General features: G+C 44.5%; 1 protein-coding gene across 1 annotated transcript; it reads right to left on the bottom strand.

Annotated features, from left to right (window-relative positions):
- Positions 1–69,802: 69,802 nt before the first annotated feature.
- On the bottom strand, positions 69,803–134,289 carry FGF9 (fibroblast growth factor 9). Its single transcript, XM_069759114.1, has 3 exons — positions 133,418–134,289; positions 84,438–84,541; positions 69,803–72,978 (listed from the first exon to the last, which is right to left on the bottom strand). The coding sequence occupies exons 1-3, from the start codon at positions 133,692–133,694 to the stop codon at positions 72,733–72,735; spliced, it is 627 nt and encodes a 208-aa protein (XP_069615215.1). The 5' UTR covers positions 133,695–134,289; the 3' UTR covers positions 69,803–72,732.
- Positions 134,290–144,179: the final 9,890 nt, after the last annotated feature.

Here is a 144,179-nt window from a genome sequence, read left to right as displayed (position 1 = left end):
CAGGTGTTGGCATTTTTGGCAGTGTGGACAGGTGCCAAGTCCTGCAGGAGAATGAAATTTCCATGTCCAAAAAACTTGTCGGCAGAGGGAAGCATGAAGTGTTCTAAAATTTCCTGGTAGATGGCTGTGCTGACTTTGGTCTTAATAAAACACAGTGGACCTACACCAGCAGATGACATGGCTCCCCAAACCATCACTGATTGTGGAAACTTCACACTAGACCTCAAGCAGCTTGAATTGTCTGTCTCTCCATTCAGCCTCTAGACTCTTGGACCTTGATTTCCAAGGTCTAGTGTGAAGTATCCACTATCAATGATGGTTTGGGGAGCCATGACATCTGCTGGTGTAGGTCCACTGTGTTTTATCAAGACCAAAGTCAGCGCAGCCATCTATCAGGACATTTTAGAGCACTTCATGCTTCCTTCTGATGACAAGCATTTTGGAGATGAGATTTCATTCTCCAACAGGACTTGGCATCTGTCCCACTGCCAAAAGTAATAATACCTGGTATAAAAACAACATTATCACTGTGCTTAATTAGTCAGAAAACTCACCTGACCTTAACCCCATAGAGTATCTATGGGGCATTGTCAAGAGGAAGATGAGAAACACCAGACCCAATAATGCAGACGAGCTGAAGACGGCTATCAAAGCAACCTGGGCTTCCATAACACCTCAGCAGTGCCACAGGCTGATCTCCTCCATGCCACGCCACATTGATGCAGTAATTGACGCAATAGAAGCCCTGACCAAGTATTGAGTGCATTTACTGAACATACAATTCAGTAGGACAACATTTCAGATTTTAAAATCATTTTTTCAAATTGGTGTTATAAAGTATTCTAATTTACTGACATAATGACTTTTGGGTTTTCATTGGCTGTAAGCCATAATCATCAACATTAACAGAAATAAACACGTGAAATAGATCACTCTCTACATAATATATGAGCTTCACTTTTTGTTTTGAAGAACTGATATAAATTAACTTTTTGATGATATTCTAATTTTGTGAGATTCACCTATAGATATATATATATATATATATATATATATATATATATATCCCTATACTATGTGTAGACATTTATTTTATCTATTCTATTCTAACCTGTCAGTGTGATTTTACTGTACGGTGCGTATTTCTCGCAATTTACACTAATGGTCCATGTGGTGTGCGAGTTTTTCTCGCACCCATAGACTTTCATTGGCGTATTTCGGGCATAATGCATTGACAATAGCAGCATGCTGCGATTTCTCTCGCACATATAATACAGCCGAGAAAACAAAGGATGATAGGAGCTGCCCCATAGATTAACATTCATCCGAGTGCTATGTAATTTTTTATCGCATAGCACTCGTCCGCATTACGGTCTAGTGTGACTCCAGCCTCAATCACAGCATGCTGCGATTTTTTTCCCGCAGTCCAATTAGAACTGAGAAAAAACTTGCTGATGAACACTGACATATTTACTAATACTGGTCAGAGGGCCACACGATGTTTTCTCGCTTTGCACTCATCCAATTTATAATTACACACAGCACTGCAGTGAGTTCAGGATGGTAAAGTGTGAGTTATTACATGTCTCACACTGGTAACTCTCCTGCCATTTACAATAAGCCCTGGAGGCAGATTCTCAGAGTGATCTGTGTTCAGCTCATAGAGGATCATTATCGCCTGTTTTGTATAACTGGTTATTCATACACCGGAGTACAATCCTACAAATTTCCTGACTCTCTGTACGTGTATCAAGAAGAATTGATGCTTTGACGCTGTTTAAAAGGGAAAGGGCAGTCACACCAAATATTGATTTGGTTTAGATTTCTCTTTTGCTCGTTCAATATGCATTTTGTTAATTAACAAAATATATTATTAACACATTTTTATTTCTTAAAACAATTCTTACTTTGCAGCATTTTTTTTAAACACCTGCCTAAAACATTTTCACAGTTCTGTACATTTACTGATTATGCCCTATTTAATGATCACTTTATGACAGAAAGATTTATGAGGCTCAAGGGTAAATGATAATTTTATTGCTTATTGTTAATCGTTTGCTGCATTAATTTTTGGCAGTTAACTTTATGAGTACTCAATAAATGCAAGTTATGACAATAATAATCGACTCATATAAATTGGCCTTGAAAAGGGTTCATTAACCCCTTCATGACGGAGGTATTTTCGTTTTTGCATTTTCATTTTTCGCTCCATAACTTTTTTATTTTTCGGTCAATATGGCCATGTGTGGGTTTGTTTTTTGCAGGACAAGTTGTACTGTTGAACGACACCATTAGTTTTAACATATCGGGTTCTGCAAAACGGGAAAAAAAATCGAAGAGAAGTGAAGTTGCAAAAAAAGTGCAATTCCACTATTGTTTTTTGTTTTGCTTTTAAACTATGTTCACTAAATGCTTAAACTGACCTGCCATTATGATTCTACAGGTCATTACAAGTTCATAGACACCAAACATGTCTAGGTTCTTTTTTATCTAAGTGGTGAAAAAAAATATATTGTGATATATGTATATGCTCTCCCAGGTCATATAGTGGACAAGTGACCTTCCCTTTGAGTACCGGTTTTTTTCCTCCTTTTCTTTTCTCATCTTAGTAAGCTATATGTAATTTTGGTATATGTTCAATAAAGATTGGATTTTTAATTAGCTACTGTGTGGGTGTCGTAGATACTCATTTTCTCTAGTTCAAAACATGTTCTTCTGAGTATTTCACCTGGCGATATGCCGATTGGATACATTGGGAGGGTTTTTATGATAGTATACCCTCGACCTTAATTATATGATGTGCTTGATGATTATTGTTTGTGCAAGGGATTCCCATGGTAGACAGATGCCTCGGCAATTTATCCCGACTGTGCATACTCTCGGGTGCACAACTTTGAAGCATATATGCCCAACATTGTGCACAGATATAGTGTGAACCGAGCCTAACTCTGACTGAAACAGCCTCTGGTTTAGCAAGATAAGTATGTCCTCTTGATATTAAGTAAAGGAAGTATGGCGCTCCATCAAGTTTTGGAGGTGCACAGATAGGGTCCCAATCCTTCAAAATATATATACAACAAGAGTCTGGCACTCAGCTAACATAGTTAATTCGATCAACGTACTGTGTGTAGACAAATTTGATGTTTCGGTCTCACCAACCTTCATCAAATGGACACATATAGCAGAGTAGAGTAAAGATCAGCATGTCTCCTGATGAGGAACGTTGCAACTGACGCGCCATTGCTGTATGCTATGCTGATCTCTGCTCTACTATGCTACAAGTGTCTAACTGATGAAGGTCAGTGAAACCGAAACGTCAAATTCATCTATACACAGTGCATTGATTGAATAAACTACATTAACTGAGAGCTGGATTTTTGTTTTATACATCCTTTTGATATTAACTTCAACCACTTGTGAGGTCTACATAGGGACTGATAGGTATATGTCTCTGGTGCTGGGTACCAAGGGGCACCAACAAGAAATGGTTCACTAGTCAGAATATTTCAATACAAGGTTAGGGTAATAAAGAGAATATTTGCCATCAGTTGCGAAAAGCCTAAGTATGATTCTGATGGCCCAATCGGGAAGGTGTCAGAAGTCATAATCTAGACAGTAATAGTTCCAGCCACATAGTAATGCCTATATAGTATTACTAGATCTAATAGTGCAGTTCTTTTACAGTACAGTGCCGTGTCTGACATCTTTTATTCACTTTTCACATGGTTCGTGTTCACCAAATATCAAGAATGCCAACTTGGGTTCCCACCAGTGCATTCTTGAGGCAACTTTTCCAACTAGTGCTCAAGTTGAGACATACTATGTACCAGACAGAGCTGAAACTGATATCTGAGTTACTTAATACACAAATTCCTCTTGCTTTCCTGAGCCACATCCATGTTCTAACACACAGGCAGCCAGCTAAGTACGCTCCTTGTTAAGGTTTTGCTGAATTAGCACTTTGTCAACAATGTACATGTGGAGCCACAGCGTCTATGACCCAATTTGACCATGTCCTATTTCTTTTGCGGGGAAGTCAGATGTGAGGAGAGTGGAGGGTGGATATTATTGTCCGATGTTCCGCTTCTTTGGTGGAATATTTTAATTTGTTTTTGCTGCTTGTGTCAGCAGGGGCAGTCATCATTAGCATAATACAGAGAGAAAGAGAGAGAATTTGTCCCTGACATTGATTGCGCTCCAAGATCACTCTGCTTATCAAGTGCGTACTTTGTATTCAGATACCGGTCACATGTAATAACATTCTTTATATAGGGTTCTGCATTCCATCGGATGACATATAACATGTACATGAGCAAATATATACTCAAAAATTACAAAATGGTCTAGTAGAGGGCAAAGTTTAAGGTAGGAAGCAATACAAGAATGCATTTAAAGAGAAGGAGAATATATTGTATTGAGACATAAATACTACAACAAATTGCAACTTGTTCAGGTCAAAGGTTTTGGAGGAAATAGTTGTATGTCCCAAGTTTACAGGGAAGGACAAAAAGGTAAAAAAAAAAAATAAATTTGCTATCAGATAAGTGATAAAAATAAATCTTTAGTAAAGAAATGAATCACTAAATTCTCTCCTCTCTTGCAGGTTCTTGCAGAGAAGATAATTAAATGGCAAAAGAGGTCATTAATTTTCCCCCTAAGTGTAGATCCCACAGAAACGAGGCCCACTAGAAAATTGTCTTCAAGGTGACTAGACATAAATAGTTGAGTAACTTATGTACAGTTTGATGCTATTATTTCGGTGCTGTATGGAAGGTTTATTTGTGAAATAAATGGCATTGTTGTTTGACTATTGCACAGTATAGCAGTGTTACATAGTTGTAACACAATGTAATCTTGGATCTGTGTATTAATTGAATTAATTGGCTTTACAGGAAGCACAGTGGTGGTTAAACAATTTTTCAGGGGGCACAGTGGTGGCTAAATATACTGTATATTCAGGGGGGGCACAGTGGTGGTTTTATATATATCCAATGATGATCAGTAGTGTACATAACTCCGAGTGTGTTTCAGGGTGCTCAGTAGGCTTCCAATCCGTATATAAGAGTAGATGAAAAACTCAGGACTTAATTAGATGAGCGTTAAAGGCACTTTAATTAAACAATCAAAAAAGTGAGGATTAATGATTGAGTCTTTCATATGGAACTTCATCAGAATAAGGCAGAACACAATGAAGAAAGAGACATACCAGAAAAGAGAGGTTGACAGTGTAAAGTGCAGCAGAGCAGTAGTTGCGACCCAGCTGCTGTCTGATTTCGCTCTGGCACTTTACAAACGGTGTCCCAGTCCCAGTGTGCCGTAGTGCGTTGGGTGCATGACACTCACTTGTAGGCTGCAGGCCTCCGCTGCCTCCAGGCTCCCGTCCTCAGACAGAGGCCTGCGGGGGTGAGCGGCAACAGAGAGGGAGAGACGAGAGCATGGTGAGTGACAAGCCAGGGGGTTGAGAACCAGCCGGGAGCGTAGTGATAGAAGGAGGAGACGGAAACCAAGTCATGAACAAGCAAAGGGGTCGTAAGCCAGAGAGGACAGAGCAATACCAAATCAGAGGACGGAGAGACAGGTCAAAAAACGAGCAGAGTCATACATGTGAGAGTCAAGCATACACAGAGAAGTAGGGCAGGGGCACAGGGACACTACACAGGAAGATTGGGAACAATGGAATCACACAGAGTAACCTAGGTCAGTTGCTCTAGCTAAGAGACCGGAACTATCACCAACACCGGACCTAGGCATTGACACCACTAAATAGCTACCCCTGAATCAAAGAGACGCTGATAAAATTAACCCTGACCTGACCAGGATGGGAATGAAGCAAACCCCATCTTTGATCATGACACACCCAGGACTGGCCACTTGCCACATTTAATTCTATGTCCACCATTCTCATGTTGTCAGAAGACCAGGTCCACTCCTTGGTGCTTGGCCCAAGCCCTATGCTCAAGCTCAAGATGTTACAGGAATGTCCATCAAGGAACTCCATATGGCCTCCCACTGCTTTGAACGATTGGCCTATGCTGCCCCTAGCAGCCAACTGCACCTGAACTTGACCTGAACACTGCACTTCTCTAACTCCTCCTAACTCTTGCGCTACCAGAACGTGCCCCCTTTTTATTAACACTAGTTCCAACCTACTGGGCTAGTTTTATCATTAACTACTTCCTATATTTCCTATTCTCTAGATTTAACCTATTATTCTTATCCTATCTATATATATAATTGTCTAAGGGTCACTTCCGTCTGTATGTCTGTCTGTCTTTCTGTCACGGATATTCATTGGTCGCGGCCTCTGTCTGTCATGGAAATCCAAGTCGCTGATTGGTCGTGGCAAAACGCCCACAACCATTGCCACGACCAATCAGCGACAAGCGCAGTACGGCGGCAACATGGCCGCTCCTTCCTCCCCGCAGTCAGTGCCCGCTCCATACTCCCCTCCAGTCAGCGCTCACACAGGGTTAATGGCAGCGCTAATGGACCGCGTTATGCCGCGGTGTAACGCACTCCATTAATGCTGCTATTAACCCTGTGTGACCAACTTTTTTACTATTGATGCTGCCTATGCAGCATCAATTGTAAAAAGATCTAATGTTAAAAATAATTAAAAAAAATAAAAAATCATCATATATTCACCTTCCGGCGCCTTTCCCGCTCCTCGCGACACTCCGGTGACTGGTCCATGCATTGCAATCTCGCGAGATGATGACGTAGTGGTCTCGCGAGACCGCAACGTCATCATCTCGCAAGACCTCAATGCACTCTTGAGACCGGAGCGCGTGATGAGCGTCAGCAAACGCTTCCTGGATCCAGGGGCCAACGGAAGGTGAGTATATAACTATTTTTTATTTTAATTCTTTTTTTTAACAGGGATATGATGCCCACATTGCTATATACTACGTGGGCTGTGCAATATACTATGCGGGCTGGGCAATGTACTACGCAAGCTGTGCAATATACTACGCGCGCTGGGCAATATACAACGCGGGCTGGGCAATATACTACGCGGGCTGGGCAATATACTATGCGCGCTGGGCAATATACTACGCGGGCTGTGCAATATACTATGTGAGCTGTGCAATATACTACGCGCGCTAGGCAATATACTACATGGGTTGTGCAATATACTACATGGGCTGTGCAATATACTACGCAGGCTGTGCAGTATACTACGCGGGCTGTGCAATACACTACGTGACTGGGCAATATACTACGTGACTGGGCAATATACTACATGGCTGGGCAATATACTATGTGGCTGAGCAATATAGTATGTGACTGGGCAATATAGTACGTGACTGGTCAATATACTATGTGGCTGGGCAATATACTATGTGGCTGGCCAATATACTATGTGGCTGGGCAATATAGTACGTGACTGGGCAATATACTACATGACTGGGCAATATACTATGTGGCTGGGCAATATACTACGTGACTGGTCAATATACTATGTGGCTGGGCAATATACTATGTGGCTGGCCAATATACTATGTGGCTGGGCAATATAGTACGTGACTGGGCAATATACTACATGACTGGGCAATATACTATGTGGCTGGGCAATATACTACGTGGCTGGGCAATATACTATGTGGCTGGGCAATATAGTACGTGACTGGGCATTATACTACATGACTGGGCAATATACTATGTGGCTGGACAATATAGTACGTGAATCGGCAATATACTACGTGACTGGGCAATATACTATGTGGCTGGGCAATATACTACGTGACTGGGCAATATAGTACGTGACTGGGCAATATACTACGTGGCTGGGCAATATACTACATGGGCTGTGCAATATACTACGTGGACATGCATATTCTAGAATACCCAATGCGTTAGAATCGGGCCACCATCTAGTGTCCTATACTGCTGCTAAACGACTTACTATGTAAACGATTTACAGTACTTATGCTATCCTAAGCTTATCTTGAACTATACGCTATTCACATAATGTATTAACACTTTACATGACTCATATGCTGTATAAGACGCATATCACTATTCTGTGTATAACTGCCGGACACTGCACACATGATGCGATGGTTGCATTTGTTAGAACACCATCAGCACCCCTCTTCCAGTTCCCTTCCTCCTCCCTGCAGGGACGCCGGAGCGTTCACTTACCTGTCAGTACACCCTCAGCATGTGCTTCCTCCCAGAACCTGCGCTCCCTGCCACTTAAAGGGCCAGCACGTGCTTCTGAAAATGTCCCCAGCTGGGAGATGTCTGATATTTAAGGCACCCAGCCCTATTGAGAGGTGCCTTGGCAACTTCAGTATTCAGGCTGATTTCTGCTTCGATGTTGTAAGGTCCATTTACCTGTACCTCGTCTGAACCTGACCGTTTGTCTTGTCTGCCCAGTCTGAACCTGATCCTGTCCATCCTGCCTGCACCCGATCCTGCCTGCCCTGTCTGATCTAGTTCTTGTTCACCCTCTGTTCCTGAGCCCGTCCTGCCTCTACCAAGTCCTGAGCTTTATCCATCTCTTCCTCACCTATACCACTATCTTCACCAGTCCAGTCTAAACCTGCACCTGTGATCCTGTACCCAAGTCCATCCTGTGTTCCTGAATTCATCCTATCCGTTCCTGATCCAGTTCCTGTTCTGTCTACCAGCCGCATATCCCCTTGTGATCCAGTTCCTGGCCGGTCCTGCTTACCTGCCCCTTTAGGGTCAGCTGCCGTGGCTATGCAGTCTGTTCTGGATAAACACCTGGTGTCTACCTCGCTCAAGTCTAACCACACCATCAGGGGCTCTAACGAAGAACCAGGTATTCGCTTTGTTACACCCCTCCAGGCTCTCCATGGAACGTGGCACAGCAGTTCCACAACCATGAACGTAGCAGTCTTCAGGGGCAGGAACAGGGTAAGACAGTCCAGATCCTTACAACAGCACAATGGTAAGAGCGGTATCCATTTATATTGGCAAAAGTAACAAGAAAAACAGCACTCACCCAATCCTTCTTTCAAGATGTGGTTTTAATCCATAAAATTAGTTACATTGATATTTGCGGCGGTGCAGGTGTCAGGGGAGTTTTTTCATGAATAGTGAGACCTGCCGACCTAAGGCCGTTTCACGCCTTGCTGGCGCTTCTACCTTCATGCATGCACCACCCAGAAGAGATCCAATGAGGCTATTTCTGAGGATTTGCATTGAAATAACACAGAAAAAAATGTGACCTGGTGCCTGGAATAGCCCTTCTTTTTTTGAAACATCCATTTATATATACAGTATATTCAAGGGTTGAAGTGGTGGTTTCATATATTAAGGGAGAACAGTGGTATCTAAACATTCATTCTCAAGCACTTCTGTCATGATATTGTATGAAATATCATATAAGTTTAGTTTCTCTTGTTAGCCCAGGCTGTGGGCTAAAACCCCCCTTCCCTTTCACTCAGGCAAGAGCTTGCCTTGTCAATGTATGTGGGGGAGTTTTATTGAAGAAAGGTATTTACGACTGGCATAGCTGCAGTGGAAAGTTGTGCTAGCCAAAACCGGTCTGATTCCCTTCTGTAAATGCAAGAAGTCCTTTGTTCCATTATTGTAAGATATTGGGCCAACGATGTAGGCTAGAAAGTAAATATGGTTAACATTCATCGGTGGTTCTGTCAGCCACTCTAAACATGAGCTTCTAACTCCATCAGGTAAAAAGTAGGGATTTCTCTGTAATTATGCATCACAAATAGGACATATTTGATCTCATTAGAATGCCAATGTTAGATGAATGCTGGGTTTGTTATGACTATGACATGTTCTGTAGCGGAGTTACAGGCATTAGACAAATTTAGGTGGAATTTAGTTAAACTGAGGAGATAGGAGGGTCTGGGAAAACCAGCCCTTTTTGTGATGTCATCGGGCTGAGCTATAAGTCTGCCAGGCACCCCAGCCTGTGGTCTGTCTGCTGGAGCCTATGTGAGTCTGACTTGAAGAGCTGTTCCTAACCAGAGTCCTGATGCATTGGGACATATGGAACTAGCCTGGTTGCCTGCAATGCTCTGAACACATGTAAGTGTTATTTCTCATTTAACCCCTGTTATTTTTATAATTACCTCTGTACATATTTGCAATTGTCTCTTTTTGTAACAACCATGTAATATTTTTCTATAAACACTGCCTAAACTTTAATGGGGTATAATATTTAATACTAGATTCGTTCTTCATGCTCTAAAACGTACCCTAAGTTTTCTGAAGGGAATTACGCTACTGTTTTGGGTTAGCTTCGGACCCGTTTAATCGAAGCTGGTGGCAGCATACCGTGTGCGGGACTTTGGGTGTCGTTGTAGCGACTGCGGCGTTGATAATTATTGTTCCTGCCTGAGTGGGAGTAGTTTATCGCATCGCTGCAGTGTGCCCAATAGCCAGTACATAGCAGGCAGCCTTTCTGGCGACTAATTACCCTAGTTGCAGTACCTAATCTGACCTGAAAGTAAGGGGGGCGCCAGAGAGCTGCAAGTTTCAAGGGGAACTGTAAGTGGGATATACCTAAATCCCTGCAGTTCGTGGTATATTGAAGAGCAGTGGAATACCTAAAATAAGCCCCTGCTGAAACTAAGAGGTCAATAGCCTTGTGTGTGTTTTTTCATCACATTGTGGAGTGCAGGGATAAGTAAGATAAGCCCCCCTGCACATGTGATAGCCGTCTGTTGGCCTAAAGTCACCCCGATCCGTGACGTGGGGGTGACGGTCATGGTGCGAATCGTGACAACTTCACTTTAGTAGCTTCATTTATGCTCAGTGGCACATTGGTGGATAAATGTTCATTCATAAAGCACAGTGACTAAATATATTTATTTAGGGGAGAAGTAAATTAAAGGGGTTTTACAATATAATGACAATGATTATCTATCCTTCAGGTAGGTCATTGATAATATATCAATGGAGGTCTGACATCCGACACCCTCACAATCATCTGTTACCAGGTCCAACAGTGATGGATGTAAACTATACAGAATGAAACATTATATCCCCTTCACACAGTTAGTGGCCGCTCCTGGGTACTGTAGATCAGTCTCTATTCATTTGAATTCATTGTCCTCCCTTATTAAATACAGCAACCGATGCCTATGTGTGGTTTGCATTTGGTTATGAAGTCTGTGATGTGCTATTCATTAATTGTGGGACACTGCACACTATGGCCGCAGGTTTTTTTTTCTCTCTTCTGAATTTTCCAAATGTCTCTCTTCAAAGTTGTGAAGTATATTTATTTGCCAGATCATCTTGAAAGAATACAGTACATGGTGGTTTTAACATCTATATTGCTTATATCACTTTTCTTAGCACGCCAATAGCCTGATATATTACATTGCGTTGCATTGTGTGCAGGGGAACGCAGAACATCGGGCAATGGTCGGAACTTTAGTGTCGTCAGTGGTGGCCATGTACGTAGGTAATAGTCATTTCAATTTTTGCTAGGGGTGACTTACTTTTGAGTACACCTCCAGCATCCACGGCTTTCTGTATATTTAAGTTGTGTACTCTAGGGGACCAGAGCATTCCTCCTTTCCCATTAGATTATCGGATGAGTCTGCTTTTGTCGGCTTTCTGGAACAGGGAGAGCCAGAGACATATAGAGGTGGGGAGGCAGGGCATCTGCCCTGGGCACAGCCAACAGGGGGTCATAATCCCTAATGCAGTGGTCTGAGGTGTCTTTCCTGGCGGCTGCATTTTGCTGCCCCTCGGACTGGGAGTCGGTCATTCTCTGAGCCAGCTTTGAAACTGACAGCTGGCTCAGAGAAGGTGCAGCACACCGGCTCCCAGTGAATAATTATACTCGCATCTTCTAGATGACCTCAGGGCGATGTCAACAGCTTGATCAGGTCATGTGATCCAGCTGCTGATGTCATTGGCCAGCACTGCCGACACGCAAATTGGTGGTAGGTGTTCCTGTGGAGCTAAAGGCACCAAAGATTTATTGTAACGGAGGGGATTTGGGGGGTTTTGAGAGGAGAATTTAGTGTGTGGTTGGGGTGAGATTTAGTGTAAGGAGAGAGGTGGGGGAAATTTAGTGTGGGGGAGTGGTGGGGGAGATTTAGTGTAGTAGAGGTTGGGAAGATTTGAGGACACAAGTTTGGCGATCAAGGAAGGGACAGGTGTAGACACAATATGGGAAGCAGGAGAAATTTCAAGGCACTGTATGAGGAGTAAGGGGTGAGATATAGGGGCATGTATGAGGAAACAGTATGGGGAATGGTGCACACACAGTATGATGAGTGGGGAGATGGGTTAAGACACAGTATGGTGAGTAGGGGGATAGGTGCAGACACAGTATGATGAGTGCGGGATGGGTGCAGACACAGTATGATGAGTGGAGAGTTGGTGTGGACACAGTATGATGAGTGGAGGGTGGGTGCGGACACAGTATGAGGAGCAAGGGGGAATGTATGAGGGGGAATGGGTGTAGACACAGTATGGTGAGTGGGGGATTGGTGCAGATACAGAATGGGGAGGATGAATGCATACCCAGTATGTGGAGCAAAGAAGGGGAATGTATGCAAACATAGTATGGGGAGTGAGTGCAGGCACAGTATGGTGATTGGGGGATGGGTGCGGACATACTATGAGTAGTGAGGGAAAAATGTATGGATACAGTATGGGGAGTGAGGGGAAGAATGTATGCGAACACAGTATGGGGAGCGAGGGTGTTGGGATGGGTGCGGACATAATATGGAGAATTGGGGGATGTGTGAGAAGGCAGTACGAAGAGCAAAGGGGTAAATATATGAAGAGACAGTATGGCTAGCTGAGGGAGATGTGAGACTAGATAGTATGTGGGGCAGAAAAGTGTGAGTGGGCACTGAATAGAGACTAGTAATGTGGAGGGTAGCATAGGGTGACAGTGTAAGGTCACAGCCAGGAGAGAACAGTAAGCCAAGGAGGGGGGAGTGTGATGAGGGAACACAGTCTAGAGACTTGGCCCTATAGGGTGGACGCCATATGAGAGGAGAGTGTGAAAAGGTGACCCAGTATGGAAAGGAGAGGACAGAGTGGATGGCGTGTACCATAAGAGGGACAATGTGGGGGTCATATTTTGTTCAGGGAATATAGCCAGAAGAATACAAATCACATACTTGTGCTGACATGACCATTTCCTCTTGCCACAAGCAAGGAAGAATCCTAAAGTGCGCTTTGCATGCGCTATGAGAATTTTGAAGCCTGCAGACTACAGACTTTCATCACAAACCTGGACAAGCCCTTTGATTATAAAATGAAGCCCTGTAGCATGCCCAATCCCAGCAGTGTGTAATATACTCACTGTTAGGATTCAGCTCTACTCTCTGGTTCCAGCCGTTCCACTCATATGCGAGTTTCATACTTATGGTCACATGACAATTAGCTTTTCTTCCTGCTTCTCTGTTTTTCACTGAACACTGAGAGAATTAGGAAGAGCAAGTCATTGTAACGTGACTAAGTATGCAAATCACATAAGTGCATTGAGGGGAGCGCCAACCTGAAACCTTCCCCAGGTGCCGGAAACCCTAGACACACCTCTGGGAAGAGCTAAATCTCCTACATGTTGCTGGTGGCTGCCCTTCTGCTACTCTCTGACTATTAACTCTGGTCACCATATTTTAGAAACTGAAACTCCACCTACATCAGTACTTCCTGCTAGCTGCAGGTGGGGTTCATCCTCTTAGGCTTCTTTCACATTTCAGTTGTTTGGCGTCAGTCTGCTCCGACATCGTAACGGATCGACGGATCAGTCAAAATTGTTAAGAAAACGGTTCTAACGGATCTGTTTTTTTTACATATCCGTTATACAGATGCGTAAAAAAACGGATCCGTTAGAACTGTTGTGATCGTTTTTACATCCGTTGGAACCGTTTTTTGACGGATTCGTTTTTTGGAAACCGAGGATCTTAATGTGATTGGCTAATGCAAAGTACAGGGAAATGTGACTGGCTACTGGAAACTACTGGGAAATTATATATACAGTGTATTTACACAACATCTTTGAAAGGTTGTAGAGAAAGATGGAAGGAGTACTGGCGAATATTGTGAAGATATGTGCGGATTTCACTTTTGAGGCTAATCGGTTGGCGGTCATCGTTCGGGACAAGGAGGAAGAAAGACTGCGCATCCTGCGGCAGCGGCTGAAGAGAAGGCTGTGGATCCATCCTATCACAGCCCAACGCATGACCCGTGGTGTTTATTCCACACTTTATATTGAATTGAGGGAAAATCCTGAAAACATTTTCAGCTATGTGCGCATGAAAGCGGAACATTTTGAAATTTTGTTGGGCCATGTTGGAGAATCAATACGGAGACTAAACACCCTGATGCGCTTCTCCATATCACCAGCAGAGCGTCTGATGGTGACTATTCAGTAAGTTATTCTTTTTTTTAATGATTCTCATTCATCAGACTTATAACTGTAATGTTGTTTTTTTAATTTTGTATTAATTATTGTCTTTTCCTCTTGTTAACATATTCCTTGCAACTGGAGAATCGTTTACATCCCTACATTTCCAGTTCAGGCTTGGGATATCCACAATCTCAGGGATCATCAGAGAGACCTGCCGGGCATTGTGGGATTGCTTACAGGCGGAATACATTCCAGAGCCATCACAGGAGAGGTGGCTGGAGATTGCCCACAATTTTGAAGAAATATGCCAGTTCCCAAATTGTGTTGGAGCAGTCGATGGCAAGCATATAAGGATTGTCAAACCTAATGGTTCTGGATCTGAATTTTACAATTACAAAAAGTACTTTTCAATTGTATTGATGGCCATAGCCGACGCACACTGCAAATTTTTTCGCTGTGGATATCGGTGCGTATGGACGCGCAAATGACTCCCAGATTTTTAAAACTTCACCAATGGGGCGTTGTTTGTATGGAGAGACATTTGACTTTCCGCCCCCTAGACCTCTCCCTGGAACCACCGGTCCACCATTACCATTTGTTTGCGTTGGAGATGACGCCTTCCAGCTTTCACCACACTTGATAAAACCCTATGGAAGTAGTGGACTGACCCAGAGGAAGAAAATTTTTAATTATCGGTTAACCAGAGCACAAAGAGTTGTTGAATGTGCCTTTGGCATATTAACTGCTAAATGGAGAGTCCTGCTAACTGCAATTAAACTGCAGACTGAGACAGTTGATGATGTGGTGAAGGCTTGTGTGGTACTTCACAATTTTGTATTATCCAAAGAACATGTTTCCCTGGAGGAAAATGTGTCAGAAACCACTTTGCGGGATTACCACAACATGTTTTTGCAGTCCAGTTGCAGTCTCCAGAATGCGGGACAATTTTGCAGACTACTTCATGTCTCCTCGAGGATCAGTTGACTGGCAGTACGAAATGGTGTAAAATGTTTTTTTGTCATACTTGTAAATATACCATGTTTTTGGTTTTGTAATAAAACCTTTGGACTTTAACCTCGCAGTATTGTATGTTTTGTACTGGTACCCCTTTACAGAGTTTTTACTGTTACTTTTACCATAAGCTTGGTGGTTTTTATACAGTTAAAAAAAAAGGAAAGACAATAAAATTGTTTTTAAACCAAAAAAAGTTTTATTTATTTACAAGTTGTTTACAGGCTCTCATAATTTTGGGTGGAGATAGTAGCGGAGGGGCTGACAGGGCGGACCACGTCGATAGTGGGGGACAGGACATCACAGGGAGGATCAGAAGTGGAATGGGTGGTGAAAACATGAGGTTGGGCAGGGAGATGAGGTACAGATGTGGACTGTGGGAGGTATGGTGAAGGTGTTGGTGGGATTGGGAATGGTGAAGTTAAAGGGGAAGACTGGAAAGGGGAAGGTAGGTACTGGGAAATACTAAGGGGGGAAGGAAGGAATGGCGAAGGAGTAGAAGGAGGATGGACGGGAGGAGGATGGACGGGAGGAGGATGGATGGGAGGAGGATGGATGGGAGGATAGACGGCAGCTTGAGGGGGAAAGGTGTTGAAACATGAAGGGTAGGTGGAGGGGTTTGGGACATCGCCTGCGCTAGAGCAGTGTGGCAGCCTTGCATCACATGCATCTGCAGGTCAGGAGTTAAATTTTCCATGTGCCTGAGGACCGACTGAAAAAAACAGTGCCTTGGTGACAGGTTTGCATCTGAATGCATCCTATCCAGATGACTGCTAAGTTCAAGTATGCTTTTGCTAACCATATTGTACCCAGCAGATGTTTGCTCACTCAAAAGCTTGATGGCATTCTGGAAGGCTGCATTCAGATGCAAAAACTCAGGTGCATAGCTCCTTTCCTGACCTCTCTGGTGCTGCCGTCCTGACCCCAAAGGTGGTCTAGATGTTGCGGCAGTGGCAGAGGGGTGGGGTAAAGGGAACTCTACATCACCTGCAGCTTCATGTGACCAAGTCCGCCCTGCTGCTCCATCGCTGGTGGATGGGGCCGAGGGATCACACAAAAGGGAAGGTACAGATACAGAGGGGTCGGGTCTTTCGACGTGGTCCCCGGTGGCGGACTCCTGTGAGATCGCTCCAGATGGGTGCAACTCTGATGCAGGCTCCCGAGTGCTATAGAAAGTGCTGTTAAAGAAGAAAAAAAAAATTTGTATCTTGATATTACAATTGCTCTTGCTGCCAAAAAAATTTGAAGGTTACACATTTTAACAGTTTGACTGAAAACATGTGGTGTTGAATATTTACCTTCTGCTCAGCAGCGTCGACCGGAGGAATGATAGGGCTCTGGCATATTTGTACCTGCTCCTGCGTCCTCTAGATCCACTCGGGGCCTGCATCTCCTTGTTAAACTCCCTCTTGAAGCGATCCCTGAGTGACCACCACCGCACGATAACCCTGTTATCTGGAAAGAGAAAGCAAAAATTGGTTACTATACAACACATTAAATCATGCTAACATACAGTTAGGTCCAGATATATTTGGACAGAGACAACATTTTTCTAATTTTGGTTATAGACATTACCACAATGAATTTTAAACAGTGCAGTGCTTGCATTTGGAAGGTTTTGCTGTGAAGTAAACATGCGGTCAAAGGAGCTCTCCATGCAGGTGAAACAAGCCATCCTTAAGCTGCGAAAACAGAAAAAAACCCATCCGAGAAATTGCTGCAATATTAGGAGTGGCAAAATCTACAGTTTGGTCCATCCTGAGAAAGAAAGAAAGCACTGGGGAACTCATCAATGCAAAAAGACCTGGGCGCCCACGGAAGACAACAGTGGTGGATGATCGCAGAATAATCTCCATGGTGAAGAGAAACCCCTTCACAACAGCCAACCAAGTGAACAACACTCTCCAGGAGGTCGGCGTATCAATATCCAAATCTACCATAAAGAGAAGACTGCATGAAAGTAACTACAGAGGGTTCACTGCAAGGTGCAAGCCACTCATAATCATCAAGAATAAGAAGGCTAGACTGGACTTTGCTAAAAAAACATCTAAAAAAGCCAGCACAGTTCTGGAAGAACATTCTTTGGACAGATGAAACCAACATCAACCTCTATCAGAATGATGGAAAGAGAAAAGTATGGCGAAGGTGTGGTACAGCTCATGATCCAAAGCATACCACATCATCTGTAAAACACGATGGAGGCAGTGTGATGGCTTGGGCATGCATGGCTGCCAGTGGCACTGGGTCACTAGTGTTTATTGATGATGTGACACAGGACAGAAGCAGCCGAATGAATTCTGAGGTATTCAGAGACATACTTTGTCTTCAGATCCAGCCAAATGCAGCAAAACTGATTGGTCGTCGTTTCATACTACAGATGGACAATGACCCAAAACATAAAGCCAAAGCAACCAGGAGTTTATTAAAGCAAAGAAGTGGAATATTCTTGAATGGCCAAGTTAGTCACCTGATCCCACCCTAATTGAGCACGCATTTCACTTGTTAAAGACTAAACTTCAGACAGAAAGGCCCACGAACAAACAGCAACTGAAAACCACCGCAGTGAAGGCCTGGCAGAGCATCAAAAAGGAGGAAACACAGCGTCTGGTGATGTCCATGAGTTCAACACTTCAGGCAGTCATTGCCAACAAAGGGTTTTCAACCCAAGTACTAAAAATGAACATTTAATTTAAAATTATTGAATCTGTCCAATTACTTTTGGTCCCTTTAAAAACAGGGTGGCACATGTTAAGCAGCTGAAACTCCTAAACCCTTCATCCAATTTTAATGTGGATACCCTCAAATGAAAGCTGAAAGTCTGAACTTCAACTGCATCTGAATTGTTTTGTTTAAAATTCATTGTGGTAATGTCTATAACCAAAATTAGAAAAATGTTGTCTTTGTCCAAATATATATGGACCTAACTGTAAGTTAATGAAGTGTGAATACTTACACGCTAGATCCTGGGCCCCAGCGTCGAGTTTCTCCCAGTTCTCCAGAACAGCACCGCACACTTCCTCCCATAGCCGTCGGGTTATGGACTGGTCAGCATGGCGGCAGTCCGCCATGTTCCACAGCGACTCCTGATTTTGGACCTCTTGGATGAGGGTGTCCACATCTATCCCCTCCTCTTCCTCAGCCTGTTTGGGAGCACGCTGTGAAGCCTTTAACAGACAAAAAAAATAAAAAAGGAAAGATTATACAACATGAATTTTAAAATGTACTAAACACCAAACCAAAAAGGAACTTACTAATAAAAAAATAAATAAATAAATAAATAAATAAATTATGTGCTTGGATGGAGGCATACGTATTGTGTGTGCTGTGCTGAATGTTTGTGTTGGGTGTAGTGTGTTGTATGTGAGGATCTGTCTCTGCAAAACTTAAACTCCCGCTCCTTGCATTTCTCCACCCTGCCCGTCTCCTTCTGGAAGCCCCTCTGCTTCAGCTTCCTGTGAAAACAGAATAAATACATATAGGGTTCAAAAACATATGTTACCATAGTTGTACCCAAAAAAATTTATGAAGAAAAAAAATAAACACCTCAGGTGGCTGACGATGTGATGGGGGGCTCCCAGAAGAAGACATTATGGTCCCTGTTTTAAACTTGGGGGGCCTGCCTGCGTCTGTCTTGGGTCCCTCTTGGTCCCTAGAATCTGCAAGTATAAAGAGAGTTCTAAGCTACTATACAAAAGGATAGAGGCAGCTTTCGGGACTGTATACTTACATCTGTTTTCCAAACTTGGGGGGCCTGCCTGCATCTGTCTTGGGTCCCTTGCTTGGTCCCTCTAAAATATTCCAATTTAAAGACAGTTTTAATTAGAATGATTATGTATTGGTATGCCAACTTACATTTTGATTCCCCCCCTACAAAAAATTATTACCACACCAAAAAAAAAAAAATGAGTGTTAGCCTTCAAACTTGATATGCTTGATGCGCAAGCTGCAAAACCCTCCACCTCCTGTTTCCGCCACACAAAAAACCCCAAAATTCCTTGAAAGCAACACCAAAACTACTTCAAACTTGATATGCGCCATGCGCATGCTGGTAAACCTACCCAGAAAAAGTATCAACCTTATAAAAAATCTCCCTCATTCAAAGTTAAAATACCAATACCCAAAAATGTCAATTATGATTACCCTACAGTTAGTATTTTCTAAAACCAGATAACATTTTCTATACCAAAGGTTTGCATTCCGCATTTTTATATAGAACCTTTATTGCATGTATACCCAATTTTAAATTTACCTTGAAATCAGACTACGGATAGTTTTGTGGAATTTTTATCGCTATATTTTTTTTTATTTATTTATTTTTTTGGGAAAGTAGGAGCTACACTGCTCTTTATTTTAAATACCATTACAGTATGAAAAATAACAAAAATGCAGGACACACACATCACACGGCATTTAAACACACACACCACACACGTCACAGCACAGCCGTTCAAAATACCAGCACAGTATGAAAAAAAAAAAATATGCAAGGCGGGCGGGCGGGCACACACACATCACAGGGCATTTATATACACACACACCACACACATGTCACAGCACAGCCATTCAAAATACCAGCACAGTATGAAAAAAAAATATGCAGGGCGGACACACACACACACACACACACACACACGCAGAACTCATGCTGGATGGCAGTACTCATATGGCTGTCTCAGGCAGGGTCTTGCTGGCTGCTGGCAGGGTCTGTCTTGCTGGCTGCTGGCAGAGTCTGTCTTGCTGGCAGGGTCTATCTTGCTGGCTGCTGGCAGGGTCTATCTTGCTGGCTGCTGGCAGAGTCTGTCTTGCTGGCAGGGTCTGTCTTGCTGGCTGCTGGCAGGGTCTGTCTTGCTGGCTGCTGGCAGGGTCTGTCTTGCTGGCAGGGTCTATCTTGCTGGCTGCTGGCAGGGTCTGTCTTGCTGGCTGCTGGCAGGGTCTGTCTTGCTGGCTGCTGGCAGGGTCTGTCTTGCTGGCTGCTGGCAGGGTCTGTCTTGCTGGCTGCTGGCAGGGTCTGTCTTGCTGGCTGCTGGCAGGGTCTGTCTTGCTGGCAGGGTCTATCTTGCTGGCTGCTGGCAGGGTCTGTCTTGCTGGCTGCTGGCAGTGTCTTGCTGGCTGCTGGCAGGGTCTGTCTTGCTGGCTGCTGGCAGGGTCTGTCTTGCTGGCAGGGTCTGTCTTGCTGGCTGCTGGCAGGGTCTGTCTTGCTGGCTGCTTGATGGCACATTGAGGAATGAAGCCCACCTGTCCTGTTTATATAGTTTTGGGGTTGTCTGGGCAAAGTATCTACTTTTTAGAGCATGCTCAATTGAAAAAGCGGATTGGGGCGACGGATCCGCCAAATAACGGATCACGACGGATCCGTCGCCCATAGGCGCCCATTCTAGGAAATGGTGGACGCGACGGATCCGCCGCGAACCGCCATTTCGGCGCCGACAAAAAGCATTACAATGTCCGTCAATGTCTAGACGAAGTCCACCAAACCTCATGGCGGATGGAACGGGCGACCATCCGCCACAATCCATAGCTAATGCAAGTCTATGGGAAAATAGCGGATCTGGACACAGGCTTGACATCTAGGACGAAGACAGAACATCTGGACTCCGGACTACAGACATGGCTCTAGGCAGAGAAGGGCAGGACATCAGGGACAACTCCAAGCACCAGACGACGGTCATCAGGCTCCAGGCACCAGACAGCGGTCGTCAGGCTCCAGGCACCAGGCAGAGGTAGTCAGGCACCAGACAGCGGTCGTCAGATTCCAGGCACGAGGCAGAGGTAGTTAGGCTCCAAAGAAAGGACACGACCAAGGAAGGAACTCAAGCGGTATGGTGCACGCACCACAGCATCGGACCGGAGCTGGACGGAACTAGAATGGCATTGTAGGCTGAGAACAGCATAGTAGACACTGCACTGGAACAACGGACTCCATCTTCAGAAGATGAACATAGGTTTATTTTCAAGACTCAGGTTACAGGATGCTCACAGTCACTGGGTACATGGTTCAAGACACAGAAGGACTTTGGTACCAACACATAGACAGACGGGTCCAGGGACAAAGACATCAGCTTTCTTAGAACTGATACCAGGCAGACCAGGAGCAACATGGAGGACCAAACACACATGTCTAGGTTAAGAAACCTAATGAGAAGCTCTGGCCTCGCCCAACAGGGAAGACAAACTTTAAATAAGAGCTGCCCCTTAGCAATAGGCTGGGGACAGCAATTCAAGTGCACACACTATCCCTAATATCCCTAATAAAATAAAAGCGGGGAAGGTGTGGCCACTCGCATCCTAAGCACAGACAGAACCCAGTACAGCATAGCCAGAAAAGGAACTGAAGCCTAGGGCACCTGGCAGCGACTGCAAGTCTAGACACACATGTAAAGTCATGCACGAGCTGCAGAGGACCTCGCAACCCGTGGATAGCTTCCACAGCGGCAGCCAGGGACCGCACACGGGGAAGGTCATGCAGCGGAGCAAAGACTCTACAACACATGTACATAGCACATAGCTACATAGCAGAGCAGGGAACTGAGCAGCATCCATACAGGTAAGAGACAAACTGATTAGGGGAAAGGAGCAAAAGGTAAGAGCACAGACATGCAGAGTAATGCCGGGGAAAAAAGACACAAACACACCGGCATTACACTTAACATGAACATGGGTAGACTGTTTGTGGCTCATATGGTGGCCATGGGGAGGCTGTGTGCGCCTCAAATGCTAGACATGGAGACACTGTGTGGAGCTCATATGCTGGACATGGGGTGGCTGTGTGGGCCTCATTGGATATATTAAAGGAACTGTGTTCAGGTTCAAATGATATTTAGGGAGATGTCAGCATACTTAATTCTGCTCAATATTAAGTGATATAATTAATATTAATATGATTATTAATACAATAATTATAAATTAATATGCTGATATTAATATTGAGCTTAATTAATTTCAGCCTATTGGTTCGGCCCTCTAGAACAGTAATGGTCTCTCATGTGGCCCCTCAGGAAAATGAATTGCCCACCCCTGTTCTAGATGCCCTGAGTTTAGTAGAAAAGAGCACAATGTGTGCATCAAAAATAAAAAGGAAAATAAAAGTTCAGCCTGTATGGCTTTTCAAGTAGAGATATAGCTTTGGCCTTAGAGGGCATATTGAGCAGCCCCTCACACATATCAATACTGTATAACTTTTCCAGCCTTATAAGAACAAATAAAAGATCATGAGCCAAGAGCCCAACTGTCCCAGCAGGAATTGCCTTACACCTGGGTGGCTTTCATAGCCTAGCTAGCAGGTAACCAGTCTGCCAACGGTAGAGCAAGGCCTCCAGGCCAAACAAGGCAGCAACTTCGAATTGGGGCACAACAGGGGCAACAGCAAACAAGTCCCTGACGATTCTTACTTGTTATCTGGTTCCTACAATTGGATCTCAGTAGGTCAGGATGGCATAAAGACACCACCGAGACCTGGCTTTTGATGGCTTGAATGGATGGAGAGTGTGGGGTCAGACGAGTAGAGAGTGCGACTCTCCACAGTGTGGATGTGACTGGCTCAGTACTCATGTCTGAACGGTATTGAAGCTTAGATGACCATTATGGCAGGACACAAAATATGAATCATGCAGAGGTCGGGTATAATACTCACATCTTGCCATCTGTCTTGGGATCAGTAGCATCCTCCAAATCATCCAGATTCCAGTTAGCTATTTCCACCCAACGCAATACGGCAACAGCGTGCCAACCTCTAAGCCCCCATGCTTTCAAGAATCTCACTAGCTGGAGGCTATGGAGCTGTTGACACAAGTATTCTCGCTTTACGGATTTTCTTTTTATGAAAATGTCCTGATTCGTCGCATCATCACAAATGGAACCTTAACTCAAGTTCAAAAGCTTCTATAAAATATACTTAAGATTATAAAATATTAATATAATCCCCAGTTCTGGGTTATTACACATACATCGCTGGGACAAAGGATCTTCCCTAGTTAAATTTTTGGCTTTGCCCCTCTATGCAGATGTCTTTCAATTAACAAATGGGCTTTAAAACTGCATCGCAGGTATAAATGAGATTTTCCCCTAATATAAATATATAAATACTAATACATTTTAGCAGTTTGTTTTTAACGTCTCGAAAATTCTGCTAAAATTGTTCTAAGTGGAAGATTAAGTGCCAACAGAATCCGTAATTTGGATTGCGGCTCTGCATACACCTAACACGACGATACATAACAGGACAATCTTTTCACCGTGGCTGAAAACAGATTGTGGTAACGTGCTCTTCTCACATTAACCAAGAGGCCACTGGAAACTGGACACCGCAAGAAAAGAAATTCATGTCAAAGTCTTTTAATGTGAGATCACAATGTGATAATCTATTTTGGATTGTGGTGAAACCTTGTGTCTGTACACCAATTCCCAAGTGTTCCATAATTCTGTAAAAGTTGGAAAAACATGAATTTCATAACAGACAAATGTTGAATAGGACATATTTATTATACTGCTATTACATTCAGGGAACTGGGATCGCTATGAGAACAAAGACTTTAACTGTTATTGGCTTATGACTAAAGAAATTCACTTTTTATGGTCTATGTTACTCAAGTCCACATGAGGCTTATTTATGGAGCACCTGGCACTTCTGCTGGTTTGGATCTCAGAAGTTCATCAAATAGCAATTCAATATGAACCAGCTCCTCATAGAGATAAATTGTTCCATAGATAAATAGGATGCCAATGGCTCTAGTCCATTGTTTGACTTCAATATTAGCAACTAATAGTGGAAAGGTCTCGGTGCACAAAATTCAATGTGCAAAGAAAATGTGATGCTAGTCACTACTCAATATGATGCTAGTTACTACTCACTGACTTGCCGTGAGACTAGATAGTCAAGAGGTCAGTACCAAAAGGGCTTTTAATAGACAAAGGGAAAAGACAAAAGCATAGTCAGGTCCCAGTCTGAGTTCAGAGTATAAGGAAGGTAGCTGATCAAGACAAAGGGGCAAATCGAACGGATAGTCAAATGTAAGTCCAAGGAGGGCAATGGAGATTAGAATACAATTCAGAATACAGAGCAAAAACACACATCACTTGACCAAAGCTACAATTGTCAATGGCCTGATCATTGTCCGAGTGTTCAATAGCCCAGGATCTCTCCTCTTGTCCGTATCCCTTCCAATGAATGAGATACTGGAGGGAACTATGGAGTTTCCCAGAACAACAATCTTTTTGTACCTCATACTCTAGACTGTCACTGGCAGAAATCGGAGAAGTAGAGGGTGAGGGAGACAAAACAGAAGAGACAAACTCTTTTAGCAGTGATTTATGGAACACATTCGGGATGCAAAAAGACGGAGAGAGTTTTAATTTAAAGGCCCCAGATTAACTACCTCCAAAATTTCATACAGGCCACTAAACTTAGGACCCAACTTCGCTGATGTCAGTTTCAATTTAATATTTTTGGGCGACAACCATACCTTATCACCTACTTTGAATATGGGACCTGTTGAACGTTTCCTATCAACCTTCTATTTCTGTTTCTGGCTAAACTGGCCCACCCCAATATTCTTTTGAACCTCCCTCCAGACATCCCCAAAGTTTCTGTATAGCTATCTATACTCCAGGGCAACCAGAACTCATCCTAAAGAATTCACCAAAATGGAGATGAAAACCATAATTACAAAAAAAAGCGATGTTCCAATAGACTGGTTAATAAAACTACAAATGAGAACTCAGCAAGAGGTAAAAATGAGGAACAGTCCTGCTGATCTGCAACAAAACACCTTAAAATTTGTTAAAACTATTAATTTATCCTTTCTGTCTGACCATTGGTTTCAGTGTAATAAAGCAGAGGAAAATGACAAATCAATCCCCAATTTCTAACAAAATTCTCTTTTGATCTTAGGCTGGTGCAAAAATAAGTGATGAAAAGTAAATATGAGTGGATCTGACAAAATTCGAATTCACCAAATCATGCAGATTTTACTGTGAAGTTCGATTTGCTGCCAAGTTATTCTCCGTGAGTTGAATGTTCCCTATTAGGGAGTCACTCTACACCCAGGAACATAATAAACATAACATGTAAAATAATAAATAAATAAAAAATAAAAAACTAATTACCAGCTCACCACTCACCTGTCACAGCACCCCCGCTGCCTCCGAAGCCTACCCATCTGGCCCTTGCGTGTCTTCTTTTTTGCAGTGGAACACCAGTGTCTTCATTCTAGAACAAGACTTTCAGCTTTGGAGGTCTTAGCACATCATGATGTCACAGCGTTATAACACGTTGTCTAGTGATGAGCGAATATACTCGTTACTCGAGATTTCTCGAGCACGCTCGAGGGTCCTTCGAGTATTTTTTAGTGCTCGGAGATTTAGTTTTTCTTGCCGCAGCTGAATGATTTTGCTGAACTCGTGCAAAGCGAATTTAAAAAAAAATCATGTTCTAAAAAATACAAATTTTTTAAAAATTATAGTACAATTCAATTCCCCTTGCAGAAATACACCCATCTCTTGTGAAAAATCATGTGTTAGAGCAGTGTTCCCCAACTCCGGTCCTCAAGAGCCACCAACAGGTCATGTTTTCAGGATTTCCTTAGTAGTGCCCAGGTGATAATTGCATCACCACCCTAAGGCAATAATTCCACCACCTGTGAAATACTTAGGAAATCCTGAAAACATGACCTGTTGGTAGCTCTTGAGGACTGGAGTTGGGGAACAATGCGTTAGAGTATGCTTTTCGTCTTAGTAAAGATAAATAATTTCCACTCACTTACACCTTTTTATAATTTTTTTTTTCACTGTTAAGACAGTTGTTAGGGGTAAACATTATGCTGTTTTGCTCCCTCCAGATGTTTGCCTAGTTATGTGACTACAGTAAAGATGTGCTTTGCCAAATTTATACCAAAAATTTGAATCGCAAGAACTTCATTTGCTTAGAAAAGATGTAACACTCTAAGGTCTTCTAGGACTCTATTCAACCCCTTTCAAGTTTTTAAACATAAACACAGCCTTAGGCCGGTTTCACACGTCAGTGGCTCCGGTACGTGAGGTGACAGTTTCCTCATGTACCGTAGCCAATGACACAAGTAGACGCATTAAAATCAATGCATCTGTTCAGATGTCATTGATTTTTTGCGGACCGTGTCTCCGTGGGCCAAACACATGACAGGGAGAAGGACTTGGGGATCCTAGTTAATGATAAACTTACCTGGAGCAGCCAGTGCCAGGCAGCAGCTGCCAAGGCAAACAGGATCATGGGGTGCATTAAAAGAGGTCTGGATACACATGATGAGAGCATTATACTGCCTCTGTACAAATCCCTAGTTAGACCGCACATGGAGTACTGTGTCCAGTTTTGGGCACCGGTGCTCAGGAAGGATATAATGGAACTAGAGAGAGTACAAAGGAGGGCAACAAAATTAATAAAGGGGATGGGAGAACTACAATACCCAGATAGATTAGCGAAATTAGGATTATTTAGTCTAGAAAAAAGACGACTGAGGGGCGATCTAATAACCATGTATAAGTATATAAGGGGACAATACAAATATCTCGCTGAGGATCTGTTTATACCAAGGAAGGTGACGGGCACAAGGGGGCATTCTTTGCGTCTGGAGGAGAGAAGGTTTTTCCACCAACATAGAAGAGGATTCTTTACTGTTAGGGCAGTGAGAATCTGGAATTGCTTGCCTGAGGAGGTGGTGATGGCGAACTCAGTCGAGGGGTTCAAGAGAGGCCTGGATGTCTTCCTGGAGCAGAACAATATTGTATCATACAATTATTAGGTTCTGTAGAAGGACGTAGATCTGGGTATTTATTATGATGGAATATAGGCTGAACTGGATGGACAAATGTCTTTTTTCGGCCTTACTAACTATGTTACTATGTTACTATGTATGTTCGTGGGAGCGCACGTATTACACGGACCCATTAAAGTCAATGGGTCTGTGTAAAACACGTACCGTACACGGACGTTGTCCGTGTGTAGTCCGTGTGCCGTGCAGGAGACAGCGCTACATTAAGCACTGTCCCCCCCACTGGTGCTGAAGCCGCGGTACCGATTTTTTCCAGTACCGGAATTATCTGGACGTGTGAGACTGGCCTTAGTATTACCACAGTGGCCTTAAAATAGATGTCTATAGGTTAACCCCTTAGCGACCGCCGATACGCCTTTTTACGGCGGCCGCTAAGGGTACTTAAACCACAGCGCCGTTAATTAACGGCGCTGTGGAAAAAGTCCATAGCGCCCCCCAGAGGCCGATTTTCTCCGGGGTCTCGGCTGCCGAGGGTAGCCGAGACCCCAGAGAACATGATTCGGGGGTTTTTTAACCCACCCCGCATTTGCGATCGCCGGTAATTGACCGTTTACCGGCGATCGCAAAAAAAAAAAAAAAACGCGATCTCTTTTTAATTTCTCTGTCCTCCGATGTGATCGCACATCGGAGGACAGAGAAAAGGGGTACCAGGTGGCCCCCCAATACTCACCTACCTCCCCCGATGCTCCTTGTGTCTCCCGGTGGGCGCCGCCATCTTCAAAATGGCGGGCGCATGCGCAGTGCGCCCGCCGGCCGGCACCGGGAGAATCTTTGGGGTCCCGGCTGCCGGGGGTAGCCGAGACCCCAAAGAGCATGATCGGGGTCGGTATTACCGACCCCTGTTTTGCGATCGCCGGTAATTAACTGTTTACCGGCGACCGCAAAAAAAAAAAGTAAAGTGTAATTCTCTGTCCTCTGATGTGATCGCACATCAGAGGACAGAGAAATAGGGGGATTCGGGGACCCTAGCATACTCACCTAGGTCCCTGGATCCTCTTGCTGCTCCTCCTGGCCGCCGGCAGAAGAACATGGCGGACGCATGCCCAGTGCGCCCGCCATCTGTCTCCATCTGCCGGCCGGCAGGAGAACAGCAGTTGGGGCTAAAATTAGGGTTAGGGTTAGGGTTAGGGGTAGGGTTAGGGGTAGGGTTAGGGTTAGGGGTAGGGTTAGGGTTAGGGGTAGGGTTAGGGGTAGGGTTAGGGGTAGGGTTAGGGGTAGGGTTAGGGTTAGGGGTAGGGTTAGGGGTAGGGTTAGGGTTAGGGGTAGGGTTAGGGGTAGGGTTAGGGGTAGGGGTAGGGTTAGGGTTAGGGGTAGGGCTAGGGTTAGGGCTAGGGTTAGGGCTAGGGTTGGGGCTAAATTTAGGGTAAGGGGTAGGGTTAGAGGTAGGGTTAGGGGTAGGGTTAGGGGTAGGGTTAGGGTTAGGGGTAGGGTTAGGGGTAGGGTTAGGGGTAGGGTTAGGGGTAGGGTTAGGGTTAGGGCTAGGGTTAGGGCTAGGGTTGGGGCTAAATTTAGGGTTAGGGGTAGGGTTAGGGTTAGGGGTAGGGTTAGGGGTAGGGTTAGGGTTAGGGGTAGGGTTAGGGGTAGGTTTAGGGTTAGGGGTAGGGTTAGGGGTAGGGTTAGGTTAGGGTTAGGGGTAGGGTTAGGGGTAGGGGTAGGGTTAGGGGTAGGGTTAGGGGTAAGGGTAGGGTTAGGGGTAGGGTTAGGGTTAGGGTTAGGGCTAGGGTTAGGGCTAGGGTTGGGGCTAAATTTAGGGTTAGGGTTGGGGCTAAATTTAGGGTTAGGGTTGGGGCTAAATTTAGGGTTAGGCTTCTTTCACACTTACGTCGGTACGGGGCCGTCGCAATGCATCGGCCCGACATACCGACGCACGTTGTGAAAATTGTGCACAACGTGGGCAGCAGCTGTAGTTTTTCAACGCATCCGCTGCCCAATCTATGTCCTGGGGAGGAGGGGGCGGAGTTACGGCCACGCATGCGCGGTCAGAAATGGCGGATGCGACGTACAAAAAAACGTTTCATTGAACTTTTTTTGTGCCGACGCTCCGCCAAAACACAACTGATCCAGTGCACGACGGACGCGACGTGTGGCCATCCGTCACGATCCGTCGGCAACACAAGTCTATGGGCAAAAAACGCATCCTGCGGGCACATTTGCAGGATCCGTTTCTTGTCCAAAACGACGGATTGCGACGGAATGCCAAACGACGCAAGTGTGAAAGTAGCCTTAGGGCTAGGGTTAGGGTTGGGGCTAAAGTTAGGGCTAGGGTTGGGGCTAAAGTTAGGGTTAGAGCTGGGATTAGGGTTAGGGTTTGGATTAGGGTTGGTATTAGGGTTAGGGTTGGCATTAGGGTTACGCTTGGGATTAGGGTTAGGTTTGGGATTAGGGTTGAGATTAGGATTAGGGGTGTGTTGGATTTAGGGTTTTGATTAGGGTTATGGTTAGGGTTGACATTAGGGTTGTTTTGGGGTAAGGGTTGTAATTATGGTTAGGGTTAGTGATTAGGATTATGGATCAGGTTGGGATTAGGGTTAGGGGTGTGTTGAGGTTAGGGTTGGAGCTAGAATTGGGGGGTTTCCACTGTTTAGGTACATCAGGGGGTCTCCAAACACGCCAGCCAATTTTGCGCTCAAAAAGTCAAATGGTGCTCCCTCCCTTCTGAGCTCTGCCGTGCGCCCAAACAGTGGGTTACCCCCACATATGGGGCATCAGCGTACTCGGGATAAATTGGACAACAACTTCTGGGGTCCAATTTCTCTTGTTACCCTTGTGAAAATAAAAACTTGGGGGCTACAAAATCTTTTTTGTGAAAAAAAAAATATTTTTTATTTTCACGACTCTGCATTCTAAACTTCTGTGAAGCACTTGGGCATTCAAAGTTCTCACCACACATCTAGATAAGTTCCTTGGGGGGTCTAGTTTCCAAAATGGGGTCACTTGTGGGGGGTTACTACAGTTTAGGTACATCAGGGGCTCTGCAATCGCAACATAATGCCCACAGACCATTCTATCAAAATCTGCATTCCAAAAAGGCGCTCCTTCCCTTCCGAGCTCTGCCGTGCGCTCAAACAGTGGTTTACCCCCACATATGGCACATCAGCGTACTCGGGATAAATTGGACAACAACTATTGCAGTCCAATTTCTCCTGTTACCCTTGTGAAAATAAAAACTTGGGGGCTACAATATCTTTTTTGTGGAAAAAAAAAATATTTTTTATTTTCACGGCTCTGCATTATAAACTTCTGTGAAGCACTTGGGCATTCAAGGTTCTCACCACACATCTAGATAAGTTCCATGGGGGGTCTAGTTTCCAAAATTGGGTCACTTGTGGGGGATTTCTACTGTTTAGGCACATCAGGGGCTCTCCAAACGCGACATGGCGTCCGATCTCAATTCCAGCCAATTCTACATTGAAAAAGTAAAACGGCACTCTTTCTCTTCCAAGCTCTGCGGTGCGCCCAAACAGTGGTTTACCCCCACATATTGGGTATCGACGTACTCAGGAGAAATTGCACAACAACTTTTGTGGTCTAATTTCTCCTGTTACCCTTGTGAAAATAAAAATTTGTGGGCAAAAAGATCATTTTTGTAGAAAAAATGCAATTATTTTTTTTCACGGCTCTACGTTATTAACTTCTGTGAAGCACATGGGGGTTCAAAGTGCTCGCCACACATCTAGATAAGTTCCTTAAGGGGTCTAGTTTCCAAAATGGTGTCACTTGTGGGGGGTTTCCACTGTTTAGGCACATCAGGGGCTCTCCAAACGCGACATGGCGTCCAATCTCAATTCCAGCCAATTCTACATTGAAAAAGTAAAACGGCACTCCTTCTCTTCCAAGCTCTGCGGTGCGCCTTAACAGTTGTTTACCCCCACATATTGGGTATCAGCGTACTCAGGAGAAATTGCACAACAACTTTTGTTGTCTAATTTCTCCTGTTACCCTTGTGAAAATAAAAATTTGTGGGCAAAAAGATCATTTTTGTAGAAAAAATGTAATTTTTTTTTTCACGGCTCTACGTTATAAACTTCTGTGAAGCACATGGGGGTTCAAAGTGCTCACCACACATCTAGATATGTTCCTTAAGGGGTCTAGTTTCCAAAATGGGGTCACTTGTGGGGGGTTTCCACTGTTTAGGCACATCAGGGGCTCTCCAAACGCGACATGGCGTCCAATCTCAATTCCAGCCAATTCAACATTGAAAAAGTAAAACGGCGCTCCTTCACTTCCAAGCTCTGCGGTGCGCCCAAACAGTGGTTTACCCTCACATATGGGGTATCGACGTATTCAGGAGAAATCGCACAACAACTTTTGTGGTCTAATTTCTCCTGTTACCCTTGTGAAAATAAGAATTTGTGGACGAAATGATCATTTTTGTGTAAACAAAAGCGATTTTTTATTTTCACGGCTCTACGTTATAAACTTCTGTGAAGCACTTGGGGGTTCAAAGTGCTCACCACACATCTAGATAAGTTCCTTAAGGGGTCTAGTTTCCAAAATGGTGTCACTTGTGGGGAGTTTCCACTGTTTAAGCACATCAGGGGCTCTCTAAACGTGACATGGCGTCCGATCTCAATTCCAGCCAATTCTGCATTGAAAAAGTCAAACGGCGCTCCTTCACTTCTAAGTTCTGCGGTGCGCCCTAACAGTGGTTTATCCCCACATATGGGGTATTGGTGTATTCAGGAGAAATTGCATAACAAAATTTATGGTTACATTTCTGTTTTTACACTTGTGAAAATAAAAAAAATGGTTCTGAATTAAGATGTTTGCAAAAAAAAGTTAAATGTTCATTTTTTCCTTCCACATTGTTTCAGTTCCTGTGAAGCACGTAAAGGGTTAATAAACTTCTTGAATGTGGTTTTGAGAACCTTGAGGGGTGTAGTTTTTAGAATGGTGTCACACTTCATTATTTTCTATCATATAGACCCCTCAAAATGACTTCAAATGTGATGTGGTCCCTAAAAAAAAATGGTGTTGTAAAAATGAGAAATTGCTGGTCAACTTTTAACCCTTATAACTCCCTAACAAAAAAAAATTTTGTTTCCAAAATTGTGCTGATGTAAAGTAGACATGTGGGAAATGTTATTTGTTAACTATTTTTCGTGACATATCTCTCTGATTTAAGGGCATAAAAATACAAAGTTTGAAAATTGCAAAATTTTAAAAATTTTCGCCATATTTCCGTTTTTTTCATAAATAATCACAAGTAATATCGAAGAAATGTTACCACTAACATGAAGTACAATATGTCACGAAAAAACAATCTCAGAATCAGCGGGATCCGTTGAAGCGTTCCAGAGTTATAACCTCATAAAGTGACAGTGGTCAGAATTGCAAAAATTGGCCTGGTCATTAAGTACCAAATTGGCTTTGTCACTAAGGGGTTAAAGTATTAATAGCACACTTTTTATTTCTTTTAAAGTGTAAACATCTAAAACTTATCCCCTTTTTGGTGCAGATGACTGCCGTGCAGGGTTTATATACAGATGATGTACACAAAAAAGCCATGGCTTTTTGACAAGCTGTAGTCTAAAAGTTATCAATTTTTGGAAGACATCAACAGGTTGTTGTGGGGAAAGCAAAGAAGTTATAGCTTTTAAACAAGTTTCCTAAAAATTATCCCTTTTATGGAAGCAACAGCCGGTTTGAAGGAAGCATGGTGGCTCAGTGGTTAGCATTGTTGCTGTCACGCTCGCGCCCTGACTGGTTGGCGCGGGCGAGGGGGTGTGGCCCCACTGTGCCACAAACCAATTTACCCTGGAAGGGGCATGACTAAGCAGCTACCTTGGTGTTCACTGGAGCCTCTGATGGTGAGGTCAGGCTTGTGCGGCAGGTAGCTGCCAGGTACCACTCCAGGGTGGTGTCTGGCTGTGGCTGCTGATCCCACTGGGGGATGGAGCGCTAGGACAGGAGCAGGCAATGGGCTCGACTGGCAGCTGCAGGGTGCGGAGCCAACAGCAGAGCAAGGCCACAGAGTGCGGAGCAAAAAGCAGAGCAAGGTCACAGAGTGCAGAGCTGAGAGCAGAGCAAAGCCACAGGGTTTAGAGCCGAGAGCAGAGCAAAGCCGCAGGGTGCGGAGCCGAGAGCAGAAGGAGTGAACACAAGAAAACACACAGAGAAATAAGGAAGACTCAGGAACACAAATTAACAGGTATAGGACTTAGTTCAGACAAGTACAGGTACGAGACAAGGCACGGAAACAAGGATACAGGCGGCAGAAACAAGAGACACAGGATACAGGCACTGACAAGGGTATAAAGCTCCACTAGGTGGCAGACACGGAAGTAACAGAATACAGGTACAGGCCAGGGAAGAAGCCCCACTGGGTGGCTAACACAAGAGATAAAGACGGGACCTGGCACCTCAGCAGCGAGAAACTAACTGAGGAAGAAGCTCAGGCATTCCCCCAGGGGTGGGTATGCCTTAAGTACCTGATGCCTCTTGGCCATTGGCTGGGGACAACTTAGCAGAATGCACACTGTCTCAATAAGAGTCAGGGAAATCTGGGGCCTCCCCCCTATGCACACAGCCAGGAAGCATGCAGAGAGCAGGCACAAGACAAGAGGCACACAGCATGGAGCAGGCAGAAGACAGAACCCACAGCATGGCCCGGAGTAGTGAGTAAGTTGGTGTGTAAGGCAGGTGGGGAATGGGAGGTCATGCAGTGATGCCGGCAGAGTTGTTACAGTACCCCCCTTTATGCCCCCTCTTCTTCAAGCCTGCCAGGATGACCTGCAGAAGGAGTATTGGACCACACGCAGTCCAGGCCATCACGACATCCTTCCTGTAAAATGAGGTAGGTGTGCCATCAGGAATCACAGAATGCCCAGTCTCTTTGTGCCCGACGAGGTCAGTTCCCACAATGACCTGGGCCTCTTCCTCCAGGAAGATGGAAAGCAGGGACTTGGAAGCTTCCGTTTCTACAACAACCGGCCACCTGGAAACTGAAGATACCCTCACTGGGTCCAACTTCTGCCCGCTATCCAGAGGAGAATATTCAAGAGGCAGGGATGTTCTTGGGAACATATTACTGGCATAGCCGTTGGAGCTGTGTGGAGAGAACGCCACCACTTCCCCTTCATTGGAGACATCCTCACACCTTGACTCGATGACTAGCAGACCAGCTGAAGAAGATGACACTGCTGACTGATTCTGGCGCATGGAGCCCAGACACCTCTTGCCACTTGGTTGTTTCAAGCTAAGCAACTTGCTGGGTCTCCAGACCAGAACGGGTGGTAGAGGTTTTGGTCCAGAATGACCCATGGGCATACCAGACAGGATATGGAAGACAAACGTCTTTGAGTATAATGCTCCAACGTGGAGCTGTAGTTGTCCTTGCAGGACTATGCTGCTCTTAAGTAGGGCTCGGCCATCATCAGATAACACCCTCGCCGGACACTGGAGCTGTAGAGTGGAGATCACACGCCGACTCCATATGGCTGGTGGCTTTAACACACCAAAGCTCCCAGAAGGCAAAGAGACAGTCATTGACTTTAGAGGAGAGGAAGTACTCTCGCTTAGGGCAGCCTCTCCTACTGGCCCAAGGTTCTGGAGTATAGGCTTCTCAGGACAGAGACCGTCAGGATGATCTACACAACCGCAGCGATATCGCATTCCCTTCTCAAGACTGGTTTCAGGCTGCTGCTTTGCCATCCCACTTTTATCAGTCTTCTTGGGTTTTACTTGGGTAGCTGCTTTTGCAGGTTGAGTAACAGATGGGTATTGGATGTTCGATTACAGACATGACGGTCTACATGCAGGTTTCCTTCGTCTGGTCCATCTCTGAAAGCTCGGGGGGAAGACTTTGCAGGAGGAGCAGAAGTAGGCACATTGAAGACTTTACGGAAGCTGCCAGGAAGACCTCCAAGTCCGTGATGATGGGGTCCCCTGCTTCCTAGAGGGGATTGATCCATTCCAAAGCATCTCCTGCTAAGCAGGAAATTACAAATCCCACCTTGAACAGATCAGAGGGGAAATCAGAAGCATACCATTTGAAGTTCTGCATGCACTTCTCCAGGAACACACGGCACAGCTTCGGATCCCCATAGTACCTTGGCGGATCTGCAGGAGCTTGCTTTTCGTAGGCCAGAAGTTGATTAAAGATAGCATCAGAGACTACAATTGGTGTATCTTGTTCCGGGAGCGAAAGGACATGGGACTCAGCCGGGACCATGGCCTGAGCAAACTGTCACGCTCGCACCCTGATTGGTTGGCGCGAGCGAGGGGGTGTGACCCCACTGTGCCACAAACCAGACTACCCTGGAAGGGGCGTGACTAAGCAGCTACCTTGGTGTTCACAGAAGACTCTGATGGTGAGGTCGGGCTTATGCGGCAGGTAGCTACCAGGTACCACTCCAGGGTGGTGTCTGGCTGTGGCTGCTGATTCCACTGGGGGGATGGAACACTGGCTGGCAGGCGGGCACGGCTGAAACACTGACAGGCGGGCATGGCTGAGACACTGGCAGGCGGGCACAGCTGAGACAGAAGGGACAGGAACTAACTCGGAAGGCACAGGAACACGGACAGGTGTGAGTGGTATATGGAAAGCAGGAGGACAGACTGATTTAGGGAGGACAAAGATCCACGAGGTGCGGAACGAGAGCGAAGCAGAACCGCAAGGAGCAGAGCAGGGCAGAACCACAAGGAGCGGAGCAAAATGCGGAGCAGAGCAAAATGCGGAGCAGAGCCAGAGTGAGGAGCAAAGAGTGGAGCAGAGCTACAGGATGCGGAGCAAAGAGCAGAGCAAGGTTGCAGAGTGCAGAGCCGAGAACAGAGGAAAGCCGCAGGGTGCAGAGTTAAGAGCAGAGCAAAGCCGCAGGGTGCGGAGCAAAGAGCAGAGCAAGGTTGCAGAGTGCAGAGCCGAGAACAGAGGAAAGCCGCAGGGTGCAGAGTTAAGAGCAGAGCAAAGCCGCAGGGTGCGGAGCAAAGAGCAGAGCAAGGTTGCAGAGTGCAGAGCCGAGAACAGAGGAAAGCCGCAGGGTGCAGAGTTAAGAGCAGAGCAAAGCCGCAGGGTGCGGAGCAAAGAGCACAGCAAGGTCGCAGAGTGCAGAGCCGAGAACAGAGCAAAGCCACAGGGTCCAGAGCCGAGAGCAGAGCAAAGCCGCAGGGTGCAGAGCCGAGAGCAGAAGGAGTGAACAGAAGAAAACACACAGAGAAATAAGGAAGGCTCAAGACAGAAACACATGGACAGGTATAGGACTTAATTCAGACAAGGCATGTGCAACACAAGGCACGGAAATGAGTATACAGACGGCGGAAACAAGAGACACAGGATACAGGCACTGACCAGGGTACAAAGCCCCACTGGGTGGCAGACACAGAAGTAACAGAACACAGGTACAGGCCAGGGTATGAAGCCCCATTGAGTGGCTAACACAAGAAACAGAGACGGGACCTGGCACCTCAGCAGCGAGAAACTAACTGAGGTAAGTTGCTCAGGCATTCCCCCAGGGGTGGGAATGTCTTAAGGTACCGTTACACTGACCAACTTCACAACGATATCGCTAGCGATCCGTGACGTTGCAGCGTCCTGGCTAGCGATATCGTTGTGTTTGACACGCAGCAGCGATCTGGATCCTGCTGTGACATCGTTGGTCGGAGCAGAAAGGCCAGAACTTTATTTCGTCGCTGGATCTCCCGCAGACATCGCTGAATCGGCGTGTGTGACGTCGATTCAGCGATGTCTTCACTGGTAACCAGGGTAAACATCGGGTTACTAAGCACAGGGCCGCGCTTAGTAACCCGATACTTACCCTGGTTACCATTGTAAATGTAAAAAAAAAAAAAAACACTACATACTTACCTACCGCTGTCTGTGGCGTCCCCCCGGCGTTCTGCTTCCCTGCATTCCTCCTGCATCCTGTATCAGCGCCGGCCAGCCGTAAAGCAATTACAGCGGTGACGTCACTGCTCTGCTTTTACGGCCAGCACTTACACAGTGCAGGGAAGCAGTAAGCCGGGGTACGCGACAGGACTATAAGTATGTACTGTTTGTTTTTTTAACATTTACACTGATAATCAGGGTAAATATCGGGTTACTAAGCGCGGCCCTGCGCTTAGTAACCCGATGTTTACCCTGGTTACCCGGGGACTTCAGGATCGTTGGTCGCTGGAGAGCTGTCTGTGTGACAGCTCTCCAGCGACCACACAGCGACGCTGCAGCGATCGGCATTGTTGTCGGTATCGCTGCAGCGTCGCTAAATGTGACGGTACCTTAAAAGGGAACCTGTCACCCCCAAAATCAAAGGTGAGCTAAGCCCACCGGCTTCAGGGGCTTATCTACAGCATTCTGGAATGCTGTAGATAAGCCCCAGATGTATCTTGAAAGACGAGAAAAAGAGGTTAGATTATACTCACCTGGGCGGGCGGTCCGATCCGATGGGCGTCGCGGTCTGGGGCCTCCCATCTTCATGCGATGACATCCTCTTCTTGTCTTCACGCTGCGGCTCAGGCGTATTTTGTCTGCCCTGTTGAGGGCAAAGTACTGCAGTGCGCAGGCTCTGACCTTTCCCGGCGCCTGCGCACTGCAGTACTTTGCTCTGCCCTCAACAGGCCAGACAAAGTATGCCTGCGCCAGAGCCGCAGCATGACGACAAGAAGAGGACAAGAAGAGGAAGTCATCGTAAGAAGATGGGAGGCGCTGGACTGTACCGCGACACCTATCGGACCGGACCGCAGCAGGAACGCAGGTGAGTATAATCTAACCTCTTTTTCTCATCTTTCAGGATACATCGGGGGCTTACCTACAGCATTCCAGAAGCCCCTGATGCCGGTGGGCTTAGCTCACCTTCGATTTTGGGGGTGACAGGTTCCTTTTAAGTACCTGATGCCTCTTGGCCATTGGCTGGGGACAACTATGGAGAATGCACACTGTCTCAATAAGAGTCAGGGAAAGCCGGCGCCTCCCCCCTATGCACACAGCCAGGAAGCATGCAAAGAGCAGGCAGGAGACAAGAGGCACACAGCATGGAGCCGGCAGAAGACAGAACTCACAGCATGGCCCGGAGTAGTGAGTAAGTTGGTGTGTAAGGGTAAGTTTACACATGATTTTTTTGCTGCGTTTTTAATGCTAATTTTCAGCTGCTTTTTACAGTACCAGCAAAGCCTATGAGATTTCAGAAATTTCATGCACACACATTGGTTTTTTGTTTGATCAGTATTTTGTGCTTTGCTGCGTTTTTTTGACATAGAGCATGTCATTTCTTTCAGCGTTTTTGCTGCGTTTTTTCACCCATTAACTTGAATGGGTGTTGAAAAAAAAACGCAGCAAAAATGCAGTTATCATTATTTGCTGCGTTTTTGCTGCTGAAAATCCAAGGGCATTAGCCTGGAAAAACAGAAAAAAACCGCACCAACAAAACGCACCAAATACGCACCAAAAAATGCACCAAAAACGCATCTAAATTAGCATTAAAAAACGCAGCAAAAATACGCAGCAAAAAAGTCCTGTGTGAACTTACCCTAGGGCAGGTGGGGGATGGGAGGCCATGCAGTGATGCCGGCAGAGTTGTTACAGTTGCCTTGCAGCCTTGGGGTCTTGGATTGAAATCCTACACAGGAAAACTGTAGGGGAAATTATATTTGAACCCCACTGAGAACAGTGAGTGAGGAAAATTTCTGTAAACTGCTGCAGAGTATGATGGTGCTATGTATGCAAGCATAAGTAACCCCTTTCTGCCATCTAACGTACTATCCCATCGAGATGACCTGGGAATTATTTCCCAGGGACGGGATAGTATGTCATAGGCGATCAGCTGCGCTCACGGGGAGAGAGCGACTGATCGCGGCTGAGTGTCAGCTGATTATTACAGCTAACATATGGCACTATGTGCCAGGAGCAGTCACGGACCGCCCCTTGAACACTGTGATCAAACAAGATCACAGCATTGCGGCGGCATAGGGAAGCATCGCGCAGGGAGGGGGCTCGCGTTGTTCCGAGCGTCTCCTCCGTCCTCCTCCTTGCAGGCTCCGGAACCAAGATGGCCACGGGGATCCTTCCGGGTCCTGCAGGGAGGTGGGAAGCCTCCTGAACTGCCTGTTAGATCGCTGATCTGACATAGTGCTTTGCAAAGTGTCAGATCAGCGATCTGACACTAAACAATGATGTCCCACCCTGGGACAAAGTTAAAAAAAAATTAACATGTGTAAAAAAAAAATCCCGACCTATAAAACTGTCCACTAGTTAACCCCTTCAGTGAACACCGTAAAAAAAAAAAAGAGGCAAAAAACAATGCTTTAACATCATACCGCCAAACAAAAAGTGGAATAACACGTGATCAAAAACACAGATATAAATAAACATGGTACAGCTGAAAACGTCATCTTGTCCCGCAAAAAACAAGCTGCCATACAGCATCATCAGCAAAAAAGTAAAAAAGTTATAGCCCTCAGAATAAAGCAATGAAAAAAATAATTATTTTTTCTACAAAATAGTTTTTATTGTATAAAAGTGGCAAAACATAAAAAATGATATAAATGAGGTATCGCTGTAATCGTACTGACCCGAATAATAACATTGCTTTAGGCTGTGTGCACATAATAATTTTTCGCATATTTTTCGCTATAAAAATTAGATAAAACAGTGAAAAAAATGCTCACATTAAGCATCCTATTAAAAGAATGTAATCCGCATTTTGTATGCACATGCTGTGCTTTTTTCCTGAGCGGAAACGCATTTCGGAAAAAAACGCAGCATGTTCATTAATTTGCAGAATCGCGGGGATTCCGCACACATAGGAATGTGTTATGAAAGGCAATTCAGTACCACAATGGACATAGCGGTCAGAGCACATACAGTGATCTGACAATAACCCAAAATCATAGAACGAGCTCTGAGACGTGGGAACTCTGCAGACCGCAATCCCTAATCCTCTCCAAACAACACTAGAGGCAGCCGTGGATTGCGCCTAACTCTGCCTATGCAACTCGGCACAGCCTGAGAAACTAACTAGCCTGAAGATAGAAAATAAGCCTACCTTGCCTCAGAGAAATACCCCAAAGGAAAAGGCAGCCCCCCACATATAATGACTGTGAGTTAAGATGAAAAGACAAACGTAGAGATGAAATAGATTCAGCAAAGTGAGGCCCGACTTTCTTAACAGAGCGAGGATAGAAAAGGTAACTTTGCGGTCTACACAAAACCCTAAAGAAAACCACGCAAAGGGGGCAAAAAGACCCTCCGTACCAAACTAACGGCACGGAGGTACACCCTTTGCGTCCCAGAGCTTCCAGCAACAAATTAGACAAGCTGGACAGAAAAAATAGCAAACAAATAGCAAAGAAGAACTTAGCTATGCAGAGCAGCAGGCCACAGGAATGATCCAGGGAAAAGCAAGTCCAACACTGGAACATTAACAGGAAGCCAGGATCAAAGCATTAGGTGGAGTTAAGTAGAGAAGCACCTAACGACCTCACCAGATCACCTGAGGGAGGAAACTCAGAAGCCGCAGTACCACTTCCCTCCACCAACAGAAGCTCACAGAGAGAATCAGCCGAAGTACCACTTGTGACCACAGGAGGGAGCTCTGCCACAGAATTCACAACAGTACCCCCCCCTTGAGGAGGGGTCACCGAACCCTCACCAGAGCCCCCAGGCCGACCAGGATGAGCCACATGAAAGGCACGAACAAGATCGGGAGCATGGACATCAGAGGCAAAAACCCAGGAATTATCTTCCTGAGCATAACCCTTCCATTTAACCAGATACTGGAGTTTCCGTCTAGAAACACGAGAATCCAAAATCTTCTCCACAATATACTCCAATTCCCCCTCCACCAAAACCGGGGCAGGAGGATCAACAGATGGAACCATAGGTGCCACGTATCTCCGCAACAATGACCTATGGAATATGTTATGGATGGAAAAAGAATCTGGAAGGGTCAAACGAAAAGACACAGGATTAAGAACCTCAGAAATCCTATACGGACCAATGAAACGAGGATTAAACTTAGGAGAGGAAACCTTCATAGGAATATGACGAGAAGATAACCAAACCAGATCCCCAACACGAAGTCGGGGACCCACACGGCGTCTGCGATTAGCGAAACGTTGAGCCTTCTCCTGGGACAAGGTCAAATTGTCCACTACATGAGTCCAAATCTGCTGCAACCTGTCCACCACAGTATCCACACCAGGACAGTCCGAAGACTCAACCTGTCCTGAAGAGAAACGAGGATGGAACCCAGAATTGCAGAAAAATGGCGAAACCAAGGTAGCCGAGCTGGCCCGATTATTAAGGGCGAACTCAGCCAAAGGCAAAAAGGACACCCAGTCATCCTGATCGGCAGAAACAAAGCATCTCAGATATGCCCATCCTACCACAAAAGGCTCGCCAAAACCTTGAAACAAACTGGGAACCTCTGTCAGAAACGATATTCTCTGGAATGCCATGTAAACGAACCACATGCTGGAAGAACAATGGCACCAAATCAGAGGAGGAAGGCAATTTAGACAAGGGTACCAGATGGACCATCTTAGAAAAGCGATCACAGACCACCCAAATGACTGACATCTTTTGAGAAATGGGAAGATCAGAAATAAAATCCATAGAGATATGTGTCCAAGGCCTCTTCGGGACTGGCAAGGGCAAAAGCAACCCACTGCCACGAGAACAGCAGGGCTTAGCCCGAGCACAAATCCCACAGGACTGCACAAAAGCACGCACATCCCGCGACAGAGACGGCCACCAAAAGGATCTAGCCACTAACTCTCTGGTACCAAAGATTCCAGGATGACCAGCCAACACCGAACAATGAACCTCAGAGATAACTTTATTGGTCCACCTATCAGGGACAAACAGTCTCTCCGCTGGACAACGATCAGGTTTATTAGCCTGAAATTTTTGCAGCACCCGCCGCAAATCAGGGGAGATGGCAGACAAAATTACTCCCTCTTTGAGAATACCCGCCGGCTCAGACAAACCCGGAGAGTCGGGCACAAAACTCCTAGACAGGGCATCCGCCTTCACATTTTTAGAGCCCGGAAGGTACGAAACCACAAAGTCAAAACGGGAGAAAAACAGCGACCAGCAAGCCTGTCTAGGATTCAACCGTTTGGCAGACTCGAGATAAGTCAAGTTCTTATGATCAGTCAATACCACCACGCGATGCTTAGCTCCTTCAAGCCAATGACGCCACTCCTCGAATGCCCACTTCATGGCCAGCAACTCTCGGTTGCCCACATCATAATTTCGCTCAGCAGGCGAAAACTTCCTGGAAAAAAAAGCGCATGGTTTCATCACTGAGCAATCAGAACCTCTCTGCGACAAAACAGCCCCTGCTCCAATCTCAGAAGCATCAACCTCGACCTGGAACGGAAGAGAAACATCTGATTGACACAACACAGGGGCAGAAGAAAAACGACGCTTCAACTCTTGAAAACCTTCCACAGCAGCAGAAGACCAATTGACCAAATCAGCACCCTTCTTGGTCAAATCGGACAATGGTTTGGCAATACTAGAAAAATTGCAGATGAAGCGACGATAAAAATTAGCAAAGCCCAGGAACTTTTGCAGACTTTTCAGAGATGTCGGCTGAGTCCAATCATGGATGGCTTGGACCTTAACAGGATCCATCTCGATAGTAGAAGGGGAAAAGATGAACCCCAAAAATGAAACCTTCTGCACACCAAAGAGACACTTTGATCCCTTCACAAACAGAGAATTAGCACGCAGGACCTGAAAAACTGTTCTGACCTGCTTCACATGAGACTCCCAATCATCCGAGAAGATCAAAATGTCATCCAAGTACACAATCAGGAATTTATCCAGGTACTCTCGGAAGATGTCATGCATAAAGGACTGAAACACTGATGGAGCATTGGCAAGTCCGAATGGCATCACTAGATACTCAAAATGACCCTCGGGCGTATTAAATGCAGTTTTCCATTCATCTCCTCGCCTGATTCGCACCAGATTATACGCACCACGAAGATCTATTTTGGTGAACCAACTAGCCCCCTTAATCCGAGCAAACAAATCAGATAACAATGGCAAGGGGTACTGAAATTTAACCGTGATCTTATTTAGAAGGCGGTAATCTATACAAGGTCTCAGCGAACCATCCTTCTTGGCTACAAAAATGAACCCTGCTCCTAATGGTGACGATGACAGGCGAATATGCCCCTTCTCCAGGGATTCCTTCACATAACTGCGCATAGCGGCGTGCTCAGGCACGGATAAATTAAATAGTCGACCTTTTGGGAATTTACTACCAGGAATCAAATTGATAGCACAATCACAATCCCTATGCGGAGGTAGGGCATCGGACTTGGGCTCATCAAATACATCCCGGTAATCAGACAAGAACTCTGGAACCTCAGAAGGGGTGGATGACGAAATTGACAGAAATGGAACATCACCATGTACCCCCTGACAACCCCAGCTGGACACCGACATGGATTTCCAATCTAATACTGGATTATGGGCTTGTAGCCATGGCAACCCCAACACGACCACATCATGCAGATTATGCAACACCAGGAAGCGAATAACCTCCTGATGTGCAGGAGCCATGCACATGGTCAGCTGGGTCCAATATTGAGGCTTATTCTTGGCCAAAGGCGTGGCATCAATTCCTCTCAATGGAATAGGACACTGCAAGGGCTCTAAGAGAAACCCACAACGCTTAGCATACTCCAAGTCCATCAAATTCAGGGCAGCGCCTGAATCCACAAATGCCATGACAGAATACGATGACAAAGAACAGATCAAGGTAACGGACAGAAGAAATTTTGACTGTACCGTACCAATGGTGGCAGACCTAGCGAACCGCTTAGTGCGCTTAGGACAATCAGAGATAGCATGAGTGGAATCACCACAGTAGAAACACAGCCCATTCAGACATCTGTGTTCTTGCCGTTCAACTCTGGTCAAAGTCCTATCGCACTGCATAGGCTCAGGTTTAAGCTCAGGTAATACCGCCAAATGGTGCACAGATTTACGCTCACGCAAGCGTCGACCGATCTGAATGGCCAAAGACATAAACTCATTCAAACCAGCAGGCATAGGAAATCCCACCATGACATCCTTAAGGGCTTCAGAGAGACCCTTTCTGAACATAGCTGCCAGCGCAGATTCATTCCATTGAGTGAGCACGGACCACTTTCTAAATTTCTGACAATATACCTCTATCTCATCCTGACCCTGACAAAGAGCCAACAAATTTTTCTCTGCCTGATCCACAGAATTAGGCTCATCATACAGCAATCCGAGCGCCAGGAAAAAACGCATCGATATTACTTAATGCAGGATCTCCTGGCGCAAGAGAAAATGCCCAGTCCTGAGGGTCGCCGCGCAAAAAAGAAATAACAATCAAAACCTGTTGAACTGGATCACCAGAGGAGCGAGGTTTCAAGGCCAGAAATAATTTACAATTATTTTTGAAACTCAGAAACTTAGTTCTATCTCCAAAAAACAAATCAGGAATAGGAATTCTTGGTTCTAACATAGATTTCTGATCAATAGTGTCTTGAATCTTTTGTACTCTTGCCGAGAGCTGATCCACAAATGAAGACAGACTTTTAATGTCCATCGCTACACCTGTGTACTGAACCACCCAAATGTCTAGGGGAAAAAAAAGGCAAAACACAGTGCAAAGAAAATAAAATGGTCTCAGAACTTCTCCTTTCCCTCTATTGAGAATCATTAGTACTTTGGGCTTCCTGTACTGTTATGAAAGGCAATTCAGTACCACAATGGACATAGCGGTCAGAGCACATACAGTGATCTGACAATAACCCAAAATCATAGAACGAGCTCTGAGACGTGGGAACTCTGCAGACCGCAATCCCTAATCCTCTCCAAACAACACTAGAGGCAGCCGTGGATTGTGCCTAACACTGCCTACGCAACTCGGCACAGCCTGAGAAACTAACTAGCCTGAAGATAGAAAATAAGCCTACCTTGCCTCAGAGAAATACCCCAAAGGAAAAGGCAGCCCCCCACATATAATGACTGTGAGTTAAGATGAAAAGACAAACGTAGAGATGAAATAGATTCAGCAAAGTGAGGCCCGACTTTCTTAACAGAGCGAGGATAGAAAAGGTCACTTTGCGGTCTACACAAAACCCTAAAGAAAACCACGCAAAGGGGGCAAAAAGACCCTCCGTACCGAACTAACGGCACGGAGGTACACCCTTTGCGTCCCAGAGCTTCCAGCAACAAATTAGACAAGCTGGACAGAAAAAATAGCAAACAAATAGCAAAGAAGAACTTAGCTATGCAGAGCAGCAGGCCACAGGAATGATCCAGGGAAAAGCAAGTCCAACACTGGAACATTGACAGGAAGCCAGGATCAAAGCATTAGGTGGAGTTAAGTAGAGAAGCACCTAACGACCTCACCAGATCACCTGAGGGAGGAAACTCAGAAGCCGCAGTACCACTTCCCTCCACCAACAGAAGCTCACAGAGAGAATCAGCCGAAGTACCACTTGTGACCACAGGAGGGAGCTCTGCCACAGAATTCACAACAGGAATGCATTGATCCGCTTACTTCCCGCATGGGGCTATGCCCACCATGCGGGAAGTAAGCGGATCATGTGCGGATGGTACCCAGGGTGGAGGACAGCAGACTCTCCTCCATGGACTGGACACCATATGCCTGTTAAAAAAAAGAATTAAAATAAAAAATAGTGATATACTCACCTTCTGATGGCCCCCGGAGTCCTTCCGCCTCTCAGCAGTGCACGCGGCGCCTTCCGTTCAAAGGGATGCTGTGTGAGAAGGAGGAAGGAGTTGCGGAATTGCCGAGGAAATTTCCACGGCAATTCTGCAACGTGTGCACTTAGCCTTATCAATTCTACCAAACGCGGAATGGTATTAACGCTCCCCCCCCCCCAAAAAAAAAAGAAATTCACGAATTGCTGGTTTTTGTTCATTCTACCTCACAAAAATCGGAATAAGAAGAGATCAAAAAACGTCATGTGCCCGAAAATAGTACCAATAAAAACAACAACACGTCCCGCAAAAAAACAAGACCTCACATGACTCTGTGGATCAAAATCTGGAAAAATTATAGCTCTCGAAATGTGGTAATGCAAAAACTATTTTTTGCAATAAAAAGCGTCTTTTAGTGTGTGACAGCTGCCAAACATAAAAACCCGCTATAAATAGTAAATCAAACGCCACTTTATCACCACCTTAGTTAGGGAAAAATAATAAAATAAAAAAATGTATTTATTTCTATTTTCCCATTAGGGTTAGGGCTAAAGTTAGGGTTAAAGTTAGGGCTACAGTTAGGGTTAGGGCTAAAGTCAGGGTTAGGGTTGGGGCTAAAGTTAGGGTTAGGGTTCGGGCTACAGTTAGGGTCAGGGTTGGGGCTAAAGTTAGGGTTGCGATTACATTTACAGTTGGGATTAGGGTTGGGATTAGGGTTAGGGGTGTGTTGGAGTTAGGGATGTGGTTAGGGTTGGGATTAGGGTTATGGGTGTGTTGGGGTTAGTGGTGTGTTCGGGTTAAGGGTGTGGTTAGGGTTGGGATTAGGGTTAGGAGCATGTTTGGGTTAGGGGTATGATTAGGGTTATGGTTAGGGTTGGGATTAGGGTTAGGGGTGTGTTGGGGTTAGGGTTGGAGTTAGAGTTGGGGGGTTTCCACTGTTTAGGCACATCAGGGGCTCTCCAAATGCGACATGGCATCTGATCTCAATTCCAGCCAATTCTGCGTTGAAAAAGTAAAACAGTGCTCCTTCCTTTCCAAGCTCTTCCATACGCCCAAACAGGGGTTTTCCCCAACATTTGGGGTATCAACGCACTCAAGAAAAATTGTAAAACAACTTTTGGGGTCCAATTTCTCTTGTTACCCTTGTGAAAATAAAAGTTTGGGGGCTAAAATATCATTTTTGTGGGAAAAAAAGATTTTGAATTTTCACGGCTCTGCGTTATAAACTGTAGTGAAATACTTGGGGGTCCAAAGTTCTCACAACACATCTAGATAAGTTTCTTGTGGGGTCTAGTTTCCAATATGGGGTCACTTGTGGGTGGTTTCTACTGTTTAGGTGCATCAGGGGCTCTGCAAAAGCAACTTGACGCCTGCAGACCATTCCATCTAACTCTGCATTCCAAATGGCGCTCCTTCCCTTCCGAGCTCTGCCATGTGCCCAAACGGTGGTTCTTCCCCACATATGGGGTATCAGCGTACTCAGGACAAATTGGACAACGACTTTTGGGGTCCAATTTCTCCTGCTACCTTCGGAAAATACAAAACTGGGGGCTAAAAAATAATATTTGTGGAAAAAATTGTGGAAAAAAATTTTTTTTTATTTTCACAGCTCTGCATTATAAACTGTAGTGAAACACTTGGGGGTTCAAAGTTCTCACAACACATCTAGATAAGTTTCTTAGGGGTCTACTTTCCAAAATGGTGTCACTTGTGGGGGGTTTACACTGTTTAGGCTCATCAGTGGCTTTCCAAACGCGACATGGCGTCCCATCTCAATTCCAGTCAACTTTGCATTGAAAAGTCAAACGGCGCTCCTTCCCTTCCGAGCTCTGCCATGCACCCAAACAGTGGTTCTCCCCCACATATGGGGTATCTGCGTACTCAGGACAAATTGTACCACAACTTTTGGGGTCCAATTTCTCCTGTTACCCTTGGTAAAATAAAACAAATTGGATCTGAAGTAATTTTTTTTGTGAAAAAAAGTTAAATGTTCATTTTTTTTAAACATTCCAAAAATTCCTGTGAAATACCTGAAGGGTTAATAAACTTCTTGAATGTGATTTTAAGCACCTTGGATCATGCAGTTTTTAGAAGGGTGTCATACTTGGGTATTTTCTATCATATAGACCCCTCAAAGTGAGTTCAAATGTGATATGGTCCCTAAAAAAAATGGTGTTGTAAAAATTGGAAAAACCTGTTCAACTTTTAACCCTTATAACTTTCTAACTAACCCCCAAAAAATTTTGTTTCCAAAATTGTGCTGATGTAAAGTAGACATGTGAGAAATGTAACTTATTAAGTATTTTGTGTGACAAATATCTTTGATTTAAGGGCATGAAAATTCAAAGTTGGAAAATTGCAAAATTTTCGCCAAATTTCCTTTTTTTCACCAAATTTCCTTTTTTTTCACAAATAAACCAAAGTAATGTCAAGAAAATTTTACCACTAACATGAAGTACAATATGTCATGAGAAAACAATGTCAGGGACAGTGGTCAGAATTGTAAAAATTGGCCCGATCATTAACATGCAAACCACCCTTGGGGGTTAAGGGGTTAATGGATAATGGTTGGAAAATAAACAAGCAATTGCTTTTTAACAAGTAGTGTCAAAATTATCCATATGTCACGATCCCACCAGAGGGTCGATCAGCGGACGGCACGACACACACAAAGGGATGGAATTGGGGAGAGGAAGGCCCTACTAATTGGGAATGATGGATGAGACATCTCCTCAGCTCTAACCTGAGTCTGTCCCTGCACTTCCCTAACGCCCTAAGCAGGTCCTTCCCCCAGCCGCCATCATGAACCTCATCCCTCGCTGTCACCTCGCTGTGCCCTGACTAGCACACTGGCCGGCAAGGGCGCTAGCCTCACCACTGCAGATTGTACAACACAGGGGGTGGTGGCAAGTATAAGACAGACAAGGTAAAAACTTAGCTTCCAGACTCTGCTGCCAAGCTCCACACCACAGATGACACAGACACAGGACTCCAAACTCGTTAAGTAGCTGACACCAGAGAGCTGCGAATGCAAGGCTGGTCTTCATAGAGAAACTCTATCACCAACAGTCAGCTGATGCATTAGGTGATTTAAAGGATGATGGGAGTGGTCACCACCCACATCAGCTGACCTAGCAGCTCTGCAGTTGCAGCAGTCTTCCAGCAGGGGAAACTGACATTAACCACCGTTGGCCTGAAAGGGAAAAAGCTACATTTAAAACATAGTGGAACCAGAGCTGCCTCGAATCCAAAAATGGATCGTAACACCATATTTTTGAGATCCGAAATAGGTTTACTCTTTGGAAAATGAAGAAGCAATACAATATAGGTATTCCATGATCCATCAGCAGGAATTGCTTGGTGGCATGGGAGCATTGGTACAGAAGAACAGTATAGAACACAGTTGACAGGCAAAAGTGTCACAGCCGATCCGATCATTTGAATAAGATGTAGGTGAAGGCAAATCCACACTGATCCATTTCCGAATCATTTTCACGAGTGATGAGCCATGTATTCCATAAATTTCTCTGATTCTTCCTCACTGATATGCTTGCCATAGGCAAAGTGTGACCTGTGACCTACTTTGTTAGTACTACTGCCTGGATGGCTGGTTCTTCTGCTTGTGGTTCCTACATTCATATTGCAAGATGGTATGAGTTTTTTTTATCTTTGACATTACCCTGTTCATTGCCATTGTCTCTTTTTCTTTTACCATACAGTATAATTAAAGGGAACCTGTCCTCATGAAAATGACATCCAATCTTCAGGCCCCATGTTGTAGAGCAGGAGTAGCTGAGCAGATTGATTATATGGCTTGGTGAGAAAAGGTTTGGTATAGAGAAGGCCGGAGCAAAGCCGCCCCTCCCCCCTGGCATGGGTAGAGGTTGGCATGACAATGGGTAGGGGAGGTAGGGGATATTCATGAATGGGATGGGTTTTAGTGGGACGTTTATAAGGCAAGGTTTGGGGGTGGGTCTCATCACTTCCCACTATCCAGGGTCGAGTTCAGTCCCGCCCGCCCTTATGGTATTGCATTTATCTTGGTGCGCTTTGGCACTTTAATGGGTCATGGTGGCTTTTGCGGTTGAGGGGAGTCCTTGAAGTTGGCTAAAAATTGGTCCAGGGGATCCATGGACATATGGTTTCCTCCTTTTATTATGGTTTGGATCTGGTGAAATGGGGTGGGGGAAGTTGGCAAGGTTGTCGGATCCCCGGGATCTTTTGAGTGAACATTGGAACTCTTGTGGTTATGGTGTTCCCGAGCCAGTGGGGTAACGGCTGGGAATAAAATTGGTGGCAGTATTGTGTTCACTTAATATTGGTAATCACCAGATTTTTGGGGAACTTCAGGGACCCCTCCCGGCATGAAAATGTTATTTATTCTTAATGTTTTATTGTTTGTTGGTTTTATAATAAAGGCTGCTGTGGCCATAACTATTCCAAAGAATTTGTTGTCACTGTTCTTTATTTCAATGGGGTTATTACTTGGTGGGATGGTGATAAGGTGGGGGTCGGTTAGTGGTTTATCCCCATGAAACTTCGCCAATACCAGTGTCAAAGCTGTGTTTTCATCATTTAATCTTCTGCTCTTTCTGGGATTTTTGGTTAACTGGTGGTGGTGCATCTCCCTGCTATTCTGTAGGCCACAAAGCTAAAGCGATCGGCGGCCAACAGAACGGGGAGTGGTAGTGCAAGAAGACTATTCCTCCCAGCTCTACCACAGTGGTTAGCTGTATAGGTGTGCGTAGCACAGCATAACAATACAGTTTAGGGTGGTGATGATTGCCCCAAGTGGGTCCCGGTGTCTTCGGCTCCCTCTGCTTCCCCCCCCCTACCCCGGTAGCTACACTTCAGCCACTGCTGTTTTATAATGTGTACTTCTTGTTTAGTTCTTTTTGAGAACTTGGGCATTGTGGAAGAACAGTGACAAAAGTTAAAGGGAACCTGTCACCATGAAAATGCCGTCCAATCTGCAGGCACCATGTTGTAGAGCAGGAGGAGCAGAGCTGAGTGATATTTAGCTTTGTGAGAAAAGATTCAGATGTTTTAATCATGTAAGTCTCTCCCCTTTCTGGGATTTTCAGTCCAGTGGGCGGTCCTATCAGTGATTGACAGCTTTTTTTCTATAAGTGTGCTTACAGAGATCGCTGTCAATCAGTGATAGGTTGAGGCTTCTTGTTTTTTTGGGCCACCATTCCTGACTTGTGTAATGTGCATCACACGGTGCACACTGGTCATGGGGTTGACAGTCCTCGATTTGCCTAAGGTTGCTAGCAGAGAGTTTGTTGTGACTCTTTAATGCCGTGTTACAGCGCCATGAGGAGGAGTTGGTAGAGTTGAGGCAAGGATTCGTGATTGGGTTGTTGGGAGTAAGCGGTTTGTTAGCAGGTTAGAGAAAGAAATGGTAGGCTTTTGACAAGGCGATGGATGCGCTAAAATTAACCTGTAAGGCTGGTTTCACACTAGCATACGGGAGTGCTGCGGATGGCAGCGTACTTCCTCCCTTCTTCCTCCCTGAAACCACGCCATCCGCAGCACTTCCGTACACTAGTGTGAAACCAGCCTTACAGGTTAATTTTACAGCATCCATCGCCTTGTCAAAAGCCTGCACAATGTACCATAAAATAGCTTATACTGTGGCTAACACTAGTCAGCCCTAACCCAAATATTTCCCAAGTGACATATCCCTTTAAGGTGCACCACTTTACTTTGGCTAACCAGGGGTATGTGAATGAGCCAGACTGCAGCTATTGGATAGGCCTACTATTTCTTTCTCTAACCTGCTAACAAACCGCTTGCTCCCAACAACCCAATCACGAATCCTTGCATCAACTCTACCAACTTCTCCTCAAGGCGCTGTAACATGGCATTAAAGAGTCACAACAAACTCTCTGCTAGCAACCTAAGGGCTCATACTCACCTGCGAGAAACTCGGATGAGTCTCGCACATTAATGCCCGACATTGCAACCGGCACTCAGCGTGCAGCTGCATGTATTGCTATGCAGCTGCACGCTCCGATCCGAGTGCCGGGTGCAGTGTCGGGCATTGACGTGCGAGACTAATCTGAGTTTCACGCAGGTGAGTATGAGCCCTAAGAGGTCAATTTGAGGATGCATTCTGAAGGGTGCCTAAGCATGATTGATGGGAAGCAAGACAAAACCTGAAAGAAAAGGTCACAGAGGCTTAAATAGGTGCCAGTGGCTAGGAAGTAATAGTAGGTATTCTGCAGCCTGTTTCTAGTTTAACCCCTTCATCCCCCAGTTTTCACCTTCATGACCAGGCCAAATTTTACAATTCTGACCAGTATCACTGTATGTGGCAATACATTTGGAATGCTTCAACAAATCCCACTGATTCTGAGAATGATTTCTTGTGACATATTGTGCTTCATGATAGTGGTAAAATTTATTCGATAAAACTTGCATTTATTTGTGAAAATATCAGAAATTTGGTGAATTTTTTTTAAATCAAATTTTCCCCACAAATATGTTTTTAGCACAAAATATTGCATTTTCATAAGGGTTACAGGAGAAATTACACCATACAAATTGTTGTGCAATTTCTCCTGAGTGCGCCGATACCCCATACGAGGGAGAAAACCACTGTTTGGGCGCACTGCAGGGCTCTGAAGGGAAGGAGCGCCATTTGACTTTTTGAATGCAAAATTTGCTGGAACAATTGGCAGACGCCATGTCGCATTTGGAGAGCCCCTGTTGTACCTAAACAGTCAAAATCCCCAACAAATGACACCATTTTGGAAACTAGACCCCTCAGGGAACTGATGTGGATGTGTGGTGAGCACATTGAACCCGCAGGTGCTTCACAGAAGTTTATAACGGAGAGCCGTGAAAATAAAAAAATCATATTTTTTCCACAAAAATGATCTTTTTGCCCCCAATTTTTTATTTTCCCAAGGGTAACAGTCGTCCAATCTCAATTCCAGTCAATTTTGCATTGAAAAAGTCAAATGGCACTCCTCCTCTTCCGAGCTCTGCCATGCACCTAAACAGTGGTTTTTCCCCTTCCCCATATATTGGGTATTGGCATGTTCAGGAGAAATTGCATTATAAATTTGGCGGTTAATTTTTTCCTGTCACCCTTGTGAAATTAAAAAAATTAGTCTAAATTTGCATTTTAGTTAAAAAAAGTTAAATGTTCATTTTTTCATTTCACATTCCATTAATCACTGTGAAGCATCTGAAGGGTTAATAAACTTCTTGAAAGTGGTTTTGATTAGCTGAAGGGGTGGTTTTAAGAAAGATGTCACTTTTGGGTATTTTCTGCCATATAGACCCCTCAAAGTTACTTTAAATGTTAGGTGGTCCCTAAAAAAATTGTTTTGTAAATTTTGCAGTAAAAATGAGATATCGCTGGTCAACTTTTAACCCTTATAACTTCCTAACAAAAAAAAAATTGTTTCCAAAATTGTGCTGATGTAGACATGTGGGAAATGTTTTTTTAATTAATTAATTTTGTGCGACATATTTTTCTGTTTTAAGGGCAAAAAAAATTCAAATTTGAAAATTACAAAATTTTTCACATTTTCACCAAATTTCCTTTTTTTACACAAATAAACGCAAGTTATATCAAAGAAATTTTACCACTAACGTGAAGTACAATATGTCACGAAAAAAACAGTCTCAATCACGAAGATCCGTTGAAGCGTTCCAGAGTTATTACTTCAAAAAGGGACAGTGGTCAGAATTGTAAAAATTGGCCCGGTCATTAACATGCAAACCACCCTCGAGGGTAAAGGGGTAAAAGGAGAAAAATGCTCTGAATCATCCGAACAGATTCTGCTGTGTGTGTGGTTCTATTACACCAAAAGGACAAGTACGTTCAATCACTCATGATATTAAAAGATGGGCCAGATGTGCCTTAAGTGTCCACTTGATGATCAAGACAAAAGCTGGGCCCCTGGTGTGATATGCTCAAGTTGTTCAAATGGTCTTCGTGACTGGTTGAATATGAGGCAAGTGGCTACGCCATTTGCTGTTCCCATGATTTGGAGAGAACCCAAAAATCATAGTGATGACTGCTACTTCTGTTTTGTCAAACTGAAGGGCTTTTCTACAAAGAAAAAACATAAGATTAATTACCCTGAACTTGAATCTCAATTAGGCCAGTTCCAAATGATGGTACCTTGCCAGTTCCTGTACCACCGTTGTCTGGATTGGATGAAAATGAAGCAGAATATGAAGACTATGGAGCTGAAGCTACTGGCGAAGACATGGAAACCTCAAGTCAAGATGAGTATTTACCTGATGGAGAAGCAGCCAGAACGTTTTACTCAACATGAACTAAATGATTTCATCTAGGGTTGAGCGAAACGGATCGGACAAATTCAAAAATCGCCAACTTTCGGCAAAGTCGAGTTTCATGAAACCCGACCTGATCCTAGTGTGGGATTGGCCATGAAGTCGGCGATCTTCGCACCAAAGTCACGTTTCGTATGATGCGTTCAGCGCCATTTTTCAGCCAATGAAGGAGGATGCAGAGTGTGGGCAGCGTGATGACATAGGTCTCGGTCCCCACCATCTTAGAGAAGGGCATGACAGTGATTGGTTTGCTTTCTGCGGCGTCACAGGGGCTATAAAGAGGCGTGCACGCCGACCGCCATCTTACTTCTGCCGATCTTAGCATAGGGAGAGGTTGCCGCAGCTTCATCAGAAGAAGGGATATAGTTTGGGAGGGAAGATTAAGTCCCGAAACTGCTTGTGCTGTAGCGATTTCCACTGTCCAACACCACCATTTGTTTGCAGGGACAGTGGAGGCTATATTTTTGTGCATCAGCTCTGTAGCTTATTAGGCTACCTTATAAGGCTCCCTGATAGCTGCATTGCTGTTTGGATGCTGCTGTGCTAACCAACTGCTTTTTTAAAAGCAAAAATCCTGTTGCTCCTTTCTGCACAGTTCTCTTGCTTATTTGTCCACACTTTTGTGCGCAGCAGTCATTTTTTTTTGCTGCCATACTTTTCCTGAGATTATTGTAGGGAGACTGAAATTGTACTACAGTCCTTGTATTTTTTCATATATCTTCCAGCCACTTTCTGCCACTTAGATTGCGTTGTTATATACACTGGGCCTAAGTTGTGGTTCAGTCTCCCAAAAGAAAGGGAGATTCAAATTCTCACAAAGTGGATATACTTCTGTCCTATTAGTTTGTCGTATATGAGCCAGCCACTTTCAGCCACTTAGATTGCGTTGTTATATACACTGGGCCTAAATTGTGGTTCAGTCTCCCAAAAAAAGGGGAGATTCAAATTGTCACAAAGTGGATGTACTTCTGTCCTATTAGTTTGTCGTATATGAGCCAGCCACTTACATTGTGTTGTTTTTTGCACAGGGCCTGATTTTTTGTTCAGTCTCCCAAAAAAATGGAGGTTTAAAATCTCAACACGTTTATATACACGTAATGACACGTGTATATAATGATATATACAGGATCGCGCTGGAAGAAAGCCACTGGAAGTGCTAAATAGGTATCCACAAGTAATATAAAACTGGGTAATTAACCCCTTAGTGACAGAGCCAATTTGGTACTTAATGACCGAGCCAATTTTTGCAATTCTGACCACTGTCACTTTATGAGGTTATAACTCTGGAATGCTTCAACGGATCCCGCTGATTCTGAGACTGTTTTTTCGTGACATATTGTACTTCATGTTAGTGGTAACATTTCTTCGATATTACTTGCGATTATTTATGAAAAAAACGGAAATATGGCGAAAATTTTTAAAATTTTGCAATTTTCAAACTTTGTATTTTTATGCCCTTAAATCAGAGAGATATGTCACGAAAAATAGTTAATAAATAACATTTCCCACATGTCTACTTTACATCAGCACAATTTTGGAAACAAATTTTTTTTTGTTAGGGAGTTATAAGGGTTAAAAGTTGACCAGCAATTTCTCATTTTTACAACACCATTTTTTTTTAGGGACCACATCACATTTGAAGTCATTTTGAGGTGTCTATATGATAGAAAATAATGAAGTGTGACACCATTCTAAAAACTACACCCCTCAAGGTTCTCAAAACCACATTCAAGAAGTTTATTAACCCTTTACGTGCTTCACAGGAACTGAAACAATGTGGAAGGAAAAAATGAACATTTAACTTTTTTTTGCAAACATCTTAATTCAGAACCATTTTTTTTATTTTCACAAGTGTAAAAACAGAAATGTAACCATAAATTTTGTTATGCAATTTCTCCTGAATACGCCAATACCCCATATGTGGGGGTAAACCACTTTTTGGGCGCACCGCAGAACTTAGAAGTGAAGGAGCGCCGTTTGACTTTTTCAATGCAGAATTGGCTGGAATTGAGATCGGACGCCATGTCATGTTTAGAGAGCCCCTGATGTGCCTAAACAGTGGAAACTCCCCACAAGTGACACCATTTTGGAAACTAGACCCCTTAAGGAACTTATCTAGGTGTGTGGTGAGCACTTTGAACCCCCAAATGCTTCACAGAAGTTTATAACGTAGAGCCGTGAAAATAAAAAATCGCTTTTGTTTACACAAAAATGATCTTTTCGCCCACAAATTCTTATTTTCACAAGGGTAACAGGAGAAATTAGACCACTAAAGTTGTTGTGCAATTTCTCCTGAGTACGTCGATACCCAATATGTGGGGGTAAACCACTGTTTGGGCGCACCGCAGAGCTTGGAAGAGAAAGAGTGCCGTTTTACTTTTTCAATGTAGAATTGGCTGGAAATGAGATCGGACGCCATGTCGCGTTTGGAGAGCCCCTGATGTGCCTAAACAGTAGAAATCCCCCACAAGTGACCCCATTTTGGAAACTAGACCCCCCCATGGAACATATCTAGATGTGTGGTGAGAAATTTGAATGCCCAAGTGCTTCACAGAAGTTTATAATGCAGAGTCCTGAAAATAAAAAATATTTTTTTTTCCACAAAAAAGATTTTTAGCCCCCAAGTTTTTATTTTCACAAGGGTAACAAGAGAAATTGGACCCCAAAAGTTGTTGTCCAATTTGTCCTGAGTATGCTGGTACCCCATATGTGGGGGTAAACCACTGTTTGGGCACACGGCAGAGCTCGGAAGAAAGGAGCGCCGTTTTGGAATGCAGACTTTGATAGAATGGTCTGCGGGCATTATGTTGCGTTTGCAGAGCCCCTGATGTACCTAACCAGTAGAAACTCTCCACAAGTTACCCCATTTTGGAAACTAGACCCTCCAAGGAACTTATCTAGATGTGTGGTGAGAACTTTGAATGCCCAAGTGCTTCACAGAAGTTTAGAATGCAGAGTCGTGAAAATAAAAAATATTTTTTTTTTCCACAAAAAAGATATTGTAGCACCCAAGTTTTTATTTTCGCAAGGGTAACAGGAGAAATTGGACTGCAATAGTTGTTGTCCAATTTATCCCGAGTACGCTGATGTGCCATATGTGGGGGTAAACCCCTGTTTGGGCGCACGGCAGAGCTCGGAAGGAAAGGAGCGCCTTTTTGGAATGCAGACTTTGATAGAATGGTCTGTGGGCATTATGTTGCGATTGCAGAGCCCCTGATGTACCTAAACTGTAGTAACCCCCCACAAGTGACCCCATTTTGGAAACTAGACCCTCCAAGGAACTTATCTAGATGTGTGGTGAGAACTTTAAATGCCCAAGTGCTTCACAGAAGTTTAGAATGCAGAGTCGTGAAAATAAAAAATATTTTTTTTTTCACAAAAAAGATATTGTAGCCCCCAAGTTTTTATTTTCACAAGGGTAACAGGAGAAATTGGACCCCAGAAGTTGTTGTCCAATTTATCCTGAGTATTCTGATGCCCCATATGTGGGGGTAAACCACTGTTTGGGCGCACGGCAGAGCTCGGAAGGGAAGGAGCGCTGTTTTGGAATGCAGACTTAGATAGAATGGTCTGTGGGCGTTATGTTGCGTTTGCAGAGCCCCTGATGTACCTAAACAGTAGTAACCCCCCACAAGTGACCCCGTTTTGGAAACTAGACCCCCCAAGGAACTTATATAGTTGTGTGGTGAGAACTTTGAATGCCCAAGTGCTTCACAGAAGTTTATAATGCAGAGTCATAACAAAATATATATATATATTTTTCCACAAAAAGGATTTTGTAGCCCCCAAGTTTTTATTTTCACAAGGGTAATAAGAGAAATTGGTCCCCAGAAGTTGTTGTCCAATTTATCCCGAGTATGCTGATGCCCCATATGTGGGGGTAACCCACTGTTTGGGCGCAGGGCAGAGCTCAGAAGGGAGGGAGCACCATTTGACTTTTTGAGCGCAAAATTGGCTGTCGTGTTTGGAGACCCCCTGATGTACCTAAACAGTGGAAACCCCCCAATTCTAGCTCCAACCCTAACCCCAACACACCCCTAACCCTAATCCCAACCTGATCCATAATCCTAATCACTAACCCTAACCATAATCACAACCCTTACCCCAAAACAACCCTAATGTCAACCCTAACCATAACCCTAATCAAAACCCTAAATCCAACACACCCCTAATCCTAATCTCAACCCTAACCTCAAACCTAACCCTAATCCCAATACACCCCTAATCACAACCCTAACCTTAACCCTAATCCCAAACCTAACCCTAATCCCAAGCGTAACCCTAATGCCAACCCTCACCCTAATACCAGCCCTAATCCAAACCCTAACCCTAATCCCAACTCTAACCCTAACTTTAGCCCCAACACTAGCCCTAACTTTAGCCCCAACCCTAACCCTAAGGCTACTTTCACACTTGCGTCGTTTGGCATCCGTCGCAATCCGTCGTTTTGGACAAGAAACGGATCCTGCAAATGTGCCCGCAGGATGCGTTTTTTGCCCATAGACTTGTATTGCTGACGGATCGTGACGGATGGCCACACGTCGCGTCCGTCGTGCACTGGATCAGTGTTTTGGCGGACCGTCAGCACAAAAAAACGTTCAATGTAACGTTTTTTTAGTACGTCGCATCCGCCATTTCTGACCGCGCATGCGTGGCCGTAACTGCGCCCCCTCCTCCCCAGGACATAGATTGGGCAGCGGATGCGTTGAAAAACTACATCCGCTGCCCACGTTGTGCACAATTTTCACAACGTGCATCGGTATGTCGGGCCGATGCATTGCGACGGCCCCGTACCGACGTAAGTGTGAAACAAGCCTAACCCTAAATTTAGCGCCAACCCTAACTCTAAATTTAGCCCCAACCCTAACCCTAAACTTAGCCCCAACCCTAACCCTAAATTTAGCCCTAACCCTAATCCTAGCCCTAACCCTACCCCTAGCCCTAACCCTAGTCCTAACCCTAGCCCTAACCCTACCCCTAACCCTAGCCCTAACCCTAGCCCTAACCCTAGCCCTAACCCTACCCCTAACCCTACCCCTAACCCTACCCCTAGCCCTACCCCTAGCCCTAACCCTACCCCTAACCCTACCCCTAACCCTACCCCTAACCCTAACCCTACCCCTAACCCTACCCCTAATTTTAGCCCCAACTGCTCTTCTCCTGCCAGCCGGCAGATGGAGACAGATGGCGGGCGCACTGCGCATGCGCCCGCCATTTTCTTTTCCCCGGAAGACGCCGGCGGCCAGGAGGAGCAGCAGGAGGACCCTATTTCTCTGTTCTCTGATGTGCGATCACATCAGAGGACAGAGAATTACACTTAGCTTTTTTTTTTTTTTTGCGGTCGCCGGTAAACAGTTAATTATCGGCGATCGCAAAACAGGGGTCGGTAAAACCGACCCCGATCATGCTCTTTGGGGTCTCGGCTACCCCCGGTAGCCAAGACCCCAAAGATTCTCCCGGGTTCGGCCGGCGGGCGCACTGCGCATGCGCCTGCCATTTTGAAGATGGCGGCGCCCACCAGGAGCCACGAGGAGCATCGGGGGAGACAGGTGAGTATCGGGGGGCTATCTGGGACCCCTTTTCTCCCCTTTTCTCTGTCCTCTGATGTGCGATCACATCGGACGACAGAGAAATTAAAAAGAAATCGCGTTTTTTTTTTTGCGATCGCCGGTAAACGGTTAATTACCGGCGATCGCAAAAGCGGGGTGGGTAAAAAAAAAACCGAATCATGTTCTCTGGGGTCTCGGCTACCCCCGGCATCCAAGACCCCGGAGAAAATCCGACTCTGGGGGGCGCTATTTACTTTATCCACAGCGCCGTTAATTAACGGCGCTGTGGTTTAAGTACCCTTAGCGGCCGCCGTTAAAAGGCGTATCGGCGGTCGCTAAGGGGTTAATAGTAAAAAATATAATCCATAATAAAAACAAACATAATAAAAATAGTCCCAAGAAATGCAAAGTCTAGTTAGTATAGGTCTATAGTTGGCTTTAAGCTGTCGTGCGGCGGTAGCAGTAGTCCAAGATGTGTAAGTCTTTCTGAAGGTGGCTGCCCCGGCCGGTGGTAGCCCCTACTCACCGAGATACAGGTAAAAGCGGGCTCCTGCTGAGCCGACGCCGCATGTGATATGCACGGTGATTCCGGCTAGTCTGCAGGACCTGTGTGATGTAGTGACTCACGTGACCGCTACTGGAGCCCGGTGATGTGTACGGAGAGCGATAGGGACCTCTATCCTACGCGTTTCGGAAACACCTGTCTCCTTCCTCACCGCGCATATCACATGCGGCGTCGGCTCAGCAGGAGCCCGCTTTTACCTGTATCTCGGTGAGTAGGGGCTGCCACCGGCCGGGGCAGCCACCTGCAGAAAGAATTACACATCTTGGACTACTGCTACCGCCGCACGACAGCTTAAAGCCAACTGGTCTTCATAGAAGCTTTACTCGGCGGGTAAGAGTCCTCTCTTTAGATTGCAGGTCAATAGACCTATACTAACTAAACTTTACATTTTTTTGAACTATTTTCTTTTTATTATGTATTATATTTTTTACTATTAATTACCCAGTTTTATATTACTTGTGGATACCTATTTAGCGCTTCCAGTGGCTTTCTTCCAGTGCGATCCTGTATATATCATTATATACACGTGTCATTACATTTATTTACTATTGCACAATTCTTTGCGGGGAATTGTTGGATTTGCTGCAGGATAGTAAGCCTTTGCGACACTGTTACATTTTATACTACGTTTATATACACCTTCTACCTTGTTTCACGGTACCATACAACGGTTGTTATTTTGGTTAGATTTCCCAAAAATTAGGAAGTCAGGTGGAAGAGGCCGTGGGCGGTGGTTGCCAGCTGGTACTGATGGTGGTGGTGGTGCATCTGGTGGTAGTGGCAAAAGCACAATAGCACCTAAGGCTGGAGGTGTTGAGCCAGCGTCATCGTCTGGCTACACAAGGCCTCGAAGGCTCCTTTATCTGGGAGTAGGAAAACAGCTTTTAAAGCCGGAGCTGCAGGAAAAAGTTTTGGCTTTCCTTGCTGACTCAGCCTCTAGCTCTTTCGCCTCCTCTTCAGAAAGTTCCAAATATAAAAGCAGCGAGTCGTCAGTGGATGCTCCCAGTCAGGAACAAGACGTTTCCTTGTGTCCTTCACCCAAACCAAAAGTGAAGGATGCGGCAGGCGACACTACAGGTTACTCCATGGAGCCCTTTACACATACCGTGCCTGGGTTAGAATGGGAAATTGTTAACTGCCCATTACAAGATGAATCGGACATGGAGCGCACAGATGCACAGCCACAGCTAGATTATAATGCTGTTCCATTGACTCAGATCACTACATTGCCCTCGCAGTGTACTGAGCCAGAATCTGACCCTGATGAGACTATGGTGCCCTGTCCCGAACGCTATAGCACCTTACACGGTGACACAGAGGAAGGTGCACATGACATTGAAGAGGAGGTGATAGATGACCCAGTTGTTGACCCAGATTGGCAGCCATTGGGGGAAGGGGCTGCCGCTGCCAGTAGCTCTGAAGCGGAGGAGGATGATCTGCAGCAGCCATCTACAGCACAACAGCTGTCATCTGGCAGGCCCATTTCAGGCCAAAAACCTTTGTCAAAAACAAAACGTTTTAGGACAGCGTGGCCATCCAGTGAAAGTAGCACAGCGTGCAATGCCTGAAAAGGTATTCCATAGTAGGAAGAGTGCAGTGTGGCAATTTTTTAACCAAGATCCGAATGATCAGTCAAAAGTTATCTGTAAGAAATGTTCAAAGACCTTTAGCAGAGGAAAGAATCTTCAAAATTTAAATACAACGTGCATGCTTAGACATTTAACCAGCATGCACTTGCAAGCCTGGACTAACTACCAAACATCCCATACCGTTGGTGCACCTGCTCAGAATGAAGGTAGTCAGCAACGCTTCATTGCTTCCCTCACTGTAAGCCCACCATTTAGGACACCACCAGCAGCAAATGTGGAGGTATCGTCGCAAGGCCAAATCAGTCAGGGAATCACAAGGTTCTTGGTAGGAAACACTGTATGTAGGCCAACATCAAGAATACCATCACCAACCCTCTCTCAATCCGCCATGTCAACCACCACCACCACCACCGCTAGTTCCACCATATGCACCTCTCCAGTCCAGCTCACCCTACAAGAGACTCTCGTTAGGAAAAGAAAGTACTCATCCTCTCATCCGCGTACACAGGGTTTGAACGCCCACATTGCTAGACTAATCTCATTAGAGATGATGTCCTACCGGTTGGTTGAAAGCAAAGCTTTCAAAGTCCTGATGGCCTACGCAGTACCACGCTATGACCTACCCAGTCGACACTTCTTTGCGAGAAAAGCCATCCCTGCCCTCCACCAGCATGTAAAAGACCGCATTGTCCATGCACTCAGGCAATCTGTCAGTAGAAAGGTGCACCTCACAACAGATGCATGGACCAGTAGGCATGGCCAGGAATGTTACGTGTCCATCACGGCACACTGGGTTAATGTGGTGGATGCAGGGTCCACAGGGGACAGCCATAGTGGGACAGTTCTGCCTAGCCCACGGTCTAGGAAACAGTTGGCTGAAGGCGTTTGCCACCCCTCCTCCTCCTCCTCCAGAAGCGAAAGCTCGTCCACAGAGCGCAGTCGCATGACCACTCCATCCGCAGCTGCCAGTGTTGCACACGAGGTGTCCCATTATTGAACAGCTAGTGGTAAGCGTCAGCAGGCTGTTAGAAATGAAGTGTTTGGGCGACAACAGACACACCGCGGAAGTACTGGCCGAGTACTTGCAGCAACAAACTCAGTCATGGCTGGGCAGTGTACATCTTGAGGCAGGCAAGGTAGTCAGTGATAACGGAAGGAATTTTATGGCTGCCATAGCCCTTTCAGAACTGAAACACATACCTTGCCTGACTCACACCTTGAACCTGATGGTGCAGTGCTTTCTCAAAAATTATCCGGAGTTACCAGCCCTGCTCCTGAAGGTGCGAAGACTTTGCTCGCACATCCGCCGGTCGCCTGTACACTCCAGCCGTATGCTGAACCATCAGCGATCGCTGAATCTTCCCCAGCACCGCCTAATAATTGACGTTGCAACAAGGTGGAACTCCACACTGCACATGGTTCAGAGGCTATGCGAACAGAGGCGTGCTGTAATTAATTTGTGGGAGGATACACATACACGAGCAGGCAGTTGGATGGCAGACATGGAGTTGTCTGGTGTGCAATGGTCGAAGCTCCAAGACCTCTGTCAAGTCCTTCAGTGTTTTGAGGAATGCACATGGCTGGTAAGTGCAGATGATGCCATCATAAGCATGAGCATCCCACTAATGCATCTACTGATGCAAAGTTTGACGCACATTAAGGAGCTGGCGTCTGCAGCCAAGAAGGAGGGAAGCCTTGATGACAGTCAGCCATTGTCTGCTCAGGGAACTCCCCTGGACGAGGTGGTGGATGAAGAGGAGGAGGATGATGGGGATGAATATTTATGGGAGGATGCTTCTCAGGGAGCAATAGAAACTGGTGGCGTTGCAAGGTCAGGTACAGGGTTTTTGCGGGACACAAGTGATGTTGATTTGCAAGAAAGTGCTCCTCAACCCAGCACAAGCAGTGAATTGACACCTGGAACATTGGCCCACATGGCTGAGTATGCCTTGCGTATCCTAAAAAGGGACCCCCGCATTATCAAAATGATGATCGATGACGATTACTGGTTGGCCTGCCTCCTGGATCCACGATATAAAGGAAAATTACAAAATATCATGCCACATGAGAACCTTGAGCAAATATTGGCTACCAAACAAGCAACTCTTGTAGACCGTTTGATTCAGGCATTCCCAGCACACAGCGGCGGTGATGGTTCTCACACGAGCCGTAGAGGGCAACATGGTAGGGGTGTTAGAGGTGCACAAATCCGAAGTGGTGTTGGACAGAGGGGTTTTATGACCAAGTTGTGGAGTGATTTCGCAATAACCGCTGACACGACAGGTAATGCTGCATCGATTCAAAGTGACAGGAGACAGCATTTGTCCAGTATGGTTACGAACTACTTTTCCTCCCTTATCGATGTTCTCCCTCACAGGTCATTCCCTTTTGATTACTGGGCATCTAAAATAGACACCTGGCCTGAATTGGCAGAATATGCATTACAGGAGCTTGCTTGCCCTGCTTCTAGTGTGCGATCAGAAAGAGTCTTCAGTGCTGCTGGTTCAATACTGACCGAAAAAAGGACACGTCTGGCTACCCAGAATGTTGATGATCTAACCTTCATTAAAATGAACCAATCATGGATTTCAAATTATTTTGTACCACCTTCTCCTGCTGACACGTAGCTTGCCTGAAAAATGTCTTGCTTTTGGCCTCCTCTTATTGACTTCTCCAATTCCTCCATTTGCAGCTGCTGAATGCCACCATAGGCCATTTTTATACCTCCCTAAATGGGCTGACTCCCCCCACAGGGCCATGGTCACGACCTGGCGCAAGCACCCGTGCGAGTGCCATTTGCCTGGACAGGTGGGTGCGCCCACTCTTGGGCAACGGCACTGGCACAGGGTCCCTCATAGTACAATGAAGTGTCTCTGATGGTGGTGGTGCACAACCAACGTCAGACACACCGTCGTAATACGAGGGGCCCTGTGCCAGTACCGCCGCCCACGAGAGAGTGTTCCCCCCAGCTCGAACAGTGCTCTACCACTTGCAATACTTACCTCTCCCTGGCTCCACCACTGTGTAGTCTGTGCTGTTAAATCCTTCAATAGCAATGCCAATACAAATTTGTTGAAATGATAGATGATAGTTAAAATATACAGAAGCCCTGGCCTCCATTTAGACCAGTTAATACTTTGCGCCTACAACCACTGTCTGCTACTCAGCAGAGGAGCCCACCCCAGTACCTAGCTATGCCGCCTGTTTAGTCCTGTTACCAATTTTGAACTTCATTTAGCCTACTTTTTAATTTTGGGCCTACTAACTGTGTCTGCGCCACTCATTACAATTGTCCTCCACAGAACAAAACTATGCCAACCTGTTTAGTCCTGTTACCAGTTTTGAACTGCATTTAGCCTACTTTTTTATTTTGGGCCTACTAACTGTGTCTGCCACTCATTACAGTTGTCCTCCACAGAACAAAGCTATGCCGCCTGTTTAGCCCTGTTACCAATTTTGAACTGCATTTAGCCTACTTTTTAATTTTGGGCCTACTAACTGTGTCTGCGCCACTCATTACAATTGTCCTCCACAGAACAAAACTATGCCAACCTGTTTAGTCCTGTTACCAGTTTTGAACTGCATTTAGCCTACTTTTTTATTTTGGGCCTACTAACTGTGTCTGCACCACTCATTACAATTGTCCTCCACTGAACAAAGCTATGCTGCTTGTTTAGTCCTGTTACCAATTTTGAACTGCATTCAGCCTACTTTTGTATTTGGGCCTAAATCTGTTTCCTCCTCATTCTGCCCATTGCCCAGCCACTGCTAGATGAGTCGGCTGGTACATTGACCCAGACCACTACATTCCCCTTGCACTCTACACAGCCAGAATCTGACCCTGCTGAAAGTCAGGTTCCCCTTCCTGCATACTATACCACCTTACACGGGGACAAAGAGGAAGGTGCAGATGAAAGTGCAGGTTCCTTCATCAGGTGGGGGGCATACTCGTTGGCACTGGCACAGGGCCCCTCATAGTATGCAAAAGTGTCTCTGGCAGTGGGAGGCGCCACCCGCCGTCTAACACACCGCCGTACTATGAGGCGCCCTGTGCCAGTGCCAACTAGTGGGCCCCCCTGCTTGCTCAGGATCACAGCACTTGCACTTGCATCCCTGCTCCACCGCTGTGACGTATTCCGCGTTTCCTGGGCCTACGAAAATCTTGAGCCAATCCTACCCCCCCCCCCCCACAACTTTAGCCAAATGACCCCCTGTTTTCAATGCCTAACTATTATTATGAAGTAAATTAAGATTGACAAGCTTACAAAATAAGAATTGATGTTTTTGGCATTAAAATGGACACTGTAGGTGTTTTCCTGTCCTCCACTCACTGCCGACTTTGATTCCCCATTGACTTGCATTGGGTTTCGTGTTTCGGTCGGCCCCCGACTTTTCGCAATAATCGGCCGATTTCACCTGACCCGACTTTTGAGAAAGTCGAGTTTCGCGAAACCCGACTCGATCTCATCAGAGATTAGGTTGAAACAAAAGAATCTTCTTCATGATGCTGTCAAAGTGTGTTATTACTGAAACAGAACACTTTAACACAATATTTCACAGTTGATGGACCAATGGTGCACTGTAACAATGTGAATGGCCTCTTTGAAGAACTGAATCAAAAGTATTTTGCTGCAGATTGGCGATTGTTTATTGACTTCTCCCAGAGAAGTTTGAAAGCAGCGTTGCTCCATAATGGAAATATGAGCAATAGGGATTGTGGTTTCACTCATGTCATCTAAAGGAAACTTATGAAAATCTGTCAGTTGTTTTGGATGCTATACAATATAAGCATCATCAATGGAGATTTGAAAGTGATTGGTCTGCTAATGGGAATTCAAGGAGGTTTCACAAAATATTGTTGCTTCTTGTGTTTATGGGACAGTAGAAACACAGTAGAGCATTATGTTCATCGTGATTGGGGACAGAGAAACATCTATGCTCCAGGTAGAGACAATGTTCAGCATAATCCTTTAGTTGCTCCAACAAAAATGTTTTTTCCTCCACTACATGTAAAGTTGGGATTGATTAAAAACTTTGTGAAAGCCATGGCAAAGACAAATTCACAAGGGTTCCAGTACACTCACAGAAATTCTCCCTCCAGCATTTCACCAGCAAACCTGAAAGAAGGGGTATTTGTTGGTCCTCAGATCAGAGAACTTGTGAGAGATGATGTGTTTGAAGGAACTTTAAATGATCAGGAATTGAGATCTTGGAAAAGCTTCAAGTGGATCTGTGAAAACTTCTTAGGAAAACAAAAATCTCCAGAATATGTTGAAGGTGTTGAGGAAGTGCTAAATGCATACCAGTGTCTTCAATGTCGCAGGTCTCTGAAAATACACTTTTTGCATTCACATTTAGATTTCTTCCATCTTGGGGATGTAAGTGATGAATAAGGCAAGCGGTTTCACCAGGACATTAAAGTAATGGAACACAGCTACCAGGGTTTTTGGAAAGACTCAATGATAGCAGATTACTGTTGGATGTTATATAGGGACAACCCTGAAAAATCGTATCAACGACAGTTTAATGTCAAGCACTTTTAATTTCTGCTCATATTTTGCATGTGAAATTATTTTGGCTTTAAATATTCCAGTCTTTATAAGTGATAACCTTTAATTTTTAATAAAAAAGATCTAGGAACTCCACCTCTATTAATGCAGTTTGCATGAACTGCATGGTGTCATATGTCACGCTGTCTGCGGAGACCAGTGCTATATACGGTATTGGGTGTTGATAGTTGTGGTTTTGCTACAGTATGTCCAATGGAATTCAGAAGCTTTATGTTACACCTCTGATCAAAACATTACCATTATGATGCAGTAAACTTTCTTCTCATAACCTTTCTCACATCACTGTTCCTTTCTTGATTTTGCATTCTTGGACTCATTTTTTATAGTTTTTTTTTACCTTTATTAGTGTTTTTAACAAGGATTCTGAACGCATGCCCTAAGTAAGGAATCTTCTCAAAGCAACAGACATCTCGTTTAATGTGAAAAATTGTGTTACCAATGATATTTTGGGGGGTTTAGGGGACGGTGGGCAACTTTGGGACAAATAATGTACATAGAGTGACAGCAGACTTGTGAATCCTCACAGCGTGCGGTTCGGATTCTCCAGTGATGAGAGCAGGCGGGCACGTGACTGCAAGTATGTGATTTGCATAAATGCAATCACATGCCAACTAGATGTGCGCAACCTCGTGGATTTCAAGTGAATTAAGGCTGGACACATCTAGTTGGAATGTGGCCGGAGGCATGCAAATCCGTCGCTGGCACAAGAGAATTCTGACAGCGTGCACTGTGCACGCTGTGAGGATTCACAAGTCTGCAGTCACCTAGAGTTTGATGAATGTTCAATAAGTCTCTGTGTATCTCTTGCGTTAGCCACCCAATTTCAGAGTGCCTCAGTGAATTACTTAGACCAGCAGTCACATTTGCATTGTTCTGGAAGCTGTCCTCGGCTTGTAAGTAGTATGACATCCTTGCCATGCGCTGCTTACAAGCATAAATTAGCTGCTGGCATCGGAACAAGATGCAGCAAAGGAGCACAGGGAAGGTAAGTGTAATAGTTTCATCTATCATATCATACCAGGATGGGGATGGGGCCACTCATACCAGGATAAAAATGGGGCCATGCCTACCAGGATGGAGATGAGGGGGCCATGCCTGCCAAGACAGGGATGAGGGGGCCACGCCTGCTAAGATGGGAATGAGGGGGCCACGCCTAACTAGATAGGGCTGAGGGGACCATATATACAAGGACAGGGGATATTAGTACAGAACTGACCACATTTTTTGCTTCAATTTTTTTTCCCAAATTTTCTCCTCAGAAACTTAGGTGCGTCTTATAGTCTGAAAAATACAGTACTCTTTCTGGGAACGCAGGCTTAGGGCGGTTTTACACTTGCGGTCCCTTGATGTGCGGCGGGCTGCGGACTTCCTCCGTGAAGCCCCGCCCTCGGCCGCACCTCCGCTTGTAGCTCCGCCTACATCTGTATGCGGCCCGCATGCAGCCTTCGTACCTATATTTAACATTAGGTACGCAGGTCGTGCGGCTGTATGCGGATGGTGCCGCATGCGTCGTTTTGACGATGCGGCAAAAAAAAAAAAAATGCTACATGGCTGCGTCTCCGCAAGTCGCCGCATCGTCAAAACGACGCATGCGGCACCATCCGCATACAGCCACATGACCTGCATACCTAATGTTAAATATAGGTACGCAGGTCGCATGCGGGGAGGTGCGGCCGAGGGCGGGGCTTCATGGATGCACATGCACATCAGGGGAACGCTAGTGTGAAACTAGCCTTAGAGATTGGATTTTTTTAATTTTCAACTTATGATGCAATTTTCATTAAAAAAAAAATGTGACCTTAGGTGATAGAATTTGACTAGATCATGCAAGTAAAAATTAGAAATGATGCATCAATGATATTTCCAGTGGTACATCCCTAGGAGTAATGCGTATCATGTTTAGATCTATATTTTTTCCTTTTTAATCAAAAAGTAAGATCAGACCCTGGCACAAAACAGAGGTGAAACATTTCCTTATGAAAATGGAACAGTAAAGGCCCCTTTCCTGCTCCTTCTTCTTCTTCATCGCAATGTTTTAAAATCCAATCCTTCATTAGAGCAGTTCTCCTCCCCATGTTGTGCCATGGGACCAACATGTCGAAAAATATAGTCGATTGTTACACAAGCAAATAAGGTCACAATGTGTATAGTTACCTAACGGGGAAGAATAAAAAAAAATATATACCTTTGTGTCCAATTACACATTTCAGAACACTTTTAAATAAATATTTATTTCTATGCTTATTGCTTAAAAAATATTACAATATTTTTTTTTTCCTTTTCAAAACGTACCACACATTTCAAACTTGCCTATGAAGGGTCCAGAATTTGTGATGTGCAGACAATTATTGAAGCATAAAAAAAAAGAAAAGAAAATAAAAAGGTAAAGAAAAGAAAATAAATAAAAAAGGATAATACTTTTCCCCTTGTCGTTATTCATAAAGATTTATTAATGTTCATTTTGCAAGTTATTTAAAAAAAAATAAAATAAAAAAAATAGGGCGCTAATGTTTTATGACAGTTCACGCTGAAAGCAAATTTCAATAGACAGATGTTACATTGACCCCTAGGAAGGCTGCATTTTCAGGTAGACGATACGGTGTGCACATGTACGTACAAGTTATCCTGTTGACCTGGGTTTTGCATTTTAATTTTAATATCCACCACGTTATTCAAGCTTTAGCAAACATATGGGACTATTTGCAGCTGCTGTGTTGCATCTGATAATCCCAGTAGCCATTATTACATAGCTGTGCGGAAAAAAAAAGGCACCTACATTTTATTTTACTGCACAGAGCCTTTAACTATGACAAAAAAAAAACCATGAGATTATAATGTGCTCCTGGACATTTTCTAAAAAAAAAAACAAGAAAAAAAAAAAAACATAACGATAATTGTACCATCTGATTCAATATCTAATAGACAGGTAGATTATATATATATATTTATAAATATGCATATATGGTAAACCTTAGGTGCCTTTCAGCAGCAGAGAAGTTTGATGATGGTGAAACAGTTGGAAAGGACGCATCCTTTAAGGTTACAGCATAAAAATTGGAAGCCTGGCATGGTTCTTTTCCTTTTGGATTAGACTTTATCAGTGGTGAAAGTGAACACGAGAGGGTTGACAGGTAACATTGGTATAGACTGCTGGAAAACGTTAAAAAAAATTGGAATAATTGAAAAATAAATAATTCCAGTCTTAAAAAAAATAAAATAAAAAGGTGATGCTCGAAATCCAAACAAACAAGAGTGCACAGTGTTTGTACAACTCAGAACTTGTCTAAAGTGTAGACAAAATAGTAAAAAATAAATAAAAAAACAAAAAAAACACAAGAGGACCATACAGAATTATTCGGTGACTCTAAAGCAGAATGATCAGTGGCCTAAAGAGAGTATCTTCCAAGCGGTAGCTACCAAAAAGAATGGACTAGACGCTTCTTTTAGCCGCTTCGTGGCTTTCGAAGCCGTTGAAAGAAGTAACAAAAGACGTAACAGATGTACAGAAAAAACGTTTTGACGTTGCTGTGCATATGATCATTCTTTTGGGCGTTTTTTTTAGCGCTTTTTCAGGTGGGTTCCACCTGAAAGAGACATCGTGTGCACATATCCTTAGAGTGGATCACTGAGAATCCCAGCAGTTTTGTCCCAAGTGATCAGCAAGTCATTACCTGTCCTGTGCCAACTTGGCGAGGGCGGACAACCCCTAGAAGGGGGTGGTTTTCGTCGCATGACAACTACTGTCCAAATAACTATGTGCCAGAATGACTCCACTCTGATGAACCCAGCGTATCCATATATCACACCGATGTTTCCCCAAACGCCAGACCGAACGACCCCCCCAAGAGATCATCATTTCAGGATATCCTTAGTATTGCACATGATGGAATTATTATCAAGGCATCAGGAACTGCAACATGTTCTCTCCTGTGTAATGCTAAGGGAACCTTGAAAACATGTGTTGGGGGCCCATTATGACTGGAGTTTGGGAAACACTATTAGGCCGGGGTCACACTTGCAACTGCAATGCGAGAAACTCGCGCAAGGTTCTCTCCTCAATACCCGGCACTGCCGCCGGCACCGGGTACGGAGTGTGCGGCTGCATGTATTTCTATGCAGCTGAACGCTCCGGGTATTGAGGCGAGAGACTTGCGCGAATTTCTCGCATTGCAGTTGCAAGTGTGATCCCGGCCTTACAGACAGCCACTCACTTGAATAAATGGCTGTCACCTAAAAATACATTTTCCCCCGCAGTGGCACTGTAGGGTAAAATTTGTGGCTGGCCATTATCTACCCCTAGCAAATCACACCAGGCATAGAGAATCCAGTTTTTATTAAAAAAGAAGTTATATTCATGAGACAACTGGATTATGGGGTTATTTAAAAGGACCAGCTTCTTTTTTTTTTTACAGTCAGTGAATAATTCAGTATGGTATTGCAGAAGGTGGTTGCACTTAAACAGAAAAATGGCCACAGAGCAGATTGTCACCTAGAGGGTCATTATTGGTTTCATTTTTTGTATTATTATTTATTTCAATCCATGCACCTTAATAATAAACTTGCATGAATTTACCACAGGTTCATAATGGTCTTTAACAGATAATGCTTACCGAGCCTAAAGCTTCGAAAATGCCTATCTGGCCTGTACATATTTCATTAAAAATAAACTCTATATAATAAATAAATATATAAAATAAATATAATGTTGCCTTTGGAATTTCTATAAATAAATTTAAAGTTTGTTTTTGTATAGTATTTTTTTTTTTTTTACATTTTTGTTTCTTTTTTTTTTTTGCCGTTTTCTCTAAGAGGTCTTTGATTTATGCTCATTAGGATGGCACCTCATTGAGCAATTAACTGAAAAGTCTTTTTGTTTTTTTAAAATAAGACTGCACCCATCCATGCCTTTGTAAATGAGCGTATAACTTGAGAAGGCCTTTAGCCAAAACTCTTGATGAACCGAAATATGGCAGCTATGCTGATATAGGATGAATTAAGGGGTGATCAAAAATTTAAAAGCATGTCTATTTTTCCAGCATGCATCAGGCCTCATTCCTTCTTGCTTTGTTTCTATATTTTTTTTTTTTAGCTCTTTGCCTTTGTAATAGATCAAGCACTCATGGGCACAGCCTTTCCTCCAGGAGGACAATCCTTTAAGTGCAGAACAGAATTAGCATGTTCCATCCAAGCCTCCATCATATATAATGCATGCGACAAAGTTTGGCAACAGTGCAGCTGATGTGATGACCCAGCTAACCAATAAGAACCCATCGGTGAAACCTTTTTTGATTTAATATAGTGGTTACTTTTTTTTTTTACTTTTTTTTTAAGGGCTTGAGTGAAATAAGCGTCTTTGTCAACTTTGGCTTAGTATATCTTTATAAAGTTCAGGAACTTTTTCTGGGTCCACAGGCCTAGGTAAAAAATGTGTAAATTTCTGATTCCGTTTAGTCCTATTCCCTTCTCTTGGAGTCCCATCTTTATTCAATGCTACATAGTATCGACGTCCAGTGTCCACGTTTTTATAGAGGTTCGATGAATAAGTGTTGTACCAGTTTTCTTCAAATTGCTCTCGAAATACGCACTCTCGGGTCAACTTGTCCTGGAAGAAAGAAAAGAAGAAGTTTAATATTTATGCTCAGATTTTTCAACAAGGTTGGTGCAGTAATCTAATAGATTTTTCAAAAATTTTGCATGATCATATATAGCATGGTGTGAGCTTCAAGGAGGAACTGTATGCGACGACAAATCATAGAATCATAGAATGGTAGAGTTGGAAGGGACCTCCTGGGTCATCTGGTCCAATCCCCTACTCAAAGCAGGATTCACGAAATCATCCGAGTCAGATGTCTGTCCAGCCTCTGTATGAAGACCTCCATGGAAGGAGAACTCCCCACTTCTCGTGGCAGCCTGTTCCACTCATTGATCACCCAGATAATCTGAAAAACTCAATATCACAAAAGATCCTCCAACAACAAAAGGTTGGCTATTTCATCAATGGTGAATTTTCATTAATCCTACAGTCCTAGATTGGTACGACTTGATTCTTGAAGATGTGTTCCAAACAAAAATAAAAACACCTATCTCATCTATCAAGTAGATGAGTGATCAGTGGAGGCCCCATCAACCACCAGAATAGGGGCTTCAGAGCCTCTTTCCTACACACTAGCTCCATCACAGAAGTCGGTTTTTGTTACATACGAGAAAAAAAAAACAGACTGAGTTATAAGTGTCAGCAATTTTTTCACTGGTGAGGGGAAAAAAAAAAACACTTTCTCCTAATCAGTCACTGAAAAACAGACAGCACTCAGATGGTATCTGGGTGCTGTCCGATTTTATCACAGACCCATAGACTTCTATTTTAGAGTTTAATCCAACACATAGATCAATATCGGAAAAGTCTCCATGATTTTCAACAAACCACAGGCATGTGAACAGCCCCATCAACAGTTATATGTATGAGTGCTATTTGTGAAAAAAAACCGGACAGCACTCATGTGAAAAACTAATATGTGAATGAACCCCAATGACTATTCGTATGGAGCAGTACTCAACCATGGACAAAAATTCAAGTGATTCTGGGGGACCAGCAGTTGGATCTTCATAATATATATATTTTTTAAAAAGTTACCGTAATTGCAGAAAGCACTGCTTCATTTTATTGCATATACTATAAAAGAGGTAAAAATTAAAACGGTAAATAAATGTGATCTTTCACAATTAATAGGAAGCTGTCAGCAAGATTTTTGCTATAAAATTTGAGGACAGAATGGGGTTGCAGCTGAGACACAGATTTTAGGAATTTGTCTCTTATTTGGCTTTGTGCTTGTTTCCATACAATGAATGTTTCATCACCTTTTATTATTACTGCCCAGACCACAGTGCATGCAAGCCTTAAGGTACCGTCACATTTAGCGACGCTGCAGCGATATAGACAACGATGCCGATCGCTGCAGCGTCGCTGTTTAGGTCGTTGTGTGGTCGCTGGAGAGCTGTCACACAGACAGCTCTCCAGCAACCAACGATGCCGAAGTCCCCAGGTAACCAGGGTAAACATCGGGTTACTAAGCGCAGGGCCGCGCTTAGTAACCCGATGTTTACCCTGGTTACCATTGTAAAAGTTAAAAAAAAAACAAACAGTACATACTTAAATTCCGGTGTCTGTCCCCCGGCGTCAGCTTCCCTGCACTGTGTCAGCGCCGGTGCGGGAAGCTGACGCCGGGGGACAGACACCGGAATGTAAGTATGTACTGTTTTTTTTTTTTTACTTTTACAATGGTAACCAGGGTAAACATCGGGTTACTAAGCGCGGCCCTGCGCTTAGTAACCGATGTTTACCCTGGTTACCAGTGAACACATCGCTGGATCGGCGTCACACACGCCGATTCAGCAATGACAGTGGGTGATCAGCGACCAAAAAAAGGTCCTGATCATTCCCAGCGACCAACGATCTCCCAGCAGGGGCCTGATCGTTGGTCGCTGTCACGCATAACGATTTCGTAAACGATATCGTTGCTACCTCACAAAAAGCAACGATATCGTTAACGAAATCGTTATGTGTGAAGGTACCTTTAGTCCAACCACACCACCTCTGATAAGCAGCTCACTGTCAATAGACTGCACCCATTAAACCAAGTTATAGATCGTTGGAATCAGGGTCTCCTTTCCTACATCATGCTGTTCTCAGATGAGGTAGTGAAAACCTCATAACAGATTTCCTTTAAGGCTGAAATACGCATTAGATGAAAACATTCCATCAAACAATCAAGACTTGTCAATTATCCCAAACACATCTTAGACTGCATAAGCCAATAATGGTTTTCTTGGGACAACGTTGCAGCCATTGTTGATCATCAGCCAATCATTCAAAACACTGGTCGGGAGGATTTTCATAAAGAATTTTTTTCAGCTTGGCAATCAAAGGGAATGGTTGTTCATTTCACCAAACCAGCCAATGATCATTCAGTGTGGTCAAAATCCACCATTTTATTATAATTTTATCTAATGTGTATGGGCGCGCTTTAGCCGTACTGGTATGCAAAAAAATAACGTATGACAGTTTGTTGTAATTATAACCGATTCTATTCTATAATCCAATTACCGGACGGCAACACAAGTGTCAAGAAATCGAAATTTCCTTAAGGTATTGGCAACGTCAGAGAGAAGTCCATATAAATCAATAGGCCAATTTCATGTCTCTCATGTGAATCTAACTGCGATCCATTGTGTCCTTTGGGTTTTACGCTATGTGCACATGTTGCAGATTAGGCTTAGGAATTTCTGGTGCAGATTCTGCATCTCTTGGCTGAAAATGCAGCTGCGGATTTGATGCGCTTTTTGTGCGGATTTGCTGTGTTTTTTACCCCTGCGGATTTCTATAATGGAATGGGTACAAAAATGCTGCATATCCGCAAAAAAAGAAGTGACATGCTCCTTCTATTAATCCGCAGCGTTTCCGCACGGAATTTTCCGCACCATTAGCACAGCATTTTCTTTTTACCATTGATTTACATTGTACTGTAAATCACTTGCGGATCTGCAGCGTTTCTGCACCGCAAAAAACGCTGAGGATCCGCTGGAAATCCGCAACTTGTGCACATACCCTTAGTCATGAGTGGAGGTACAAGTATTCATATTAGGACTAAAGGAGGCATTTATAGAAGATCAGCCACCCATTCAAGTCAATTGTGTTGGGGTGCTTTCACATTGTGTTTAGGGTCTCGTTTGTTGGTCCCGTCAGGGTTTCCGTCCAAACCCCCAGCAAAACGGGATCCGAACTTATGTGCCGATGGGGATATAGACAGCAATGGTATCGGCAATGTGAGTAATGTGAACGAATGTGAGCGGTCTACTACGTCCGAGTGTCCACGTCCAGTAGACGTACACACCTGGAAATGATGCACGTCAGAGCTCATATTCGCTCTGCCGGCACCATTACTGTCTATGGCCCCATTTGCGCCCAAGTTCAAGGCACGTCTTTCCAGGGGTTCAGACGTAAGCCCTGACGGGGCCACTGAATGGGTGCTCAGGAGCAATATGAAAGCACCCTTAGTGTGCTCGATTCAGGAAAAACTCAGTTTTCACAGATCAAACTAGGTCATTGAAATGTATTGTAGTAAGAAAAATCTGAATGCACACAGAAGCCATCATGGTTCTCAGTTTTGCACTGATCTGTTTTTGAGGGAAGCAAAATTGGATAGTGTCATATAAATGTAGTAGAGTTGGTACAAGCGGAATGGCAGGACCTGGTTCAATGGCTAGGTCAATAATCTGTTGATGCTAGATGGGAACCCCTAGCCTTCTACTTCCTAAGCTATTTCTCTGCTTTTGATTAGCCGGCCTGGCTTAAGGTCATCACTGCGGTTGGACGCACATGTAACGTGCACTAGGCTGGCTAATCAGGAGAGCCGCAAGACACGTGGATGCCACAATGCAAAAGGTGGTTTTCAAGGCTTCCATCCAGTGGTCACAGATTACTAATTAGGCCGATGGACTGAGTTTTGCAAATCAATTTGTCATTTCCTGGTCTAATGAGGAATAGTACTTCTAAAAATGCCAAACACAATCTTTATATTCACTCTTCTCTTATTCCCCTTATCAAAACTTTAAAAAATTAATTCGAATAAAGACAAAAAAAGTGTTACATGTGGATCCTGAATTAGTACGCCATGTTTTACATTGCCATTGTCGATGAGGGAGATTTATTAAATTGTGTGAAAGAAAAAACCTGGTCTTTGATGCCCATAGCAACCAATCACAGTGCAGCTTTCATTTCTTATGGGTCTCTCGGAAAATGAAAGCTGTGTTGTGACTGGTCACCAAGAATTATGAAAGCGGTTTTATTATGATTTTTAGCTGGCATAATAATGCGCACAGTTTGGGTTGTCCCATCTAGGGCATTCCTAATACATTCACAAGATATGACATAAATATAAGATATGTGCCGGTCGTAATATTTATTTCTTTTTTCTAGGCTGAAGCCCTGCTGTGCTCCCATGTCAGTGGAGATGTTTCCGCTCTCTCCATACATTTGTATGACAGCACCAAAAATTCCTTTTAAACAGTCTGGGAATCCCGATAGGCCACTACTTCTTCGGCAAGATATTTTAGAGGGGATTATACTGTATAATTTGGTTTTATTCTACATTTTTCTTCCTCATACAAGTTTCCAAAGGTCAGGCTGAAAGTAATTCAAATATTTTGTACAATATTCTAATAATTCTATATTATTTGTTGCACCTCAATCCTTATGGATGTCCAACAAAAATAAACGAAGACTTGGGTCTCAACCGTTTCGCCTTGGAGACACCTTAAATGATCTGCACAGTTAAAAGCTGTAATTTTCTCATGAAAAGCTCTGTCTGAACTCCCTATAGGCAGCGCATCCCCCTACCCCCATAATAAATTAATCATGGCTAAAATGATCGTTTCATCGAGAACACGCCATATTTACATTTCGAGAGGCAGTACACGCTGTATGGGATCTTTAATGATTGGTGCTCCGAAGGCTTTTATAGTATGTACTGATCAGTGGGCTATTTCAGAGTTTTAATTATTTATCTGCGTGGATGGTAAAATGCATTATTTAATATCACCGGAGGAATCTCTTAACTGGGAGTGACATGTACAGTGCATGGAAGGAAACAAAGAGCTCATCCCCTCCCCCACACCTGTCTCACCCCACTTTATAAAACTACAAAAGAAATCTAAAAATTCTGTTATATAAACAGCTGAAGGTTTTATTCTACAAGACTGGTTAATTAGCCGACTCCGAGGACTTCCCCACACAGGCAGAATGTATAGACACTTTGGAGACTATATAAGATAACTGCATAATCTGCAGTTATGGTTGAAATTGTTCCTGGAAACGTAACTTGAAGGTCCTGGACCCCAATACAAAATCTGTAACATGTACCATGTGCCATCTTATGTGGTAAAGAGACTTTTGGGTCTCCTTGGGTACCAGGACCTACGTACTACCGCTACCATTACCCCTCCCCTCTACATCTATGCCCCTGATTGTACGGGGAAACGTAATACCAAAGTCCTAAAAATCAGTGGCATAAGACCATTGAAAGAAGACCACACAACCACCATGGGGGATGTGATCTTAACTGAGTGGCTTCACCCAATGCCTCGCATTTACCCACGTCTCTTGACATCGGCTATATATGTATGGCAGAAATCTGTAGAATTTATAAGCAGTAAATTCCATACCCAATAGATGTTTTCCACAGAAGACACGGGAGACTGGAACTAGTTCTGATCATAGCAGTTTATCCACTGAGGTGCTATGGTGAACAGCAACCATGGGATCTAAACGGTTAGAAAGGGAGGGTCTGCCGTCATCACCATTGAGACCCCAGATTTCTATGTACGTTCCAGGTAGAAATCTGATTGTACGCATGCCATGGCATTGCAGATTCCCAAAATTACTTTGGATTTAGCAGCACATGATGGGGTCTAGACTATAGGTGAACAGGTGAATCCCCTGGTGGACCCCTGTCCAGGAGTGCCACCCACCCGCACTATGAGTACCATGATCTGGGGGCGGGCACCCTTTACTAGGTGGTCTCACTCCCTGCTTGGCATTTGCCCACTTTTCCCAATAACTACCGTCTATATATGCTGTTTTCCACGGCAGACACCCATGATTGAAGCCAATTCTGATCATAGCGACTTATCCACTTCAATGCTATGGTGTATAGCAATCAAGACATCGAAATGGTTAAGCTGGCAGGGCCCTGCACCAACCTCCAGATTTCTATGTACGTTCCTCATAAAACTTTTTGAATGTAGACATGCCATGGCATTGTAGATTCCCAGAATGATTTGGGATTTAGCAACAAATGATGAGGACTGGACCATAGGGGAAAAAGGTAAATCTCCTGGTGGGCCCCTGTGCAAGAATTGGCCCACCAAATGAGCAGAGCTTGGCACAGAAATGGAATTACATAGAAGACCAGCTGCAATCCACACAGTATCCTCCATCACTGGTGAATAATATTTGCACGTAGCTGAAGAGTGGGCCCCCAGAATCAATGTTACTGGTGGGCCCCTAGTATCCCACTCCCATACAGATACACTAGGTAAATAGTATCCAAAATCTGGCAGCCATAGGTAGCGCCTTTTATGATGTTCCTGATATAATAAAAGAGGCGACATTGTGCTTTGTGAGTGAATAGATTTATCTGAAGTAAACTGACCTAGAATCACTCCACAAACCAGAAATAGGAGGCGTAAAACTCAGTTACATGCATTACTAAGTACATTAAATTTTGCGGTCCCTTTATCTGAACAATGTGTGTTGTGGATTCTGTGGTTGTTGGCAGTTCTCAGTTATAAACACATGGGTGGGAAAAGAAAAATGTATTCCTAGACTTTTTTGCATTTTTGTGACCAGTAGAAATTTGCCGACTGACACAATGGAACATTTAATGTTGTCTTCCATGTCACAATATAGTCATTGTTCAGAATTTGGAACATTGAAGAGATGCTTGAAATTACTAGGCCTCTTCCTAGACTAGAAATATTGACAGATCCCTAATGTCAAATCATTTACCAGCATAGCGCTCCTTTCATACCCATTGTTGTTGGATCTGTATGTTTTTGCCAACTTTATGGCTCTAACATTTTTATTTCTTTTGCTATATTTTAGAAACTGTAATGGATTATTATACAATAAAAACTCACTATTCGGGCTTGTTCACACCTCCATATTTTTGGTCTGACATAAAAAATTTATTCTACTCGGTCCCATTTTATTCGATGGGGCAGTGCAGACGAGCAATATTTTTCAGGGACCGAATTTGCGTGTAAAATCGCAGCTATTTTCTTCCATAAATTGAATGACACTCTTCTTTTCCCCTTGGCCCATTCTCTTTGGCCATGGCTTTCGGCTTGACTAGGCCTCTGATGCCACTGTGCAGTCATGTCCAAGGATGATCTCCAAAGTTGGCCTTGATCAGAGGTCCCCAACGTTTCTGACCTTGAGAGCCACATTCAGCTCTGAGAGAGGGTCGGGAGCCACATCCAGCCTTGAAAGAGGGTTGCGAGCCACATTCAGCTCCCGCCCCCTCACAATAGTGGCAACCAGAGCCCCAATTAAAGGCATAATGGTTAACCAAAGTTTTTCCAAAAATCACACCAAAGCAGTATACTAAGATCCATGGGTTCCTACAATACCCCCATTCAGTATTCTCCTATAAAGCACTCCCAAGACACTGTCACATCCAGCTTCAAACACCTCCTCTGACAGATGGTGTAATCTTGTCTCCAGCATACCATACTTAAATCATCTCAAAACCCCTAAGACCAGTATATGTGCGTCCAAATCTGCTCTTCTGTGCAGGGCTGCTCACAAAATTCACCATTTTCAGATTTGCTCTTCATACCTGTTTGCTAGAACTGGAGCTAATTCACCAAGCAGGCAGACAGCCGCGAGCCACAATTCATGGGACCGCGAGCCACATGTGGCTCCCGAGCTACAGGTTGGGGATCCCTGGCCTAGATGGACACCATTTTGCTGGATTTGCAGAGCAAATTGCAAAAAAAATAAAAAATCCGTACTCTGAAGAACAAGTTTTTTTTTGTAGTTTTTTTTTTTTTTTTAAATTGAAGAATTTAATTACACTTGAATAAAATCGTTTATTTCTAATAGTCAGTCTACAGGAGAAATAGCTGATGCCGAACAGGCCAGTTCAAACAGCTACATATTGTTTATGGTTAGCTTTAGAGATGCTTGAATTTATGAAGTTCAAGCCTAAAGCATCACATGCTTCTGAGGTTTTGGATGAAAATATTCTTATACTTCCTACAAAAGACTACCTTATGAGGATATCCCCTGCCAATATGCCCAATTAGGACAGAATGTAGTTGACCTTAGCCCTCTTGTTGTGTCAGCAAAATTCAAAAAAAAAAAAAGAAAAAAAAAGAAAAGAGTATTCAATCTTGACGACATGGCCCATCTTTATCGTTGGCCATACATCAGAATGGCCAGACACAAGCAAGGTTCACAATCAAGAGTGGCTAAAGAGAGCAGTTTGTGCTATAGTGGGTTCTGTAAGACAGTACATCGATGTGGCCGGAAGTGTAACGCACTTGCTTGGATAGTATCATGATTATCTGGAAACCCATGAGAACATGGGAGAAGATTCAGACTTCGAGGAAAGAAAACAGCAAGGTTAGCCAGTGGGATGCTTTGAAGAAGAACATTCCTTACAGCTAACCATTAAAATTCCAATCTATACAAAAAATTTACCTCCTGACACCAAAGAGTAGACATGTAAAATAATGTGGCAGGAAATTGGCCAATGCAATCATTTCCTCATCATTGCCTTCTTCAGAAATGTGTTAACTGCTCTTTGTAGTAGCCAACACCTATGGATTGCTCATTGTTTGACAATTCAGCATTCACACAATTTGCATGGCAGTACCAAAGTGATTTGTTGAGTATTCACACAGATGTGTGAAAACTACTGTTCTTTGGGATAAGTTCACACATCCCACTTAGAAAAGTGAATGTGTGTGCACAAGTCTGTAGGTTCGGTTTGACCAAAAAGAGAAAACATGCTTCAATATCACTTAGAAGATGGACACGATGTAACTCTATCTTAGACTTCCCCAATGCCCACAGATATAGATAATCGTGAACGTGGATTAGAAGTAACAAGCTAAAAATATTAGAAGGGACCCCAAGAGATCAACTGTAATTCACAACGAGAAATGAACAGAAAGTGTCCACTGCTAGATGCCACTCGAGGACTACGGTAATTATTACACAGTGCCTACTGAAATCGATGGGCTTTCTACGTAATGCCAGACAAGGTCCTCCAGAGCAAGAACATTTTTATAACCACTCTGTTCTTTTAAAATATATAGCTCCTGTAAATGGCAGAGCACTCTCGGTTTACCCTCTGGTTTTATGGTGAATGCTTATTTACTACAAGCCTTACTCCATCTAATTATTCAAACTCACTTTCAGTCTACTTAAAAAGGGTTGTTCCACTACTTTTAGATTGATGGATAGGTAATCAATATAAGTATGCTGGGAGGGGTGACACATGGTTTTCCCACTGATGAGTTGTTGTCGGCACCAGCAGTGGCCGAATGAACAGCACAGCTCCGTCGAATAAAATAATGGCAGATTTGCAGTACCCGGCTGTGGCTACTACACAGTTGCCGGAGCTATACTGTTCAGCTCCACAACTGGTCGCAGCTAAAATCAACTGGTCAGCATGAGTGCTGGTTATCGGACCTCCATTGATCTGTTATTGATGACCTAGCCATAGGGTAGGTCATCACAATAAAAATAGTGGAACAACCCTTCAACACCACAGTAGTAAACAAGCCTTGACCCAGAACTAGATATTGTTTTCCAACGTAGAACTCATTGTAAAGGAGTTAAATCATCACAAGAATGCCCAACTATTAAGAAGGGGGTTCCACCTCTAGAAACCAGATCAGGGCACTTCTACAAAGAGTAGCTCGTGTTCTAAGGGTTTCCAGGCTAACTACGCTGATCATACAATAATTAACAGATTGATTGGTAGACTTCAGTTTAAAAAAGGCAATAAAACTATTTAAGGGGTTATGTCACAAATGTCTCTTGTGAGATATCTGCAGGATATGTGATAAATGTCTGACAGCTGAAGCTCCTGCTTACCTCCACAATGGGGGCCCCTTAATCCCAAAGCAAACCCTCCATCAGTGAGTGGAAATTTGGCGACTGTCTCCAATTTTTGGTTTAGGAATTCTACGCAAGCAAATAGTCTAGCCTCTTAATCGAAATGCAGATCTATCATAGATTAATGGCTTATCTGATGGCTATGCCATGAATATCTCTAGTGAGACAACCATTGATTTACAAATAAAGCTGAAATGTTGTAAATGTCATCGGTTCGGGTATCAGACAGCTCATCCTATTCTTGAACTGCATTTAGGAAATAAAGTAAAACCTCTTGAAAAACAACCCCTATTTGATAAGTCCTCCTCTTTATCCAGACCAAATTTCCGGTGAGAATTATCAGCTCCTGCATACCGGCCATCATTTTTGAGAAGACCTCTTCTCTTGAAGGCCACTTTTCATTGCAATTTTATGTGGCCCTCTGAATGCAATTTCACTGTGTACATCATCGATGTACCCCATGTAAGAGCCAACTCCCCCGTTATTGTTGTTTTATTTGGTGCCCATTGCCGTCTTTACTTGAAAACAGAGGATTCATGGCCGTTGAATAAAGGGACGGCAAGAGAGTGCTAGGTTTGCAAATCTTTCTGTAGGCCTGTGTGATCTCTCACTTTGTCCTCTGACAGAAAGGTTATGTCAGATGTGTATTGCTTAAATGCTCTGTGTTGTTCTGTCTGGAGATGTCCTCACATACTTTATTTTGAAAGCCCTCAGGTTACTTTATTATGCAAGTTCTGCTTCCCTTTCTGACCAGGCCTTAAGCTGTCTCACCCTTAGGACATTATCAGGCACATGAATGAAGATCTGTATGCAGGGGAATACCAGCGGGGGACTGACAGGTTTGATTTATGGTGGTCTCCTTACAATGCTGTGTATTCTTGTGCATTTCAATTCGTTTTTGAGCACATCTGACTTTTGTACATCTATCACACATTAACTCATCCAACAGTGCAGTCTGGTGACAACTCCCTCCCCACTCCTCCTTTAAATTTAGACATCATCTTGCCTTGACTCCGGCCAAAATTTTCACAGGTCACGATTTAAAAAAAAAAAAAAAAAAAAAACATTGTCGGAAAAACCTGCAAAAACTAAATTTTATTTTATCATACATCAAAATTGTTCCATTGTGGGCGTTTTTGTTTTTAATCATTGGTACATATAGTTCTCCTCTATGTGGACTAAATTTTACTTTTAAAAATTGGAGCTTTATGATTTCACTTTATTTTTTTTTAGGGGGGCTTAACATTTACAAAATCGGACAATACATTATTATGGTATAAAAAGTCAGATCTGCAAGAATTTCATAACAAATAGGAATGTCTAAGATAAGTGGCCAAACGAATTCCGGCAACAGTAGAAAGATTTTAAAAACTTACCGACCCATACAGTTCCCCTTTCTCGTTCATTCCTAGGTACAGTCCGCTGTCGACACCTCGAATGCTGACGAGACCCACAGCTATACTTATAAATTCCAGGATTCCTATTAAAAAATAAAAAACATTGCAAAAGACAAGATATAAAAATAATTATAAAATGAATGGTCACACTTATAATAGCTAACGCAGAAGGAAAAAAAAATAAAGTGGTGTTGAAATAGTGCCACTCCTGTCCCACGGGCTGTCTGCAGTTTATTTGGGAAAAAAAAGAAAAAAAGGGACAATTTTTCTAATGTCAGATTTAAAAAATTCTCAAACAGGATTTGAGAGGAAAGGGGCAAATCCACTATATCCTAAAAATATACTTAAAGGTAATTCCAATCTCCAAGATCCTATCCCAAATTGTAGTAGCTGTAATATTAGCAAATACCATCAATTGGAAATGTAGTATAGTTCTTCCGATTCACTATGCCTCTTACCCTATGGGAAGGGAATTGCAGTAGCTTAGGTATCCATAGCTACGACCACTAACAGCTAACTGTCACTATGCGAGTGGTCGTAACCATGCTTACCTCCTAAGCTACTGCAATGCCCTGCACATGAGGCAAGCGATATAGCGAATCAGAAGAACTATACTACATTTCTAAATGGAGCCATTTGTTAATATTATTATTACACCTACTACATATTGGGCTAGGATCTTGGAGATGGTAATACCCATTTAATGGTAAGAAAAGCTAAATTAGATCAAGCCGTAACATTAATTTTGGAATTTCCCAAACTTTTGCACTAGTATTCTGTGTTTGTCAGATGCGAAGCATAATAAAGTGTAAGATAATGTACTTGTGATGGGTTGTGATGCCTCCATATTTTTCAATGTCACGTTTTATAATCAGTGTTATGTAGCTAAAGCTTTATGACAAATATGGTGGAGACTTTCCTCGGCTTTGCCATGGCGTTCCCCTGCTCTTCAAACATCCATTCGTCACATTGCCACCTTATCCCCATCTCACTTGTCTATGGGCCTTTTCAGCCTCCATCATCTGGGCCATAAAACTGCTTCCTCTGGCATCTAACTGCCATCAGACGGCCTTTGTGGTGTAAAGCAGCCACTTCCCAGTCTCATCCATAGTATCTGGATATCTCCAACACGCAAATGTTCCTCACAGCCTTATAACTCTAAGATCTGGAACATACAGGTGATGACGAGGATTTAGTACCAGGAGGTGAAAGACAACAAAATGAAAAAAAATAAAAAAAAGCACAACACAACGACATGTACTAAAGTAATAATAAACTGCAAGATACATAGATAATCTAATGGTAAAAAGTATTCAATGTACTGTGCATTCCAATTTCCATGTCCTAGGCTTTATAGAAAAGGTTAAAATGAGTAGATCTTTTTCCCACCTAACAGAATATCAGAATGATGCATTGCAGATAGCAGGAGAGTGTCACAGCAATAAACCCAGCGGCACACTGCACCCAGCCCTGAAATCCCTCTTTACATCATGTTGTGACTGTGCAGTAAAAACGCTTCTATTTTTAATCCCGGTGAATTAGCACATAGTACATTAATACAACGGAATTCATTTTATGTCCTGGAAACACAATATGTCTGAGATTTTGTAATCCAAGGAAGGCATCGTGACCCGCCCCACAGTCAGCGGAACAACAAGACCCAGCATGCCAGACCCCCTACACCCCCCCAAAAAAAATTGTATACATAGACAACAGATGGAAATTATTGGCAATTATCAAGACACCCTCAATAAAGGAGTGGTTCTGCAGGTGGGGACCACAGACCACATCTCAGTACCAATTCTTTCTGGCTGATGTTTTGGTCACTTTTGAATGTTGGTTGTGCTTTCACACTTGTGGTAGCATGAGACGGACTCTACAACCCACACAAGTGGCTCAGATAGTGCAGCTCATCCAGGATGGCACATCAATGCGAGCTGTGGCAAGAAGGTGTTAGGACTGGCGGAACGCACCAAGTTTAAGATGTAATGGTATTAGGTGCGTTCGCAGTCCGAGGTCCACCGTGCAGGTGAAAACCCTGCTGCTAGTAGAGACGGACGATATGGCAGTACAATGTGAATACACACATGGGTTAACTTCACCCTGTCTGAAGGAAGCAAACCCTGTTGCGTCACAAGGCCGCGGTACTGCACCAAGAGAGCAAGCAAGGAGTCTCAGAACTCAATCCCAAGACTCAGGATTTGAGTTCATAAAGACCTCATGCGCTCGACACCGCTACTGGGGTGTCAGAGAGACAGAAATAATATATTATTTAAGAAGCACGAGAGTGCGTGCGGTGCCGCACTGGCGGACGCCACTAACCACCCAGGCTTGGGTCAGGAAAGCGCAGAGAAAGCGCACGCTGCCGCACTGGCGGTCACAGCAATTAGACGCTGTAATGTGTGTAACGTGCTGATAGATAGCAATCATCCACCTTCCGCGAGCAGTCATACAATAGGGAGGGGATTTTAAAGAACGACTTTCACTCACAACACACACACGTTTACAAAAGTCAATACTAGCGCATGGCCGTGCGGCCATGCGAGCCTTAAATAGTTGCAGCACGTTTAGGACCTTCAGAGAAGGACCAATGGAGTTGCTGCAGTACCTGAGCATGTGACCCCAGATCTCCACTGAGAGATCTTGCCCTGGGCATGCTCAGAGTGCAAAGCAGGACTTAGTCCTAGCACCTACAAGGACCTTCCAAGAAGGAGCAATGACCTAGCTGCAGTATTTGATCATGTGACCCTCAATCTCCACTGAGAGATCTTACTCTGGGCATGCTCAGAGCATGAAAAGCAGGACTTAGTCCCAGAAGCGTCTGCTCGCCGCTGCCCAGCATGGACTTCAAAGGCAGAAGCAGGAAATGCAGCAGTAACTCTTAGCACAGAGTCAGACTGAGCGAGACGCTGGGATCGACGTCTCCGCTGAGCAGGCTCCACTGCGGCCGGAGAAGAATGGGAGACCGCAGCGGAGATGGCCTGAGATTCCCCCTGTGCAGAGGCAGGAACTCGACCCCTAACAGAAGGTTTGCTGTGTGTCAGCGTAGTTTCCAGAGGCAGGAGGCGCTACCAGGAGACAGGCCAGTACACCAGGAGACGTGGAGGGGGCCGTAGGAGGGCAACAACCCAGCAGTAGGACCCCTACCTCAGCCTTTGTGCAAGGAACAGGAGGAGCACTGCCAGAGCCCTGCAAAATGACCTCCAGCAGGCCACAAATGTGCATATGTCTGCACGAACGGTTAGAAACCAACTCCATGAGGATGGTCTGAGTGCCCGACGTCCATAGATGGGGGTTGTGCTCACAGCCCAACACCGTGCAGGACGCTTGGCATTTGGCACAGAACACCAGGATTGGCAAATTCGCTACTGGTGCTCTGTGCTCTTCACAGATGAAAGCAAGTTCACACTGAGCAGATGTGACAAAGTCTGGAGACACCGTGGAGAGCAATCTGGTGCCTGCAACATCCTTCAACATGGCCAGCTTGGCAGTGGGTCAGTAATGGTGTGGGGTGGCATTTCTTTGGAGGGCCACACAGCCTTCCATGTGCTCACCAGAGGTAGCCTGACTGCCATTAGGTACCGAGATGAGATCATCCTCAGACTCCTTGTGAGACCATATGCTGGTGCGGTTGACCCTGGGTTCCTCCTAATGCAGGACAATGCCAGACCTCATGTGGCTGGAGTGTGTCAGAAGTTCCTGCACGATGAAGGCATTGAAGCTATGGACTGGCCCGCCCGTTCCCCGGACCTGAATCCCATTGAACACATCTGGGACATCATGTTTCGCACCATGTACCAATGTCATATTGCACCACAGATTGTCCAGGAGTTGGCAGATGCTTTAGTCCAGGTCTGGGAGGGGATCCCTCAGGAGACGATCCGCCGCCTCACCAGGAGCATGCCCAGGTGCTGCACAGTAAGGAGGTCATACAGGCACATGGAGGCCACACACATTACTGAGCATAATTTCTTTGTCTTGAGGCATTTCTACTGAAGTTGAATCAGCCTGTAACTTCATTTTACACTTTGATTTTGAGCATCATTCCAACTCCAGACATTTTTTTAGGTTTTATTGTTCTCAACACATTCCATTATGTAACGAATAAAGATTTACCACTGGAATATTCCATTCAGTGATATCTAGGATGTGGGATTTTAGTGTTCCCTCTATTTTTTTTGAGCAGTGCGCATATATATATATATATATATATATATATATATATATATATATATATATATATATATATATATATAATTTTTATATATATCTGCTATGATCATGTGAGTTTAGTGTAAAGGACAAATGTAAGTGCAATGCGAAAAACTCGCACGAGTCTCCCGCATCAATACTCGGCACTGGAGGAGAGAAGGTTTTTCCACCAACATAGAAGAGGATTCTTTACTGTTAGGGCAGTGAGAATCTGGAATTCCTTGCCTGAGGAGGTGGTGATGGCAAACGCAGTCGAGGGGTTCAAGAGAGGCCCGGATCTCTTCCTCGAGTGTAACAATATTGTATCTTACAGTTATTGGGTTCTTTAGAAGGACGTAGATCTGGGGATTTATTCTGACGGAAGATAGGCTGAACTGGATGGACAATTGTCTTTTTTTGGCCTTAGTTACTATGTTTCACTGCCACCGGCACTCGGGACCGGAGCGTGCGGCTCCATGTATTTCTACGTAGCCGCATGCTCCGGTCGGGTATTGATGCGAGACACTCATGCGAGTTTCTCGCATTGCACTCGCAAGTGTGACCCCGGCCTTAAATTAAGGTGATATTTGGAGACTTTTGGTAGACAGCTTAACATACGTATAAAGCAACAGGCAATCATTAAATCACGAGATCCAAAAATTGCATCTGTGTTGGTTTTTTTTTTTGAGTGTTTTTCATTTATTTAAATAAAGTCCAGTCAGTAAGCCATTATTTAAAACCTCATATTATGACTTATCGATACCTAATTTATTTCTCAGGAACATATATGCATAAAATAAACTTCCCAGCCTGTCACACTAAAAGTACAGTAAACACACAAAAAAAAAAAAGGAGGGATCTGCATCTCAGACTTTTGCGCCTTAGATTGAGCGACATCATCGCGGTTCCAAACAGTATAAAGCAGCAAATTATCAGACACAAAGTCATTCTTCAGGATGAATGCATGAGCAGATACTGTATACTTCTGTACTCTTATATGATCTTTTCTAAGAGGGTGTGGCTCATGGGATTTTAGGAGGAGGTGGGGTGTCACACCCCCAGGGATAACAAGTAAAGTGCTGCCAATAACATGCTTCTGTATGGCGACAGAACTATCGTAGTAGCCATCGTTCCGCTCCCTTTGGTATATGTCAGTCTGTGTAAAGATGCACGGAACCGGCAACAATCTACTTGTACATAAATGATCGGCTTTAGTTAATGGATTGAGATCTTTACCATCTGCTCCATATCTGAAAATCCTACAAAAACAAAAATTAAAAACTAATACACAAATCTTAATAAACGCTCCTAGAAGCATTATCAATACATGGAATGATGGGACAATGTTTTAAAAATTCCAATTAGGGCTCGTACACATGACCGATTATATCGGATGAGTGATATCTGTGGTCTTCACGGGTATCACTTGTACCCATGATGTAAAAAAAAAAAAAAATCAGAGCCGTATCAGGTCGAAATTGGCAATGCAAGTCAATGGGTCCGTGAAAAGCATCGGACCGCACTTGGAGGACAAGAGGACAGAGCGCAATCAGATTTTCACGGGCTGACAGTATGAAAAAGGAGGAGAAATTGTTTTTTTAATCTCTCCACCTCTGAGAAAGAGAAAAACTGATGGGACTATCGTTGGTCTAATCAGAATAATCAGACAGTTTTTCTCAGACGAAGAGAAAATGGTCGTGTGCACCTACCCTTACAGTGGAATTCATAAAGCCAAATTTTCCGATTGTGCAACCAGAGCAGGTTAGGTGGTGTGCAAAGTGAGGCAAACGTTAACATAACTTGACCCTATTTGCCGACAGCAATTTTGAAATCTTTCTACACCACACTTCAGAGTCTTTTATTGTCAACATTTCACCTTTCATTCCTGTTGTCTCATAAATGATTCATGTGCTTTGCACATGTTAACCGAGACGCATCTGAGCAGCGCGCTCTGCGATTCCAGCTCCGTGCACACTGCCTTCAAATCCATTTTATCAGCACTGATTGGATAGTGTGCCAAGGCTTTCCGCACTTTCACAAGTCGAGCACCCTGGAGCAGCCATCCCCTGTCAATCCCCATAGCCAAACCCTGAAATAAATTTACTCCTAGTCGGTGAATTAGAATATATACACGACCGGCAAAATCTACTGAAACATAAAATCCTCCCAGGAATTGCACGGTGGCATTATCTGCTGACAATTTAAAGCTGCTGATTAATATTTCAGGTAGAAGAATGTTCACAATGCAGGAAATCGAATATTCATGACTATTATTACAGGGTTCACTACTGGAACGTTATCATGAAAGTTACAACATATTTTTACTAAAGGTCGAGGAACATATTTTAATACTGGAGTGTCTCCTCGAATGCCATTAGTGATGAGTATGCAGTGCACGCTCAGATAAGGTGTTATCCGCCATACTCGCGTACTAACAGAGTATGTTCGGCGTGCTCAAATAATATGTTCGAGTCCTTGCAGCTGCATGTCTCATGGCTTTTCGGATTACCTGTATGTTAGGCAACCCCTGCATGTGTTGTGGCTGTCGAACAGCCACAAGTCCTAGTATGCATGGCTCCTTATCCCCGTGCTTGTTTTCATGGCTCCTTATCCCCTATCCTTGTATGCATGGTTCCTATAAAAAAAAAAATAAACAACACATCCTACTTACCTTCCCTGTGCGCCCTCGCTGCATCTCGTTCCGGCACCAGCAGCTTTTCTGGCTGAGCGATCTCGTGACCCCGCTCATTAAGGTAATGAATATTCACTCCACACCTATGGGAGTGGAGAGAGGTGAATATTCATTACCTTAATGAGTGGGGCCACGTGATCGCTCGGTCGCAGGAGCTGCTGGTTCCGGAATGAAATGCAGCTACGGCGCGCAAGGGACGGTAAGTAGGATGTGTGCTGGAAGCCGGCTGCTGCGGCTGTAACTATAAGAGAAAAGAATATTTACTGCCAGCGCAGCAAATATTAATTTCTCTTTAGCAGAGGGAACAGGCGTTAGCCGCTGGCTCCTGCCTCTGTGACCGGCTGCTCCCCCGCTGTCTTTCTAGGACAATGACTCGTGTATAAGTCGAGGGGGGGGGCGTTTTCAGCACACAAAAAATGTGCTGAAAAACTAGGCTTATACAGTTAGGGCCAGAAATATTTGGACAGTGACACAAGTTTTGTTATTTTAGCTGTTTACAAAAACATGTTCAGAAATACAATTATATATATAATATGGGCTGAAAGTGCACACTCCCAGCTGCAATATGATAGTTTCCACATCCAAATCGGAGAAAGGGTTTAGGAATCATAGCTCTGTAATGCATAGCGTCCTCTTTTTCAAGGGACCAAAAGAAATTGGACAATGGACTCTAAGGGCTGCAATTAACTCTGAAGGCGTCTCCCTCGTTAACCTGTAATCAATGAAGTAGTTAAAAGGTCAGGGGTGGATTCCAGGTGTGTGGTTTTGCATTTGGAAGCTGTTGCTGTGAGCAGACAACATGCGGTCAAAGGAACTCTCAATTGAGGTGAAGCAGAACATCCTGAGGCTGAAAAAAAAGAAAAAATCCATCAGAGAGATAGCAGACATGCTTGGAGTAGCAAAATCAACAGTTGGGTACATTCTGAGAAAAAAGGAATTGACTGGTGAGCTTGGGAACTCAAAAAGGCCTGGGCGTCCACGAATGACAACAGTGGTGGATGATCGCCGCATACTTAATTTGGTGAAGAAGAACCCGTTCACAACATCAACTGAAGTCCAGAACACTCTCAGTGAAGTAGGTGTATCTGTCTCTAAGTCAACAGTAAAGAGAAGACTCCATGACAGTAAATACAAAGGGTTCACATCTAGATGCAAACCATTCATCAATACCAAAAATAGACAGGCCAGAGTTAAATTTGCAGAAAAACACCTCAAGAAGCCAGCTCAGTTCTGGAAAAGTATTCTATGGACAGATGAGACAAAGATCAACTTGTACCAGAATGACGGGAAGAAAAAAGTTTGGAGAAGAAAGGGAACGGCACATGATCCAAGGCACACCACATCCTCTGTAAAACATGGTGGAGGCAACGTGATGGCATGGGCATGCATGGCTTTCAATGGCACTGGGTCACTTGTGTTTATTGATGACATAAGAGCAGACAAGAGTAGCCGGATGAATTCTGAAGTGTACCGGGATATACTTTCAGCCCAGATTCAGCCAAATGCTGCAAAGTTGATTGGACGGCGCTTCATAGTACAGATGGACAATGACCCCAAGCATACAGCCAAAGCTACCCAGGAGTTCATGAGTGCCAAAAAGTGGAACATTCTGCAATGGCCAAGTCAATCTCCAGATCTAAACCCAATTGAGCATGCATTTCACTTGCTCAAATCCAGACTTAAGACGGAAAGACCCACAAACAAGCAAGACCTGAAGGCTGCGGCTGTAAAGGCCTGGCAAAGCAATAAGAAGGAGGAAACCCAGCGTTTGGTGATGTCCATGGGTTCCAGACTTAAGGCAGTGATTGCCTCCAAAGGATTTGCAACAAAATATTGAAAATAAAAATATTTTGTTTGGGTTATGTTTATTTGTCCAATTACTTTTGACCTCCTAAAATGTGGAGTGTTTGTAAAGAAATGTGTACAATTCCTACATTTTCTATCAGATATTTTTGTTCAACCCTTCAAATTAAACGTTACAATCTGCACTTGAATTCTGTTGTAGAGGTTTCATTTCAAATCCAATGTGGTGGCATGCAGAGCCCAACTCGCGAAAATTGTGTCACTGTCCAAATATTTCTGGCCCTAACTGTACATGAGTATATATGGTATATGGAGATTATATTTTTCAAGAAAGGCATCCAAGCCTTTCATGAACTTGTTTAATGAATCAATCATTACAACATGTCATGGTAGGGAGTTCCATAACCTCACTGCTGTTACAGTAAAGAATCTATAAACTCACTGCTCGCACAGTAAAGAATCACCGTCTGTGGTGAGGATGATGATTATTAATCCTTTTTACCTCTTGTCAACATTGCGAGTTTGAGAGTAAAAGGATTATTAGAAAGATCTCTGCATCTACGTCTGAGCAATTTACACATTGACAAATCCCCCGGCCCAGATGGCATTCATCCACGGATACTGAGGGAGTTGAACTCAATAATTGACAGACCACTGTATCTCATATTCTTAGATTCTGTTGTAACAGGGGTGGTGCCACAGGATTGGTGGATGGTTCTCCCGGTACTGACTGATACTTAAGTAAGGTAAGAAGGTGATCCAGGCATTTACTGTCCGGTAAGCCTAAGATCAGTAGTACGCAACATTTTTGAAGGCATTATAAGAGATGATATGCACAAATATTGTAGATAATAATATAATAACTGACAACCAGCATGGATTCGTGAAGAATAAGTCATGTCTAACTAACATGTTTGGTTTCTATGAGGAGGTGAGTGTAAATCTGGATGAAGGTAATGCAGCGGATGTGACTTATCTGGATTTTGCCAGTTACAGTTCCACATAACAGCCTTATAGTGAAGCTACAGAAGCAAGGACCTATGGGAAACTATACGCATATGGGTAAGGAATTGGCTAAATGACAGGAAACAGAGTTGTCATATATGGTGCATGCTCTAAATGGGATATTAGTCAGCAGTGGGGACTGCAGAGATCTGTACTGGGAGCAGTGGGGACCGCAGAGATCTGTACTGGGACCGATTCTTTTAAGCCTCTTCATTAATGGCCTTGTGGATGGGATTGGGAGTAAAGTGTCAGTCTTTGCTGACGACACCAAACTACGTAGGATATTAAAATCTGACCGTGACATTACAATATTGCAAAACGATCTGAATAAGATGTCTGAATGGGCAAACACTTGGCAAATGAGATTTAATGTAGATAAATGTAAAGTAATGCAGCCAGGACGGAGTAATCCTATTGCTGTGTACACATTATATGGGAATATACTCAGGACTACAGATCAAGAACTTGGGCATTCTGGTTACAAGTAAGCTGAGCAGCAGTACTCAATGTCAGACAACAGCTGCAAAAGCAAACAAGATTTTAGGATGTATAAAAAGAGAGCGAAAATCCCGCGATCCCAAAGTATTATCACCCCTTTATAAAATCACTGGTGAGGCCACATCTAGAATATGGGATCCAGTTTTGGGCTCCACATTTTAAAAAGGATAATCAGAAGTTAGAATCAATTCAAAGACTGCAACTAGATTATTACAAGGGATGGAAGGCCTCTCATATGAGGAGAGTTTGGAAAAGTTTGGCTTATTTAGTTTAGAAAAAAGACACCTCAGAGGCACAATATGTGTGGTCAGTACATAAACACTGGCACATGACTTATTCCATCCACAGATCGTACTAAGGACCAGGGGACACTCATTACGGGTGGAAGAAAGGCGATTCCGGCAGCTAAACAGGAAAGGGTTCTTTACAGTTAGAGCACTCAGACTGCGGAATGCCGACCACAAGAGGTAGTAATGGCCGACACTATAACAGCTTTTATACAAGGGCTGGATGAGTTCCTTGATACACAGAACATTGTGGGTTATTGTTAAATTAGTGGCAAAATGTACATCTGGTGGAGGAAAGTTGAACTTGATGGACCTAGGTCTTTTTTTCAACCTACATAACTATGTAACTATGTCCATTTATATGTTTGCACACTGCAATAAGATTGCCAATAGGCTGCCTTTCAGAATAAAGGATAGGTCACGCTCCCGAAAACTTGGTTCCAATTTATCTTAAGCAAAAAGGGGACATTACTGAGCAATGTACTCGGTCAGTGATGTAAACTCATCAGACTTTGAAATACAGCAAGTTGACCAGCGTCATCATCTATAGAATCAAGTGATGGTTTTGTTTAAAGGTTTAGGATATTGATGAGCCATCATAGGAATAGGTCACCAATATCAGATGGGTGTGAGTGCCAAATGTCCAACCTCAGCCAATCTGCCATGGTCAGCTCTGAGAACTGCAGATCAGCTACTACTCAAAAGAGCAGGAACTGATCTGCGGTCCTTGGCAGTGGCTACTACACACTAAATGGAGCCGTGACGTTCAGCTCCATTCAATTTTTTTACATCCAGCCATGGAGCCAATAGCGGCTGATGGGTGGAGGTGCCTGGTGTCAGATCTCCAGTGGATAGGTCATCAATATGCCTTAAAGAACCCCTGTAAGGACCAATGGCTATATAATGACTAGAAAGATAGAAAATAATGAGAATCAAAATAGACTGCAAAATGCATTTTTATTCTTAATCTCAATTTGCAAGTCATTTAGTTGGTAAAGAATTCTCCCCTCGAAGTTTAGAGGCAATTTACACAATTTCATTGACTTACACATGGTCAAAATCTAAAAAAAAAATTTTTGAAAAATTTTGTATGATCAGTATGGTAAAGTCCAGATTTTGGGGATCCCTACTCCGACGCGTCCTCTGTATTCCGGATGCGTTTCTCCTCGTTGCCCTTTAGCATCCAGCAATGTGAAGCTTTGAGTTGCTTACAAACGAGAAGATTCACTTTTTAGTAGACGGTGAAGCAGCCGATGTGTCCAGAGCTTGCAGCAGCCTGCGTTCATGTGCTACAGCAGAATAACTCGCTTCCATATTACTGGGTCCACCGTCTCCCGAGCCTCATAAAAAAGCACTTACATGGATTTTTGCACAATTAATTTGGAATCTCTTACAAAATAGACTATGCACTAATCAATACCAGCCATGTGCTGCACAAATCTAATAAAGCATGGGTTAAATCCCCGGAGAACAACATGTGCAGCTCAAAAATAAAGCAGGGATCAAATGGAGGGATGCGTTCCTCAAATTGGTCTATGCATTATTCAGGGCATTTACGTGACCCACGATTAGCAATTCTTGAGTCAACAGCATTTCATTCTCAATTAAAAAGTAAAATCATATTAATTTGCTTTGAATTTAGCAAAAAAAAAAAAATTATATGCCATATCTATATAGCTATATTTATAGGCAAAAATAATACTTTAAAATTATTACAGGTTATGTTTTAACTTGGCCTCTGACAGTTACATTTTGTGACTTTTTTTTTTTTACCTGAGGAAGTGTAAGGAGGTTGTGATGTATATTTACAATAGATTAGTAATTATAAAAATAAATTAAAAACAGATCGCATTATAAATGCCCAAAAGCAAATTAAAATTTTTATATATCGTTCTGAAGATATTGGTGTTCTACAAAAAAAATGAATAAAGAATAATTGATTAATATGTATTCTATATCAATTAAAATTTCACATATGAAGCGCCATGGAATAAATGGCGTAATAATATTAAATAATAATTATTCTTATTTTTTACCTATCTCTATAACATAAAGGAAAATTATGTAAATAAATATATTGTATAATATATATTTGTATAAATTCCTTTTAATTGAAATATGTAAAAAAAAAATTGATATAGCACATACATACACACACATATAATTAGGACAAGTATATATTTTGTCATTTTATTATTTTCAAATTCAAGAAAATTCTTGTTATATTTCATTTTCTATATTTTTGTTTTAAATGGGGATGAGTGGGATGGGTCAATCTAGGTTATAATTAGAATATAATGAAATAATAATAATAATAATAATAATAATAATAAATAATAAATTTCCCCATCCCACTAATCCCCCTCTAAAAACAAAAAATAAAAAATGTACAAGGAATTATCTAGAATTACCGTAGTCCTGTAATACTTTCTTTAAATAAAAATGTTATCCATAATTTCACTTGGCTTCCTAATGAAAAGATTTCCAAAGAACTGATAATTCCTTTTTAAAGAATTAAAAAAAGTACCACTTATATTTTATATTTATTACATTTTTAACCTCAACCCAAACAACTTCAACCAATACTTTTTTTTCCTGTTTAAAAAGGGGTCTATAATTTCTTACATAATACACAGAAAAAAATTGTACTAGTTGGTAGTTGCACTAGTGGTGGTACAAGTAGTAGGAATATTTAAATGCCTTCCATATCATGCTATGTACACAAAGCATTTGCCTAATATCTGCCACAGTTACATGATCCACATGTCAACCTTAAGACTTAATGGCAAACTTAGATATGGATGACAAATGGATCTTTGACCAAGTCTCAAGAACGAACGACTACTTTAAACCCATATATTCTACACACACTAACATATACACGTACACACAATGCCGGTCAAAGCCTAGAACATTCTTCATCCATTAACCAATATTTCACAAGTAGCTGATTTTCTGGCCTTTCCTTTGCCTCCTGTTGTCCCTTTGTTCCTCGATTTGTGCTGCCCGTGGACCACACACTGCTCTCCAAATGTCTCACAAATAATGGAATCCATGCGGACAGAGGCAGAGAGCGGAGCGCTCCTCCGCTTAGTAGGACTCGCTCATGCAAATATCTTCAATATGTTATCCCTGGATAGCGCCGCATGTCACTTTCACTTTTCTTTACAAGCCATACCAACCCACTGTTAACCTGTTTGCGAGCCAAGACTGCAGATGTTTCTCAATGTACACAATATGCATGGTCCTTCTCGCTACCTGTAGTGCTCATCTGAGCAACTACTTCCTGGAATACTCCAATATAATCCCTAGAGATGTTCTATTTGTGAAGAACGATTCCCATTTTTAGAAGTTAACTGTCACGAAGTGACTGTCCTAGCGTGACACGACACGACGAGTGGTCGGTCACAAAACGGCAAAGCACAAGGGTACTCCGTGGACACATTAACAACGGTGGGCCCTGTCGGTAGGGAATGGGGAATGGACACCTCCTGCACTCACCTGAGGATGTGCCCTTCTCTTACTAGCATCCCTATATGGGTTCTTTCAACCCGTCGCCGAACAGTATACTTAGTCCCTCACTTTCCCTATATAGGGAACTGGCAGGTGAGAGCACTGGTCCCACCGCTGTACTAATACAACACAAGGTAAGGTAAGACAAACACCATGGGGAAAAGGAAACACAAAACAACACTTAGCTTTTCTCTGCTGAAATGCACCGAACAGCAGAGTAAGGCACCAAATGACAGAATTCAACTGAAGCACCACAGAACCCAGCAAGCTCCTGACTCCAGCTTGGTTTGGTCTCCAAAAGGACCCATATAACCAACAGACAGCTGATGCATCAGGTGACATTTTAGAGGAAGGTGGGAGCCACCACCCACATCAGCAGAACTAGCAGCAATGCAATTACACCAGCGGCCACCGGGGGGGGGGGGGGGGGGGGGGGGGGACTGCATTAACCCCCGATAGACTGAAAAGAAAAAAAGAAAAAAGTTTTAATTTGAGAGGCCAGATCTCCCACAGATCCAAACATGGATCGTGACATTAACGTTTTCCATTACATAAGAGAATCGACTGATCATCGCAGGTACGACTGTTGGGAACGCCATTGATACTGATGCAATTTCTTAATATAAAGGTTAACAGGTCGGCACAACTGGCAGGTAGGTAGCAACTATATAGAGCCTTGTTGATATAGATGAATAAACTTGGCACTCAGAATGAGGGAAAAAAGGCTTCTAAATTTATTGATGCATCCAGACAAATGAAACTGCTAAACGTTTTCGGTCCACACCGGACCTTCGTCAGAGCGTTTCTTTGACAATGACTGGAAATAGAAGCAAACAGGAGGCACAGAGGAGCGTCCGGGAGGGAAGAAGCTGCGGAGGGTATACTGAATACTGGAGGAGCGGGACCCACAAATGACGAGAAAGGCGCCAAGGCTAGGAGCAAAGCCTAGAAGGAGAAGCAGCGAAACGGGTCCGGAGCATAAGGAGCACTATGCCCAGCAGCAGAGAGCGGCGCTCTTCTGAGTGCCAAGTTTATTCATCTATATTCTACGGGGTGGACACCCTACTTGAGCACCACCATTACTCATACCTATCGAGTGCCGTGTTTTCTAACATTATCTAGAGCCTTGTTGAGTCTGCAAATTGAGATTCTGGTTTGGCTATTATCCTAAGTCATGTGACAAGGCTCGTTAAAGGGTCGACATTGACTGCTAGGATTGCTACTTCCAATAGGTGGCACTAGAGTTCTAGTCCTCTTCCTCTCTGAAGAGACAGTTTGCACTAGTTATTTAATAAATATGTTTGAGAAAGTGACAAGTCCCCTTTAGCAACCAAGAACAACAGGGTTACCAAATACATTAAAGTGAACCAGTCAGTATGTTTTTACATAAGGAAGTAGAGGTATGGCTGTATAGGCACTTGTTGCCCAATAAAAATTATACTACTTTTGGTGAAAATATGATATCCCGTCATTAAAAATCTAATGTAGAAGTCATGCAAATCAGCCTTGAAGTGCATTGAATGCACTTGGAAAAATCAGTCTAAGAACACTGACAGTGCACTTCCGCCTGATGTGTATATGGCTTCTACGCTACAAAATAGGTATAATTTCTTATTGGAGATTCCTTTGAAGAAATAGCATTTCTAAAAATTCCCTAATATTTGACTCTTAACAAAACTAAAGTCAGGGCTGCCTGTCCTGCTTGGCTCCTGTATAGCTTCAACGTGAGCAGGTCCATTTGGCAATTTTGGAGGATGTGAGTGGGCAATTTTAGTCAGCGGCCAGGTGTCCATTTTAGCTGTTGGACCAACAGCCAACACTAGAGACGACAGAGAAAAAATTCAGAAGGATCTAGATAAGCTTGAACAATGGGCAGCAACTAATAGAATGCTATTTAACGTCTACATTTGGGCAAGAAAAACAAAAATTACATCTACAATGGAAGTCTTCAAACAGCAAAGTTCGGGGTCTGCACTTTACACATACTGTTCGGCACGGACCCCGATCTCTGGTTTCACCAGGAAATCCATGTTACTGTTCGGATTCGCCACATCGAACACCAGGTGTTTCTCGTGCTGTCATCTGCATGACAGATGAGAAACACCGATGGCTCTAATCGGCCATAAGATTAATACCTCTGGTCAGAGAGCTGCGGCTCCCACACTGCCCGATGACAGCGTAAGGCCACAGCTTTAATCGGAGGTAAAAAGTTCACCTTTGGCCACTGGCTTTGGCTGATGGGACTATTACGCCTACACCTGCTGCCACTAATAACAGTGAGAGCAGGCGGCGGCTGATGGGAGTATTCATCAATAAATAATTAAAATAAAAAAAATCAGAGTGGGTCCACCTGTATTTTTGATAGCCAGCCAGGCAAAACGGACAACTGCGAGCTCCAATCCTCAGTGGTCAGCTTTAGCCAGGTTTGTTATCAATAATAGAGGGGTCCCCACGCCTCTTTTTTTTTAAATTATTTAATTAAATCGTTTTAAAAAAACGGCATGAGGTCCCCCTCATTTTTGACAACCAGCAAAGCTAAAGCAGACAACTGGAAGCTGGTATTTTCAGATTGTAAGGGGCCATGGACATTGACCCTCTCAGCCTAAAAATAGCAGCCCGCAGCTGCCCAGAAAAGGCGCATCTACTACATGCACCAATTGTGGCGCTTTGCCTGGCTCTTCCCACAAGCCAGGTATAGGGTATGGGAAGTCCAGTCAGCATTTATACCAGCACAATAATTTAATTTATTGCTACCAGGAAACATATACAATCCAATTTTTGGGGATTGCCCGAGAGGGGTTATGTAACACAATTCCAGCTTTGACCTTTACTTGCCTAACTCCTTTATGACATTAAAGCACTCCCATCAAAGTTTTTATCTTCTTAATATATTGCAGTCATCATGTTATACAGCGCTGTGTACTTACAATCGCTCATTTTGCCTTTCTACCCAGATAATCCTTCTCTCTTCTCTGCTCTATATAGAAACAGAAAGACTCTTGTCCATGCATTCATCATCCCCCTCTTCAACACCTGACCTAGCTGGTCTCTCTTCCCCGATGTCAGGGACTTTTGAAGTGACTTGTGACTCCTACAGGGAAAATTGACCTCCTGTTTGCTTAGAAGGATTCATCTAGTCAACTTTTAATAACGTGATGTCATAGACCTACTGGAAAAGAGAAGAATTATCTGAGTAGAAACGCAAAATGAGCAATTGTACAGTCATGGCCAAAAGTATTGACACCCCTGCAATTCTGTCAGATAATACTCATTTTCTTCCTGAAAATGATTGCAAACACAAATTATTTGGTATTATTATCTTCATTTAATTTGTCTTAAATGAAAAAACACAAAAAGAATTGTCCTAAAGCCAAATTGGATATAATTCCACACCAAACATAAAAAAGGGGGTGGACAAAAGTATTGGCACTGTTCGAAAAATCATGTGATGTTTCTCTAATTTGTGTAATTAACAGCACCTGTAACTTACCTGTGGCACCTAACAGGTGTTGGCAATAACTAAATCACACTTGCAGCCAGTTGACATGGATTAAACTTGACTCAACCTCTGTCCTGTGTCCTTGTGTGCACCACATTGAGCATGGAGAAAAGAAAGAAGACCAAAGAACTGTCTGAGGACTTGAGAAACCAAATTGTGAGGAAGCATGAGCAATCTCAAGGCTACAAGTCCATCCCCAAAGACCTGAATGTTCCTGTGTGCAGTGTCATCGAGAAGTTTAAAGCCCATGGCACTGTGGCTAACCTCCCTAGATGTGGACGGAAAAGAAAAATTGACAAGAGATTTCAACGCAAGATTGTGCGGATGTTGGTTAAAGAACCTCGACTAACATCCAAACAAGTTCAAGCTGCCCTGCAGTCCGAGGGTACAACAGTGTCAACCCGTACTATCCGTCGGCATCTGAATGAAAAGGGACTGTATGGTAGGAGACCCAGGAAGATCCCAATTCTTACCCCAAGACATAAAAAAGCCAGGCTGGAGTTTGCCAAAACTTACCTGAAAAAGCCTAAAACGTTTTGGAAGAACGTTCTCTGGTCAGATGAGACAAAAGTAGAGCTTTTTGGGCAAAGGCATCAACATATATAGTTTACAGGAGAAAAAAAAAAGAGGCATTCAAAGAAAAGAACACGGTCCCTACAGTCAAACATGGCGGAGGTTCCCTGATGTTTTGGGGTTTCTTTGCTGCCTCTGGCACTGGACTGCTTGACCGTGTGCATGGCATTATGAAGTCTGAAGACTACCAACAAGCTTTGCAGCATAATGTAGGGCCCAGTGTGAGAAAGCTGGGTCTCCCTCAGAGGTCATAGGTCTTCCAGCAGGACAATGACCCAAAACACACTTCGAAAAGCACTAGAAAATGGTTTGAGAGAAAGCACTGGAGACTTCTAAGGTGGCCAGCAATGAGTCCAGACCTGAATCCCATAGAACCCCTGTGGAGAGATCTAAAAATGGCAGTTTGGAGAAGTCGCCCTTCAAATATCAGGGACCTGGAGCAGTTTGCCAAAGAAAAATGGTCTAAAATTCCAGCAGAGCATTGTAAGAAACTCATTGATGGTTACCGGAAGTGGTTGGTCGCAGTTATTTTTGCTAAAGGTTCTGCAACCAAGTATTAGGCTGAGGGTGCCAATACTTTTGTCTGGCCCATTTTTGGAGTTTTGTGTGAAATGATCAATGTTTTGCTTTTTGCTTCATTCTCTTTTGTGTTTTTCCATTTAAGACAAATTAAATGAAGATAATAAAACCAAAGAATTTGTGTTTGCAATCATTTTCAGGAAGAAACTGAGTATTATCTGACAGAATTGCAGGGGTGTCAATACTTTTGGCCATGACTGTAAGTACACAGTGCTGTATAATAATATGATGACTGCGATATATTAAGAGGATAAAAATGTTTATGGGAGGAGACAGGATTCTTTAATATGGCCTATTAGGAAAAGAATATTTCAGCTGTTACATCCTTGAGTAGAATGATCCATTATCTTCGAGGCTGACAGACAAGTTTCACTCTTACTCCAAATTAGAACTGTACATCAGACTTAAGAAATTCCATTAAGGTGTTATTCATCAGGACCGATCTATGAAGAGTTTATGACCCTCTTGTACCCCTGACACCTACTGTATGATTAATTAGTCATCTACATCATCAGATTTAGATTTTGTGGAGGGTTAAGAGTGAGATCACATGTTATCATTCTAGGAGAGAATATTCTCACAATTCTACAATTTCTTGCACCTACAGTCCATTATCTATCACCTTTCATACAGCTTGGGTGTTTTATCTCCTACTGTCACAACTTTATCAGGACTGTGATCTAAACATTGAACAAATAATCTCCCGGCCAAGGACAATTACACCTCTGTCTGATTGCGGGAAGATGTTTGGACTCAACTGCTCTATCAGGCATTTCTTACTAATTGTACAAGCGGGACTGTATTGGAATCTTGATAGAGAGCAACTGGGAACCATCAGCAACCTCGAAACCCTCTCCCACCCCATCCCCCCAAAAAAACGTTTTCACCTGCTACATTGCATTTAAGAGAGACAAGTAATACCCAAAATATGCAGATTTCTTCACACCACACTTTCTTAAGGTACCGTCACACTAGACGATATCGCCAGCGATCCGTGACGTTGCAGCGTCCTCGCTAGCGATATCGTCCAGTGTGACAGGCAGCAGCGATCAGGCCCCTGCTGTGCTGTCGCTGGTCGGGGAAGAAAGTCCAGAACTTTATTTCGTCGCTGGACTCCCCGCAGACATCGCTGAATCGGTGTGTGTGACACCGATTCAGCGATGTCTTCACTGGTAACCAGGGTAAACATCGGGTAACTAAGCGCAGGGCCGCGCTTAGTAACCCGATGTTTACCCTGGTTACCATCCTAAAAAAACAAACAGTACATACTTACATTCAGCTGTCTGTCCCTTGCCGTCTGTTTGCTGCACTGACTGCTGGCCGCAAAGTGAAAGTGAAAGCACAGCACAGCGGTGAGTCACACAGCGGTGACTCACCGCTGTGGCTGTGCTCTGCTTTCACTTTGCGGCCAGCAGTCAGTGCAGCAAACAGACGGCAAGGGACAGACAGCTGAATGTAAGTATGTACTGTTTGTTTTTTTACGATGGTAACCAGGGTAAACATCGGGTTACTAAGCGCGGCCCTGCGCTTAGTTACCCGATGTTTACCCTGGTTACCTGGGACCTCGGGATCGTTGGTCGCTGGAGGGCTGTCTGTGTGACAGCTCTCCAGCGACCAAACAGCGACGCTGCAGCGATCCGGATCGTTGTCTGTATCGCTGCAGCGTCGCTAAGTGTGACGGTACCTTTAGTGATTGGCCATTTGTTGATGTAATGTTAGAAGTTTACAATGTACTTGCACCAAATTAACATGTTTCTTGCCGCTTCACCCTCCCCTCACAGCATGCGGTATTAGGGCTCATTCACACGTCCGATTTTCACATATCCGTGAAAATCAGTGCCATCTGTGGTTTTCACTGACAGCACTCCTACCTATGAAATTCAATGGGGCTTTGCACATGTACGATGGATCGAGTGGTCCGCAGAAAGCATGGGAGACATGTCCAATTTTTATCCGAGGGTTGGATCAAAAATCAGAAATGCAAATCAATGGGTCCATAAAAAAATAAAAAGAACAGAAAACAAAAATAATAATAATAATAATAATAATAATAATAATAATCAGGCCACACTTGGATAACATTAACATCCAATTTTCATGGACTGTTAGAATGCAGAAGGTGGGAAAAATACGACACTCCGCTCAAACTCCGATCAGAATAATCGGTCTGTTTTTCTCGTACGTTGAAAAATTGGACATGTGAATGGAGTTAACCTTACCTCTGATCAACAGGGACGCCGATTTCAGAAGAAGGCCTGCAAAACACAGCGTGTCACTTTCAGCGTTTTTTCAGAGTATTTCACTCATTGAAAGCAATGTGCAAAAAAAAAAAGCTGCAAAAAAAATGCAGGTATCAGGTTTTGCTGCGTTTTTGGTACCAAACCCTAATGAAGTTGAATCAGATTATAATGCATAAAAAAATTTCTTATGCACAAAAGACAAATGTACCTTGACAAAAATCAAAGCAATTAAAATGCAGCAAAAGCTAAGCAAAACCTGCTTTTTGTAAACTTTGCATTTAAAAAAAAAATGCAGTAGAAACTCAGTGTGTGAACATAGCCTAAAGATATGTTGACAGTTTTTTTTAACACGAATTTTCAACCAGATCGGTTTCGTAATCCACATCAAAAAGTTCAGTTTGAACGTACTTTAATTGAGCCCATGCAAGTCAGGAGAACCCGCCAATTTTAGCTACATTGATTAACTTTCTAGTAGATGGGTTTTTTTGTTTTAGGAAGCAGCTTACTTTCCTCACCCCATACAGAGCACATCAAGACGATGTGTCACACAGACATTCATTAGACAGCCACACGATATGTATGGCCAACATAAAGGAGGTTGTCCCACAAATAAATTCCTTTAAGTCAATAGATCTTGGAATAAAAAGATGTTCCACAATTGGATGTGATAAAAAAAAAAAAAATGTTCCTGTGCCGAGATAATCTTAATAAATGTGCACCTGCCGTGTAATGGCCGTGTCTGATCGTGCAGGGACATGGTCTGAACATACTACAGGGGAGGATCCAAGAGAGTACACAGGCAGGACAGCACTGGAACACTGATGATTCTTTCTGTGAGGTAAAACATTTCCCTGTATGATCAGGCAGGCAAATATTTTACCTCATCGAAACTACCATGCCCATGATTTTAGCTTCTAAAGCGTCCAACATGGATGTGAACATATCAAAACAATCCATCCTCTGCTTTAAGTAGTGAGCTGGATCATAAGTGTAAAAGGAGCAGAAAGAGCAGTCATTTTGGAGCCCTAATGCTTGAGGTGGCCCACAGCCCTCTGCCACGAACCTCCAGTATTATAAATGGGACATGACGGTACGTGGAGGCCTCCGTTACAAATTTTGTATTGGGGCTCAAAAGCTTTGAGGTGATGCCCAATTCTAGGACATCTAGTAGTAAAATTTTCATGATATTCTAATATATTTGGGATTCAAGATCTTTGGCGATTGTATAAACTGATGCAATGTCACAAAAATAACTAGACGTAGGAAGATATCGGCTTCAACTGAAAACAATGTCCTAATTATACGAGAAACAAAATTACGCTGCTGAGGTAAACAATGGGCAGCGCCTAATCTAGGTTTTACATATAACTGTTCCTACGGGCAAGACACAATCGCATAATCCTAACCCCCTCCGGGCCTGAAGAGAAAGGAATTCATGTCTTCTAGGTGGAGATTACATAAAGGTAATTCAATGGATTTTTCCATTCTTCTTTTGACGTTTTTGCTGTTCATTTTTTTTTTCTTCTTTCTTATGAAAACAGCATTTATCTTCTTTTTTTTCCCTTATTTTTTCCTTTCAGTAGAATAGGATGCTTAGACAGGTCGAAGTCAACAAAGTTAGGAATGTCGAGCCAAGAGGAGGCGCTTTTCCCAACAGGTTTGCACAAGTTACGGGAAATCTTTAAAAGAAACTCAGAGGAATAATCGGAGGGCAGGCTTTACAGTTACGAGGAAACAATAGAACATGTACGGGACAAATGTGCGATCAAGAGCAGAAATCCTATAATCTGTCCAAAATACCTGCTCTACAGACAGCGCCAAGTTAAAAGCACATTTGTTCTTACAAAAATCGCTATTTGTGAATTCCTCCCATTTTATAATCACTTAATCTTTTTTTTTTAATGTACCCGCATATCTCAGCGGCATCCAAGGTTCTTAAAAGAAGGCGTTGGGGAGATTATTGGGTTTTCCCACAGAAAGATATTTTTCTGTTCCTGTAAAGGGACAAAATTTCCATTTTCATTGGAAATATTTAGCTTCATCCGGAAAGTTATTACACTTTAGCTTTTACATTTTTTTATTATGACAGTTAAACATTTAAAAAAAGAAAATAATTGTGTGTGTGTGTGTATATATATATATATATATATATATATATATATATATATATATTGTTTTTATTCATTGCATAGCGGAATGTGTTCAAAAGAATAAAAACATAACAATTATCAATGTAAATTAAAATTAATATCCTATGGAGGTCTGGATTTGGAATGATACTCAAACTCCAAGTGGAAAATCAAATTACAGGCTGATCCAACTTCAGTGGAAATGCCTTGTGACAAGGAAAAGATGTTCAGTATTGTGTGTGGCCTCCGCGTGCCTGTATGACCTCCCTACTGTACAAACCCTGGGCATGCTCCTGATGAGCTGGCGGATGGTCTCCTGAGGGATCTCCTCCCAGACCTGGACTAAAGCATCCGCCAACTCCTGGACAGTCTGTGGTGCAACGTGACGTTGGTGGATGGAACGAGACATGATGACCCAGATGTGCTCAGTCGGATTCAGGTCTGGGGAACGGGCGTGCCAGTCCATAGCTTCAGTGCCTTCATCTTGCAGGAACTGCTGACATACTCCAGCCACATGAGGTCTGGCATTGTCCTGCATTAGGAGGAACCCAGGGCCAACCGCACCAGCATATGGTCTCACAAGGGGTCTGAGGATTTCATCTCGGTACCTAATAGCAGTCAGGCTTCCTCTGGCGAGCACATGGAGGGCTGTGCAGCCCTCCAAAGAAATGCCACCCCACACCATTACTGACCCACTGCCAAACCGGTCACGATAACTGGGTGTCTTGATAGTTGCCAATAATTTCCACCTGTTGTCTTTTCCATTTGCAGAACAGCATGTGAAATTGATTGTCAATCAGTGGTGCTTCCTAAGTGGACAGTTTGATTTCACAAAAGTTTGATTTCCTTGGAGCCATACTCTGTTTGAGTGTTCCCTTTATTTTTTGAGCAGTGTAATATATATATATATATATATATATATATATATATATATATATATATATATATATATATATACATATATATATATATTATTTTTTTTTAGTCATTTTATATGAATAGTAATGTTCAGGATTAGACAAACATGACCGTCTTATGTGCCACATCTATTCATAACTTATGTCTGGTATTGTAACTCCATGTGGCACGGTTTCTAGACAAAGAAAAAAAAAGGTTTTTTTCTAAGAATAAAGTCTTTAAGTGAAGCAGTCAGCTCATCAGTAACAAGCGGTCCTCCTGTACCAACAGATAAAAGATCTGGGAATGTTCACGGATAGCATGATGGACAATTACGACTGGAGTAAATCCATGGGTTGTACATCCAGCAACAGGAGTAAAGTTGAAAGGATTGGCCACTACTTTTTTATTGATAGTCTATCCTTAAGATAGGCCATGAATCTCATCAGTGGGGGTGCAACACCAGGAATTCCCACCAATCAACTGTTACCAGAGGCTAGAAGTTCTCAGATGTTGCCGTAACACAGCTGCTCCATCATCTATAGTGGCCGAGGCCGGGTACTGTAGATCCACCCTCTAGTAAAATGAAAAGGGGGTGGATCTGTGGTACCCCGCCACGGCCCCTATAGTTGATGATACTGTTGTGTTCTGGCAGTACCACTAATAGCTGATCAGCAGAGGGAGCCGAATGTCACACTTGATCAAATATTGATGCCTATCTTAAGGAGATTGACAACTATATCACTAGTAGAACAAAAATCCCAGAAAGAGAAGAGGTTTAAATGATTAAATCACAAGTTATACGGAATCTTTTCTCACAAACGATATATCAATCTACTCTGCTCCTCCTGCTTTATAAGGTGCCTGCAGATTGGACGGCAATTTCTTGGCGACAAGTTAAATTTTAACAAATTTTTGGGATCCTATCTTTTCTCTTGGTGCATGATGTAAAATAGTAAGATCTAATATGCAAGGCTGTATTACTGCTCTGTACTAATTGTAAGTTTTACAGAGGAACAGTATAGCACCCACAGAATTCTTTGGGGCACTACTGTGCCTCCTTATGGGTCTCTACTGAGGAATACTGAATATGACAGAAAATGAAAATAAGGTGCGCTCCATTGGACCTGGTGTTACGGAGGTATTCTCACAGAGAGGTAGTAAAGGATAATTCCCATAATTAGTAGATACCTAGAGGTGATAACTTGCTGATTGGTAGGGGTTGGACTGCTAGGACACCCACTGATCCAGAGAACAGATCTCTGCAAAGTTCCGTTTGAATGGAGCATTGGTCAAACATGCACCACAGTTCCATGAATTCTCTATGGAACTGCTGGAAAAATAATGGATAAACAGATGAAAGGATGAATACACGGATAGGTGATAACATCTAAAGAGGGATTAAGAGCTTTATTTATAGCATTTCAGAAGACTGGATAGTGTGCACAGTATCTTACTGAGGTGCTCAATATTTTAGTACATCTAGGATGTCCACTAGATTTGGATAAGGTTCTGTTCGAGAGAGCTGTAAGAGCTAAAAATGATTTCGGTTTAGAAAGAAGTCGCATTAAAAAGGTGTCGTCCAATCTAGAAAAGAAAATAGAAAAAACAGGAGCAGATGTGAGAACATCATAAAATAAACACAACTGCCCTCTTCTTTTCCCCCAGGATCCTAAGCTGACACTTGGGCGCTGCTCCAGGTCTTGGTGTATGAGAGGCCGGAACTTATCAGCTGTAGTGGCCACATCGAACAAGTGCTGTGCTGCTGCCATAATAGCTTTCATCGCTGAGAGGTGAAGCCAGTAGTGGGGTATGTGACCAATCCAGCCACTTGCCTGGAAATAGAGACCGAGAACACCGCCGGAGCATGTGCACTGGATTTACTATTTAATAGATGTGATCAAATACACAAACTAAATTCACATCTGTATCAAAAAACTTATCAGAGGCGGGATAACGAAATCAGGCAAGTAGAATGCCATAGAAAAATAACAAAAAACAACTACTTGAATGTATTCACTTACACAAACATTTCCTAAAAAAATTAAAACAATCTAGCTAACGAGTGTACTATGGAACAGTTTTTTTCTTTTATTGCATTGCAAATTCTATCATTCTCTTCCACGTTTTTCTCACCCATTGAACTAAATTACCAACCTTCCATGTTCTTACAAAAGCAAACTAAGATGATCGGCACATTGCGTCTTTCTTTCGAATTCTGCTGGGAACAGGTCTGAAAAAGCGCTAAAATAAAAAGAATAAACATATGCACGGTAATGTAACAACGACTTGCTGTTCATGTGTCTCTTTGAACTTCTTTTTAACCGCGTCAGGCTTCCAAAGCCACAAAACATTTAATGGGATCATAGTGGATACATGCTGCCCGAAACAAGGGCGTATCAGACACTGGCTGTATGATTTCAGCCATGTATGTTTGATTCTGAAACACTGAGATGTTTCAGACAAAAACATGCTTTAAAGTATCTGAGGTCCGAGATGACTCGTCAGAGAAGCAGGACCACCATGGCTTCTCCACGCCCACACCCCTGGAGTAAAAGGGTTCTCCCTATATTTGCTCCTAGATACTTAGGGTGAAAAAAGACCTAGGTCCATCAAGTTCAACCATTCTCCACGCAAACAGAGACCTTTCACTCAAGGGGAGCGGGAGGGAAGAAGACACTATGGACTGCGCAGAATGGGAGACTGGATGGATAGTCAGGTTCCCAGCCACTGTCTGAAACATGTTGCCTGTGGATCGAGCAACATGTGTACCAGTCAGGTTCTCTTTAAAATAAGTAACCGGTCCATTCTTCTACAGCTCACTATTAATACAAACTATTTAAAAAGGACAGAGGCCTCAATAGGCGTCAGGTAAAGACATAAAAGAAGCGTTTTTGGAGAAAAAAAACTCAGCGGGTACAATGAGGTCTATAAAACACAGTGTACACATACCCTTACAAGGCACAAGGGAGTGACTGAGATAAACACAAAAGAAGCGGAAGATACACACGGCTGTGTTGTAACCGTCTATTCTGCCCCACATTACTGACACAATTCAACACCAGAACCACTCATCTCGTGACCTGGAGCATAGGCATAAATGGACGGTTTGGCCAGAAATTGTGGCCATAAAGCAGATGAATAAATTACAGCTACAACACTGTCTTGGAACCAAAGGCAATTTTCAAAATAGCTACCCTCAGAAGAAAACTTAAAAAAAAAAAACAAAAGTTAAAAGGGATTGTTCACTATCTTTACATGGATGAGTCTTCCTTGAGAGAGGTCATCGATATCAGATTGGTGGGGGAAGTCCGACATTGACTCTCCATACACCGCTTAGGAGCTGATCTGTATGACCTGGCAGCCACCGCTAATCTCTTGAATAGGACTAGGCAACGCCTAAGTAGAGGTCACCGGTATAAAACTAGTGGACAACCCTTTTAAAATTAAAGTAAAGCCATGTTCATCTCTTTCACGAGCCTCCATCTCAAATTCTGTCATATCTGGCAGGAAGGACAGCCCAACACACACACACAGCTATTACTACTAGTAAAATGGTGGACACCATGACAGAACCGACCGATCATGGTGTACTGTAATGTGTTCCTAGGAGTGTTGTCAGTGTCCATCACGGAATAGATCCCGAATTCCTGACAGTTTGGGGTTTTTTGCTTCTAGTACTAATATAAGCATACATCATCCTGCACAACGTGACAGCACCAAGAAGCGGCTAAGTGAAGCGATGACCTGGCTCCTTCATTGATTGTTTATACCTCAGAGTTTGCTATGAATCTCATCCAGCTTGACTAGACTTCCCAGCTACACAACATTAAGATGAACATTTCTCCCCTGAGGTTTCTATATTACATACATGAGAAACTGCAAGCTCAGTATGTGTTTATGGGAAATATTATCAAGCAAATCTGACCACCACAGTATCCTGTGAGTCACCGGCCGTCCACCACCATCAGCACACATTAGGGACCCGCCAGTCAGGCTGACCACACTGATGGGAATGGTAGTGATCATGAGTGGCAATACAATCAGTGCCGGCCTGACGCAATGCTGGATATTTACATTAGAACTGCATGGCAGGCATTAAAAGTGATGATCCTCAATACAGACATCTAGCAGACTGGGTGAGCTAAGGCTGCAGAACGAAGGCCAATAATGCTGACAAATTGAATTGAATGGATGAAAACTTTTGAAAAATTAATGAAAGTGATGCATAGGTTATAATAGCTTGATCCACACTGAATACACCCACATACCTATGCCTTATATAGCACAACATTGGTTAACAAAAGTTTAGACTTTTTTTTTTTTATAGAGTATGCATGTGTCCCTACAACGCATTGTTCCCTACAACGCATTGTTCCCTACAACGCATTGGTCACTACAACGCATTGGTCACTACAACGCATTGGTCACTACAACGCATTGGTCACTACAACGCATTGGTCCCTACAACGCATTGGTCACTACAACGCATTGGTCCCTACAACGCAGTGGTCACTACAACGCAGTGGTCACTACAACGCAGTGGTCACTACAACGCAGTGGTCACTACAACGCATTGGTCACTACAACGCATTGGTCACTACAACGCATTGGTCACTACAACACATTGGTCCCTACAACGCAGTGGTCACTACAACGCATTGGTCACTACAACGCATTGGTCACTACAACGCATTGGTCACTACAACGCATTGGTCACTACAACGCATTGGTCACTACAACGCATTGGTCACTACAACCACAGTGGTCCATGCAACTGCCAAATTATTTGTACAATGATTCAATCTACCCCCTGCGTGCCTTGCACCATATTCATGAACATCAAGCTGGCATTGTCTGTTGCAACAGAAAACTGGTGGATACAACTGATAAATGAATGGAAAGGTTTGCGATTCTTAGGGTATGTGCAAAATGAGTCTTTTTGTTGAGTTTTTGGAACAGAAACTCCAAGTTTTTGAAATTTAGATGAACTAGCCTTCAAGCTTCATTCAGATTTCCAATCAGTATTTCATCACGGATTAGATCTTACGCAAAAATAAAATAAATAACTATAATTACAAAGCTTCTCCCCCACATTGCAATATTTATAAACAATCAGCACAGGGATGATGATTTTCAAAAACACAAAGATCCATGACTCGGATCAACAAAGGACAAGTCTCAATAAGTCACAATAATCATACAGCATTTCCAATGGCAAAATAACATATAACCGATTTAAAATGCTGAGAAATACAAGGAAATAAATTAGAATTACTGAAAGTGTTACATAAAGTTACAGGAACAATGTGCCTACACCTAACCTTGGAGAAAATGCACCAAAACTTGTTACATTTTGGCAGCTAATGAAAAGTCACAGGCCCCAATTCGTTAAAGGGGTTGTCTAGGAGGACTTTAACATTGATGGCCTATCCTTAGGATAGGTCATCAAGTTCTGATCGGTTGGGGCGCGACACCCAGCACCCTCGCCAATCAGCTGTTCCCCATGTCAGCGGCAGCCACAATGGCTTAGTCGCGGTACTGCACAGCACAGATCTGTCAACAGAGTAGTGGCCACAGCCGGTACTGCACATGTGCCAACTATTCATATCAATAGGTGGTGGATGAGCAGTGCCAAGCCTTGGCCAATATTTAGTTGATGGAGCGGTGCAGCTCCGCAACAGGACAGTTCCAGCCGACACCAGGAGCAGCTGATCAGCGTGGCACCCACAGATCAGACTTTGATGAACCCTTTAAAAATGGCACTTCATACACCATCCTTAAAGAGGGACATGCAGGAACAAGATGTGCCAAATTCATTAAGTGGCACTTAATGAATTTGGTGCATCTTATCACTGGAGTGCACCTCTGCAGAAATATTACTCCAGTCAGTGACCAGAGTATCATTTCTGGCATAAAAAAAAAAAAAAAACACTTTTCCTGAAACTGACAGGTGGGTGTAACCACACAGCATCCCGCCCCCTCCTCAGCTCTGGCATGAAAAAGCCAAAAGTGGCAACATTTTAGCACAACTCCATGTCGCAACTATTCGACATCTTTACATATTCACTTTGATATACAGTCATGGCCAAAAGTATTCACACCCCTGCAATTCTGTCACATAATACTCAGTTTCTTCCTGAAAATGATTGCAAACACAAATTATTTAGTATTATTATCTTCATTTAATTTGTCTTAAATGAAAAAAACACAAAAAGAATTGTCCTAAAGCCAAATTGGTTATAATTTCACACCAAACATAAAAAAGGGGGTGGACAAAAGTATTGGCACCCTTCGAAAAATCATGTGATGCTTCTCTAATTTGTGTAATTAACAGCACCTGTAACTTACATGTGGCACCTAACAGGTGTTGGCAATAACTAAATCACACTTGCAGCCAGTTGACATGGATTAAAGTTGACTCAACCTCTGTCCTGTGTCCTTGTGTGTACCACATTGAGCATGGAGAAAAGAAAGAAGACCAAAGAACTGTCTGAGGACTTGAAAAACCAAATTGTGAGGAAGCATGAGCAATCTCAAGGCTAAAAGTCCATCTCCAAAGACCTGAATGTTCCTGTGTCTACCGTGCGCAGTGTCATCAAGAAGTGTAAAGCCCATGGCACTGTGGCTAACCTCCCTAGATGTGGACGGAAAAGAAAAATTGACAAGAGATTTCAATGCAAGATTGTGCGGATGTTGGATAAAGAACCTTGACTAACATCCAAACAAGTTCAAGCTGCCCTGCAGTCCGAGGGTACAACAGTGTCAACCCGTACTATCCGTCGGCGTCTGAATGAAAAGGGACTGTATGGTAGGAGACCCAGGAAGACCCCACTTCTTACCCCGAGACATAAAAGCCAGGCTGGAGTTTGCCAAAACTTACCGGAAAAAGCCTAAAACGTTTTGGAAGAATGTTCTCTGGTCAGATGAGACAAAAGTAGAGCTTTTTGGGCAAAGGCATCAACATAGAGTTTACAGGAGAAAAAAAAAAGAGACATTCAAAGAAAAGAACACGGTCCCTACAGTCAAACATGGTGGAGGTTCCCTGATGTTTTGGGGTTGCTTTGCTGCCTCTGGCACTGGACTGCTTGACCGTGTGCATGGCATTATGAAGTCTGAAGACTACCAACAAATGTTTCAGCATAATGCAGGGCCCAGTGTGAGAAAGCTGGGTCTCCCTCAGAGGTCATAGGTCTTCCAGCAGGACAATGACCCAAAACACACTTCAAAAAGCACTAGAAAATGGTTTGAGAGAAAGCACTGGAGACTTCTAAGGTGGCCAGCAATGAATCCAGACCTGAATCCCATAGAACACCTGTGGAGAGATCTAGAAATGGCAGTTTGGAGAAGGCACCCTTCAAATATCAGGGACCTGGAGCAGTTTGCCAAAGAAGAATGGTCTAAAACTCCAGCAGAGCATTGTAAGAAACTCATTGATGGTTACCGGAAGCGGTTGGTCGCAGTTATTTTGGCTAAAGGTTGTGCAACCAAGTATTAGGCTGAGGGTGCCAATACTTTTGTCTGGCCCATTTTTGGAGTTTTGTGTGAAATGATCAATGTTTTAGTAACATAGTAACATAGTAACATAGTTAGTAAGGCGGAAAAAATACATTTGTCCATCCAGTTCAGCCTATGTTCCATCAGAATAAATCCCCAGATCTACGTCTTTCTACAGAACCTAATAATTGTATGATACAATATTGTTCTGCTCCAGGAAGACATCCAGGCCTCTCTTGAACCCCTCGACTGAGTTCGCCATCACCACCTCCTCAGGCAAGCAATTCCAGATTCTCACTGCCCTAACAGTACAGAATCCTCTTCTATGTAGGTGGAAAAACCTTCTCTCCTCCAGACGCAAAGAATGCCCCCTTGTGCCTGTCACCTTCCTTGGTATTGCTTTTTGCTTCATTCTCTTTTGAGCTTTTTCACTTAAGACAAATTAAATGAAGATAATAATACCAAATAAATTGTGTTTGCAATCATTTCTCGAAAGAAAATGAGTATTATTTGACAGAATTGCAGGGGTGTCAATACATTTGGCCATGACTGTATAAAACTTGAAGCAACAGCCTGCGCTTTAGTCAATTTTTATCACACAAACTGACAAGGGGGAGTGGCTTAGATGAACATAGTTGTGGCTTAAAATGAAACACGTGCCAAAAAAAGTAGCACAAAGTAAAACTGACATAAAGTGCACCACATTTATCCTCCAGCATGAGCCTCTGCCATAAGTTTGGCGCCTTCTCATACTGTCTAAACTACATATTGAACAGACCCCACACTTGACCTAACGTAGTGCATCCGTCCAGTCCAGAGACTTCCTTTAACAGAATTGCCAAAAACTTCTCAGCTTATACAGATTAAAAAAAAACTCTCAGGAAATGAGTCTTGATAAAACACCAACCAAAATAATGACAGAAACAAAGCAAATACCAGAACCCTGAATCAATGCTCTGAGCCTTCAATCATTTTGATCCTGAAATCACCTGCAATTCACAAGGAGCAGGGTTGGGTGGATATATAGATATTTTTCAGAAATAATAGAAACTTTTCTGAAGGTTTCTGCGTGCCATTGCTTGTATAGGAAAGCCTGCGCCATGATAAACAAAGCTGGAGATTAGACATGATAGAAACTCCTCTCTCACCTTGCTTGCACTGAAGCCCTTGACCTCACATCAGATCAGAACAAACCCCAGAAGCCGGGGCGTCAAGGTGTTACTGGCATAGGAGTAGAAGCCGGGGCGTCAAGGTATTACTGGCATAGGAGTAGAAGCCGGGGCTTCAAGGTGTTACTGGCATAGGAGTAGAAGCCGGGGCGTCAAGGTGTTACTGGCATAGGAGTAGAAGCCGGGGCGTCAAGGTGTTACTGGCATAGGAGTAGAAGCCGGGGCGTCAAGGTGTTACTGGCATAGGAGTAGGAGCCGGGGCGTCAAGGTGTTACTGGCATAGGAGTAGAAGCCGGGGCGTCAAGGTGTTACTGGCATAGGAGTAGAAGCCGGGGCGTCAAGGTGTTACTGGCATAGGAGTAGAAGCCGGGGCGTCAAGGTGTTACTGGCATAGGAGTAGAAGCCGGGGCGTCAAGGTGTTACTGGCATAGGAGTAGAAGTCGGGGCTTCAAGGTGTTACTGGCATAGGAGTAGAAGCCGGGGCGTCAAGGTGTTACTGGCATAGGAGTAGAAGCCGAGGCGTCAAGGTGTTACTGGCATAGGAGTAGAACCCGGGGCTTCAAGGTGTTACTGGCATAGGAGTAGAAGCCGGGGCGTCAAGGTGTTACTGGCATAGGAGTAGAAGCCGGGGCGTCAAGGTGTTACTGGCATAGGAGTAGAAGCCGGGGCGTCAAGGTGTTACTGGCATAGGAGTAGAAGCCGAGGCGTCAAGGTGTTACTGGCATAGGAGTAGAAGCCGGGGCGTCAAGGTGTTACTGGCATAGGAGTTGAACTTTTTTTTTTTGTGGGGGATGAGAAGTTAGGGGCACAGATACAAGGAACCATGTGATCTAACCATTGCAATACAGCATCAGCCATCTCTGTTTTTATATTCCCAACTAGAACTTGAAACTCTGAATATATAATCGCCTACAACCCTTTAAGAAGTCCCATTCCGGCATCTTTCTCTTCGAACGCCGCTCCGGCCTTCTTCTGCACCTTGTGACCGGCCGGATCACTGAAGTGTTTGTTGGGTGGATCGGAAGTCACTTCTCAATGGAAGACTATGAGGCTCTCGTAGACTTACATTAAGAGAGTAAGTCACGGTTGGCAGCGATTTCAGGCCAAGAAGAGCTGCAGTCACAAGATGGTGGAAAGGGCCTGGAGCGGCGCTTGAAACAGAAGAAGACGGGGTCCGGATAAGTATTGTACTATACACAGAACGAACATTACTGATATCTAACCAGTAGTAAAAATATATATGAAAACGCCAGAGTGGTACTTAAAAGTGTGTGTACCAAAGACTTATGTCAAGTATTCCGCACCTTGAAAAACAGTGGCATGGTGCTCTATCAGAGAGTTCTGGGGTAGCAGTCCTTGCTTTTTGTGCAAACTCACCAATACAGCTCGTAGCTAATGACATACTACACGTATCAGCATGCCTTCAGTGTCTTTACTCATAACTCAATGCAATCGACTATGGATCATTCTACTGATAGCCACAAGCAATTTGGGCTCCTGGGCGCTCCTGGGGCCCCAGTGTAAAATCTGTAACAAAGCCTTCGTATGTTAGAGCGGGACTATTGGGCTCATTCAGATAATGCTGCCCAGAAGTGACTGTTGTGGTCCACTGAACACTGAACTGATGGGTGGTCCAAGCCTCTATGTATAGTGGAGTAGATCATAGAATCATAGAATAATAGAGTTGGAAGGGACCTCCTGGGTCATCTGGTCCAACCCCCTGCTCAAAGCAGGATTCACTAAATCATCCCAGACAAATGTCTGTCCAGCCTCTTTATGTTTGAAGACTTCCATGGAAGGAGAACTCATCACCTCTCGTGGCAGACTGTTCCACTCATTAATCACCATCACTGTCAAAAAGTTTTTTCTAATATCTAATCTGTGTCTCCTCCCATTCAGATTTATCCCATTGCTTCTGTTATTCCTGATCCTAGATCTAAATAGTAAAAAGTAAGGTTTACAACACCTGCCAATTCCTTGTACCCAAAAAATGAACTTTCCACTTAATTGCCAACACTCCAAAAATATTTGGAAGGCTACTTGAAAATCAGGAAACGTCTTGTACTCCTAGAAGAGCTGTAAAATCTATGGGCACAGCAGATGCCTTTGGTGACCTCCCGGAAAGCAGTGTTCCCCAAAATATTCCTAATGCCATGATGTCAAGCCCTTGCATCCAGAGAAACATCCAAGGAGTGGAGTAGGGCAGGGTTTATATGGAGGGGAATGGCTCGTCTGAAAGGGGCAAGGCTCATTAGAACAAGGCATGGCTTGTCTCAAAGGGGGCATGGCTCATCTCAAAGGGGGCATAGCTCGTCTCAAAGGGGACATGGCTCGTCTCAAAGGGGACATGGCTCGTCTCAAAGGGGACATGGCTCGTCGCAAAGGGGGCATGGCTCGTCGCAAAGGGGACATGGCTCGTCGCAAAGGGGACATGGCTCGTCTCAAAGGGGGCATTCCTCATTAGAACGAGGCATGGCTCGTCTCAAAGGGGGCATGGCTCGTCTCAAAGGGGGCATGGCTCGTCTCAAAGGGGACATGGCTCGTCTCAAAGGGGACATGGCTCGTCTCAAAGGGGACATGGCTCGTCTCAAAGGGGACATGGCTCGTCTCAAAGGGGGCATGGCTCGTCTCAAAGGGGGCATGGCTCGTCGCAAAGGGGACTTGGCTCGTCGCAAAGGGGACTTGGCTCGTCGCAAAGGGGACTTGGCTCGTCGCAAAGGGGACTTGGCTCGTCGCAAAGGGGACTTGGCTCGTCGCAAAGGGGACTTGGCTCGTCGCAAAGGGGACTTGGCTCGTCTCAAAGAGAGCATGGCTCATCTCAAAGGGGGCTTGGTTCATTAGAATGGGGCATGGCTCGTCTCAAAGGGGGCATGGCTCGTCTCAAAGGGGACATGGCTCGTCTCAAAGGGGACATGGCTCGTCTCAAAGGGGACTTGGTTCATTAGAATGGGGCATGGCTCATTTTAAAGGGGGCATGGCTCATCTCAAAGGGAGCATGGCTCATCTCAAAGGGGGCATGGCTCGTCTCAAAGGGGGCATGGCTCGTCTCAAAGGGGGCATGGCTCGTCTCAAAGGGGGCATGGCTCGTCTCAAAGGGGGCATGGCTCGTCTCAAAGGGGGCATGGCTCGTCTCAAAGGGGGCATGGCTCGTCTCAAAGGGGGCATGGCTCGTCTCAAAGGGGGCATGGCTCGTCTCAAAGGGGGCATGGCTCGTCTCAAAGGGGGCATGGCTCGTCTCAAAGGGGGCATGGCTCGTCTCAAAGGGGGCATGGCTCGTCTCAAAGGGGGCATGGCTCGTCTCAAAGGGGGCATGGCTCGTCTCAAAGGGGGCATGGCTCGTCTCAAAGGGGGCATGGCTCGTCTCAAAGGGGGCATGGCTCGTCTCAAAGGGGGCATGGCTCGTCTCAAAGGGGGCATGGCTCGTCTCAAAGGGGGCATGGCTCGTCTCAAAGAGGGCATGGCTCGTCTCAAAGGGGGCATGGCTCGTCTCAAAGGGGGCATGGCTCGTCTCAAAGAGGGCATGGCTCATCTCAAAGGGGGCTTGACTCATTAGAATGGGGCATGGCTCGTCTGAAAAGGTTCAAGGCTCACTTGAAAAGAGTCAAGGCTCATAGTGATAATTTCTGCCAAGGGTGAAAATGCACCAACTATCTGGATGTAACAGATTTTACTCCGTTTCCATGGCCAAACTTAAAGGTTTGTGAACTTGGCTTAAGAGTTTTGAGTTTCTTTTTCTGGATGCTAAACATTTGACCTTTTTTGGAAAGCTTGGTTAAGACCAATATGGCATTCATTACATTTCACACACGGACTTAGGTTAGACATGCAGATATACATTCACCACCTCCGTATGGCTGCAGAAGGAGGATTAACTATCCAGGAGTGTAGGAACAGTGAGTGATAGCCATATTGGTGAATATATAGATTATTAACCTGGTTCCTTACAAAATGATCTATGTGAATATGATATAAAAACTTGTATTTAATATTTACTTAGGCAACTTTGTAAGACAACGAGCATAAGCTATATCCTACGACAAGAAGTAGCGGACAGCTCTGCATCACTGAGCATCGAGCACAGAGGAGGAAGAAGACTGCAGTGACTGCAAACATCTGATGGCATCCACGTGAGCGCTCGTGTCCCAACATTTAGAGGGCATCAGGAACGGCAGAGCGAAATCAAAATGGCAGTTCTGTTCGGATCCTATGTATAGATCTACTTTGAGAGAATCTGCAATGTTCTGCAGTAGAACGAGGAGCGGTGCCCTGTGTCAGTGTGCCAGGCTTTGTAAGCACATTTCTGTGTGGATAGGAGATGCAGCATTAAAACATTGTCTGTGCCCTGCGTCAGTAGATGGAGGTCACCTCCTCTCTTGACTTTGCCATTCTGCATGCTCCAAGGTTTTCTCTCTTTTTTCTTTCTTACTTTTTTTTTTGTAAAGCTGTGCGTGCAGCGGTTCTGCTGATGCTAGAGGTACGCCCACTGTATAAGGAATTACTGGGTTTACAAAGACTAGATATGCCCTACACGATGCCAGACTGCAATACAGAGCGCCACTCCTACGGCACCACCTGCATAGGTGCAGCTCACCTCATGTCACCGGCACGGTGTACGGACCACCAATTACTTGCTTTACAGGGAAGAAAGACTTCTCTTTCCCATAAGGTGCAGACAGACTAAATGACCTCAGGCTGGATTTACACGGGACAATTAGACATCTGGATACTTAATAGTCCGAGTATCAGTCCGAGTTCTGCATTCTCATAGATAAGAAAATCACTCCTGTCACAGCACAGTATATCCCTAAAACTCATCCTACGAGGATTTCCTTAATTTTTCAGCATATTTGGATATAAATACTTTTGATATATTACATCCGTCATCCGTAATCTGCTATATTACAGCATTTCCGGGACCCTACACCAAAGATAGGCTTGCCCTCGAAGCTTTACAGCAGTATTCGAGAGGCCCTGGAGCACCAAAATCCTAGATCGATATACATTTTAAGAAATTATTCAGAATTCCTTATTTATTATTGCCTTAAAGGAATGCCTGTCACCAAGTCAAAAGTGGCCAGTTTTGTGATTAATTTATTCCTGCTGTGTCCCCTTGAGTGAACCTTTTTTATTTTTCGGAAATCCGCGTTATGGATCCAGAGATATGGGCCTTTTTATTTAGTTCTAATTTTCATGACACGTACTAAGGTGGGAGTGGCCCACAGGATTCTCTTGGGGGCGTGTCTTTAGGCTGCGCAGTATAAACAGCCTGTTAGCCACGCCCCCTTAGTAAAAGGCAATACAAAATTATCACTAAATAAAAAAAGGACCCATATCTCTGGAACCGCATGACGGATTTACAAAAAACAAAAACTGGGATAATCGGGGTGGACAGTGGGAATAAAATAAAAGCAAAAAAAACAACAAACTGTCCACTTTTTACCTGGTTACAAGTTCTTTTTAATCACTTACTTGGGAGTCCGGTGGGTAGTTCTACTCAGTAACTGAGCATACGGAGATAACTAGCACCGCCCACATGACTCCTAAGCACAGGAACAGGTATTTAACAAAAAATGAGTTACGCTTAAATCAATTTGTTCAGTTCCTACTGCTCTTTATTAGGCTGGTTTCACATTTGCGTTTTTTGCCGCTGCGTTTTAGCGCAAAAAAACGCATGCATTTTTTTTGCATGAGTTTTGCCGCGTTTTGACGACGCATGCGTCGTTTCTATGCTTGCGTTTTGTTGCGGAAATGCAACCTGTAGTAATTTCTAGCGATGTTTTTTTGCCGCAAAAAAACGCATGCTTTTTTTGCGGCAAATAAACGCATTGCTGTCTATGTAAACACATGTTTTTAAGCACATGCGTTTGCATGCGTTTTTAAACGCATGCATTTCAATAGAAAAACACCAGAATACACACTGATAAGCCACCCCCAACCCTAACCCTAGGGATCCTAACCCTAGGGTTAGGATCCCTAGTAACCCTAGGGATCCTAACCCTAGGGTTAGGATCCCTAGGGTTAAGGTTAGGATCCCTAGGGTTAGGGTTAGGATCCCTAGGCTTAGGGTTAGGATCCCTAGGCTTAGGATCCCTAGGGTTAGGGTTAGGATCCCTAGGGTTAGGGTTCCGATCCCTAGGGTTACTAGGAATCCTAACCCTAACCCTATCCCTAGGGATCCTAACCCTAGCTATTTCTGTTTATATTGGGTTTTCTAATTGTTTTTGATGATTGGCATCTGTCACACACTTCTCATCATGCGTTTCAAAAACGCAAACGCGGTAAAAAACCGCATGTAAACGCGTCAAAACGCCACGATTTTTTTTACCATATGCAAAAACGCATGCATCTAAAAAATGCAGCGTTTTAACGCGTTTACATGCGTTTTTTGCACCACATGCGTTTGCGTTAAAAACGCTGCGTTTTTTAACGCAAATGTGAAACTAGCCTTAGTGAGGAGCGAACCATAGGAGACATCATACAATTATTAGGTTCTGTAAAAGGACGTAGATCTGGGGATTTATTATGACGGAATATAGGCTGAACTGGATGGACAAATGTCTTTTTTCGGCCTTACTATGTTACTATGTTACCATAAGAGAGAGACACGAAACAGAGAGAGACACGAAACAGAGATCCAAAATTAAGGTCCACATTGATTTCTATGGATTTCAGGTACAGTTCTGGTACCAGAACCGAACTTTGGTCGAGCACGACGTACCTGAGCGTCTGCGGGTCCGCTCATCCCTACTCTTTTAACATAGTGCGTGATCCGAAGGCAGTATGATAAACTGAAGCCCTTTTAAGTTGTAGGGCTGATGCTCTTGGAAATACTAATATAGCAAACCACTATCCATGTGCATGATAACTAGCTGGTACATGATTTGTTAGGGATCACTCCTGATCAATCCTTGCTCCGGCACCAAAAATCTTGACGAGCTTTTTAAAATATTACCAAGTCAATAGGAAAAAAAAAAATGCACATATAAGACCAATGCCATCTGGACCTGACCACATAGGTTCTCCCATTCCATCAAGGTCTAGACGAAACTACAAGGCGGGTTGTCAGATCAACATAAAAATCGGTGCGAGCTCCGAGCACAACCAACATAATGGGGGTTTCCCTTCCGCTCATCATTTCCAAGCCTCCGTCACAGCATTTTATTAATCAGCGCCGATCCCAGAATACAACATCCTCCCAGTGAAACATTTAAAGGGAAGAGTCACAAGGCTGGCGTTCTCCAACATATGTAGCTTTTAACCCTACAGTCTAAACACAGCCATATTTATCATCATATCAATTATTAATTAGGATCCGCCGGGCAGCCACGAGCAGGCGGCAAATGTTCTCCACGTTATTAATTAGTTGTGACATGACGAGGCACTCAGGATTTTTCACAGTGACAATTACTTAAACCAATTAGTACCAATCCACATGTAAAACGAGGGAAAGATAAGCAGTAATCTCTCAAGTTGAAATGCAGATTTCCCATGCTCCAGGCTAAAGAAAGTCACAAGAATGCAAAAAAAAAAAAAAAAAAATTACAAAACTTTACAGGTTCAAACCCCGGCTGTCACTGAATGACTGCAGCAAATACATATTAACTAAATGATAAAGAAGTCTCAGGCCAGGCAAGAAAAGGAGGAAGGAGGAAATTCCCAGCGGCACGGTCACAAATCACAATATAACATTCCTATCATCTGCAGAACTTTTATGATGTGTGCACTAAAGGTAACACATTCCAGCTGAAAGCAGGTGGAAGGCAAATAGATTAAGGAGCCTTTTAAAGCTGAACAGACCTTTAAAAATAAATTAATTATATATATATATATATATATATATATATATATATATATATATATATATATATATATATATATATATATATATATATATATATATATATATATATATATATATATATATATATATCTCTTCCCGGCATTAGGCAATTTTTTTTTTTTTTATTTATTTACAATTTCTTATTTATTTTTTTATTATTATTATCTGAAACAATGTATTTGGACTAAGACTGAATACTAACATTGCTGCATTCAGGAAAACTCTCAGCTAATTATACAATATGGAATGATCATGAAAGACGGATCGTTTTCTCCTAGATCTCCAAGATTGAATAACTGTCGGCAACTATTTGCCTAAAATTTACAGGAAAAATAAATAAACAAATTAAAAAAAAATCTAGCTGTTGATCAAAACTATAAATCCCCTTAGGGAAGGGGAAACCAAACAAAAAAAAAAAATTTTTTTTAAAGTTTTTAAAGTTTGAGTCACACCCCCTTTTCCAAAAAAAAGTGTTTCACCCCCGTATGACCGATAACGGCAACAATTAAGGATGACCGTTGTTTTGTTTTTTAAATAACAGACGTGATAATTACCTAAATATTGCACAATAAAAAAAATAAATAAATTAAATAATTAGTACTACGAGTGACTAGTCAATGAGTCATAATAGTTGAACGCACCATCCTCGCATTTTAGGTAACTTAATGTATGTATATATGTAAATTTAAATTTAAAAAATGCCGTTTGTTTTTTTTAATTCATTCTCCATATATTAAGTTTTTTTTTATCATCCAGTATCAGTTTGTAGGACTTTCACCAATATAAATGAGACACTTCCTTGATCACTTTAATATTGTAGGTAACTGCTATGTACAGTTTCTCCCCTTCTGCCAGAGTGGTTCCCGGAAACGAACAGGTTAATAAATGTCCTGTCAATTCCAAGCTCTGGAGAAATTGAGCGATTTCCGTAATGTCTGTAGTAGCGCCGCAGTTGCTGCTCTTTCCCCTTCTGCGGGCTTCACCACGTGCGGGAGAAGCCGGCGGTGCTCAGGACCCAGCGGTGGCGCGGCACACACATACATACACTAGACACCTGCTGGAGGCGTGGAGCCAGGACCGGGAGCAATGCAGTGCGTCCATGCTGCTCTCCCAATGTACCGGGCGCTGCACACACCTCACTGCATCGTGCCTGAGCCTAATGGGGTGGGACAGCTAGAGGCATGGTGGGTCACCCGTGGGGGGAGATCTGCTGCTGCTGCAGGAGAGAGGTAATGGGTGATGTGGGAGCCTAAATCCCCATCACACAATCCTGCCCCCATACAGCATAGCCTGGACCCCCATCACACAATCCTGCCCCCATACAGCATAGCCTGGACCCCATCACACAGTCCTGCCCCCATACAGCATAGCCTGGACCCCATCACACAGTCCTGCCCCCATACAGCATAGCCTGGACCCCATCACACAGTCCTGCCCCCATACAGCATAGCCTGGACCCCCATCACACAGTCCTGCCCCCATACAGCATAGCCTGGACCCCATCACACAATCCTGCCCCCATACAGCATAGCCTGGACCCCCATCACACAGTCCTGCCCCCATACAGCATAGCCTGGACCCCCATCACACAGTCCTGCCCCCATACAGCATAGCCTGGACCCCCATCACACAGTCCTGCCCCCATACAGCATAGCCTGGACCCCCATCACACAGTCCTGCCCCCATACAGCATAGCCTGGACCCCATCACAGTCCTGCCCCCATACAGCATAGCCTGGACCCCCATCACACAGTCCTGCCCCCATACAGCATAGCCTGGACCCCCATCACACAGTCCTGCCCCCATACAGCATAGCCTGGACCCCCATCACACAATCCTGCCCCCATACAGCATAGCCTGGACCCCATCACACAGTCCTGCCCCCATACAGCATAGCCTGGACCCCCATCACACAGTCCTGCCCCCATACAGCATAGCCTGGACCCCATCACAGTCCTGCCCCCATACAGCATAGCCTGGACCCCCATCACACAGTCCTGCCCCCATACAGCATAGCCTGGACCCCCATCACACAGTCCTGCCCCCATACAGCATAGCCTGGACCCCCATCACACAATCCTGCCCCCATACAGCATAGCCTGGACCCCATCACACAGTCCTGCCCCCATACAGCATAGCCTGGACCCCCATCACACAGTCCTGCCCCCATACAGCATAGCCTGGACCTCCATCACACAGTCCTGCCCCCATATAGCATAGCCTGGACCCCCATCACACAGTCCTGCCCCCATACAGCATAGCCCGGACCCCATCACACAGTCCTGCCCCCATACAGCATAGCCTGGACCCCCATCACACAGTCCTGCCACCATATAGCATAGCCTGGACCCCCATCACACAGTCCTGCCACCATATAGCATAGCCTGGACCCCCATCACACAGTCCTGCCCCCATACAGCATAGCCTGGACCCCCATCACACAGTCCTGCCCCCATACAGCATAGCCTGGACCCCCATCACACAGTCCTGCCCCCATACAGCATAGCCTGGACCCCATCACACAGTCCTGCCCCCATACAGCATAGCCTGGACCCCCATCACACAGTCCTGCCCCCATACAGCATAGCCTGGACCCCCATCACACAGTCCTGCCCCCATACAGCATAGCCTGGACCCCCATCACACAGTCCTGCCCCCATACAGCATAGCCTGGACCCCCATCACACAGTCCTGCCCCCATACAGCATAGCCTGGACCCCATCACACAATCCTGCCCCCATACAGCATAGCCTGGACCCCCATCACACAGTCCTGCCCCCATATAGCATAGCCTGGACCCCCATCACACAGTCCTGCCCCCATACAGCATAGCCTGGACCCCCATCACACAGTCCTGCCCCCATACAGCATAGCCTGGACCCCCATCACACAGTCCTGCCCCCATATAGCATAGCCTGGACCCCCATCACACAGTCCTGCCCCCATATAGCATAGCCTGGACCCCCATCACACAGTCCTGCCCCCATATAGCATAGCCTGGACCCCCATCACACAATCCTGCCCCCATATAGCATAGCCTGGACCCCCATCACACAATCCTGCCCCCATATAGCATAGCCTGGACCCCCATCACACAATCCTGCCCCCATATAGCATAGCCTGGACCCCCATCACACAGTCCTGCCCCCATATGGCATAGCCTGGACCCCCATCACACAGTCCTGCCCCCATATAGCATAGCCTGGACCCCCACCACACAATCCTGCCCCCATATAGCATAGCCTGGACCCCATCACACAGTCCTGCCCCCATATAGCATAGCCTGGACCCCCATCACACAGTCCTGCCACCATATAGCATAGCCTGGACCCCCATCACACAGTCCTGCCCCCATACAGCATAGCCTGGACCCCCCATCACACAGTCCTGCCCCCATATAGCATAGCCTGGACCCCCATCACACAATCCTGCCCCCATATAGCATAGCCTGGACCCCCATCACACAATCCTGCCCCCATATAGCATAGCCTGGACCTCCATCACACAGTCCTGCCCCCATATAGCATAGCCTGGACCCCCATCACACAATCCTGCCCCCATACAGCATAGCCCGGACCCCATCACACAGTCCTGCCCCCATACAGCATAGCCTTGACCCCCATCACACAGTCCTGCCCCCATACAGCATAGCCTGGACCCCCATCACACAGTCCTGCCCCCATACAGCATAGCCTGGACCCCCATCACACAGTCCTACCCCCATACAGCATAGCCAGGACTCATCACACAGTCCTGCCCCCATCACACAGTCCTGCCGCCATACAGCATAGCCTGGACCCCCATCACACAGTCCTGCCCCCATATAGCATAGCCTGGACCCCATCACACAGTCCTGCCCCCATACAGCATTGCCTGGACCCCAATCACACAGTCCTGCCCCCATCACATAGTCATGCTCCCATACATCATAGCCTGGACCCCCATCACAAAGTCCTGCCCCCATACACCATAGCCCGTACCCCCATCACACAGTCCTGCCCCCATACAGCATAGCCTGGACCCCCATCACACAGTCCTACCCCCATACAGCATAGCCCGTACCCCCATCACACAGTCCTGCCTCCATACAGCATAGCCTGGACCCCATCACACAGTCCTGCCCCCATACAGCATAGCCTGGACCCCCATCACACAGTCCTGCCCCCATACAGCATAGCCTGGACCCCCATCACACAGTCCTGCCCTCATACAGCATAGCCTGGACCCCCATCACACAGTCCTGCCCCCATACAGCATAGCCTGGACCCCATCACACAGTCCTGCCCCCATGCAGCATAGCCTGGACCCCCATCACAAAGTCCTGCCCCCATACACCATAGCCCGTACCCCCATCACACAGTCCTGCCCCCATACACCATAGCCAGGACCCCCATCACACAGTCCTGCCCCCATACAGCATAGCCTGGACCCCATCACACAGTCCTGCCCCCATGCAGCATAGCCTGGACCCCCATCACAAAGTCCTGCCCCCATACACCATAGCCCGTACCCCCATCACACAGTCCTGCCCCCATATAGCATAGCCTGGACCCCATCACACAGTCCTGCCCCCATACAGCATAGCCTGGACCCCCATCACACAGTCCTACCCCCATATAGCATAGCCTGGACCCCCATCACAGTCCTGCCCCCATACAGCATAGCCTGGACCCCCATCACACAGTCCTGCCCCCATATAGCATAGCCTGGACCCCATTACACAGTCCTGCCCCCATACAGCATAGCCTGGACCCCAATCACACAATCCTGCCCCCATCACACAGTCCTGCCGCCATACAGCATAGCCTGGACCCCCATCACAGTCCTGCCCCCATATAGCATAGCCTGGACCCCATCACACAGTCCTGCCCCCATACAGCATAGCCTGAACCCCAATCACACAGTCCTACCCCCATACAGCATAGCCAGGACTCATCACACAGTCCTGCCCCCATCACACAGTCCTGCCGCCATACAGCATAGCCTGGACCCCCATCACACAGTCCTGCCCCCATATAGCATAGCCTGGACCCCATCACACAGTCCTGCCCCCATACAGCATTGCCTGGACCCCAATCACACAGTCCTGCCCCCATCACATAGTCATGCTCCCATACATCATAGCCTGGACCCCCATCACAAAGTCCTGCCCCCATACACCATAGCCCGTACCCCCATCACACAGTCCTGCCCCCATACAGCATAGCCTGGACCCCCATCACACAGTCCTACCCCCATACAGCATAGCCCGTACCCCCATCACACAGTCATGCCTCCATACAGCATAGCCTGGACCCCATCACACAGTCCTGCCCCCATACAGCATAGCCTGGACCCCCATCACACAGTCCTGCCCCCATACAGCATAGCCTGGACCTCCATCACACAGTCCTGCCCTCATACAGCATAGCCTGGACCCCCATCACACAGTCCTGCCCCCATACAGCATAGCCTGGACCCCATCACACAGTCCTGCCCCCATGCAGCATAGCCTGGACCCCCATCACAAAGTCCTGCCCCCATACACCATAGCCCGTACCCCCATCACAAAGTCCTGCCCCCATACACCATAGCCCGTACCCCCATCACACAGTCCTACCCCCATACAGCATAGCCCGTACCCCCATCGCACAGTCCTGCCTCCATACAGCATAGCCTGGACCCCCATCACACAGTCCTGCCCCCATACAGCATAGCCTGGACCCCCATCACACAGTCCTGCCCCCATACAGCATAGCCTGGACCCCATCACACAGTCCTGCCCCCATACAGCATAGCCTGGACCCCATCACACAGTCCTGCCCCCATACAGCATAGCCTGGACCCCCATCACACAGTCCTGCCCCCATACAGCATAGCCTGGACCCCATCACACAGTCCTGCCCCCATACAGCATAGCCTGGACCCCCATCACACAGTCCTGCCCCCATACAGCATAGCCTGGACCCCCATCACACAGTCCTGCCCCCATACAGCATAGCCTGGACCCCCATCACACAGTCCTGCCCCCATACAGCATAGCCTGGACCCCGATCACACAGTCCTGCCCCCATACAGCATAGCCTGGACCCCCATCACACAGTCCTGCCCCCATACTGCATAGCCTGGACCCCATCACACAGTCCTGCGCCTACAGGATAGCAGTGATCACACCTCCTAGAATACAGCATGCAAGTACTTTCCGAGTGCAGCCACTGCTGCAATGAAAGCGCCCCCCACCCAGCATCCACTACTCCCATCATCCTCCCAGCATCCACTACTCCCATCATACTCCCAGCATCCACTACGCTCATCATCCACTACTCCCATCATCCTCCCAGCATCCACTACGCTCATCATCCACTACTCCCATCATCCTCCCAGCATCCACTCCTCCCATCATCCTCCCAGCATCCACTACTCCCATCATCCCCCCAGCATCCACTCCTCCCATCATCCTCCCAGCATCCACTACTCCCATCATCCTCCCAGCATCCACTACGCTCATCATCCACTACTCCCATCATCCTCCCAGCATCCACTACTCCCATCATCCTCCCAGCATCCACTACTCCCATCTTCCTCCCAGCATCCACTCCTCCCATCATCCTCCCAGCATCCACTACTCCCATCATCCTCCCAGCATCCACTACTCCCATCATCCCTCCAGCATCCACTCCTCCCATCATCCTCCCAGCATCCACTACTCCCATCATCCTCCCAGCATCTACTACTCCCATCATCCTCCCAGCATCCACTACGCTCATCATCCACTACTCCCATCATCCTCCCAGCATCCACTCCTCCCATCATCCCCCCAGCATCCACTACTCCCATCATCCTCCCAGCATCTACTACTCCCATCATCCTCCCAGCATCCACTACGCTCATCATCCACTACTCCCATCATCCCCCCAGCATCCACTACTCCCATCATCCTCCCAGCATCTACTACTCCCATCATCCCTCCAGCATCCACTCCTCCCATCATCCTCCCAGCATCCACTACTCCCATCATCCCCCCCAGCATCCACTACTCCCATCATCCCCCCAGAGCATCTGCAGATGACACACTGACAGCACTGATCCTCTGAACATGCCTCACACTGATCAGGTGGCTGGATGGGACTCTGCACACAGTCCAAGCAGCTGCAACATTTCTGAAACTTGCAGCAATGCAGATCAATGTCCCAGCAGCAGCATCTCAGGGGTTAATAAAAGGAAGCAGGGGATTGGGCTGGGGGTTAGTATTGCTATGCGCCCTCCAGTCTCCAGCTCTAATGCTGAGTCACAAATAGCCCCCTATAGAAGTAACAGCCCCCCATGGTATGTGCGCTGTAAAATGAGTCCATGACCCTGGGATTTAGCCCGGGATCCTGCAGATTGCACTGCGATCACAGAGGAATTTGGGGGAAGCAAATGGCCACACACATCTGTGCATCACCCCCCTGCACCACACCTCTAAATAGAAGGGGTCAATAATAGCCGGGAGGGGGCTGCGCAGGGCGCTGTAATAGAGGGTCCTGACAGCTACATGTACAGCAGGGTCCAGGCATGCACAATAGACCTTGGTGCCCCAAAATTTGGGGGGTCCTGACTACTCAGAATAACCTTGGTGCCCCCCTCAAACTGCAGGTCCTGACTGCAAAATACTAACATATACCATAGAAAGGTCCAGAACTTGGTGCCCTCCAATTTGAGGGTCCTAACAGCTACTTAGAATAGCCGACACATACCATGGCAAGGTCCAGAACTTAGGACCCTCAAATTGTGGGGCACCAACAACTACCTAGAATAACCAACACATACCATGGCAAGGTCCAGAACTTAGGACCCTCAAATTGTGGGGCACCAGCAACTACCTAGAATAACCAGCACATACCATGGCAAGGTCCAGAACTTAGGACCCTCAAATTGTGGGGCACCAGCAACTACTTAGAATAGCCAGCACATACCATGGTAAGGTCCAGAACGTGGTGTCCCCCAATTTGAGGGTCCTGACAAGTATTCAATGAATACATGCCACAACCAGGTCCAAGCATGAACATTAGAACTTGGTGTCCCCCAATTTGAGGGTCCTAACAACTACTTAGAATAGCCAACACATCCATGGCAAGGTCCAGAACGTGGTGTCCCCTAATTTGAGGGTCCTAACAACTACTTAGAATAGCCAACACATCCATGGCAAGGTCCAGAACGTGGTGTCCCCTAATTTGAGGGTCCTAACAACTACTTAGAATAGCCAACACATACCATGGTAAGGTCCAGAACTTGGTGTCCCCCAATTTGAGGGTCCTAACAACTACTTAGAATAGCCAACACATACCATGGTAAGGTCCAGAACTTGGTGTCCCCCAATTTGAGGGTCCTAACAACTACTTAGAATAGCCAACACATCCATGGCAAGGTCCAGAACGTGGTGTCCCCTAATTTGAGGGTCCTGACAAGAACTCAATCAATACATGCCACAACCAGGTCCAAGCATGAACATTGGAACTTGGTGCCCCCCAAAAAAACGTGCTGCATCAGTTCCCTGCAGATGGAATGTAACCGTGTACAGTGACCTACCAAATCTATTGTGATCCTGCCTCGTCCCTTGGATAGTCCCATTAGGAAAGATCTCTAGGTGGAATCCAGTCCTGCAGTAGAGCTGCCTCCTTCTGAGGATCCCCTTTAAGTGTTCCAAGTCAGTGACTGCGGAGCCCCTGGGCAGCCCCCCAGCCTCAGCCTGGCTCAGGTGGTCACTTAACAGCATGGGGTTATCCACTGGCAGGACAGGTACGTTCCCAAAAGACACAGCATCCTGCACTGCGAAATAGTTGCCAACTTCACCCAAGGGAGCCATGAGCCTGGTGCGGGCGCTGGGAGGCAGCTGCGGTTCCGGCGCGGAGGGCAGGTGCGTATATATGTGTGCACGGGATCCTGCGGGTGACTCAGTGAGGGAGGGGGAGGACGGCGCCTCTGCTCCTCACTCCATCAATAATACGCGGTCGTGGGGCTGAAGAGGTTCAAGGTCAAACCTGACGGGAGAAGCGGCGGCGGCGGCGGCGGCCAGCGGTGACATCGTGCTGTCCGCGCATCTCAGCAGGCGAGCCGGGCTCCGCGTCCTCGGGCAGCAGCCCCTGCAGTGGCGCTCAGGGGGCGCAGGCGGACTCCCTCCATTGGGCACAGCACCAACTTCCAGCAGCCCGGCTTGTGTGAGGATGTCCAGGCTACGTCAGAATGTTCGGCTCCGGACCCCGGGGAGGCATGCGCTGTCTGGGCTGGAGCAGGCGCCGCACACATCGGGAGCGCCGCACGGAAACTTTTCAGGTGGCAGCTGCAGGAGGGAGCGGGGGCTGCAGCCGGGGAACAGGTGTCTGTGCCGGGCACACCGCCGCTGATGATGAAGCTGCTGCTGCTGAGGCTCTTCCATCCAGCTCGCAGAGTGGCGCAGCAGCAGGCATTGGGCTGGGTTTAAGGTAGCCTTACTGCCTCCCTGCCAAGCCGCGTCCTCCCGGGTCCTACCGCCCGCTGCCTACCGGCTCACATCCCCGCGGCTCTGCGGCAGTGTCTGCAGCCGGCAATGCGGGACCCGGGCTGCCACGGAGGCCACTGACACGCACACTAGTGGGCGGCGGGGTCAGGTGTCTGTCCCCAGCTTCCCTCCACTCTGGAAACGCGTCCGGAACAGCTGCACAGTGTAAGGTGTCACCTAATCACTGTCCTAATGGGAAGAATTGTCCTGACTGCGCTGGTTATTATTTTCTTTTCTACCATACACTTTTTATTTTTTGGAGGGGGGGGGGGGGAATTATTCTGAGACTCCCCCGATCCTAAAGACAGGGCTCTGAGACTGCCCCGATCCTAAAGACAGGGCTCTGAGACTCCCCCGATCCTAAAGACAGGGCTCTGAGACTCCCCCGATCCTAAAGACGGGGCTCTGAGACTCCCCCGATCCTAAAGACAGGGCTCTGAGACTGCCCCGATCCTAAAGATGGGGCTCTGTGACTCCCCCGATCCTAAAGACGGGGCTCTGTGACTCCCCCGATCCTAAAGACAGGGCTCTGAGACTGCCCCGATCCTAAAGACAGGGCTCTGAGACTCCCCCGATCCTAAAGACAGGGCTCTGAGACTGCCCCGATCCTAAAGACAGGGCTCTGAGACTCCCCCGATCCTAAAGACGGGGCTCTGAGACTCCCCCGATCCTAAAGACGGGGCTCTGTGACTCCCCCGATCCTAAAGACGGGGCTCTGTGACTCCCCCGATCCTAAAGACAGGGCTCTGTGACTCCCCCGATCCTAAAGACAGGGCTCTGAGACTCCCCCGATCCTAAAGACGGGGCTCTGAGACTCCCCCGATCCTAAAGATGGGGCTCTGAGACTCCCCCGATCCTAAAGATGGGGCTCTGTGACTCCCCCGATCCTAAAGACAGGGCTCTGAGACTGCCCCGATCCTAAAGATGGGGCTCTGAGACTGCCCCGATCCTAAAGACAGGGCTCTGTGACTCCCCCGATCCTAAAGATGGGGCTCTGAGACTCCCCCGATCCTAAAGATGGGGCTCTGAGACTCCCCCGATCCTAAAGACAGGGCTCTGAGACTCCCCCGATCCTAAAGATGGGGCTCTGAGACTCCCCCGATCCTAAAGACAGGGCTCTGAGACTCCCCCGATCCTAAAGACAGGGCTCTGAGACTCCCCCGATCCTAAAGACAGGGCTCTGAGACTGCCCCGATCCTAAAGATGGGGCTCTGAGACTCCCCCAATCCTAAAGATGGGGCTCTGAGACTCCCCCAATCATAAAGACGAGGCTATGAGTCTCCTCCGATCCTAAAGACGGGGCTCTGAGACTCCCCCGATCCTAAAGACGAGGCTCTGAGATTCCCCCAGATCCTAAAGACGAGGCTCTGAGACTCCCCCGATCCTAAAGACAGGGCTATGAGACTCCTCCGATCCTAAAGACGGGGCTCTGAGACTGCTCCGATCCTAAAGATGGGGCTCTGAGACTCTCCCAATCCTAAAGACGAGGCTCTGAGATTCCCCCAGATCCTAAAGACGAGGCTCTGAGACTCCCCCAATCATAAAGACGAGGCTATGAGACTCCTCCGATCCTAAAGACGGGGCTCTGAGACTGCTCCGATCCTAAAGATGGGGCTCTGAGACTCTCCCAATCCTAAAGACGGGGCTCTGAGACTGCTCCGATCCTAAAGATGGGGCTCTGAGACTCCCCCGATCCTAAAGACAGGGCTCTGAGACTCCCCCGATCCTAAAGACGAGGCTCTGAGACTCCCCTGACCCTAAAGACAGGGCTCTGAGACTCCCCGATCCTAAAGACGGGGCTCTGAGACTCCCCCAATCCTAAAGACGGGGCTCTGAGACTCCCCAATCCTAAAGACGGGGCTCTGAGACTCCCCAATCCTAAAGACGGGGCTCTGAGACTCCCCAATCCTAAAGACGAGGCTCTGAGACTCCCCAATCCTAAAGACGAGGCTCTGAGACTCCCCCGATCCTAAAGACGGGGCTCTGAGACTCCCCCGATCCTAAAGACGGGGCTCTGAGACTCCTCCGATCCTAAAGACGGGGCTCTGAGACTCCCCCGATCCTAAAGACGGGGCTCTGAGACTCCCCCGATCCTAAAGACGGGGCTCTGAGACTCCCCCGATCCTAAAGACGGGGCTCTGAGACTCCCCCGATCCTAAAGACGGGGCTCTGAGACTCCCCCGATCCTAAAGACGGGGCTCTGAGACTCCCCCGATCCTAAAGACGGGGCTCTGAGACTCCCCCGATCCTAAAGACGGGGCTCTGAGACTCCTCCGATCCTAAAGACGGGGCTCTGAGACTCCCCAATCCTAAAGACGGGGCTCTGAGACTCCCCCGATCCTAAAGACGGGGCTCTGAGACTCCTCCGATCCTAAAGACGGGGCTCTGAGACTCCCCCGATCCTAAAGACGGGGCTCTGAGACTCCCCGATCCTAAAGACGGGGCTCTGAGACTCCCCGATCCTAAAGACGAGGCTCTGAGACTCCCCCGATCCTAAAGACGAGGCTCTGAGACTCCCCAATCCTAAAGACGGGGCTCTGAGACTCCCCCGATCCTAAAGACGGGGCTCTGAGACTCCCCCGATCCTAAAGACGGGGCTCTGAGACTCCCCAATCCTAAAGACGGGGCTCTGAGACTCCCCAATCCTAAAGACGGGGCTCTGAGACTCCCCCGATCCTAAAGACGAGGCTCTGAGACTCCCCCGATCCTAAAGACGGGGCTCTGAGACTCCCCCGATCCTAAAGACGGGGCTCTGAGACTCCTCTTATGTTGGGTGTTGCAAGCAAAATGAAACACGAGGTTAAAGACAAATTTATTTCATATTTGCCTTCATTAATTAATTTGCACCACAGTCCGATCCCCTGATGAAGCCGATATATTGGTGAAACATGTTGGGGAGGACGAGCGCCACATGTTTGAATGTTAAATATTCTTAGGTTGCCTTAATAATGACTGACGGCCCCCCGGGGTTCCATTTTGTTAACTAAATGACAAGCTTTATTATTTATTATTGTTATTATTATTATAAGCTTTGGCTGTCAAATAGATTTCCAATTAATGAGAGCAGACATGAAACCGTTTTATCTTTTAACCTCGTGTTATCTTTCTATAAATCTAAATATATAAAATCATTTCTCATCTGCTCCATTGTCTGTGTCCATGTGAATCGGACTGCACTCGGATGACATCCAGAGCCCTGTGCATAGGATTGTTAGGGGTCTCAGAGGTCGGACCCCCGTGGATCAGCAAGGTATGGCCAATCCGTGGGGGGGACGATGATGGGACTAGTCCATCCAGTTACCTTTATCCGAATACAATGAAGCTTCTACTCCAACATGGCTTTGAATAGTGGTCTTCGAGCAGGGTGGTCTTCTCACATAAGGGGTCCTGCTCGTATATTATAGGCTGGAACTGAAAATCTGTTGCGGGAAATCTTGTCTGGCTTATGCAAACTGCAGCATGTCACATCTTTCAGCGGTTTTTCACACATAGGAAGCAATGAGTACAGTAAGTGCAAAAAACACAGGTGTCAGGATTTGGGGAACATATCCCCAGGAGGCGGGGTGGTCTTCTCCAAGATGGGGTCTTTTTTAGAAGGGTCTCCTTACATCTGAGTGTAGATATAAAGACCACATTAATATTCATTTTGAGAAAAGTTAAACAATTGATTTTCATGCCTTGTCAGATCCCAAATAAAACTGTAAACATGATAAATGTGTGTGTTTTGTTTGTTTTGGGGAGGGGTGATCCTTTTTATTCGAATGCTCTGATTTGATACCTTTCACATCTATACGTAGATTATTAAAGAGATTTTATAAGATTAAGAAAAAAATAGCATTTGTTTTCCATAGATGGCGCCCCCCCCTTGCTCCCAGGTGGTACCCGGTATTGCAGCTCGGTCATTCACTTCAGGTACATTACCATTGACATCCTGGATATCAGACTGCATTGTTTTTTCCTTATGTCATATTACCGCTTTATTCCATCATATAATCGTCTCGTAAAAGTTTTGTGTCCCAGCAATGTCACGCGTCAGTCTCCCTCCATAGACCCGTCTACCGAGAATATATACACTGATTTTTCTGTGTGACTGAAGGCGGGCATCACACCCAAAAAGTATCTCTAGGAGCAATAATTCTGCACCATGTGGTCTCTTCAGGAAGTGGTGAACGCTCCTGGGCTAATTGGAAGAACTAGGACAGGTAGTCTGGATCCAGGAGAGAATAGAAATGTGGTTAATGCCAGGAGAAACACTGCCCCTAGAGGTCGACTTGGTGCATTGCACCCACTGATTTCAGGCAGCGTTTTCTTTCTGTAAGGTTGGAACTATTTTTTTTTTTTTTATCATAGCCATAACCAAACTCTTGGCACGGAGACACAGAAAGTGGTGACACATTGTATCCAAGGGCTGATTCATTTTTAAAAGGACACTTGTCCAGATATCGACATCTATTTCTAGGAAACTTAAAGGGAATCTGTCACCAAGTTTTTGCTACCCCATCTGACAGCAGCATAATATAGAGACAGACACCGTGATTCCAGCTATGTATCACTTACTGGGCTGCTTGCTGTCATTTTGATAAAATCACCACTTCTTCTGCTTCAGATCTACCATCTCTGAATGTAGATCTTTGTATAGCCCCGCCCATACCACTGATTGACAGCTTTCTGTTTACACTGTGCATAGGCAGAAAGCAGCCAATAAGTGTTGGGGACTGGGATATATAGACCTCATGAATATAACGGACTACATGGCGGCAATTTTACTAGTCTTCTATTGATAATCTCCTGCTAATAAAACAGTGATTTTATTAAAACTACAGCAGCCAGCCTAGTAAGTGACACATCACAGTAATCAGGATTTTTGCTCATACATTATGCTGCTCTCAGAGTAGGGGCCTAAAATCTGCTGACCGATTCCCTTTAAGTGATAACCAATTGTTATTACAACCCTTAGAGGGATTGCTTCCCACCTTTTTAGGTCTCCTGAAGTTTTGAGGAGTCCTACGAGTGGGATATGTTCTGCTTTACAGGACTCCAGAAACGGTAAGAAATATCCAGTATTCATCTCCTACCAGACTTATTACTGAGATTTCCCAGGATCTGGTTTAACTATTAGCTACAGTACTTTTATTTATTTTTAGACTGGTCCTCTTACAGGTGATCGTTCTTGATCCCCGGGATCACGTTTTAATCCGTGGGAGGGTTTGTCAGCAAGTGTTCAATTTCCCTGCAGTGCCTCCGCTGGACAAAATAAGCATTACACAATCCTCAGCGACCTCATTGGGCTATTGATATAAGACATGGATGCGCCGGGTCCTCCAGTGTGAGACTTTCGGTTTGCCGGGGTCCTAAGGTCCTAAACAGGAGACCTCCTTATTTAAAATCAAAATGCCACAGTAGGATATAGGATTTTTTTTTTTAATATACCAGAAAACCCCTTTGATCGTCTGGGTGACGGGATGTCAGCGAGACGTTTTGCAGAAATATAGCAATGTTACGTGATCACTGCCTGAACCAGCTGTTGGGATACAGGTGGAGACGGCACAGTTTCCCCTCATTTCCAGCGCATCATCCGGTATTGAAGTGAATTTGCCTCCGAGCATTATTGGACTGTGAGTCAGGTTTACCATCACGAGTAAAGAACTTTTTACCAGAAACCCATGTCTGGTTATGGGGTCAGCTTTTGTATGGGGTTTTCTTCAGTCTCCGTTCACATTCTCTGCTAAGCGTAACCGTATTAAATGGCCGCAAATGGCCATTTAATATACGGTATATATATATATTTATTATTGTATAACTTATTAAATGGCCACATAAATACAATTATATATTATATATTTAATATTATATGTGTTAAATGGCCACATAAAAAATATATAACGTATTAAACGGCCACAAATATAATTATGTATATAATATATATTTAATATTATATAACTTATTAAATGTCACAAATATAATTATGTATATATTTAATATTATATAACTTATTAAATGTCACAAATATAATTATGTATATATTTAATATTATATAACGTATTAAATGCCACAAATATTGTTATGTATATATTATCTATTTAATATTATATAACGTATTAAATGCCACAAATATAATTATGTATATATATATTGTATATTTAATAGTATATAATGTATTAAATGGCCACAAATATAATTATGTATATATATATTGTATATTTAATAATATATAATGTATTAAATGGCCACAAATATAATTATGTATATATATTATATATTTAATATTATATAACGTATTAAATGGCCACAAATATAATTATGTATATAATATATATTTAATATTATATAACGTATTAAATGCCACAAATATAATTATGTATATATATTTTATATTTAATATTATATGACGTATTAAATAGCCACAAATATAATTATGTATATATTATATACTTAATATTATATAACGTATTAAGTGTCACAAATATAATAATGTATATATATTATATACTTAATATTATATAACGTATTAAATGCCACAAATATAATTATGTATATATATTTAATATTATATAACGTACTAAATGGTCGCAAATATAATTATGTATATATACTACATATTTAATATTATATAACGTATTAAATGGCCACAAATATAATTATGTATACATATTGTATATTTAATATTATATAACGTATTAAATGGCCACATTTAGATGAATTCTGATCACAGTTGATATTAAATACTTCTGTGACATTCGCATGGACGGCTGGCATTATGTATACAGTTGTTGCAGAGGACATTATGGTGACGAATTATCTCTGTCCTTTACTGCATGGCACGGAGAGGCTTAGGGAGAATCTGCCATAAAATATGAAAGCCTCATTTATTACTATGCATTCTGCCACCCTGAAATCCAATCCGTTCCTAAATGTCGCGAAATATAACTTTACACTATGGAAACCCTGGAGCTGATCCTTCTCTTCACTTTCGTGCTGTCGATTATTGCCGGCGTCGCCATGTGATCATATGGAGGGGGAAATCCAGCCAAAAGTGATCCATTAGATAAAGATCTAATAGTTAGGATATCAATAAGATATATAGGACACAATGGTGTGTATAGTTATCAACTACAATGTGTGTTATGTATGAAAACGGGATAAGGGGTTGAGGAATCCATCAAGAATGGGACGGCTCAAAATCTCCCAAAAATCACCAACTGCCAGAAGGTGAAAATCCCAAAGCCTATCTGCCAAGCATGCAGCGACCATCAAAGGTGGATCAGTGGGGTTAGGGTAACCAACAGTGGGTGGACGTCAATCTCAAACATTCCCAAATCAGCCATAAGTTCCTAACATATCACAGTGATGATGTGTAATTTTATCAACAGTAACAGAACGGTCTCACCCATCTATCTGATCCGGATATCCCAACCGTTCAGTCCCATAGATGAGGAGGATCCTAAATGCACATAGGTTGTGACAAATATATGGTTAAGGGAGTAGTAAAGGGAGAGACAATATCCGAGTGGAAAATGAGGAGCTAAAAGCGACTTATTCTCACCTGGAGTCACAATTCCGGTATCAGCTTAGAATTATGTAGCTGCAGATCCACAAGATGGAGGAACTATTGAGGCTGGAAATAAGAGAGTAAAAATCCACACACATTTCGAAGTAAACTTCAACAGGACAAACCACTGTGATCTCTGTCGTGATGAAGTATGTTTGTCTCGAAACGCGTTGACAAAATAAAGCTGCATTTCTACTATTCAGGTCTCCTACTCCTTTATGGACCATTGGCAGTGTGGATTTTTACCCACTTACCGTATTTCCAGCCTCACTGGTTCCTACGGTCCCATCGACTCCCACCCTTACAAGCGCAATTCACCCCCGACCCAGTATCAATCTTGACTCCATTATTTCGCTATGCGCTTCCTCCACCAGGATTCATCAAGGGAGCTGCTTTAAGACTCGCGCAGTCTGTCGGATACCCGCGGGGTTTGGTCTGTGTGTGTCCATTTTTACCATCAGTGCCATCCATGTTTTTCACGGATGTCTCCATGAGTTTTGCATGGACACATGGTCCGTGAAAAAAGGAAAACAAGACGTGAACCGTCCCATAGACTATAATGGGCACTGGTGCGACCGAGGCCTTACTCGGAATAATTCCTAGTATACACTGTGTCAGTGAAGGGCTTGTTAAGACAATCACCCCAGGAATCGGAGCGACGGTTACTTACACAATGATTTAATCGCCTGCAATCTTGTCTTACCTGACACTAGAATGCCGATATATGTCAGTGCCGGAAGTGGATATGTCCGACATACAAGCACATTATATGTTCAGTATTCCCTCTTCTGTGACGCCATTCAGTGCCAGTATCCGGGTACAAGGTTGTTATGGAACAGTAATGTGAACCCCATGTCACGCAAGAACCATCAGAAATGATGCCGTTCATTTTTTTCCCCCCTGATTTTAGAAAACTTTATTTCCATGCAGACTCGGACTGGCCCACCGGAGAACAGGAAAATCCTCCGGTGGGCCCCACATGCAGGAATGGACTCTCCACCTATAGGAGAAGTAGCTGGCACAATACATTTGTTTCACTGTGTACAGAAAAGGGAATCATCTCAACCTTTATATAACAAGCTACCTCCTTTATTATTATATAGAAACTGGCAAATTTGTGAACGAGGGTAATGCAATATTTCTTGTAGCTGAATAATGGGCCACCAGACCCAATGTTACTGGTGGACCCTTGGCACCCCAGTCCGGCGCTGTGCATAGGACATGTGAATGAAATGTTTATGCTATCATCGTTCACCGTTTGGGCTATGCTTCTTGTCTGTAAAAAGACTCTCCATTGTGCCCAGACAGCGATCTGTGCACAGGCTCATGCCGGAACTCAGAACCTCCGCCTGCCGGGCCTGCAATCCACTGCATATGTTGTTTTTTGATTGCTCATGGACCTGTCCACAAGGCTTAACAAAACTGTATGGGGCACAGAATACTCGTTAACATACATGCTTCATGGACAGAACCAATGTATTATCGGCTGCACATCCCTGATTAACATCTGGCAATGTACAGCCAACAGTGGTTTCTTCATGCGGACTATTAAAGGGAATCTGTCAGCAGGTTTTTGCTACCTCATCTGAGAGCAGCATAATGTAGGGGCAGATTTCCTGATTCCAGCAATGTGTCACTTAATTTTCAGGGTGCAGAAGTTGCCACACAATCCGCGTTCTTAGATGTAGAATGCAACAAAGCTGAAAAAGCTAATGCCACCCACGCCGCAGCTAACCCAGCCAACACCAGCTCTGTATGTATAGTGTCTATTGAAAGGGAGCTGCTTATCACAGGAAGGGGTGGAGTCACACGACATGGAAGAGGAAGCTAATCACAGCAATGTTAATGACTTAGTGATAAAACCTTCATTGTAAGTAAACAGCACACAGCTTGATAAGTGACACATCCCCGAATTCTGTGTTTAAGCCACTATCTCCTACTGATTGCATAGCAAAAACTATTCCCTTCAAATTATCAACCAAACGAACGGTCATCTGCTGCATGTTTACACGGAATAATAATTGGGAATGAGCGTTAGGAATGTGTAATGGCTTCTTACATGAGCCTTCTGCTACATTCTACTATTTCAAAATTAATTTTGGACTTAAAATAATTTGCAAAATCTGCATCAAAATCATGATCTATCCTTATGCTCTTTCTGTAGATTCTTGGCTCCGTCCTACAGAGATATTTGAAGGTCACTTACTGATATTAGTAGATGATCCCATTATTCAGCAGATCCACCTGTAAGCAAAATGTATAGA

The sequence above is a fragment of the Ranitomeya imitator genome, chromosome 3 (assembly GCF_032444005.1).
Source record: "Ranitomeya imitator isolate aRanImi1 chromosome 3, aRanImi1.pri, whole genome shotgun sequence".
NCBI classification, from domain to species: domain Eukaryota; kingdom Metazoa; phylum Chordata; class Amphibia; order Anura; family Dendrobatidae; genus Ranitomeya; species Ranitomeya imitator.
Note: the sequence above shows the minus strand (reverse complement) of the source record. Positions and strands in the feature narration are given on the sequence as shown.

What these genes read in the sequence shown, in the direction of transcription:
- FGF9 (XM_069759114.1), bottom strand. Translation starts at nt 133,694, where the DNA reads ATGGCTCCCTTGGGTGAAGTTGGCAACTATTTCGCAGTGCAGGATGCT. An exon ending in GCAGGATCACAATAGATTTG is followed by an intron (nt 84,542 to 133,417) that starts GTAGGTCACTGT and finishes ATTTTTTAATAG; the next exon opens with GAATCCTGGAATTTATAAGT. An exon ending in AAGGGGAACTGTATGGGTCG is followed by an intron (nt 72,979 to 84,437) that starts GTAAGTTTTTAA and finishes TCTTTCTTCCAG; the next exon opens with GACAAGTTGACCCGAGAGTG.